Genomic DNA, 144,179 nt, shown 5'->3' with positions numbered 1-144,179 from the left:
TGTTCCAGGTCAGTCTCTGAAAAGCCATACATTGAACTTGGACTTGATGCCTGTCTAGACTTGGATAAAGTTTTAGCTGACTTTTCCATTTTTCTGAACCCTATTTCTGGTGGTCATGTTAATATATGGTTGCATATACTGTGAGGCTCCTCGGGTTGAGTAAATACAGGATACCTCGGAATGATAAAAAAGAGAAAGAATAACACTGCTGCCAACGGAGTTCCGCTTCAGACGTCCATCTCCCATAACAGATGAGACCAACTCATTATATTTTAAGCTCACTGATGTTATGCTTTATAGAAGGAAACTACAATAGCTGAGTGTGATCTGTGCTGATGTTTTAACAGAAATATTTTTAGATGGAAAATGACTGAATGTGTGTAATGTCTTTATATCCTTACAGAGAGAATCGGATAAGATACACTTGGTATTTTAAACGTATTGTGGACTGTGGAAACCAGGAGGACTTCACTGAATCAATGAGGCTGAGCAATAGCAAAGTCTACATGGACCCAGACTGGACAAAGGAGATACTAAAGACCATGAGTAACTTTATAAAATGCTCCTCAAGTAAAGTTGACATCATAGTGGACCGCGGTGGCACAAATGAAATTAATGAAAGATTTATTCACTTCTTGTCAGACTGCCTGGATATGATATCTTCAATACGGTAAACAACCTGATATGTTTATGGTGGTCTCTGTGCTCTCCTGTCTCTTTTTATAGACTCATTAGATCTCTGTTTTATCATCTCATTCTGACACATTAGTGGTGAGACTGGCAGCCTTGTGATCGTTATGTGTCATGCATTCCTTTCAGCTATTACTGGTGCCCATATTTATCAGCCAGAAGAATTTGTGCTGCTTTAAAGGAGGAGGACATGAGAAGCATTTGCAAAGTGTACTACACCCAGTCCCAGCTAGAAGTGAGAGTACACGTTTGAGAATGAATTATATTGTGACTTCATGACATCACAAGTGACAAAATGAATCTTACAGTGACATCTTATAGTTTTCAGATACAGACTCTATGGCTTCACCACAACAATAATAATAATAACAATAATATTTGAAGAAGTAGAAAATAAGAATGCAAATATAATAAGGTAGGATATTACACTAAGCTGCACATATTTGTTTCCAATTTACAGCAACAAGAAGGAAAGACAGAAACACACACGCTGAATGAGAGTTAAACCCAAAATTGGCCATACTTATTTAACAATGAATGCTCCAAGCATTGTTAGTGCCACTCTGTGATAAGCTCCAGCTTCCCTTCTCCAGATTTAATGGTTTTAGAAAATGGACAGATAGATGATCCACAGCTGTGCTTTCAGTTGTTTCACCTTCCCACTGTTATGGCCACAAGAAGCTCTTTGTAACATCACAGTTACTGAATTGCCATGGCTGTAAGTCAAGTTCAGACTTTCAGTGTTTCCAATCATCTTCCAGAGTTGTGTGCTGTATCCCTCTTAGTGATCGCCATGTATCTTCTGCTGTTTTTATTCATCCAGTGCCCCAGGAGTCTCCATCTCCTTTTAAACCTTTCTAAGCTTGTAAAATGTAATGAGAATGTTCTTGGGATTGAGGGAATGAAGACATTTACTGTCAATTTCCCATCCAGGTCCACTTACTTATAGGGTGGTGTGTTGGCTACTATAGTACAGTTTGCATCCATGATCACCTCTATGTGTTGATACTGTGGTATCGCTTGTGATTCACATATGTATGCTAAACTACACTTGGGCAATGATCTCTCGCGTGTGTAGCGAGTGGCATGAATGCAGCTTGCCTTACCCTTACCTCATGCGTAGTGGGAGGAAAAATGTATAAATCTGCATATTAGCACATGAGTTAAACCTTGGCACCAGCTTAGAGAAATGGTTGGTTTTGACATATACCCAAATCATTAGTATCACAAAGCTGCATCATACACATAATGTTACCACACTAACATAATGTTAACACTATCATTTTGGCTGACAGCTCATAGCTTCTCTGCATGGATGGAGCAGTCACATTACATGTAAGATTTTTATGAATATTATTCAGTCTCTTTTAAATCAATATCTTTTTATTAACTTTACTTTATTGTTGTTCAGCCTTTCCCAGAATGTGTTTGTGCCAATCTCTGCTGGAATGCCATCTTCTAGTAGGTCGTAGTGAGTTAGTATAGGTCATGAGCTCTTCTAAATTCTAATGAGTTTAGGAGTACTTTACTAAATTACGAAAACAAATGAAATGCTGTTTCTGATGTTCCTATGAGGAGGACCAAACTTGTATCATTGTAAGATTTTTGAACAAATTAGGATTGCTTTCCTACTCAAAACACTTGATAAATATGGGTCCAGGTGTTTTCTCATTCCAGCTGGTACTTCTGTTGTCCACATAGCTCCTGCTCCTCCATTTATTTGAACTGTCATGATTGTTATTTCCATTGTTATGTGAACTGTCATGAGTATTTGAGCCCCTGCCCCCAGTTTAAATTTCTTACACAGACCAGTCCAGTACTTGGCAACCCTTAAGTTTTTGTGGAGTCAGCCGTGTGAAAGACAAAGTCCAGGGTTTCATGTATAAATGGTGCGTATGCACAAAATGTTGAGTACTCCGTTTCCACACTCAAATCGCGATGTATAAAACCTAAACTGGGCGTAAAGCCACGCACATTCCCATGCCAGCTCAATCCTTGGCATACGCAAGTTCTCCACTTTCGGTTTTGAAAACTGGCGGCACCCAGCGTCAAAGCAGTGCTTCTGTTCCAGTGTGGTTATCCTTTGTTTTTAGATCCACATCCCTGACGTGGCTTTATTAATACACTGAAACTAACCGCTTACTGTTTATTAGTTTAAGGCATCTGATTGTAATCAACCCGTAACCATATAATGGTGCACAGAATGGCCAAACTATTCCAAATACCATAACTGCTTTAGCGTTGTTACTCTCAGTGCACCACTCAGAGTATTTATATCACTGTATCTGAGTAGAGAATCACAGCTCTACAGCACCTGATCGGAAAGAGAATTATCAGGATACAGCATCAAGCACACGCTGCCTCAGCCATGCTGTCTATTTGAAATGCTCACATATGACAAATGCTTCAGAGCCTTTCCTGTACGGACCTCGTGGTTCAGAGACAGTTTCATCCTAAGAACTCTAAACGCACTCTGTTAGTCCATCAAGTGCTCCTTGTAAAACTGTTTGTACTTACCTCACTTTAAACTTGTGATCCAGTTATAATTTTGCACAACCTGAGCCACTTTATAAAGTGCCTATTTACATATGATGACGATATCATTTAAAGATGAAATGCAGCAAAATATGTTTATTACATTATACAGATACAATGTTAACATCATTTAAATAATCTGTATTGTTAATAATTAAACATGTAAGGTCACGGTGTCGTGAAGCTAGCAACAATCTGGTGCCTCATTTCGGGATTGTTCCTGCCTCACGCTATATTCTTGCTGGGGCTTGTGCAACACTGGAAGCATAGATGGATAGAATAATTAAACATGTACTACAAAGATATTTCAATGTTCCATAAAAGTTTTGAAGAATCAGCATTCTAAGCTTACAGTTGGTTTAACATATATTACAAAGCTGATTTTGTGGCGTTTGGGTACTTGGAGAAAAAAAGTAAGGACAGGAATTGGGGTGAGTACATTTGGAAGAGACAGTATTGCTGTTTTTCCGACACTCTATGTCACTCGATCAACTTCCTTTTGTTGTTTATTCCACTGTATAAACCAACAAATAGTACGTTTTCTTTGCCTTCACTTGGTATTCGTTGAAATTCTATTTTCCTCGTGCTTTTGCCATTGTCTTTTCACAGAAGGTAAATCGTGTCATAAAATGATTTCTTCAAACGTCGAATGTTATTTATTTGGCACGGACATGCTCAAAAATACACGTGTAATGCCACAAAAGTGCATGCAGATATGTCCGTGCCAAATAAATAACATTCGACGCTTTGAAGAAATCATTTTATTACACAATTTACCTTTATTTATTTACTTACTTCCTAAAGCCTAAAGTCACAAGTAGTATGCAGAGGGCAAAACTGTATGTAATGCCAAGAAAAGTGCCTGCTGACACTTTAGTATGCAAGCAATGGTATGTGCATTCTTGCACTGATGTAGAAGGGAGCTGAGTTTACCTCTGTTACAGCGCATCTATGTGAAAACAGCAGAGTCAGATGCAGGGATGGAGTGTGTTTGGGCTCATGAACGCTGAGATAATAAAACTGACTAAAAAAAACAAAGCTAACCTTTACAAGTATCATAAATTACACTGGCTGTTACAGACTGAAATCAAATGGATGTTTTATTCTAAAATAGTAAGACTAAGAGCAGTTTACTTCTCAAAACAGAGAGGTGCAGGATCGAACTCTCAACCTTTTGATTCCCAGTCGACGGCTGATTCTATTGCACTACGGAGGCAGTCATAATAAACAAGTGTCAATGTCGCATGTTAAGGCTTTTTGTTTCTGCAGTTATATTTTTGAATAAAAGCAATTCCTGTGTTAGATTTGTACCTTTTGTGAAAGTATTTGTGTGATACTTCAGGCTTCATACATTATATAGTTTATGCCTACATTTTGTCATCTACTAGTAGAATATAAAAATGTTTCTGTTTTAACAATGTGTTGACACAGATTACTGTAGAAACAGAACAGACATGAAATGCGTGTGTTCCAAACAACAATCTATTATTTCCACTCTAAAACTCCACTTCACTCCCAGAAAATCAATCAAGGCATGAGCTGGGAGAAGTCTGTGCACGTTCTAAGTCGTTGGGGGATGGAATAGCGGCTGCTTGCAGCTTTTCTTTATCAGCACATTTAGATGACAAAAGACGCTGGTGGAGAGCTGTGAACGATTTTAAGAAGCGATTTAAGGTGGGATGATTTACGAGTTTTTCAGAGGCTCTGTAATTCTAGTGTTAAGGGCTATTTATATTGATTTGCATATTCAAAGAGGTGTAATTCTGGGAGGGGTTGGGGCAGGACAGCAGGCGTGCACGTGCATTACTTTTCACACTGACCAGGATTTATGTAGTGGAAGAATGTGGAAGTTGGCGCGTACACACTGATTAATGCATCCGATTATTTTGTGCGATGCACATTTCCTTTGTCCGTGCGCCATGTTTTAGTGTGAATTCTACATGCCATTATGCATTAGTCCCCAGATGAGTAGGATGGTGAGAAACACCAACATTTATTTTAAGTAACTGCGATAAGTGTAATTCTGTTAAGGACTTTTCCTTCTTACATTTAATTTATTTGTATATTTGTATTATTTTCTTACTTTTATTTGTAATTATACTTTTTCTTTTACTTATAGTAAAGTGCTTTAAACTGTCATTTGTGCCAGAAAATGTGACATAAAATTTAATTTTGTTTTTTTCTTCTAGTTTTCAAGATGGTTTTAATGAAGCAACATTTTGGGCCATGTGTTATTTATTTCAGCAGTATGTACGAGTGAAAGGACACAGCAGCCTTCCTCACCTCATCTCTTTATTTACACCTTTCAAGCAAGGTGCCCTTGACAAACATCGAGAGGATTTATAAAAGTGACTTCAATGATTTCCGTTTTCTGAGACGATATCGTCAGGACAAAGTCACAGTTCCAAAACACAAAGAGGCTTTTCAACAACTTCGGTTATTCATGTTCAGAAGTCTTTTTGGAGACTGAAAGGTAAGTTTCCTTGCTGATCAATAACATTTGGCAGACTAAAATAAGGATTAACATCTCTGAAGCAGTCGTAGATATAAAGGGATTGAGGAGATCACTTCAATATGTTTTTGTGTCAGGGCGGTTTTCTCTTTGTTGTTGACTTCTTTTCATTTTAATGTAATTCTCCTTTGTTTCTTTTATTTTTTTATCTTTTACAGCCTTTTGTACATTTAAAGTATTCTGTCCCCTGTCTTCAGTTTTATTATTTCTTTATGTCCGGCATGGTCATCAGTTCTCTCCCTTCCTGTTCTCTTTTTATGGAGATGGTAAAACTTGTGGGGCTCTTCCAGTTCTCCCCTGCCCATTTTATTATCTTCATCGAGCAAAGAGGAGGTAAAAAGCTGTATTTGTTTCCCATTGTATCACTGTTTAAGAGGGGGTTTTGGAGGAGCAACCGCATCTCCTTTTTGTGCGTTCAGCCCCACTCTTCACAGCGTGACCAGGAGAGATGTGAGGTGGCTGATGTGTAGCACAGGCCTAAGTGAAGCGAGCATAGGGTGACCCCCTAATATTTTATTCATTTTTAGTAGTATTAATATCAATGCACACCTTTTATTGATATTAAAAGGCAAGTGTACAGGCTGATATTATAGTCATGGGGACTGTAACTACTCAAAAATTAACTAGGCTAACCTAGCAAATAATGGAGCAGAAGTTTTAGAAGTAATCAGTGACTGTTTCTAATACAGCATGTTAAAGCACCAACACGGGGTGAAGTCTGTCTGGATTTAGTATTTTCTATTAATCAGGATAGAATTGAGGGTGTAGAGGTGATTGGACCACTAGGGTCACATGACCCACATGAACATAATATAATACACGTCTCAGTATTTTGTAAGAGTGCTGATGTAAAGATTAAAATTGTTAAGTTGAATGTTGGTAGGGTAAATTTTGAGCACATGTGACAAAGTCTAAGTAGGATACACTGGGATAAACTTTTAAGTGTGGAGACAGTCGAGGAGCAGTGGAACAAGTTTAAAATGTAATGCAGGACAGAGACAGACCTAAAATTGGAATCAATAATAAATTAAAAAACTCCACAGTGGATTAATAAAGAGTTAAAAAGAGGCTGCAGAGGAAAAACAACAATAACAACAACAACAACAACATTTATTTCTATAGCACATTTTCACACAAATGATGGAGCTCAAAGAAAGAGAAAGAAGAGAAAAAATAATAAAATAGAATAAGGAACACTAATTAACATAGAATAAAAGTAAGGTCTGATGGCCAGGAGGACAAAAAAAAAAAAAATACTCCAGTCGGCTGGAGAAAAAATAAAATAATAATAATTATAATTCTTTACATTTATATAGTGCTTTTCTCACTACACAAAGCGCTCAGCAATTGCAGGTTAAGGGCCTTGGCATTTATGGGATTTGAACCGCAACTTTCCGATTGCCAGTGCAGATCCCTAGCCTCAGAGCCACCACTCCACCTGCAGGGTTTGAGACCACCTAAATAATAATAATAATTAATTGAATATACAGAGTATCAGGATTTAACTCAGATGAAGCTCTGAGAAGGCCATGTTACAGTAATGTGTTTTCAGCAGTGTTTTAAACTGCTCTACTGTATCAGCCTGGTGAATTCCTATTGGCAGGCTATTCCAGATTTTAGGTACATAACAGCAGAAGGCCACCTGCCCGCCTCACCACTTCTTTAAGTTCTGTTCTTGGAATTCTAAGGAGACACTCATTTGAGGATCTGAGGTTACGATTTGGAATATAAGGTGTCAGACATTCCGATATATAAGATGGAGCAGATTATTTAAGGCTTTGTAAACCATCAGCAGTATTTTAAAGTCAATCCTGAATGACACAGGTAACCAGTGTAGTGACATTAAGACTGGTGTGATGTGCTCGGATGTTCTTTTCCTAGTTAGGATTCTAGCAGCTCCATTCTGCACTCGCTGCAAGTGATTTATGTCTTTTTGGGTAGTCCTGAGAGGAGTGCGTTACAGTAATCTAGTCTACTGAAAACAAAAGTGTGAACTAATTTCTCAGCATCTTGCAATAATATAAGAGGTCTAACTTCTGTTATGTTTCTTAAGTGAAAAATGCTGTCCTAGTGATCTGATGAATATGCGATTTAAAGTTCAGATTACAGTCAACGGTTACCCTTAAGCTTTTTACCTCCGTCTTGACTTTTTAATCCTAATGTATCCAGTTTATTTCTGATAACCTCATTATATCCATTTTGCCAATCACTAAAATTTCTGTTTTCTCTTTATTTAGTTTGAGAAGATTATTACTCATCCATTCAGAAATACAAGTGAGACACTGTGTCAGTGAATCAAGAGAGTCGGGGTCCTAATGACTGCCTTCTCTAGGATTTTACTTAAGAAAGGCGGTTATAAATAGTGCTAAAATTTTCAAGAGCGAGGGGTGAGATTATGTTTCTTAAGTAGGGGTTTAACTACAGCAGTCTTAAGACAGTCTGGGAAGACCCCCATATCTAATGATGAATTTACTATGTCAAGAACATTATCAATTAGCACGCCTGATACTTCTTTGAAAAACCTGGTTGGTATCGGGTCAAGGACGCAGGTGGAGGATTTTAATTGAGAGATTATTTTCTTTAAATCAGGTAAATCTATCCTAGTGAAAGAGTTTCATTTCTTTAAAATGATGTACTGGGATGTAAGAGGATCAGTATTGGGGAGATGTACTATATTATTACTAATATCATTAGAAATAATTAGGGAAAAGCCTCACAAGTTTCACTGGAAGTATTTTGGAGGCATTCCTTTGAGTGACCTGGTTTAGCAGGCGATCAATCGTACAGAATAAGACTCTGGGATTACTGGCATTGTTATTTATAATTCTAGAGAAATATCAGCACCTCTCAAGATGGACTATGTTGTTGTATTCTGTTATTTTAACCTTCAATATCTCATAGTGGATAGTTAGTTTAGTTTTTCTCCATTTACGCTCAGCTCTCCGGCATGTTCTCTTTAAATCAGATGCTCTTTGGGTCTTCCATGGTGTAACAGTGCTAGAGAATTTCTTAACTGTCTTTTCAGGTGCAACTATGTCAGCAGCAGCTCTCACCTTAGGATTAAAACAGTCAGGCGAATGTGAATCAGTATATGGGCTGCCCCAAACCTTTTCCTGTGTTTGTCAAATCCTTTTACAGTGGTGTATTTGGCAGGATGGTTGTCTCCAGTAAGAACCAGGAGCAGGACCAAAAACTGAACTCCAGCCCTTTCGGGTCCATGTGGGAGGATCAGATGCAAGCTCCATCCCAGGGGCAGTATTTAATACATTCAACAGGGAAAGTGTGAAGGGAGCTACCTGAATAGAGCCATGCTGGAAGGGGAAATACATAAGGCTTGTTACAGACTCTCGGAGAAAGAGACTGCCCATTTGAAAGACACAAAGGCAAAGACCTTTCCAAAAAGTAGTGGCCAACCTGTCCCTAGGCCCTCAGCTATTGGGGAAAATCGGGTGCTGGCTATGGATAGTTAGAAACAATGCGGATAGGTAGTGTAACAACTAGCCTGTTTCTTTTGCTTAATGCCCTTCCCAAATATCCCGCTCAACTGGCCTGGGGCGATGATTTAAAAACATTAAGGACCTCATAGAGGCCATTGAGAAACATCAGGTGGCTTTACACTCTGAGAGAACTGAGCGGTCTCTGTATGAAACCCAACAACTGTGTGTCCCTAACCCAGAGCCCTGTCATCATCAGTTGGTGCAGGCACTGAAAACATAGATTGCGTGGCTGCATCTATTGCTCGGCGACTAAGTGGTCCATGCAGGTGGAGAGAGAGAGGTGGTGAGCTCTGGCTAATCCCGTATTAACCCCTTACACAGGATCCTGGCAGTAAAATATCCATTGTTGCTCACCGTTTCGTATTGTTGCAACAATGGCTGAAAGTTAAGACCAATTTTACCAGTATTCATGGAGATACCCGTAAGCGTAGGTCTGCCTCCTGTTTCATTGACTGTGAAGGACTGCTAAAAATTTATGGTAGTGGTCCTTCACAATCCACCCTTTCCAGTTATACTCGGAAGCAATTTGTCTGATAATAAAAGTGGTTTAACACGAACCACCCCAAACAAAGATTTGGCCTAGTAATGGACAGAGAAAATACATCCCAAGCTGCCTCTATGCTGGCTTAGAGTGGAGACACAGCTCCTCGGGTGGCGTGGCAGTTCCTGGGCTGTTGCTCAATGGGACATCATCACCCAGCATTGCGGCAGAATGGGATTAAACCCACACCTTGAGGTTGTTTGGATCTGCTCTCACAGTTGTATTTTTCAATTTAAGCAGATGCGGTTTCATTTAAAAGTTAACAATGGAATGACGATTCCCAAAATTTGCAAAAAATGCAGTTGTTCTTGTAAATGGCCATCGCACTAAACATCTTTTACCACGAGGCCTATCATTGTACTAAATAATGACTTCCTTTATGGCAGCATTTCTCAACTTTTAAGTATTTGCAACCCGAGTTTTCATAACAGTTTTAATCAGCCCCTTAATGTTTTTCTGAAAAGAGACCACTAATACCAATTTGTTCTTTTTAATTAATGATATATCACAGATGCATATTTTATTATACCTACTTAACTTTTATCAACATTTATCCAATTCTATATTTATTTTTCTAGTACCAGAATGTAGTTTAAGTTAATTTGTTTTGGTTTCAATAGATGTATTTTTCATATTTTAATTCTTGTTTTCACATCTTCGCGCCCCCATTTTGTTACTTCATACCCCCTGCTGCCCCACAGATTGAGAACTACTGCTTTATGGAGTAGCAAAACACGATGGGGAGGTAAGGTCTCTGCTGTTAGTCCCACCAACTTACTGGCAGCATGTTTATGAGCTAGTGCACACCCACCTCGTGGGCACCGAAAAAACCTTAGAGCGTATCAAGCTCCAATTCTACTGACCAGGAATAAATGAGGAGGTTTGCCACTTTTGCACATCCTGCTAGCCCAATGACATCACTTCCCGTATGACTTTAAAACCGCAGTGTTTGCCTGTCTGTTTGTTCTATTGTTGGACTGAGGTCTGTTGAGACCTGTTTCATTGAATCAAACTTTCAGTCACTGGCAGCAAGGTTATTATGCTTGACAAAAACTAAAAGCAAAACTAAAACTATTATTTAAAAAACATTTTCGTAAACTGAAATAAAATAACAGAACCGAAATGAAAAACTAAAACTAAACTAAACTATTAAAGTAACAGGAAAGACTAACTGAAATAAATTTATATACTAGAACTATTTTTAATTTTCTTTTTGAAAACCATTAGTTTTAAACCCTTGTAACTTTTAACTCTAAAACAGAAAGTCATCCCCACGAGCAGCCTTAAATATATTCATCCAGTGATCTGCAGCTGGTGACAGAGGCAGGCGGTTCACACAGCATTTGTGGTGACAGAGCTGCGAGTATGGCTGCGTAACGTCTGTGAAATAGAAACCAACTTATGTGCCGCCATTCCTTGTGCTTGTTGTATCAAGATGTAATAATACGCCTGAAATCGGAATGTGCTAGTCAACAAAAACCCTTACCGTATGGACAGAAAAATCATGAGTGATTAACGTTTCAGGTGTCTGCATTTGCTGGCAGTAATTCACCTGCCTTTTGCACAGAAGAAATCCTTTCTGAAAATAAAACAGCACTGACCGAGAGACTGACAAGGCCAGCGTACAAGATCAGCATATTGTTGGTAATCAACCACTTTTGCTTTAACAAAGTTGTTTAGCCATGAAGCAATACAAACCTTGTTAAATTCCTGAGTTGGCAATGTCTCTACTGAACTACAGATAGGTAGGTGAAAAGAGTCTGCCAACTGGTGAAAAACTAAACATACTAATGTGTTTTGTATTTATTCTATATTTATTAATTTATCTTTTTTTGATTAATTCACAGCTCAAAATACCTGATATTGTGAAAATTATCTAGTAGCAGAATTATATTTTAAAATATTTGTCCCCTTTTATTAATGTTTTCTCTCTCTCAAAATAACAACACAACAACATTTATTTCTATAGCACATTTTCATGTAAACAGTAGCTCAAAGTGCTTTTACGTAATGAAGAATAGAAAAATAAAAGACACAGTAAGAAAATAAAATTAGTCAACATTAATTAACATCGAATAAGAGTAAGGTCCAATGGCCAGGGGGGACAGAAAAACAAAAAAAAACTCCAGACGGCTGGAGAAAAAAATAAAATCTGTAGGGGTTCCAGACCAAGAGACCACCCAGTCCCCTCGATGATGATGGTCACGTAGACTTCTGCCTTTTAATCCGTCCATCATTGTTGGAGCATCATGATGCTTTGAGTAGGTGGTGGCGCAGCCACCACCACAAAGAAACCGGAAAAAGAAACAGAAAAGAGTAGGGGTCAGTACGGATTTTAGAGCCACCATGAATAGTTATTATGAGGAAATTGAACATACAGAGTATCAGGATTAAGTTAAATTAAGTTAAATGAAGTTATAAAAGGCCATGTTAAAGTAATGTGTTTTCAGCAGTGTTTTAAAGTGCTCTACTGTATCAGCCTGGAATTCCTATTGGCAGGCTATTCCAGATTTTAGGTGCATAGCAGCAGAAGGCCGCACGCCTCACCACTTCTTTTAAGTTTTGTTCTTGGAATTCTAAGGAGACACTCATTTGAGGATCTGAGGTTACGATTTGGAATATAAGGTGTCAGACATTCCGATATATAAGATGGGGCGAGATTATTTAAGGCTTTATAAACCATAAGCAGAATTTTAAAGTCAATCCTGAATGACACAGGTAACCAGTGTAGTGACATCAAAACTGGAGAAATGTGTGATTTTCTTTTCCTAGTTAGGATTCTAGCAGCTGCATTCTGCACTAGTTGCAAAGTGATTTATGTCTTTTTGGGTAGTCCTGAGAGGAGTGCGTTACAGTAATCTAGTCGACTGAAAACAAATGCGTGAACTAATTTCTCAGCATCTTTCAGTGATATAAGAGGTCTAACTTTACTTATGTTTCTTAAGTGAAAAATGCTGTCCTAATGATCTGATTAATATGTGATTTAAAATTCAGATTACAGTCAACAATTACCCTAAGCTTTTTACCTCCGTCTTGACTTTTAATCCTAATGTATCCAGTTTATTTCTAATAGCCTCATTGTATCCATTATTGCTGAATCACTAAAATTTCAGTTTTCTCTTTATTTAACTTGAGAAAATTACTATTCATCCATTCTGAGATACAGTCAGACATTGTGTTAGTGAATCAATAGAATCAGGGTCATCAGGTGCTATTGATAAGTACAGCTGTGTGTCATCAGCATAGCTGTGGTAGCTCACGTTGTGCCCTGAGATAATCTGACCTAACGGAAGCATGTAGATTGAGAATAACAGCGGACCCAGGATAGAGCCTTGTGGAACACCATATGGATATCATGTGTCTTGAGTTGTAATTCCCACAACTAACAAAAATTTTCTCCCTGTCAGGTAGGATTCAAACCAATTTAAGACACTGCCAGAGAGGCCCACCCATTGACTAAGGCGATTTCTAAGAATATTGTGATCAATGGTGTCAAATGCAGCACTCAGATCTAAGAGGATGAGAACAGATAAATGGCCTTTGTCTGCATTTACCAAAGTCATTTACTACTTTAACGAGTGCAGTTTCTGTGCTGTGATTTGTTCTAAAACCTGACTGAAATTTATCAAGAATAGCATGTTTATTGGGTGGTCATTTAACTGCATAATGACTGCCTTCTCAGAACTTTACTTAAGAAGGCAGGTTAGAGATGGGTCTAAAATTTTCAAGAGCGAGGGTCAAGATTATGTTTCTTAAGTAGGGGTTTAACTACAGCAGTCTTAAGACAGTCTGGGAAGACCCCAGTATCTAATGACGAATTTACTATGTCAAGAACATTATCAATTAGCACTGATACTTCTTTGAAAAACCTTGTTGGTATTGGGTCAAGGGCGCAGGTGGAGGTTTTAATTGAGAGATTATTTTTGTAAATCAGGTAAATCTATCCTAGTGAAAGATTTTAATTTGTTTATAACAGGATGCTGGGGTTTAGGAGGATCCTTAGTGTTGGGGAGATATACTATGTTATTTCTAATATCATTAATTTTTGATTGAAAAATACAGCATAGCCTCACAGGTTTCACTGGAAGCACTTAGGAGGCATTCCTTTGAGTTACCTGGGTTTAGTAGGCGATCAATTGTAGAAAATAAGACTCTGGGATTACTAGCATTGTTATTTATAATCTTAGAGAAATAGCAGCGCTCTCAAGACGGACAGTGTTATTGTATTCTGTTATTTTGACTTTTAATATTTCATGGTGGATAGTAAGTTTAGTCTTCCTCCATTGACGCTCAGCTCTACGGCATGTTCTCTTTAAATCAGACACTCTTTGGGTCTTCCATGGTATAACAATGCTAGAAGATTTTTTCACTGTCTTTTCAGGTGCAACTATGTCAACAGCAGCTCTCACTTTATTAAATCTTTCCACCTTACTATTTACATTATCCTCGCTATTATAGCTGGCACTATAAACGGACTGATTGCTTAAAATGTTTGTAAGTTTTAAAGCTGCTGCTGAGTCAAAGAAGCGTTTTTTAACAATATGCTTCTCATGAGTGTTTTTATCATTATTTCTATATTAAAAGTAGAAGAAAATGGTCTGATAGACCAATATCAATGATCTGTTTTATATCAACTTTCAGTCCTTTAGTAATCACTAAGTCTAACGTATGACCTGCTTTATGTGTAGGCTGATTTATGAGTTGTCTCAAATCAAAAGAATCCAGGAGGTTCATAAATTCTTTTACTTTTAGATCACACTGATTATCTATATGAAAATTAAAGTCGCCAACTATTAGGAGTGTGTCATAGTTAGTAATTAAAATTGACATTAAGTCAGAGAATTCCTCAAAAAGCGCGTTATATTTAGGAGGTCTATACACGGATAATACTAGAACTTGAGAATCTCCATGAATAACAACGTGAGATACTCAAAGGACTTGAACTTACCAAAACTGACATCTTTACATTTTAACCGGCTCGAGTAAATGTTTGCCAACCGCCCCTTTTTCCCTGGCGTCTGCATGAGTAAAACTGTAATTCGGAGGCGCAGATTCGATTAAAACAGCTGCGACGTCTGAGTTAAGCCACGTTTCACTTAGTGCAATAAAATCTATTTTTTTATCACTAATAAGATCGTTGATAAAAACGTTTTGTTAGTTAAAGCTCTAACATTTAATAGTGCCATATTTAATGTTTCGGAGGTGCAGAGATGAGTACTATGTGCGTTATTGATATTTGGAATAGGAACTAGGAACCATCAAATAGATGGCAGAAATATCAAATTCTTTTTGTTCTTAACATCAGCCATATCATACATATTGCATAGCAGGATTTTTTTCTGTTTGCATCCAAACCTTCTAAGGTAGGCTCCAGGTTTCCTGTGATCCTGCTCTGAATAAACAGGTTTTAGATAATGTATATATTGTTCCTAATTTCAGTTGCTGTCTCTGTCATTTTGTGGCTTTCCGCACTCCTATTACCTGCTCATTAAGGGTTTACTGTTCTTAAGGTAGGCTATTCAAGTCTCACTGCCCCTAACCTTCACACTAAATGCTTGTTTTTCTTTGTTTCCCTCAATACAACTAGGTGGGGTCTGCACACTGATTCAAGTCTAAGAGTTCTGTTCTTTATAAGCCCCATGATTTTCATGATTACACCTGTCAGAACACAGTAAAAATCTATTTTCTGATTTTGATATCTTTTCAGGCCTGCAGGTGCAAAATTCTGTCTATAAATTGTTTGCAGATAGATAGATAGATAGATAGAACATTAGAACATTAGAACAATCTAGACGAGAACAGGCCATTCAGCACAACAAAGCTCGCTAGTCCTCTCCACTTATTTCTTCCATGAAAACATCGAGATGAATTTTGAAAGTCCCTAACGTCTTACTGTCTACCACACTACTTGGTCGCTTATTCCAAGTGTCTATCGTTCTTTGTGTAAAGAAAAACTTCCTAATATTTGTGCGAAATTTACCCTTAACAAGTTTCCAACTGTGTCCCCGTGTTCTTGATGAGCCTCATTTTAAAATACAAGTCTCGATCCACTGTACTAATTCCCTTCATAATTTTAACACTAGAATTACCAGAGCCTATGAAAAACTCATAAATCCGTCCCACCTTAAATCGCTTTTAAAACCATTCTCACCTCTCCGCCAGTGTCTTTTGTTAATCTAAATGTGCTGATAAAGAAAAGCTACAAGTAGCCGGCTATTCCATCCCTCCACCGACTTAGAGCGTGCACGAACTTCTCCCAGCTCATGCCTTGATTATCTGGGAGTGAAGTGGAGTTTTAGAGTGGAAATAATAGATCGTTATTTGGAATGCACGCATTTCACGTCTGTTCCATTTCTACAGTAATCCGTGTAAACACATTTTTAAAACAGAAACGTTTTCATATTGTAGTAGTAAATTACAAAATGTAAACAAAAACTATATAATGTATTAAGCCTGAAGTCCAAATATCAAACACTTTCACAAAAGGTACAAATATAACAGAACAAGCATGCTTTTATTCAAAATATAACTGCAGAAAAAGCCGCTTTAGCATGCCATATTGACACATACTTACTACAGCTGCTGCACATAGCGTAATGGTATCAACTGCTGACTAAAATTCAAAAGGTCATGAGTTCGATCCCACACGATTCAGTTTTGAGAAGTAAACTGCTCTTATTCTTACTATTTTAGAATAAAACATGCATTTGATTTCAGTGTGTAACAGCCAGTAATTTATGATACTTGTAAAGGTTATTTTTTTTTTTTAATTCACTTTTCATTCTCAGTCTCAGTCGTGTTCAGGATCCTTCCCTACCCCCCATCTGAGAATGCTGTTTTCACATAAAGATGAGCTGTAGCTCTGCAGCGTACTTGTGACTGCATTCTCGTACCAATGTTTTGAACTGAAGTGCCTGCGTGCACTTTTACGTGGCATTACGCGTCTATTTTTTGAGCATGCCCGTGTCGCTCAAACACAGGAACATATGTTGGTGTACAAGAATAAAAACAAGTGCACTTTTATTCTAGACTATAAGTGAAGAAAAATAAAGCAAGTTACAGTAGGCGGTTGATACGACAGCTTGCGTGGTGCAATGCTAAGAACTGCTGATTTCGATCCGTGCTATATAAAATCATCACATTCAAATATTAACAATTCCACACACCCTTCCTACATTCACGACCACGTGTACTTGTTGCAGTGTACACATCTCTCTGTGCTATGGTTCCTATTACACTGAATGAGCACCTGACATTGTACTTTCTTCCCTATATAAATAACATTCGAGTATAGCGCGTCTCCAAATAAATCGCATTTCAGTTATAGCGCATCTTTATGTGAAAACAGCATTGTCAGATTTGGGTTGGAGATCGTGAAGGCGACTGAGAGAATGGAAATGAATTTAAATAAAAAGCTAACCTTTACAATTATCATGCATTTACACTGGCTCTTACAGACTGACTGGAATCGAATGTATCTTTTATTCTAAAATAGTTAAGTACATGCAATATTATTTGAAAGCGAACAGCGTCCAGATCAGGCGTATATTCAAACCGATCTGATGCTGTTCTTTTCAAATAATATTGCATTAGTGCGATGATGTTTTACATATATTGTCTCTTTCATTCATCTTTCGGTTTGTAATCAGTGACTGCGTGTTTTTCCTCGATCTTGCCAGTTCGCACATGCTGCTGTATGGTGCTGTTTCTTTGTACTCCAGGACATGCAGAGGACAGAATAGTACAGAGCAGTAAGTTCAGCGCTATATGCAATCAGACAGACAGACAGACAGGCAGAGAAGGCACTAGATATATAAATAAACCGGAAGGCACTGTATAATAGATATATAAAAAAAACAGCTAAGGGGATAGCTATATAGATAGATAGGAAGGAAAGGCACTATATGATAGGCAGACAGGGAAGCTTCTATATAATAATAAAATTACTGTTATTACTATACAGATAGACAGGGAGTTCAGGCAGGCAGAACGGCAAAGGGTAAAATAAATAAATTTTCTCCCCAGCAGGGAATCGAACTCGAATCTATTGAAGTACAGCAAGTCTACTACATCTAAGTGATAAAATCTTACCAGTATGCCACAAAGCTGTTGTAAAAGTCTTGAACCTTTTATGAAAGTGTTTATTTGCTCTTTGGCTGTCAGGCTTTACACATTTTATAGTTTATGTCTACATTTTGTAACATTTATTACTAAAATATGAAAAAGTTTCTGTTTTAACATTGTGTTTACACAGATTACTGTAGAAACGGAACACACATGAAATGCGTGTGTTCCAAATAACAATCTTATTATTTCCACTCTAAAACTCCACTTCACTCCCAGAGTGAATCGAGACATGAGCTCGGAGTTCGTTACGCGTTCTGAGTCGGTGGGGGGTGGAATAGCCGGCTGCTTGCAGTTTGTTTTATCTGCACATTTACAGGACAAAGGAGGCTGGCGGAGAGGTGAGAACGGTTTTAAGAAGCGATTTAAGGTGGGGCCGGATCTACGAAGTTTTTCGTAGGCTCTGGTAATTCTAGTGTTAAACACTTCAATCATGTCACCTCTTAATCTTCTTTTGCTTAAACTGTAAAGGCTCAGCTCTTTCTTTCCTCATAATTCATCCCTTTTAGCCCTGAATCAGCCTAGTCGCTCTTCTCTGGACCTTCTCTTGTGCTGCTATGTCCTTTTTGTAGCCTGGAGACCAAAACTGCACACAGTACTCAAGATGAGGCCTCACCAGTGCATTATAAAGGTTGAGCAGAACCTCCTGTGACTTGTACTCCACACATCAAGGCGCTATATAACCTGACATTCTGTTAGCCTTCTTAATGGCTTCTGAACACTGTTGGGAAGTTGATAGCTTGGAGTCCACTATGACTCCTAAATCCTTCTCATAAGGTGTACTCTCGATTTTCCGACCGCCTATTGTGTATTCAAACCTAATATTTTTACTTCCTATGTGTAATACTTTACATTTACTGACATTAAATTTCATCTGCCACAAATCTGCCCAAGCCTGTATGCTATCCAAGTCCCTCTGTGATGATATAACGGATTCCAAATTATCTGCTAATCCACCTATCTTGGTATCATCTGCAAACTTAACCAGCTTGTTACTTATATTCCTATCTAAATCATTTATATATATTAAAAATAGCAGCGGCCCTAGCACTGACCCCTGTGGAACACCACTCTTAACATCGGCCAGTTCTGATGAGGTTCCTCACACCATCACCCTCTGCTTCCTGTGTCTGAGCCAATTCTGCACCCATCTAAAAACATCACCCTGAACTCCCACTTCTTTTAACTTCATGCCCAACCTCTCATGTGGCACCTTATCAAATGCTTTCTGAAAGTCCAGATAAATAATATCATAAGCTCCACTTTGATCGTATCCTTTTGTTGCAACCTCATAGAATTCCAACATGTTAGTAAAACACGACCTTCCTCTTCTGAACCCATGCTGACTGTTCAGAATAACTCCTGTCCTTGCCATGTGTTGCTCAATCTTATCCTTAATAATTCCTTCCATTAATTTTCCTGTGATGCCCGTTAAGCTTACTGGCCTATAGTGCTCTGATCTGCCCTGTCACCCTTTTTATATAATGGGATGATATTTGCCATTTTCCAGTCCTTTGGAATCTCTCCAGTGCTCAGTGACTTCCTAAAATATGTGTCAAGGGTTTATATCTGTACTCACTAGCCTCCTTAAGAACACGAGGATAAATATTATCTGGGCCTGGGGCCTCATGTATAACGCCGTGCGTAGAACTCGCACTATAACATGGCGTAAGCACAAAGCGAAATGTGCTTACGCTGCAGAAAACTCCAGATGCAGGAATCTGTGCGTCCAACTTCCACGTTCTTCCGCTACATAAATCCCGATCAGCGTGAAAACTAATGCTCGCACGCCGCATTTTGTAACGCCCCAAATCCTCCCAGAATTACGCCTATTTGAATATGCAAATCAATATAAATCGCCCTTAAGCGCAGCCTTCAATGGGACAATGGGAAAAGCACGGGGAAAATATAAGAATTTCAGCGAATACCAAGTGGAGGTAAAGGAAAAACATACTATTTGTTCAAATAAACCGTGGTATAATCAACAAAAGGAAGTTGATCGAGTGACATAGCGTGTTGGAGAAACTTGAAAGCTCACATTCACAAAATCGCACAGTGCGGAAATAAAAAAGAAGTCACATATCAAAGTCGCCATGAAAAGCCGAGTTGTAAGCCCACTGTCTGAGTGTCATATGAAAGCTTATTAGGGTACAGAGAAAAAGGCACACGGTGGGGAAAAAGCACCTAAATGTCAACTTCAATCTCGACATTTCCACTTTAATCACGTAGTTTATTTTGTCATTTAGTAGAACATTATAAACTTCATCTTAAAATTGTTTAATTAACCAGTTTCTCAAATCACATCGTAATTAAAGTAGCACGTTAAATGCTTTGTTTTGTATTTGATCTTCTACTCGTATGTGCTCTGTGTGTGTGAATCACTACTTGCTTCTTAAACTGGCTCTCTTCCTCCAACTGGACACAGAGTCCATTACATTCGTGATATTACAGCTCTCTGAATAACTAAAATACTGAGATGTATACGTGATGTCATTTTCATGATGATAGGAGCTAAAGCACGTTATTAAACATGTGTTTCATGAGCCTCGTGCTAATGACAAGCATTTATCTTTTGTCAAATTTGTCGCTGCTTTTTAGCTGTGTTGTTATTTTCTCTTTCTGTTTTATATTCAATATATATTGGCGTGCAGCCTAAGAGTCCTTGCTTTTCTTTCCCCAAGTAACCGATCGCCATACAATCAGCTCTGTAATAGACGTTAAGCCATCTGTAAGCTTAGCGCGATTCTTCAAAACGTTTAAAGAACATTGAAATATCTTCATAGTACATGTTTAATTATTCTACCCTTCATGACACTCCCAGTGAAGAATATAGATTATTTAAATGAAGTTAAAGTTTTATGTGTATAATTTAACAAACATATTTTGCTGCATTTCACCTTAAAATCATCATGTAAATACGCTTTATAAAGTGACTCAGGTTGTGTAATATTATAACTGTAGTGCAAGTTTACAGTGGGGTGATTGTACTTATAAGTCCTAACAGTTCTACAAGGAGCAATTGATTGAGTGCATTTAAAGTTCTTGGGATTAAACTGTTTCTGAACCACGAGGTCTGTACAGGAAAGGCTTTAAAACGTTTTGCAGTGGCTGAGACAGCGTGTCCTTAATGCTGTATACCAATAATTCTCTTTCCAATTAGCTGCTGCTGTGATTCACACTCAGATACAGTGATATAAATACTCTGAGTTGTGCAGTGAGAGGAATATGGAAAAAGATGATCCGCTGTGGCAACTCCTAACGGGAGGAGCTGAAAGAAGATGAAGAAGAAGAAGAAGGAGAAGTGAGAACAGTTATGGTATTTGGAATACTATGGCTGTTCCCTGGACCATTATATTGTTACGAGTTAATTACAATCAGATGCATTACACTAATAAACAATATGCGGTTAGTTTCTGTGTATTTATAAAGCCGTCATGAAAATAATGAGTAATCACACAAGAACAGTAGCACTGCTTTGGCGCTGGGTGCCGCCAGTTTGCAAAACCGAGCGGAGAACTTGCGACGACAAGGCATGAGGTACCGTGGAAAAGTGTGTGGCTTTACGCCAAGTGTAGGTTTTATACATCGCGATTTGAACGTGGAAAAGTTCTTACGCAACATTTCTGTCGCGCACGTTTATACATGAGGCCCCTGGTGATTTGTTTGATTTCATCTTATTTAATCTGAGCAGCACTTCTCTCTCTATAATTTCCAAATCCCTCAGTACCTCCTTAGTAGTTGCGTTTACCTCTGGGAGGTTATCCACTTGCTCACTTGTGAACACCTCAGAAAAATGTAAGTTTAGGGCATCTGCTATTTCATTGTCTGTATCTTTTAATTCCCTTTACTATTCCTGATGAACTTCACCTCCTCCTTGACTGTTCTCTTACTATTTAAAGAATCTCTTGGGTCTTCTTTAGCCTTATCTGCTCTATTCCTCTCCAACTGTCTTTTTAGCCTCTCTGATATCCTTCTTAATTGTTGCCCTCATGTTCTCATACGCGCTACGATTCACTTTGCAGTCATTAGTCTTATATCCTTATACAGCAGTTTTTTCCTTTGCAACTTCTTTTTTAAATCTTTTATTAATCCATCGTGGAGTTTTTTAGTTTCCTATTAATTCCACATTTAGGTGTGTATCTGTCCTGCATTACATTTCTAAACCTGTTCCACTGCTCCTCCTATCTCCACATTTAAAAGCTTATCCCAGTCTATCCTACTTAGACTTTGTCACATCTGCTCAAATTAGCCTACCAAAGTTCAACTTAACAATTTTAGTCTTTGCATCTGCACTCTTACAAATACTGAGAATTGTATGACATTCTGGTCACGTGACCCTAGTTGTCCAATCACCTCTACACCCCTCAATTCTATCCTGATTATTACAGAATACTAAATCCAGACAGGCTTCACCCCGTGTTGGTGCTTTAATATGCTGTGTTAAAAAACAGTCGCTGATTACTTCTAAAAACTCCTGCTCTTGTGCTCCTCCATCTGCAAGGTTATCCCAGTTAATACTTGGATAATTAAAGCCCCCCATGACTATAATATGCCCCTGTAAACTTACCATTTTGATATTACTTAAAAGATATGTGTTGAAATTACTCTTTGAATTGGGTGGTCTATAACACACTCCTAAAATAAGACCTCTTTCCCTAATATTTTCGAGGTGAATCCACACGTCCTCACTAAGATGGGGCTCATCATCCAACTGAAGATGACTTACATTTAAACCCTGTTTGGCATAAACAGTAACCCCCACCTCCTTTCTCTGTTCTGTCTATTCTTCCAAAAAATGTGTATCCCTCTAATGTTACACTCATCCCATCTTTAGATATATATATATATATATATCTATAGATAGATAAATAGATAGATACTTTGTTAATCCCAAGGGGAAATTCACATACCCAGCAGCAGCATACCTGACAAAAACAATATTAAAGAGTGATAAAATGCAGGTATAACAGACAGACAATAACTTTGTATAATGTGAACGTTTACCCCAGGTGGAATTGGAGAGTCGCATACAACAAGAACAAAACAATATTTATTTATATAGCACATTTTCATACAAAAAATGTAGCTCAAAGTGCTTTTACAAAAAAGGAAGAATAGAAAAATAAAAGACACAGTAAGAAAAGAACATAAAGATAAACATTAATTAACATAGAATAAGTAAGGTCTGATGGCCAGGGGACAGAAAAAAAAAAAAAAAAAACCCCATACGGCTGGAGAAAAATAAAATCTGCCAGGGTTCCGCCGACGGACCGCCCCAGTCCCTCTGGGCAAGTGCGGGGTCTCCTCAGTCTGTCAGTGGAGCAAGACGGTGACAGCAGTCTGTCACTGAAGCTGCTCCTCTGTCTTGAGATGATCCTGTTCAGTGGATTCTCCATGACTGACAGGAGCCTGCTCAGCGCCCGCCACTGCCACGGATGTCAAACTGTCCAGCTCTGTGCCTACAATAGAGCCTGCCTTCCTTGTATGACTCAGGCGCCACCACAGTGGCAGCCTTTCCAGCAGCTCAATATATGACTTTATCTTTTAACCTTTTTTCTGTATTTTTTCTATTTCACTGTTAACTTCTACCACTTTCTTTTATGTGGACTCATTCACTGGACATTTTACTACTTTTACTACTTGGACATGGATTTTACACGCCAAGACTCGTCTATTCAAGTAGTCAACTTTAAGCGCTGAGAACAAATGCCTGTGCCGGTGTGGTTCCCTATTTACCTGATGAGGTAAGTAGGCTTTATTGTGGCAGCAGAGCCGGCGCTTAAAATAAAAGCCAAGTTTAGCGAGAGAAAGTGGCACTACAAACATTTCGGGTGCCTTCTGTGATCCTGGTATATGTGAACTCGCTACCAAATAAGATAGACGAACTGGCTGCACTGGTGAAAAATGTCAGGACATCCAGAGAATGCAGTTTGTTGTGTTTTAGTGAAACGTGGCTAACAACTAACATCCCAGATGCTATAACGTGGAGCTACCCGGTTTAGCACAGTTATAGCAGACAGAGACGCAAATACCTGTGGGAAGCAGAAAGGAGTAGGACTCGCTCTCTATGTGAATACAAAGTGGTGCAACTCTGGACATGTAAACATTAAAATCTCCTCTTGCTGCAGGGACATCTAACTGTTGGCTGTAAGTCTGCCCCTATTACTTCCCCAGAGAATTTTGACACCTCATTATTGTTACTGTTTATATCCCTCCTCGAGCGAACGTGGTGATAGTGAGTGACATCATCCATTCCGCTGTTGCTAAGTTACAAACACAGCATCCCGAGGCACTTGTGCACCGCTGAGACTTCAAACATGTGATGCTGGACAAAACATTACCTGCCTTCTCCCAGTACAGTGGAACCTCGGTTCACTTAACGCCCCGTTCACGCACAACTTGGTTCACGACCAAAAGATCGCCAACCTTTTGCCCTCGGGTTCACAACCACACACTTCTGTATAATGAACAAAACCAGGTTCCCTTGCCTGCCTGCAAGCTGAACTGAAAGAGAAAAAGAAAGAGCGAAGCAGCACGCGCCTGCTGGGAAGGGGAGGAGGAGATTGCTGCCCAGTGTTTGCCTGCCTATCTGTAGGCTGTAGTGCAAGCAAAACCATCCCCCCCCCACAGGCAGCCAGAGAGAGAAAGAGAGCTGCCATGCTTTTCATTTAAGCAAAGCCGCCCTTGTTCATTGTTTTCAATAAGACGCACTCTCTTTGTGCTCTACAGTATTTTGTGTGCTTTTGCAGTTAACTATGGCTTCTAAGCAAGTAGAGAGTGGTCAGAAGAAAGTTTTGAAGAAAATTGAAATCAAGTAAAGAAAGAAATTACAAAAGGTGGAAAAATTGTTTACCAGTTTACTCATTTACCAATCTGAGAACCCTCGTGCTTTCAAGCAGCATAATGTAAGCAAAAGCCAGACTGCCAGTAATGTGGAGGGTCACAAGAACGCTTCTTTTGGAATGGCTGCAGGAGGCTTTCACTCCCACCAGCTAAACAGCTAAAAGCACTAGAAACCCAAGAAATCAAGAGAGAAAACACCTGAAGGAAAACACTTCATGCCAGAACTCGCTTTCATGCAAGGTTAGTTTTCTTGGTGGTTTTTGTATTACGGATTTTTCAAAAGTAATTTTTTTAGTTCATAATGCGATTTGTTGCAATGTTATTTTTCTCTTTTTCAAATGTTCGCTTTTTTCCTTGTGCTTAAAACTCATGAAAGGTTTTAGATGGAGTTTTCATAGCGCCGATTAGGTGCGATGTTACATTTCTTTTCAAATGTTCGCTTTTTCCTTGTGCTTAAAACTCATTAAAAATTGTTTACATGGAGGACTTCATCGTGTGATTTGTTACAATGTTACTTTTTGGTTGCTTGCAGTTGGTTTTTAAATGAAGTTCGATTTGTGCGATGTTTTTTTCTGCTGTGCTTAAAACTCATTTTAAAAACATTGTTTACAGCGATCAGGCTTTAGGTTTAATAGCGTGATCTCCTGCAATCTTACTTTTTTGTTTGCTTGTGAGTTGAGTTTTTGCAAGCGCCAGATTTTTTTTCTGCTGTGCTTAAAAGTCATTTTAAAAAATGCTGCGCGAGAACGATGCGCTACAGAGAGATTGAGAGAGCCGGGCAGTTGACAGGGAAAGGATTGGGGGGACGAGGTGGTGTGTGTGTGTGTGGTTTGCCGCAGCTACACAGAGAGAGCTCGTGAGCCAGCCTGCTCCTGTAGCTGAGGTAGGAGGGGCTTTGGTGGTGTGTGTGCTACAGAGAGAGAGCTGAGCTGCAGCCAGCTGTAGCTGATCAGGAGCCTGGGTGTTTTGTGTCAGTGTTATTCAATGTTTTTACATTAGTTTACTATTACACAGTGATTCTATGGTGTAATTAAAAATATTTGTGCTTAATCTTTTACATATTTTTACATATTTACATACAGTTTGTACGGTCTGGAACGGATTAATTGTATTTACATACAATCCTATGGGGAAACTGCTTCGTTCACGGCCAACTCGGGTTTACGCACTCAAAGTTCTGGAATGAATTATGGTCGTGAACCGGAGGTTCCACTGTATGTAGATTGTAACACCGCGGGAAATAGGACTATATGACCTACTGTATGCAAACGTTAAAGAGGCATACAGCACCACCCCGCTGCCTGCATTGGGAAAGCAGATCATAACCTGGTTCTCCTTCAGCCTCACTGGAAACCAAGAGTGAGGGAGCTACCTACAATCACACATGCTCATTCAGGAATTTGTCCCCTGAGGCAGAGCAGGCTCTGAGAGACTGGTTTGGAACTATAGACTGGGATATTCTGCAGGATCTTATAGTGAGAACATTGAGGAGGTTGTTGACTGCACTACTGACTACATCAACTTCTGTGTGGACATTGTAGTTCCAGTAAGAACTGTACGCTGCTATGCTAACAACAAGCCATGGATTACAAGTGACATCAAGGGCCTTTTGAACCAGAAGAAAAGGGCTTTAAAGGCGGTGATCAGCATGAGCTCAAGCGTGTGCAGAAGGAACTCCGAGTCCAGCTCATGACGCAAAAGGAGCAGTATAGGAGAAAGCTGGAGCAGAAGTTGCAGAATAACAGCATGAAGGAAGTGTGGGATGGGATGAAGATTATCACTGGCTGCAGCTTGAAGCGGGGTGCCACCATCGAGAGAGACGTGGAGAGAGCAAACCAGATGAACAACTTCTTTAACAGGTTTGACCAATCTCTAACTCACTTCTCACCTTGGAGTACTGCATACTACAACCATCCTTCTGCTGGATACCAGACAGGAGAGAGTTTCCCAACCCACAATTACAGCAGCCCATGCTAAGTAGAGAGCTGAAGACACTTTGTGCCAGCAAAGTAGCAGGTCCAGATGGAGTATCGCCATGACTGCTGAAGGCCTGCACGCTGGAGCTGGGGAGTCCTCTACAGATCTTCAACCTGAGCCTGGAACAGAGGAGAGTCCCGGCTTTGAAAACATGTTGCATCACCCCAATCCCAAAGGTATAACATCCAGTGAGCTGAACGACAAAGCCTAGTATTCGAGATTTTTGAATGCAATATTGAAGGCATTTATTATAAGCACATTGTCTTGGAGCAGGATATGTTGTGTGCTGTATACATTTAGAGTAAAATTCACCTAAATTTCATTACAAATTGCTCCATCCCAAGTGGGCAATAAAAGGAAGAGATAAAAGTGCAACAATCACTGCACATTTGTTAAACACAAATGGCATAGAGTTATCTCTATACAAATAAAAGGCAAAGCCCCTCACTCACTCTCACTCACTCACTCACTCACTCACTCACTCATCACTTCTTCTCCAACTTCCAGTGTAGGTAGGAGGCTGAAATTTGGTAGACTTTTTTCCCTACAGCTTACTTACAAAAGTTAAGCAGGTTTCATTTCGAAATTCTACACGTAACGGTCATAACGGTCGACAACGCCCGCCATGTTGAACTTTCTTATTTATGGCCCCACCTTCATGAAATTTGGTAGACGGCTTCCTGGGCGCTTAACCAAACTGATGTACGTGACTTTATTTCATGGTATGACGCGCACTGTCGGCCTACCATATTGAACTTTCCAACGCCACTCAATTTTCCAAGTTCCTGTGTGGGCAGAAGGCTGACCCTCATCTTCACGGGGAATTTGGTAGGTGGCTTCCTGCGCTAACCGCAAACCACATGATGCATACTTATTTCATGGATGACGCCACCTGTCAGCCAAACTGAACTTTCCAATGTCACTCAATTCTCCAACTTCCGCAGTAGGTAGAAGGCTGAAATTTGGCAGGCTTATTCCTTCCAGCTTACTACAAAAGTTAAGCAGGTTTCATTTTGAAATTCTACGCAGAACGGTCATAGCGGTCAACTACGCCCGCCATGTTAAACTTTTCTTATTCATGGCCCCATCTCCACGAAATTTGGTGGGCGCTTCCCTGCGCAACCAAAACCAATGTAATGCGATACTTATTTTCGGTGGTATGACGCCACTGTCAGCCATATTGAACTTTTTATGCCAAACAGGAATTAAATGTAAGTCATCTTCAGTTGGATGATGAGCCCCATCTTAGTGAGGACATGTGGCTTCGCCTGGAAAATATTAGGGAAAAGGTCTCATTTTAGGAGTGTGTTATAGACCACCCAATTCAGACAGTAATTTCAACACACATCTTTTAGTAATATCAAAAGGCAAGTTTACAGGGGATATTATAGTCATGGGGACTTTAATTATCCAAATATTAACTGGGATAACCTTACAGATGGAGGAGCACAAGAGCAGGAGTTTTAGAAGTAATCAGCGACTGTTTTTAACACAGCATGTTAAAGCACCAACAAGGGGTGAAGCCTATCTGGATTTAGTATTCTGTAATAATCAGGATAGAATTGAGGGTGTAGAGGTGATTGAACCACTAGGGTCAAGTGACCATAATGTAATACAATTCTCAGTATTTTGTAAGAGTACAGATGCAAAGACTAAAATTGTTAAGTTGAACTTTAGTAGGGCTAATTTTGAGCAGATGCGACAAAGTCTAAGTAGGATAGACTGGGATAAGCTTTTAAATGTGGAGACAGTCGAGGAGCAGTGGAACAGGTTTAAAAATGTTTTACATGTAATGCAGGACAGATACATACCTAAATTTGGAAGTAATAGGAAACTAAAAAAAATCTCCACGATGGATTAATAAAGATTTAAAAAGAAGTTGCAAAGGAAAAACTGCTGTATAAGGCATATAAGACTAATGACTGCAAAGAGAACCGTGAGCGATGAGAGAAATGAGGGCAACCATTAAGAAGGATATCAGAGAGGCTAAAAGACAGTTGGAGAGGAATATAGCAGATAAGGCGAAAGAAGACCCCAAGAGATTCTTTCAGTATTTTAGTAGTAAAAGAACAGTTAAGGAGGAGGTCAAGTTCATCAGGAATAGTAAAGGGAATTAAAAGATACAGACAATGAAATAGCAGATGCCCTAAACTTACATTTTTCTGAGGTGTTTACAAGTGAGCAAGTGGATAACCTGCCAGAGGTAAACACAACTACTAAGGAGGTACTGAGGGATTTGGAAATTGTAGAGGGAGAAGTGCTGCTCAGATTAAATAAGATGAAATCAAACAAATCACCAGGCCCAGATAATATTTATCCTCGTGTTCTTAAGGAGGCTAGTGAGTACATATATAAACCCTTGACACATATTTTAGGAAGTCACTGTGCACTGGAGAGATTCCAAAGGACTGGAAAATGGCAAATATCATCCCATTATATAAAAAGGGTGACAGGGCAGATCCAAGCAACTATAGGCCAGTAAGCTTAACAAGCATCACAGGAAAATTAATGGAAGGAATTATTAAGGATAAGATTGAGCAACACATGACAAGGACAGGAGTTATTCTGAACAGTCAGCATGGGTTCAGAAGGGGAGGTCGTGTTTTACTAACATGTTGGAATTCTATGAGGAGGCAACAAAAGGATACGATCAAAGTGGAGCTTATGATATTATTTATCTGGACTTTCAGAAAGCATTTGATAAGGTGCCACATGAGAGGTTGGGCATCAAGTTAAAAGAAGTGGGAATTCAGGGTGATGTTTTTAGATGGGTGCAGAATTGGCTCAGACACAGGAAGCAGAGGGTGATGGTGCGAGGAACCTCATCAGAACTGGCCGATGTTAAGAGTGGTGTTCCACAGGGGTCAGTGCTAGGGCCGCTGCTATTTTTAATATATATAAATGATTTAGATAGGAATATAAGTAACAAGCTGGTTAAGTTTGCAGATGATACCAAGATAGGTGGATTAGCAGATAATTTGGAATCTGTTATATCATTACAGAAGGACTTGGATAGCATACAGGCTTGGGCAGATTTGTGGCAGATGAAATTTAATGTCAGTAAATGTAAAGTATTACACATAGGAAGTAAAAATATTAGGTTTGAATACACAATGGGCGGTCGAAAATCGAGAGTACACCTTATGAGAAGGATTTAGGAGTCATAGTGGACTCTAAGCTATCAACTTCCAAACAGTGTTCAGAAGCCATTAAGAAGGCTAACAGAATGTTAGGTTATATAGCACGATCTGTGGAGTACAAGTCCAAGGAGGTTATGCTCAACCTTTATAATGCACTGGTGAGGCCTCATCTTGAGTACTGTGTGCAGTTTTGGTCTCCAGGCTACAAAAGGACATAGCAGCACTAGAAAAGGTCCAGAGTAGAGCGACTAGGCTGATTCCAGGTCTACAGGGGTTGAATTATGAGGAAAGATTAAAAGAGCTGAGCCTTTACAGTTTAAGCAAAAGAAGATTAAGAGGTGACATGATTGAAGTGTTTAAAATTATGAAGGGAATTAGTACAGTGGATCGAGACTTGTATTTTAAAATGAGCTCATCAAGAACACGGGACACAGTTGGAAACTTGTTAAGGGTAAATTTCGCACAAACATTAGGAAGTTTTTCTTTACACAAAGAACGATAGACACTTGGAATAAGCTACCAAGTAGTGTGGTAGACAGTAAGACGTTAGGGACTTTCAAAACTCGACTTGATGTTTTCTTGGAGGAAGCAAGTGGATAGGACTGGCGAGCTTTGTTGGGCTGAATGGCCTGTTCTCGTCTAGATTGTTCTAATTCTAATTCTAATTCTAATTCCAACGTCACTAATTCTCCAACTTCCGTGTAGGTAAGAAGGCTGAAATTTGGTACTTATTTCAGTGGTATGATGCCACTGTCGCCATATTAAACTTTTCAGCAGTCTTTGTTACTTATGGGCCTATCTTCAAGAAATTTGGTACGCTGGGTTCCCAACGCTAACTGAATCCTACTTACGCATATATATCGCCCATAGCTTGCAGCTCGGTCACGTGTGAGGCGTTGGGTCCCCATCCCAACGCCTCCCACGTTGTTGGCTGCCTGCCTATATAAGGTCGTCCGTCACCAGTCTCTACATTCCCTTCCTTGCTTCGCCACGGATTCACGTCTCCCTGCTGATAACTACAGCCTTTTTATTTAATCCACGGCTTCTCCACTGTTTTATTGTTCATTTACTACGATTATAGTTATTGTTTAGGTATTTTAGACTTACTTTACATTGTTCAGATACCCATTTCCTTTATCATTCCAACCGCACTCCCCATTACTCATGTCTATCGAGGTGATCACCATCGATCAAAGAACTGTCACTTACTGAGTGGTTTCCATGCCTGGAGATGGCGCTCTGCCTTTTCCATTCTCTGTGTTACATATTGCGCCATATCAGGCTCACTCTTGATATCCATTGTGTCTTATGTATTGAATGACTTGGACAGGTTCAAGGTGTGGACTGATGACGGTACAGGAGATAATTAGACTACACAGGAGCACTAGAAGAGTCAAATGCTTAAGCCCTTCAACTATGGTTCTGCATGTGAGTTGATGGCTGCCGCTGAATTGTTCGGTTGTCGCTTTCAAGTGTACCGAAATGGCCAAATATTTTACACCTTTCGACAACCACCAGTGCCTCTTAAACATCTTAGATTGACAGGTGACGATTTCAGTAGTGGACACTTTGATGTTTATGAATGTTTAAACTCTCAAAAGCTGGATGTGATTTTATCGTTGAAACCGGTTGTGTGCTTACAACGCTTGACAGATGCTGAATGTCACTTCAACACAAGTCCTACAAATACTGTCGTAATTGAAACAAACCATGAAACTCAAACCGATTATGACAGCAGCAATCCAAGCTGTGAGATTTGAGACAAGATTACTGTTCACATGGCCAACTGTATGCTACATGCTCAAGAGTAAGATCAGCGCACAGCTTGGTCATATTACAACCGGAGGGCCAACTCACAATGTGGTATACAAAGAGATCCTTAACAAATAATTATTGGAATATTTTCCTCAGTTTAAAAAGGTTTAATTTTCTTCTTAATAAAATTTTAAGGCAGTACTTCGCTGCTGCAAAGGGCGGGTATTTTGCTAGTTTGAAAATATAATAAAAAGTTTTTAAATTGTTCATATTCAGTGTCTGGTTTTGATTTTGCTTGTTTTATCAGACAAAACAAAACCAGATAGTAAATCATGTAGTGTAGTAAGCTTCACATCCGTATCCATTAAGTCTACAGTTCTGATTGTGAAACAAAACTAAACTCCATAGTAGCTCTTTAACCTTACCATATATATATATATATATATATATATATATATATATATATATATGTGAAACGGGACCCGGACACAGACAGGTGGACAACGCTTGTTCACCCAACACAACCATTTATTCACCACAACTATATACACATTTACAAGTCCAGTGCACAACCCAGTGCCTCCAGCACTGATTCCCCAATAGTCCGGCCTCTCACACAGTCCTTTAAGCCTTCCTTCTGGCAGCCTCCAGTCCTCTCCAGCTCCATCCTCTTCCACCACTTCTGCTCTCGAATGCAGGGAGGCGCCCTTTATACCACCCCGGATGGGCTCTAGCTGCTTCCTGGCACTCCTCCTTGGAAACACCCCCGCTTGGCGGAAGTGCCGGCTGTGCACCCAGGAGCCCTCCAGGTGTCCCCATTCTTCTTTCCCCAGCACTTTGGTGTGGCGGAAGCGCTGGGCTCCAGGGTTCTTCAGGCACTGGGGTTCCGCCTGGCGGTGGCCACGGCCCCTACAGGGTTGGGCTTCCAAGCCCCTCACCCGAGGCCACCAACAAAACCAGGGTGGTTGCCCGCTCATGGTCGGGAGGAGGCACCAGCCCTCCTCCGTCCCCTCGGCATCCCGGCTGGCTCCACCCCAGCCACATGTGACTATATATATATTTATATACTGTATATAATCTAATGTTTGTCTGTATGTCTGTCTGTCTGCTTTTCACAAGAGAACTACTTAACCGATTTAGATTGGGCTTTTCTATAAATTGCTTGAAGTTTCCGGTTTGATTTTGTGACTTCTCTCATAGTGCTAAGTATCATAGTTCGCTTGTGTCAGTGATTTATTTGCGCAAATCCGAGCCAGAGGCTGCAGGCAGTGGCTAAGGAGAGGTGGGACCTCAGGAGTAAGGAGCTGGGTGGGGCTCTCCTCATTAATGTGCCAGCCTCCATTCAAGTCACTCTACTTCTCGCCACATGCTTTAGCGCACCTTACCTCTGCTTAGCTAGTGACACCTGTTTGATCAGGAGACATTATCATCTAGAGATTGTTAAGGAGTAATGTTTGATGTTTTGAGAGAGAGATCACAGCTACATGTATTGTAGAGAGTTGCTGCTAATTGCAAGAGATATTACCTCTCTAGGGCTTGCTAGCTCCCTAGTTGGAATAAGTTGGAATAAGTTCTTTTGTAATTGTGGCATTTTAAGTAACCCAAAACTATATATTGTGTCCACGCCGGGACCCATGCGCTTTAAGTAACCCGAAACTGTATATATACTGTATAATGTTAAAAGGGATATCTCCCATAGTGATATGGCAGTAAGAAATCACATAAGAGAAAATACCTTAGCTTTTTTAATGACGATTTACACAGCATAACAGACGAGGAAGCAATAGTAAGACTTTTATCAAGGTGGGATCTTGATGTATACAGTCTGCCATTTTGTTGCTGCGCTGGGAATATTCTCAGGATGGATGACGTTATCCCCCATCTGCCCGTCAGCTTCAAGGTGTTTGGCTGCTCTCCAAGTCTTTTATACTGTTTTCTCCATGTGCAGACCCTTACTTAGGTTCCAAACAAGGCAAGGAGAGGATTAAATTTCATCTCTAACATACAGAAATAGTACAATGCCCATTTTCGTAGTTGCCTAGCAATTCTAAATGATAGCCTCTGTGTGCTAAATTTGGCCTGTATATGTGAGTGGATTTATAAAATATTTTTGTATAAAGCACAATGACATTAAACTTATATTCTGATTACACACCTGCTCTTCTCACATAGGGAACGCTCTCCGCCACAGCTGAACACGATCAGACATAATGACAATGCTTCACATTGGAGTGTGCCTACCTTCCACTTGGCCACAGATACTTTGCTGACTTTTTCCATTTTGGCAAAGAGATCAGAGATCATTCTCGCCCGATAGCAAAACCAAAAATATTGTTTATGAAGAGGCCCTCCGATATGAAATATTATATTGATATTTATATCAATATAAATTCTTCTCAATACAAATTACATTTAAATTTTTTTAAATGATTGTAAAGTTTGTCTTGTCTCACTACTACACGGGTGGAGCCACGGGAACAGCTAGTAATTACTAAAACTAAAACTGAAACTAATAGATATAAAAACTAAATTAAAAGTAAAAATACACTATGTAGGAAACTAAAATTAAACAGAATTTCCAAGTAAGGTCAGAAAAATATAGAAATAAAAACTATATAAAGCGGAAAACTATAATAAACTTGGTTGGCAGCCTGTGTAGCTACGTTTTCCAAAATTACCAAAGTTCAGCAGCTCTAATTCAAAAATGGGACTCGACAAAAGCCTGACGCACCTGAAATGATTCCACAGACAAAATATCTTCGCTTTTAAAAATTTTAGTTAAAATTCAAAGTAAAACGGTTCACATAAAAAGAAAATTAAAATAGCAAAAAAAGAAAACCTTGTTAAGAAAAGTTCTGTTCAAAGCTTAAATCTTGTTACATTTCAAATCATTGCAAATTACTTCAAACGTTTCTGAGTTGAAAATGGGTCTTTTAAGTCCCTTTGTACTGGGATCTGTTCTAAACACAACTGAACAATTATCACACTATATCTCAGTTATAGCAAGAAAGGTCTATCTCATACTAACTTATAGGGGAAAAGACTATACCATTGTCTATGATTATGAAAGAAATTATATTCTATTCAAATTAAGCAAACAATAATATGAGTTTAACTCAAAACTTTAACTTTCTAAGATTGGCTCTTTACATTTCTGGCCCCTAATTGGCTATGCAGGAGCGGGGTCAGTTATTATACTTGACTTCAATATGAGCCAATTAACTTTACTTTTCCATTAACTATTGTTTTCAAATCACCAGCAATAACACTGCAAACAAACATTTTAAAAATTTCTTATTTCAAACGTTGGCTGTTTCTTGAAGCAGGCACAGTTTATTCACGGGTCAGTCCAGTGTGTTGGTTTTGTTCTGCACACAAACTTCTGACTGCACCTTTGACATCTGGCATTTTCTTGATGACTCGACTCATTACCCAGGAATTGCAAGGTGTAGCTTTATCTACAATTAGAACAACGTCCCCTGCCTCAAAATTTCTTCTTGTTGCAAGCCATTTTTGACGTTCTTGAAGTATTGGCAAATACTCTTTAGTCCATCTTTTCCAAAACAAATCAGCCATGTATAGAAATTGCTTCCAGCATCTTCGTGAGTATTGTTCATTTTCTGAAATGAGTTCAGGTGGCATTTCAGGTTGTGTCTTCATTAACAGCAAGTGATTGGGTGTGAGTCGTTCTAAATCATTTGAGTCTTCTGATGTCTTTGTGAGGGGTCTGTTATTGATTACTGATTCCACTTCACACATCATTGTATGAAGACTTTGATCATCAAGTGTTTGTTGGTTTAGTGTTGAATTTAAAATCTTTCTTATGCTTCTGATTTTTCCTTCCTACACTCCACCTTGAATTTTTAGTAGCTTCTCGTAGCTCTCTTTCTGCTCCAATAAAGTTTGTTCCATTGTCTAATTTTAACTTGTCCTCTTCTGCACATAAATCGGTATGGCTTGGATACAAGAATCAGTGTCTAAGCTGATTGCAATCCCTATGTGTGCAGCTCTGGTTGTTAACACTAGAATTAGCAGCCTATGAAAAACTTGTTGATCCGTCCCCACCTTAAATTGCTTCACTCTTCTCCATCTCTGTCTTTTGTCCTGTAAATGTGTTGATAAGCAGCTAACAGCAAGCAGCCTGCTATCACTTCTGCCACCCCACACAGTTTTCTCAGCTCAAATCTGTTTCCCTTGCGTGTCAGTTGCTTGAAGTTGTAAAGAGTGAGAAGTCAAGCAAAATGACACCTTTATAAATACTAGATCGTTATTTGGAACACTTGCATTTCATGTGTGTTCCGTGTCTACAACGATTTATGTAAACACATTGTTAAACCAGAAACGCGTTTTTCATGTTTTAGTAATAATTGACAAAATGTAGACATGAAGTTTATAATGTGTGAAGCCTGAAGTCCAAATATCAAAGAAACACTTTCACAAAAGGTACAAATATAACAGAACAAGGGCGCTTTTATTCAAAAAATATAACTGCAGAAAAAGAACTCACATTAGGGTGACACACATTTACTATGACCACTTCCATGGCGCAACAGTATCAGCTGTCGACTGATAATCAAAACTTCACGGGTTTAATCCCTGACGAGCCCTTTTTGAGAAGTGAGCTGCTGGTATTCTTACTATTTTAGAATAAAACATACATTTGATTTCAGTCTGTAACAGCCAGTATAAATAAATACTTGTAAAGATTAGCTTTTTTTTTTATTCAGTTTCATTCTCTCAGGGTGGCACGGTGGCGCAGTGGTAGTGTTGCTGCCTCACACTTAGGGGACCCAGGTTCGCTTCCTGGGTCCTCCCTGCGTGGAGTTTGCATGTTCTCCCGTGTTCTGCGGTTTCCTCCGGCGCCGGTTTCCTCCCACAGTCCAAAGACATGCAGGTTATGTAATCTTAGTGATTAGCAATAATGGATACAATGAGGCTATTAGAAATAAACTGGATACATTAGGATTAAAAGTCAAGACGGAGGTAAAAAGCTTAGGGGTAACTGTTGACTGTAATCTAAATTTTAAATCGCATATTAATCAGATCACTAGGACAGCATTTTTTCACTTAAGAAATATAACAAAATTAAGACGGCTTATATCACTGAAAGATGCTGAGAAATTAGTTCACGCGTTTGTTTTCAGTCGACTAGATTACTGTAATGCACTCCTCTCAGGACTACCCAAGAAAGACATAAATCGTTTGCAACGAGTGCAGAATGCAGCTGCTAGAATCCTAACTAGGAAAAGAAAATCCGAGCACATCTCTCCAGTTTTGATGTCACTACACTGGTTACCTGTGTCATTCAGGATTGACTTTAAAATTCTGTTTATGGTTTATAAAGCCTTAAATAATCTCGACCCATCTTATATATCAGAATGTCTGACACTTTATATTCCAAATCGTAACCTTAGATCCTCAAATGAGTGTCTCCTTAGAATTCCAAGAACAAAACTTAAAAGAAGTGGTGAGGCGGGCAGGCGGCCTTCTGCTGTTATGCACCTAAAATCTGGAATAGCCTGCCAATAGGAATTCACCAGGCTGATACAGTAGAGCACTTTAAAACACTGCTGAGAACACATTACTTTAACATGGCCTTCTCATAACTTCACTTTAACTTAATCCTGATACTCTGTATGTTCAATTCTTCATAATAACTATTCATGGTGGCTCTAAAATCCGTACTGACTACTACTCTCTTCTGTTTCTTTTCCGGTTTCTTTGTGGTGGCGCCTGCTCACCACCACCTACTCAAAGCTTTATGATGCTCCAATAATGATGAATGGATTAAAAGGCAGAACTCTACATGACCATCATCACCAAGTCCTTCCATGAGAACCCTAAATCCAAAGAGGATTGTTTCATTTATGTTAGGTAGAATGCCCAGAGGGGACTGGGCGGTCTCATGGTCTGGAATCCCTACAGATTTTATTTGTTCTCCAGCCGTCCTGGAGTTTTTTGTTTTTCTGTCCCCCTGGCCAAAGAACCTTACTCTTATTCGATGTTAATTAATGTTGACTTATTGTCTTTTCTTACTGTGTCTCTTATTTTTCTATTCTTTAATATGTAAAGCACTTTGAGCTACTGTTTGTATGAAAATGTGCTATAGAAATAAATGTTGTTTTTGTTGTTGATGTGGATTGGCATTCTAAATTGTCCCTAGCGTGTGTTTGTGTGTGTCCTGCGGTGGGTTGGCACCCTGCCCGGGATTGGTTCCTGCCTTGTGCCCTGTGTTGGCTGGGATTGGCTCCAGCAGACCCCGTGACCCTGTGTTTGGATTCAGCAGGTTGGAAAATGGATGGATGGATTCATTCTCTCAGTCGCTTCACGATTCCACCCTCCCCCCACCATCTGACACTGCTGTTTTCACATAAAGATGCGCTATAGCTCTGCAGTCTACTTGTGACTTTACGCTGTAGAAAGTAAGTAAATAAACCAAGGTAAATAAGTAAATAACATTCGATCTGCCTCTTATATACAAAGTACAGCGATGGCAGCTTCCTCCTGCAGCTATAGACTCTTCATTTCGCAAACACTCTCCAAGCTAGTGTTTACATCTGGACAGTGTATGTGCCCTAAAAGAAGTCTGACTACATTCTTGTACCAATGTTTGCGAACTGAACTGTCTGTGTGTACTTTTCATGGTATTAAGAAGATTTTTAGACTCTTAGATTGGAGTGGATTTCAATGGGCATGTTGGTGAAGGGAACAGTGGAGACGAGGAGGTGATGGGTAGGTATGGTGTCAAGGAGAGGAATGAAGAAGGTCAGAGGATAGTGGATTTTGCAAAAGGATGGGTATAGCTGTAGTGAATACATATTTTAAGAAGAGATGAGGAACATAGGATGGCGTACAAGAGTGGAGAAAGTTAGCACAGATAGATTATATTTTACGCAGGAGGGTCAATCTAAAGGAGATTGAAGAATGCAAAGTGTTCAAAAGAGGAGGAGAGTGAGGGCAGAGCCAAGGATCAAATGGTGGAAGTTGAAGAAGGAAGACTGGAAGGTTGAGTTTAGGGAGAAGGTGAGACAGGCACTGGGTGGTAGTGAAGAATTACCAGACAGTTCGGCAACCACAGCAGAAGTAGTAAGGGTGACAGCAAGAAAGGTACTTGGCATGACATCTGGACAGAGGAAGGAGGAAAAGGAAACCTGGTGGTGGAATGAGGAAATACAGGAGAGTATACAGAGGAAGAGGTTGGCGAGGAAGAATTGGGATAGTCGTAGAGATGAAGAAAGTAGACAAGAGTACGAGGAGATAAGAGGCAAGGTGAAGAGAGAGGTGGTGAAGGCTAAAGAAAAGGTGTATGATGAGTTGTATGAGAGGTTGGACACTAAGGAGGGAGAAAAGGGACAGAGCTGGGAAAGATGTGTAGCAGGTTAGGGTGATAAAGGATAAAGATGGAAACTTACAAGCGAGGAGAGTGTTTTGAGCAGATGGAAAGAGTATTTTGAGAGGCTGATGAATGAAGAGAACGAAAGAGAGAAGAGGTTTACATGATGTGGAGATAGTGAATCAAGAAGTGCAACGGATTAGCAAAGAGGAAGTAAGGACAGCTATGAAGAGGATGAAAATGGAAAGGCCGTTGGTCCAGATGAGATACCTGTGGAAGCATGGAGGTGTTTAGGAGAGATGGCAGTGGAGTTTTTAATCAGATTGTTTAATGGAATCTTGGAAAGTGAGAGCATAATGAGGAGTGGAGAAGAAGTGTACTGGTGGGCTGATATTTAAGAATAAGGGGATGTGCAGGACTGTAGTAACTACAGAGGGATAAAATTGATGAGCCACAACACAAAGTTATGGGAAAGAGTAGTGGAAGCTCGGTTAAGAAGTTAGGTGATGATTAGTGGGCAGCAGGATGGTGTCATGCCAAGAAAGAGCACCACAGATGCGATGTTTGCTCTGAGGATGTTGATCGAGAAGAATCAAGAAGGCTGGAAGGAGTTGTATTGTATCTTTGTGAATTTGGAGAAAGCATATGACATGGTGCCTCAAGAGGAGCTGTAGTATTGTATGAGGAAGTCGGGAGTGGCAGAGAAGTATGTAAGAGTTGTACAGGATATGTAATGAGGGAAGTGTGACAGTGGTGAGGTCTGCACTAGGAGTGACAGATGCATTCAATGTGGAGGTGGGATTACATCAGGGATCGGCTCTGAGACCTTTTTTATTTGCAAAGATGACAGACAAGTTGACAGATGAGATTAGAAAGGAGTCACCGTGGACTATGATGTTTGCTGATGACATTGTGATCTGTAGTGAGAGTAGGGAGCAAGTCGAGGAAACCCTGAAGAGGTGCAGATATGCTCTGGAGAGGAGAGGAATGAAGGTCAGTAGGAACAAGACAGAATACATGTGTGTGAATGAGAGGGAGGTCAGTGGAATGGTGAGGATGAAGGGAGTAGAGTTGGTGAAGATGGAGGAGTTAAATACTTGGGATCAACAGTACAGCATAGCAGGGATTGTGGAAGAGAAGTGAAAAGAGAGTGCAGGCAGGTTGGAGAAGAGTGTTAGGTGTGATTTGTGACAGATAGCTATCAGCAAGAGTGAAAGGGAAGGTGTACAGGACGGTAGTGAGACCAGCTATGTTATATGGGTTAGAGACGGTGGCACTGACCAGAAAGCAGGAGACAGAGCTGGAGATGACAGAGTTAAAGATGCTAAGATTTGCATTGGGGTGTGATGAGGATGGACAGGATTGGAAATGAGGACATTAGAGGGTCAGCTCAAGTTGGACATTTTGAGAGACAAAGTCAGAGTGGCGAGATTGCGTTGGTTTGGACTTATGCAGAGGAGAGACGAGGGGTAAATTGGGAGAAGGATGCTAAGGATAGAGCTGCAAGGGAAGAGGAAAATAGGAAGGCCTAAGAGGAGTTTATGGATGTGGTGAGAGAGGACATGCAGGTGATGGGTGTGACAGAACAAGATGGAGATGACTGGATGATATGGAAAAATTACTTGCTGTGGCAACCACTAACAGGAGCAGACAAAGAAGAGGTTCTTTAGAAATCTCCAATTGTAATTTTAAAACTCCACAAATGTTTGTACTTGTTTCATGCTTTATAGAGTTTTTCAGCTCGCATGATGTGCAACTCCTGATCACGAGATGAATCACTTGCATACTTAAAAATAAAATTCAAAAATGTTAAACCTCTTAAAATATAAATACAGAAATGAAAAATTATTTTCAGTATAATTATAATCACATTGTCACAAACTTAACCACAAGTCATAGCAAGGTTTGGGACAGCCACCCGTATAAAATTGGTATCCTGGCTGGAAAATTGTAGAAATGTTACACAGCACTGATGTGCAAAACCAAGTTCAAAACAGAACTGAGGGAATGGGGAAATGGTGGAGGCTTTTAAAGGGGAAGACAGGAAGTGAGATCAAAGTGGTCAGGCTCATGAGGGTTTTCAACCATAGGTTCGAGCCTAAAAGTGACATCACAGGGGCCGGAGCCGGCAAGGTCTTCTTCCATAGGCTTGGACCCGGAAGTGATGTCAAGAGGACCAGGTGGAATCTCCCGTGAATGGTCTGCAGGCAAGGGAGAAAAGAGTCGGTGCACTCTGCCACATCCCGGTATGACTCAGAACTGCCCTTACTCAAGCCCTTTAGCTGCCTCCCATGTGCACGCAGTGACAACATTTATATATAAAATTGAATAAAAACACCAAAAGAACCACCAAAACTGTGTAGTTTTTATATTATACAATTTGTTTTCTGTAATTTTAAATCTATTGTATGTTCTTGAAGTATCTTTACATCTTCTCCATTCACATTATGTGAAGTGCACTACCTGTACTGTAGACCAACCATAACATCAAACAAACCCAATGCTTAAATAAAAACAAAACTTGAAGTAAAAGAAAAAATCAAACCATAAATTGTACATGCATTCAAAACACTCACCAAACATACTGTGGAATCCAAGACCCTGGACGGTATCATGTGTTAGCAACATGAAACTTGTTAGTAGAAACATAATTTTACAAAATAATACACCAATAGTTAAAGATAAAAACATCATTGATATTTTCCATGTCATCAATTCCCAATGTAGTGTCAGTAAGCTATATATTTATACTTTATTCTAGTTTATGTGAGTTTTTCATTTATGAGGTTAATTTTGGTTTTGGATTTGAAGCTACTTTGAATTTTTTATTTATACAACACATGATGTTGATATCATCGGACATAATATTTTAATTATGGCAGTGATCACAAACTACTTTATTCATTGGTGGTGTAAACACATGACACATTGTATAAATGATACTCGATGATGAGCCTGTGAAATACTAGCTCTGGAGCAGAGATGGTGAGCCTTGATAGTTGCTAAAGAGGATGGGGAGGGTTGGTAGGAAGAGGTGGTGGTGATGTTGCTAAGGGGACATGGTCTGGCACTGGAAGGGAAAGTGGTTAATTTCTTGCTCTTCCCAGAATTGCCGGGTGGGAGACAAGGTATAAGTACCCCTAAACCGGCATTTCACTCTCCGCTTGTACTCCCGCTGCATCGCATGCACACGCAGTGTGACAGTGGACACAAAAACATTTGACTGTATTAGTGGTAGGATTTTGAATTTTGGTTATGACCGTCTTCTTATTTTGACTTTTATTTTTCTCGACTTTTTGGTTTGTCTTTACTTGGCTTTGATTTGCCCTTCCATTCTTGACCCTATGCTTTTCCTGACAACATCTTTGGTTTGAATAATCCTTGCGCACTCCAGTGTGTCAGTAACACCCAAAACATTGAGAAACTACTGGTGTATTGATTAAACCGTAAGGCATTACTCTGTATTCCTAATGTCTATTACCTGTTTAAAATGTTGTTTTCCAGTCATCACCTTTCTTTAAAGAATATGAGATGAAGTCTTACGAACTACAAAGACCTAATTTAGCACTGGAAACATAACTTGAGATAAACAGAAGTGAATAATTGTTTGCAATTGTAATTGTGTCCATCCACACTACACTCTGTGGGATATCTGCACATCTAACTCTCCATCTAGGCCTACAACTAATCCTTAAACATATTTACTCCTTCCAATATTTCTTCTTGCAGGCTAACTACTGAATCCTCCACCCATCCATCCATCTGTCCATCCATTTTCCAATCCGCTGAATCCGAACACAGGGTCACGGGGTCTGATGGAGTCAATCCCAGCCAACACAGGGCACAAGGCAGGAACCAATCCCTGCTGAATCCTGATCATCATTAAACCTCACATATGCTGTCTTCTTCTAAGTTATCTTCATTCCTCCATCTTCAAAAGTTCTTCTCTTTCTTTGAACTTTCTCTACACTTCCTCCTTTCTGGTGCTAAACAACTGGGGATTTGTGTTTCGTGCCATGAGTTAATCAACACATCCATAACCAATGAAGGACTTGAACAGGCAAGTGCTTTAAGAAGAACCCCTGGTGCTGACTTACTCTAACTGGTGTGGCAGCCAACCAGGGACCTTGCCTAACCGGGACACCTGGAGCAGGGAAAGACCAAAGAGGGGCAATATCTCCTCTGGGCGCAAGAGGGCAGTCCCCCTGGTTTCCATCAAGGACCACTGATACGGAGCTGGGAAGCTCAACTCTGTGGGGTGCATGGATGGTTCCCGAGCCCTGGAGGACAGCACCTCCGCACACCAGGAAGTTCTGCCGGAAGACCATCTTAAGAGCACCTGGAGAACATCCGGGGCGTTATATAAGGGGCTGCCTCACTCCATGTGGAGAGCTGGAGTCGGGAGGAGGAAGACAGAGCTTGTGAGAGAGGAGTGGAGGTGGCCAAAGAGAGGATAAGGACTGAGTAGTTGTGTGTGAGTTGGTGGAACCGAATTGTAAATACAGTAGTTGTAAATAAACACATGTGTTGTGGACATTGGTGCCGTGTCTGTGGTCGGGCTATCTATTACACTGGGTTTTGTCCCCTATCCCATACCTAACCCCAACATTGTTTTCAGTCTGAGTCCTCACACCCTTGTACATATTCTGGACAATCCTCACATCCTTCTTTGTTTCCTCTTTCTCTGTCATGCACCTCCAGACCTCTTGAGGTGGCACTCTATTATAAGCCTTTGCCAATACATTAAACATCATATGGGCAGGCCTTTCTGTTTTTCCCGATGCTTTTCTATCAGCTGTCTCAATGCAAAGGCTTGCATCAGTTGCTCCTCTCCCTGACATAAATCAAACTAATCCTCCCCTATGGTGATCTCTTCCCTAAGCCTTATCTCTATAACCCTTTCCCAAACTTTCATTGTGTGTGACATCAGCTTTATCCATCTGCAGTTTCCACAATCCTGAATATCGCCCTTCTTCTTTTTAAATGGTATGATCCCACTCTAATCCTCCAATCTTCTAGTATTCTCTCCTGCCCATAGATCTTCTGCATGAAATTCCACAATTTCAGCCAGTCCTGTTGTCTTTCTATTTCTCATTCTTTTCAGTTCCTCCTTTACTTCTTGCTTCCTTATTCTTGGCACAAGGCTTTCATTTGGGGTTTCCTCCTTAAATACTACCTTAGATTTTTTCATTCAACAAGTACTCCTTCCATCTCTTCTTTACCTATTTTGGTCACTCAAGGCCACATTACTTTCATCTGCTTTATCTGATTAAAATCCTTCCCAGCCCTGTCCTTAGTCTTTGCTATTATAAAACCCTTATTTTTCCCTGCTGTGCCTCCAGTTTTCCACACACCTCCACCTAAGCTTGTCCCTTGGCTCTTCCCACTGACCTCTTTGCCTCTTTGTTTGTCTGCCTATACATTTCTCTATCTTCGTCTCTCCCGACTTGTTCCATGTCTTCTTTGCCTCCTTCTTAGGATTTATGACATATTGAACCTCTTTGTTCCACCGCCATGTCTCTTTCATCCCAGGTGGGTACCTTCCTGTCATTTAATTCTTCTTCTGCTTCCTCTTCATCTTAGGGTCACATTAGTTCTGTCTGACTGGGAAAGGCAAATAAGAAAAGAATTTAAGATGTTCATGAAAAGAGAGAACTATAATGAAACATTTGGGCTGGGGAAAATCAGAAGAGATCGAAATCACCAGATGACCAAACACGCTAATCAATACTCAAATAAAACAGCTAAGTTTGGAATTCACAACTCAGAAAAAAGCTTAGAAACACTTTAAAAATGGTTTAGGAATATCCAGAACCTTGGAATACTGATAGCAGCATCTCTGCAGTCTTTCTTTTTAAATCCTCTCCATGTCTGTGAAGATTTAGAGTAATGCCATTCTGTGTTCTATGGGTAGTCCGTCACTATAGTGCCTTAATGTGGCATATCCTCTTTATTTCTCCTGTGGTCTTTGGCCGCTTTGTGATCCCGGCCAATACCCCCAGACTGCCAGATGGAGCCCTCCCTGCAGTATGGAGGTGCCCCGAAGACCAGCAGGGAGTCATGGACTATGTAGTTTTATACACGCACCCTGCTGGATACCACAGGGGCTGCAAGAGGGAGCTGCAGGGAGGACCGAATAATCATTTGTGCCCTGTAACCTGGAAGTGCGTCACAGGAAGAGCGACAACAGGAGTGACATGCTTCCGGGTGAGAAGAAGGACTTGTACCTGACCCGAAGTGATAGAGAATCACATGGACTGGGGATTGGGAACACTTCTGGATCAGGGTATATAAAGGACAGTGAGAGCTCCCAGACGGCAGCTGAGCTGGGTGGAAGGATGGCAACGCGTCTGCGAGTCGGAGGATTGGTTTATTGTATTTGGAATTGTTATTTGTATGAGTATAGTGGAGGAGAGGGTGCTTTGTGCACTGTGGCAATCAAATAAAGTCACCATTTGGACTTTTATCTGGTGTCTGGAGTCTTGGACAGGGGTTCAAGGGAGCGATACAGCCCTAATCTGTCACACTCCTTTATGCACTTTTTCAAATGCAAAAACATGGATAAATAAAAATAACTGTTTGCATAAAATTATTTATAAACATGTCACAGTTTACAAGATGAATTCAATATATTATTAATTTTGTATCTGATTTTGAACAAATTGCTCTTTGGAAAATTAAAATATGGTTTTATGGTTTTATAGAAAGAAACTACAATGGCTGAGAGTGACCAGTGCTGATGCTTTTACAAAAATGTTATTTAAATAGAAAATAACAGAATGTGTGTAATGTGTTTATATTTTTACAGAGGGGCCAGATAAGCTACACTTGGTATTTTAAATGTATTGTGGACTGTGGAAACCAGGAGGACTTCACTGAATCATTGAAGCTGAGCAATAGTAAAGTCCATGTGGCCACAGATTGGACAATGATAACACTGAACAGAATGAGCCTCTTTATAAAAACTCCTCAGTTAAAGTCAACTTGGTAATGAACTACAAAGACAGAAATGACAGATTTGTGGACTTCTTGTCAGACTGTCTGGATCGGATATCTTCTATGCGGTAAATGACCTGTTTTGTGTAAAGTGCTCTTGTCTCTTTTTAGATTCATTAGATCTCAGAGTAATGTTCCTCTGTAGTTGTGTGACTGGCAGCACTGTGATCATGTTATCCTTCCAATACTTATCTGGGGCCTCAAGTATAAACAATGCTAATGAGCAAAAATATTGTGTACGCCCGTTTCCACACTCACATCGAGAGGTATCAGAAATAATAATAGAGTATCCATGCACATGCATGTTTCTTTTGGTAAAACTGTTTCTGTTTGGTCTCCCTTTCTTCCTTAGCTTCACATCCATGATGTGTGCTTTATCAAATACACAGAAATGAATTGTATTTCCTTTGCAAATTTAAGACACCTGATTTTAGTCAACCTGCAACAACATAATTGTGCACGGAATGACCAAGCCATTCCAAATGCTATAGCTGCTTTAATGTTGTTACTCTCAGTGCACCACTCAGAGTATTTTAACCCATTGTATCTGTAGTGCAGAGAATTATCGGTTTACAACTTGTCGCCCTGGAGAACTTTTATAGCACATGTTGCCTCAGCCAGCAGTTGATTGTAATCAATCAGTAACCATATTAATTGTGCACGGAATGGTCAAACTATTCTACTACCATGGCTGCTTGTTAGAAGACATCGCAAATGGAAGATTTAGAACAAAGCATGTATTTAGAGATCATACTTGATTTCTTGGCACATGATGATGACTGGCTTCTAATTTAATTTAGATTTCCAAGAGCTCTCCTCTTGGCACTGTACTGAACTGGCGCTGGCTTTACAAAGGCAGACTTTGAGGAATTGTGCTCTACCTGCTCCTTTCAAGTTCTGTCCATCCTCGGGTTTTAGCCACAGGAGCGTTTCAATGTGATTTGGCTGACCAATCAGGTATTTCTCAGTCATCAGTGAGTCACAACATGCCAGCTGTATAGGATGGTATTATTTACTTGTCATCCAGATAGATAAGATTTTCTTACATCGTGGTTGAACTGGAAAACATCAAAGCATATTTCTCAGCAACATCTGGTTTTCCAAATGTAATCAGAGTGATCAACTGCAGGCTATAAAGGTGCCTTCAGAGAATGAATTTGTTTATGTACATAGAAAACATTTCCACTGTATTAATGTGCAAATTATCTGTGATGAAAATGCGCCTTATTAATGTTGTGATGAGATGACCTGGCTCAACTCATTCATTCATTTTGAGAAATAGTAGTGTTGAAAATAAACTAGACAATGATGTTGTGTGTGATGGCTGGCTTCTCGGTAAGACAAGACATTAAGTGTTACCGTTTTGGTCAAATTTGTTAGTTATCTGTATGATGTAACCATATAACACAATTACTTAGGTGACAGCAGATACTCACTGAAGACTTCACCAACCCATTGACTTAGTGACATTAAAATGACGGTTACAGTATAAGTGTCTAGCCAGTAATTGCATCAGCACGATGCTCAAACAATGTGAGCCCCAGAATTCTGCTACTTCCTCCAGTAGTTTTGATACTCAGATGGTGAACTGCAACTCACCTTCTCACATTGACTTTGATATCTGACCACCTTTGTTTTAATTTCAGGCACTGTGTGACTTTCTTGAACTTGAACTTTTGAGTGCCTCTGCCATGCTGTGCCAGTCCATCTGTTTCCTTTTGTTGTTTACACTACTGCTTAAGCCATCAAATAGTACATTTTTCCTTCCCTCCACTTCATTGAACATAGCATCCATTTCTCATTTGTTGACATTCTTTTTCCATGTGCTTTTGCCATTGTCTTTTAACAAAACAGTGACCAGAAGGGGCTATTTATTTTGATTTGCATATTCAAATAAGCAAAATTCTGGGGTAGTTGGGGTGTGGCTTTAGGTTTAGGCATGTGCATTAAAACTCATGTTGATTGGGATTTATAAAGGAAACATACGTAGAACTTTGCTTACACACAGTTTTATGCTTCTGAATTTTTTTGTGTACGCACATTTCAGGTTTAGTCCATACGCCATGTTTTATTGTTAATTCTACCCAGGCAGTATAACTGCGGCCCCAGGTGTTTTCTTATTCTAAAAGTACTTGTTTTGTCCATGTAGCTGCTGCTCCTCCATTTATTTCAGGTTGTCTCCTCTACATTGTTATATGAACTCTCATGATTTTTGAGTCCCCAGTTTACATTTCTTTCAAAGATCAGTGCAATTATTGACAAACCTTAAGTTATTTGTGGAGTCAGTCATGAGAAAGACAAAGCACAGATGAGCAGGTTGGTGAGAAACACCATAAGCATCTCCTATTAAAATGAAACACAGAAAGGAACGAGGAGAACAATGTATTGTAAGTGACAGTAATATAAGATATGTGTAGTTCTGTTAGGGACTCTTCCTTTTTAGATTTTATTTTCTTTATTTGTCTTGTATTTCTTTTATTTTCATTTTTATCTTTTGTAATTTTAACCCTTTCTTTCACTTCTTGTAAAACACTTTGAACTACCTCTTCTCTATAAAAACGTGACATAGAAAATAATATTGTTTTTCTGTAGTAATTACCTCTCATTTTTCTAGTTTTCTAGATGGATTCAATGAAAGAACCTTTTGGGCCATGTATCATTTATTTCAGAATTATAAAGAAGTGAAAGGACACGACAGCCTTCCACACATCATTTCTTTATTTTCACCTTTTCCAAATGATGTACCCTTGACAGACATTGAGAGGATTTATGAAAGTGATTTCAGTTTTCTGAGACAATATCACCAGTACAAAACCAGAGTTTCACAACACAAGGAGGCTTTACAACAACTTCGGCAATTCATATTCAGAAGTATTTTGGAGGCTGCAAGGTATGTTTTAATAATTATCAATATACTTTAGGCAGACTAAAATAAGGATAGACATCTTTGGAACAGTCATAGATATGCAGGAATTGATGAGATTACTTCCATGTCTTATATGTCAGGGCATTTTATCCTTTGTTTTTGACTACTTTTTCATTTCAATGTAATTCTCCTTTATTTCTTTAATTTTTCATCTTTACAGCTTTGTGTACATTTAAAGACTTCTGCCTCATCTCTTCTGTTTTATTATTTCTTTATGTCCCCAAGAGTCACCAGTTCTCTCCTCTCTGTTTTACTCATTATGAGATGGTGAAAACATGCAAAGTTGTTCCAGTTTTTCTCTGCCTTTTTATTGTCTTAATTTATTATTACTGTCACTCATATCTCAACATCACATGGGTACTGATGACATCTTTCACAGGCAGATGTACAGTGACTTATTCTTTCTGTTGCTGGTATGGCACCCTCTTCATATGTGGACAAACTGCTCCTGAGATAAAGAGAAACACTCTAGATGAGAACAGGCCATTCATCAGTCCTATCCACTTAATTCTTCTAAAAAAAAATTACATCGAGTTTTGAAAATCTATAAAGGCCTACTGTCTACTTGGTCACTTATTCCATGTGTCTGTGGTTCTTTGTGTAAAAAATCTTCCTAATATTTGTATGAAATTTACTCTTAACAAGTTTCCAACTGTGTCCCCATGTGTTTTCTGAAGAGGCATTAGCTCTCTTGGAAATGTGGTCTTTGAAATTGCGGCATATTAAGTAACTAAACAATATAGTAATATACCAGAAAAGGCAATATCCTCCCATCGTGATTACGCGTACAAGAATCACATGAGAAAAATATCTTTTAGCTTACATTTACTGACGTTTTACGCGTTACAGACGGGAGGCATATGGACAGACTTTATCCAGGTGGGAAATCTAGATCAACACAGTCAGCCATTTTCTCCGTCCCACGCTGGGAGGTTTTTCAACAACTTTGTGTCAACACAGCCTCCAAGGGTCTGGCCACTGTCCAGACCTTTTATACTGTTCTTCTTCAACTTGCTGGTCCTTTCTGTCTCTAAACAAGGGCTGAATTCCTCTTCCACAAAATACAGAAATATCATAGTGCTTACATGTCGCTTCTCATTCTCCCAATAAGGAAAGGAGATTTGTGCTGATAGAGGACAGAAATACCCTAACCTGTGTTTAAGCTGACTATACAAGCCTCCAGTTGTCTTTGGCTATCTAATCCAATGCTTGGCTAGCAATTCTAACTGCTGAGCCCCTGTGTGCCAAATTTAACATGCACATGTGAATAAAACTCATAACAGTATTGTCCAGATATAATGACATAAAGAAAAATGTAGTATAACACCATGTTCTTGATGAACTCATTTTAAAGTAACAGTCTTGATCCACTGTACTAATCCATCCATCCATTGTCTAACCCGCTGAATCCGAACACAGGGTCACGGGGTCTGCTGGAGCCAAACCCAGCCAACACAGGGCACAAGGCAGGAACCAATCCTGGGCAGGGTGCCAACCCACCACAGGACACACATAAACACACCAGGGCCAATTTAGAATTCGCCAATCCACCTAACCTGCACGTCTTTGGATTGTGGGAGGAAACCGAGTGCCCAGAGGAAACCCACGCAGACACGGGAGAACATGCAAACTCCACGCAGGGAGGACCCGGAAGCGAACCCGGTCTCCTAACTGCGAGGCAGCAGCGCTACCACTGCGCCACCGTGCCACTGTACTAATTCCCTTCATAATTTTAAACACTTCAGTCAGGTCTCCTCTTAATCTTCTTTTGCTTAAACTGTAAAGGTTCAGATCTTTAAATCTTCCCTACTATCTCAACCCCTGTAGCCCCGGAATCAGCCTAGTCGCTCTTCTCTGGACCTTCTCTAGCACTGGTATGTTCTTTTTGTAACCTGGAGACCAAAACTTCACACAGTACTCCAGATGAGGCCTCCCAGTGTGTTATAAAGGTTGAGCAGAACCTCCTGTGACTTGTACTCCACACATCAAGGCGCTATATAACCTGACATTCTGTTAGCCTTCTTAATGGCTTCTGAACACTGTCAGGAAGTCGATAGCTTAGAGTCCACTATGACTCCTAAATCCTTCTCATAAGGTGTACTCTCGATTTTCTGACCGCCCATTGTGTATTCAAACCTCACATTTTACTTGTATGTGTAATATTTTACATTTACTGACATTAAACTTCATCTGCCACAAATCTTCCCAAACCTGTATGCTGTCCAAGTCCTTCTGTGATAATTCAACATATTCTCAATTATCTGCCAATCCACCTATCTTTGTATCATTGGCAGACATAACCAGCTTCTTATTAATATTCCTATCCAAATCATTTTATATATTAAAAAGCAGTGGCCCCAACACTGACCCCTGACTATCTCCACACTTAAAAGCCTATCCCATTCCATCCTCCATACATTCTGCTCACAATTTCCCCTACCAAAGTTAAACTTAATAGTTTTTCTTCTTTGTATCCACACTCTTCTAAAACACTGATTTTATATTATGATCATGTGTCCTTTGCGGTTCAATCACCTCTACACCCTCAATTCTATCCTAATTATTGAAAAATACTAAATCCAGACAGGCTTCATCCCGTGTTGGTGTTTTAACATACTGCGTTAAAAACAGTCACTGATTACTTCTAAAACTCCTGCTTTTATTGTCCTCTGTTTGTAAGGTTATCCCAGTTAATATTTGAGTTCCCTATGTAAACTTGCCTTTTTAAATTACTAAAATAATGTACATTGAAATAACTGTTTGCATTGGATATGTATAACACACTCCTAAAATAAGACCTCTTTCCCTAATGCTTTCTAAACAAAGTCACTAAGATGGAGCTCATTTTCCAACTGAAGAGGACCTGCATTAAAATTCTGTTTAATATAAAAAGAAACCTTGCCTCCTTCTCTGCACTGTCTTTCCTATCTTAGTTTTTAGTAGAAGTAACAAAATGTATTTTTAATTAACTTTCACACCTCAGAACACAAAACTCTTAGCAGCTTCTTTTCTGATCGCAAAGATCACGCCAGCGTGTCAGTATGTCTTAGTCTCCAATCAGCACCTCTAATGTACAACACTTCAGACAGTTCATCTTGCAGTACAACAGTGACTTGAAGTATGCAGCCAAGGCAACATTGGATGAACCAGAGCAAAATTTGGAATGCAACACCAAATGATTTGAATACATCTATGAAAGAGAAATTCCAGTTTTGATTTTTAATAAATTGGCAAAACTCTCAGAAAGCTTTGTCATTATGGAATAGTATGTGTAGATTGATGTGCAGAAATGGCAATTTTATCCGTTTCAAAGCAAATGTACAAGAAAGTGTTTAGAAAATGAAAGGGTCTGAATATTTTTAAATCCACTGTATAGTTGGTTTTGACATTTCTTTTATCTCTTCTAAGAAGAGAACCTAAGAGGTTCATTGGTAGTCTTTTCTAAGGTGCATCTGTTAACATGATAAAATACTCATAAACCATGTCTACCTTCACTAATTCCACAAAAGTGAAAGCTGAGGCTTTGGCACTCAATACATGGAAAGAGATGACTGACTTACAGATGTTAGTAACACTTTTAAATACACTTGACAATTACAGAAGTATGTGATTAGTTTTTGCTAGTTAGTGATTAACAAGCCCCTTGGTCTGGATTCTGGTACACTAGAGTGCACAGCTTTTCTTATCAATACTTGTTTTTGTACTAAAGTAGCAACAGGACTGGGTAACAGATCAAGAGACATTAATCAAAATTGCTTTCTAAAAGTGCTAAAAGCACAAGTTATCAAGAAAGACAGAAGTGGCTTGATATAATCAATGTATAATCAATTTGAGAGAAACATATTTATGAGTAAAAATAACTTTCATAGTAGTGTTCCATAAAACAATATTCAATGACTTGTAAGCATTTTTCAGTGTCATCTGTAGTCAGTGTCTGTTCGTAAATCATTTTCAGTATCTGTGCTCCTTCTGTTGTATATGTAAGATGTACACTGCTGATGACCTGGTAGCATGTAGGCATTTCTCACAGCCAGTCATCCTTCTCATGCACTTCAACAAATGTATGACATGTTAGGAACATTATAATATTCACAGCAAGAAGCCTGGCATGAAATAAATAATTCTTGTCAAAACCATATGATCTGACCGAGCCAAAATGATAGTGGCAAATCTGAAACTCAAACACGAAATTTGTTTTTGAAAACACATGCACACATATAGATGGATTCTGTAAGCAGCTTTGCTGTGCTCTGCTACTGTGCTTGAGTTCAGTTGTATGTAACGTGGGAACCTGCAGAGCTGGACATCTATAGTTAAGCTCTGCTGCTTTGCTCTCACTGAGCGTAGTGCTCTTTGTATGTGGTTAATAAAAGAAAAAGAATAACTAAAATAAACAGTCCAGCTAACCAAGCATTTTCATTTGCTTTGCACTTAACATTGGGACTTTATTTATCTCTTCCAAGCACAAGTACTAAGCTACTGACCAGAAAGAAACAAGAAACAAGTACTGACATATTCAGTGGCATAGCTATTAATGGGCAAGGCAGGCAGGATTGCTTTTTTGCATTATTTTCCAAATGAACTTCAGCATTTCACCAGCAATAAACAATTTCTCTTACTTAGCCAGATTTTAAAGCTAAGCACTCCACTGCAGTGAAAGCTTTTGATATAACTAAGCAGAGGTGAGTTGCTCATTTTCAGTACAGGTTTGTTTATTTTCACAACACAGTGACACACACAGTGCCCGCTAAATGACAGCTTGTGGTAGGAGGTTGACTCAGATGGCTTGTTGTGATGACAGAATCTCTTCTTGCATTGCAATTTCTTTTCCATCCACAAATAGAGATACAGTATTTGAGACAATTTAAGCGAGTACACATTTGTGCTTACATCACCTAGTTGCAGAAGACTGTGACTGTGACATATGGAGTACTATACAGTTCAGAGTATTATGTGTTTTTGTTTAAATGGAAGTAGCCAACTTTGTCAAATTCTTCACAAGAATGACCTTAGTGAAAGGGGTACCAAATATGCCATAGCTCAAGAAAAAGCTGAGAAAGAATAAAGACATTTATAGTCAGGGAACATTAAATCAACTATTTGCTCTGTGTTTACTTTTGGCTCATTGATTATATATTCTTTATGCTCTTTTGTAATATTTAGCAATTATGCTAAATTTCGTTTTATAAGGCTAACTATTGATTTTTACAGGAAACTATTCAAACTTATGTCCTTTTCACTTGCTATAAACATGCTTTCATTGGAGTGCACTCACACGTATCTACAACTGGAGAACAACTGAGGAAACTGCAATATTGTAGTAGTGTTATTTATCAAAACTTGTACCAATGAAAGTGGAATACTAAAACTGTAATCAAGTTGTATGTGCAGGTCTGCAAGGATTAGGACGCTTCACCTCATCAACACTTCCATCCTGGTTGGACGATTAGGGACACATTCAAAGCCATACTAGTATACATAGAATAGTTGCCATCTATTGGAGGCATAGAACCAACTGAAACTGCTGCAGTCAACTCCCGTAATCTCTCTCCAAACAAAATCCTGGAACAATGGTTTGGAAAAGATCTAATGGTGAAAATGAGTTGGAAAGTCCATGCTTTGTTTGAGTTGAAGTGTCACTACAGTCAACTGAGGCAACATCCACACTGAAGTTTAATGTGACTCAGCTCTGTTTCTTCGACTCATATTCATTTTCTCTTATTTGATGTTTCAAATAAATTTTACAAGTGATTTAAATGTGATATTATCGTGTGTAAATATCTATTCTGAATCTCCAAAATTTACAACAATTAATTCATGACACAGTTTCAGCCTAATAGTGACCAAAGTCCGAGCCACATGCTGACTGCTAACATGCTGACTTGAAAAAAGGTTTCAGTGCAGGATGTCTGTGAATTTGTCAGCTCACCATAGCAAGTGCTAAAAGGTGGTTTTAATGGAATCATCACTGCCAATCTATCTGAAAGACTCTCATGGCAGAATACATGCCTGAGGTGTGACCCTGCAGAGAACACATAGAAATTGGGCTGTAGTGTGGTATTGGAAGGCTTACTGTCTTTCTTTTCATTTTGAAAATGGCAGTGTTTTTAAACTACCAGCCTACTAGGTTGCTTTTTATGACGGCAAGAACATATTATAACTTAATCAGGTAGCCCCATAAAGTATAAATAAATTATATTGAAGTCTATGAACTAAACTGCCTAGCCTAATAAAATGACAAAAATCAATGAAATTGAAGTACAATGAATATCGTCAACCCTTTACCCATGGTTCCTGTTAATGTTTCCTTGCTAATAGTGTGAAAGGATTGGACAGGCGAGAAGCAGGTTTGTGGCAGCTGCCTATATTCTTCACTTAGGCTGCCAAAAATGAAGTTTTGGTTCCATGAACAATAGGTCTCAACAGACTTCATTCAAACAATAGAACAAAAATGATAGGCAAACATGGCGGTTTTAACACTAGAATCTGACACTTAAGTCTGTAACACCCAATGTAAATTTGTGGTACTTGTAAAGGTTAGCATTGAAGAGATAAAAGCAGACACACAAATGCAGCTCAGTTATTTCTTCTTGGTATCTTATTGGGCAAACACCGTAGTGTCTATGGTGGATTTTGCTTTTCCTTGCACACGGACATTCACATCAACGTGTTATTTGAACGATTTTTTTAAATTCAATATCTTGAATAAAAAATTGTTCAAATAAATTGTTTTATTCAAGATACCAATAATAAAACTGAATAAAAAATCATTCAAATGACATGTTGATGTGAATGTCCGTGCAAGGAAAAGTAATGTCTTTTACAAGTACCATAAATTTATACAAGATGTTACAGACTCAAATCAAATTTATTTTTATTATATGATAATAATGATAATAGCAGCACACATTCAATGTGCTAAATGCAGAGATGATGCAGGATTCAAACCTGTTACTTCCCTTTTGTGAAAGTGATTCTTGGATATTTGGGCTTCACCACCCAATACTTCACGTCAAAATGATGTTGTTATTACTCTAACATATGAAAGCATGTTCTGGTTTAGCCGTGTGTTCAGCATTTCTTGCCTCGCATTTCCTCTGTTGTAGACACAGAACAGATATGAATGTATGTATTTCAAATCATGATATTTCATTACCTATATAATTCCTTACAAACGCATCGTTAGATAAACACTTCAACAGTTTTGAACTGACTTGAACTGTGAGGCTTGCATAAGGGTGATGGCTTCATCTAACTGAATGGGGGTGGGTGGGGTAGCAGGCTGCATTCTGCTAATACACACATTTGCAAAACAAAGGTGAACTATGAGCTTCTTAGCATATGTCAGAAAAATTTAAGGAGGTTGTGATAATACAAACTGGCGAGCAACAATAGAAATGTTGCTACCAGAATTTATTAGTGCTGTATCTCTATGGTCATTTATCAGCAACAGTCCTGTACAGGGAGAGACAGAGGGTTAGCAAAATCACCATACCTTTCTCCCTTGGCCCAGCTGCAGTCCATCGGCCTCGTAATTAGAGGGCAGTTTGGGTTGGTGTGCCCTACCTTGCAACACATGAAACAGCAATGGGGAGTTGTCCTTTGTCATAAGAAAGACAAGAAGACATAAATGTTTGGGGCAGCCACCTGTATAATACCCTGTATACCTTGGCTGCATAAAGGATTTGAAATAGGTGTGAGATATTCACAAGACTGAGTCCAAAACAGAACTGATGATGTGGAGGCAAGATGGCAGCTTTAAAGGCCAGTGCAGGAAGTGATGTCATCAGGGCCTGAACCGGAAGTGATGTCATAGGACTAGAAGTGACGTCATCAGTAGGGCTGGGCCCTGGAAGTGACGTGATTGGAAGTGCCAGAACCATGCGGGATTTCTCGAGAATGGTCTGTAAGAGATTGAGAAAGTCAATTAGTGTACCTCGCTGCCCCTGGTCTGCCGTAGAATTACTATTACTTAGGCCTTTTAGCTGTCTCTTACTCACGCGTGTGTGACACTGTTCTTTGGGATACATGATGCGGTGGGCAGGTGGGCAACACGTCCTCTCCAGGTTTGACAATCAAACCATTCTTCTCTCTCAGACTGTGCTCTATGCTGCTCTAGTGTGTCTATTAGAGCCTCAATATGTTTGTCGTCTGTCTCCAGACCAGCTGGACAAGGTAGTCAGCGAAAGTGTTGACAAGGATGTTGCAAGCAAGGTAATAATCGTAAACTAAAACGAAAACGAAGACTAAAACTATTAATGAAAAACATTTTTATAAACTGAAATAAAATAAATAACAAAACTGAGATGAAAAACTAAAACGATACGAAACGATTACAGTAGCTTAAAGACTAACTGAAATAAAATAATAATTTCTAAAAAAAAAAAAATCAGTTTTCGTGATCATGTCTGAAAGAACGCAGCTGAATCTGTTTTTGCATTTTCATAAACTTCCGGTCCTGCCCTGTAGGTGATGAAATTCAGCATATAAACTTTATCAGACCAGAGGGTATCTGCGATCAACATGTCCGGAAGAAAACGACACAGCCGTATGGGAGTTTTTGAATATAATGCTGTAAGCAACAACAGTAAGTGCATAGTGTTGGAGCAAGGTGCGTTGTGTGCTGTACAGATTAAAGGTAAAAACCCAACAAACCTTAAAGTGCACCTTAATAGCTATCACAAATTAGCCTACGACATATTTCTGGGTAAAGAAAAAAAGGCTGAAAAGCGAGTGCAATTTGAGTATACATGCAAGTTCTAGTACACATCATACAAGACAGCAGACATTAACATCGTGTTTGCAGAGGACAGCAAATTGGGGAACGAACTCAGCTGAACAACAAAAGCGAAGACGCAAGTAAACTTGTTTATTGACACTGGCATGTCTACCAGGCTGTGTGACATGCCTTCATTCAGAAAATGTGTTTCCTCTCTTGATCCCAAATTTAGCATGCCACGTGCTGCACGAATAAATCGCTCATCGCATAAAATGAATACAGCAACACAACGTATCAAAGAAATGGTTAATACTTTTTGTTTCAGGTAGCAAGATTGTGGCATGTATGATAAACGGTCAGCAAACCATCCAATATGTGTCCATTGTCTCTCTAGTCTGATATATTTTGTAATAATACAACACATTAGCACATTTATACAGCACATTACATTTTAATTAGTCTTGGTAAAATCGTAATAAATTATCATATTTAAAAATTATTTATTTTGTAGTGTTATATTTATAGATTAAACTTAATAGATGATTCTGGAGGCTGGGTGTAAAATAAATAATACAAATTATTATTTATTTCAAATGATTCAATGCAGCTTTAAGTTTTTACAAGACTAATTGAGCACTTATTTTCCAGATTTGGTGTCAATATACAAATTATAAAACTAAATTTGGAAAAATTTTATTAAACTGCATCAGGCATTGGTACATAGTATGGTACACAGTAATAATTTAATAAATATTTTATTTAAAAAATCACACTTTAAAGCTTTTCTGAATATGAGAAGAGAAAATAAGGCCAGCTTATTAAATGAGATCAGTTACAGAGGTAAGATGAATCTTGAGACTGTGAAACTGAACAAAACAAAATCCTGCAACCACAGTGGTAACAGATAGATAGATACTTTATTAATCCCAAGGGGAAATTCACACCAGTAGTGAATAATAATAATAAATAATAATAATAATAGTGGCTTTGACCAAAATTATCATTTAGTTATTCTATGATGCACTAGGAATAAGTGATTATTTTGTTTAAACTTCTTACCTTTTTATTAGAATAACATTATTCTCTGTTTGTTTCTAAAAGTGTGGCGAACACGGTGGAACAGTACACTTGACAAGCTGAAGTGACTTCTGGAAACTAAAGCTACACTTAATGAGGTTCTTGATGAACTCGGGATAGGTACACTGTTGACCAGTGATTGGGCCAAGTTGGAAAACCAACTTAAAGTATTGGAGCCATTTGCGTGCACACAGATCAGCTTCAAACAGATAGCCAGTCTCTGTCAGAGGTGATACCTTCCCTGCTAAACCTGGAGGCACATCTCCAGTCAACTAGTGGAGAGAAAAATTTGGCACAAGCTCTTCTTAAGTGTTTGCGCAACGTTTTATGTCTGTTCGATCCCATTAGTGACCAATTTGATCCATTCCTGCAGCCGCATGTCAAATGGATCCAACTGTCTCTCTAACCCTACAGTCTCCTGAACTAATATCTTTGAAAAGAACAGCAGAGTTATTTGTATTGATTGAGGCAGCGAAACACAATCACACCATAGAAGCACAACAAGATGAGTCTACACAAACAGTAGCAGTTTCAGCAAACATCACAGTCCTTCAGAAATACAAGTACTTGGCTAATAAAATAATTAGCTTAAACCCTGAAAACCAGCCTTGGCCATCTGAAAGTGCTCCACATGAAATGCAGAAATATCAGGAGGAGGTTAGGCAGGGATTTTACTGGAAATCCTCTTCAGTTCTGGCAAACCAGGGTGGCTGTGTATCCTAAACTTAGCCCTGTGGCTTTGGACCTTGTGTGTGCTCCGGCCTCACAAGCATTTGTTGAACGCATATTTTCAGTTTGTGGACAGTTGTCATCTGGATTGTGAAACAGAATGACCACTTCTCTAGAGCACAGAGTTTTCTTGAAAATTAACAGAACGATGTATAATTGAATCAGTCAGGCTGTTTTGTATCACTGTTATGGTGGGGCTTTAGTAAATTGTGCAAAGGAGAAACAAGCATTTGTTGTTTCAATTATACCATTTAAATTAGGATTACAATTTTGCATGCAAAACTGCAGTGTGTTTCCACAGTCAGTTCAAATTCAGGGTTTATTTTGTGTTTTTAACAGGACATACCTATAGGTTTCTACTGACATTAAATAAATGTTATTTCCAAAATTATTAAGTCTACAGTTCTCGCATTGTGGCACAAAATTAACCCCACAAAATTGCTTTATCCATACTATAATTACTAAAACTGAAACTAATATATATATAAATAAAATAAAAATGACTTTGTGAAATAAAAACTAAACTAAAAATATGGCATGAAGGCTAACTAAAACTAAATTAAAACTAAAATTAAGACATGAAGTAATATAAATATAAAACTAGCAAAAAAGTCAAAACTATAATAACTCTGGTTGCAAGTGACCTGCTCTATGCTGCTCTACGACTTTCTTTGCATCGGCAGTGTCTGGCCGTAGTCACTGCCCTGTTTATCCCCAGTTGTCAAAAGCTTGTGCTCAGGCAGGTCGCTATAAATCGAATCTCCATTTGCTGATCCAGTGATATGCCGTACATTTTAAGGTCCTCCATCTTGAGGATGTCATAGTTGCTGGTGTTGTCTTCTGAGATCATAATAGTTTCACTGCACTTCCCCTTTAGGAACAACTTCAGTATGTTAGCCCACTCTGAGCACTGCCAGTGGCATCTAGTGGATGCACACTTAAAGACAAGAAAGTAGGTTTCAATATCATTATTCTCGTAAAGGGGCAAAAATACCTGGGACAAGCCCGTGACTCAGCCTGTTGGACAGCCACATGTGCCTGTGCCAGCACCTCCAACTTGGCAAGCTGAGTACAGTACTCTCCCACCTGAACTATAAGTCACTAGAGCTCTGTAGCATGTTGCTTCGCACCGTGTTCAGGTCCTGCTCCTCACTCATCTTGGGTGCAAAATACTGCAGACTATTCCAACTGTGGAAATAATCACAGGGAGATATAAAAGGTTTGGGGTAGCCACCCTGTATACTTGAAATAAGGCAAAATAAATGCAATTCATAGTTGTCTTAACAGACTGAGTTCATGACAGATCTGCAGTAACAAACAAAATGGTAGTTTTATATTGCTAAGACAGGAAGGGTGTGTCTCTGGGATCAGAACCAGAAGTGAGGTCAGGAAGGAACTCTTTCTGATGGTCTGCAGAGGAGGAAAGAGAAGAAGGCATTAGTGGACAATGTCACCCTGGTCTGGTGAGCAATTATAATTATTTAAACCTATAAGCTGCCTTCCATGTACAAGTGTGAGACACTTTCAACCTCCAAGGAACAGCAGGATGGATTATAAACATCTATTGTTTTCTGTCTGTGGCTACATTCTGAAGCCATTTGTTGGAATGGTACCATAGTATCACAGACTTGATGTTGCAGTGACATCACATCTTTCTGCATTTCTCAGTGTAAACCGTGTTCACATTAGTGTGACTGGGAAAAGGCTGAGAAGAAGAGAATTTAGAAATGAACTGAAGAAAGAGAGACCAAACACACTAATCAATACTCAGAAAAACTAGCTAGGTTTGGAACTTACAATTCAGAATGAAAAGTTTAGAAACACATTAATAATTGTATAGGAATATCCAGAAACTTGGAAGATTGGTTGCAATATCTCTGCAGTCTTTCCTTTTTAAATCCTCTCCATGTCTGTTAAGACCCAGAGAAGCGCCATTCTGTGTTCTACTGGTAGCTTGTTAAAGTTGTCCCTTAATGTCACATGTCCTCTTTATAGATAGATAGATAGATAGATAGATAGATAGATACTTTATTAATCCCAAGGGAAATTCACATAATCCAGCAGCAGTATACTGATACAAAGAAACAATATTAAATTAAATAGTAATAAAATTGAAAAGAATTAAAATAAAATTAATGTTAGCATTTACTCCCGGGTGGAATTGAAGAGTCGCATAGTGTGGGGAGGAACGATCTCTTTAGTCTGTCAGTGGAACAGGACAGTGACAAAAGTCTGTCACTGAAGCTACTCCTCTGTCTGGAGATGACACTGTTAAGTGGATGCAGTGGATTTCTCATGATTGACAGGAGTTTGCTTAATGCCGTCGCTCTGCCACAGATGTTAAACTGTCCAACTTTAATCCTACAATGGAGCCTGCCTTCTTAACAAGTTTGTCCAGGCGTGAGGCGTCTTTCATCTTTATGCTGCCACCCCAGCACACCACCAGCGTAGAAGAGGGCACTCGCCACAACCGTCTGGTAGAACATCTGCAGCATCTTACTGCAGATGTTGAAGGATGCCAACCTTCTCAGAAAGTATATTCTGCTCTGAGCTTTCTTACATAGAGCATCAGTATTGGCAGTCCAGTCCAATTTGTCATCGGTATGCACCCTCTGCACACAGTCACCTCTGATGATCACAGGGTCCATGAGGGGCCTAGGCCTCCTAAAATCCACCACCAGCTCCTTGGTCTTGCTGGTGTTAAGGTGTAAGTGGTTTGAGTCGCACCATTTAACAAAGTCTTTGATTAACTTTCTGTACTCCTCCTCCTGCCCACTCCTGATGCAGCCCACAATAGCAGTGTCATCAGCGAACTTTTGCGTGGCAGGACTCCGAGTCATATTGGAAGTCTGATGTATATAGACTGAACAGGACGGAGAAAGTACAGTCCCCTGTGGCGCCCTGTATTGCTGCACACGATGTCAGACCTGCAGTTCCCAAGAAGGCACATATTGAGGTCTGTCTGTAAGATAGTCCACAATCCATGCCACAAGGTGTGAATCTACTCCCATCTCAGTCAGCTTATCCCTAAGGAGCAGAGGTTGGATGGTGTTGAAGGCGCTAGAGAGTCCAAAACATAATTCTTACAGCACCACTGCCTCTGTCCAGGTGGGAGAGGGATCGATGAAGCATATAGATGATGGCATCCTCCGCTCCCACCTTCTCCTGGTATGCGAACTGCAGAGCGTCTAGGGCGTGACGGACCTGTGGCCTCAGGTGGTGAAGCAGCAGCCGCTCCATGATCTTCATCAGATGTGACGTCAGAGCAACAGGCGGAAGTCATTCAGCTCACTAGGACGTGATACCTTTGGGACAGGAGTGATACAAGATGTTTTCCAAAGCCTCGGGACTCTCCCTGTTGCAGGCTCAGGTTGAAGATGCGCTGTAGAGGTCTCCCCAGTTCCAACGCACAGGCCTTCAGCAGTTGTGGCGATACACCATCTGGACCGCTGCTTTGCTGGCACAAACATCTCTCCTTTGTAAACTTTTACAGTTTAAGAAAAGCAGAAAAACATTACCGTTTGCATAAAATGATTCATAAACATGTCACTGTTTGTAGGTTTAATTCAATACAGTATTCATTTTTATTTGGTGTTGAACATGTGGCCATTTGTAAAATAAAATATTTAAAGCTTGCTGATGTTATGCTTTTATACAAGGAAACTAAAATTGGCTGAGAGTAACCTGTGCTGATGTTTTTACAGAAATTTAGATGGAAAATGACTGAATGTGTGCAATGTCTTTATATCCTTACAGAGAGAATCGGATAAGCTACACTTGGTATTATAAATGTATTGTGGACTGTGGAAACCAGGAGGACTTCAATGAAGCATTGAGGCTCACATGTAGTATAGTTAACGTCAACCCAAACTGGACAAAGGAGACACTGAATAGAATGAAAAAATTTATAAAATGCTCCTCAAGTAAAGTTGATATCTTCCCGGACTACAGTGACAGGAATAAAACATTTCTTCTCTTCTTGTTACGATGCCTGGATTGGATATCTTCTATACGTAAATAACCTAATATATATTTTTTGTAGATTTAATTTTTCTCTCTTCTTCTCTGGTAACATTTTGTGCTTTAGCTGTACAGTCTGACATCCCTGTGTGAGGTACGAGTAACAAAGTCGAACAAAAGTTGGAGTGCCAACCTAATGAAATCTCAAAAACAACTTTAGCAGCAAAACAATAGGTAGTTGATGGCATGAGCACAGGAAAAGAAAGCAAATTAATTTTTGCTTCTGATGGGTCTCTACTAAGAGTCTGTCTGTGGACCTTGGGTCAAAACCGTTCCTTTCCTTTCATGTGGTTTTGATTGGAAGGGATAGGATATCTAGGAGTGAGAAGGACATGGTGTCCATGGTGTTGAGAGAGAAAGCCTTGCAATGTTTCATTTGGCCAATTCTGTATATCTGTTTATTTTAACCATTTTCAAAAACCCTTAGGCTGGGAAGTATATATAATGTTTTGAAATGAACAAAATAGTTAAGTTAATTAAAAAGTCCAGTTTTTGGAAATTGAACCCCATGCCACATGGAGGGCTGGCTACACTCCTGAAGAGGATGAAGTTCTTATTTTGAAATTTGTAATTTTTTGGCTGTAGATCATTTCATGTCATAATCCATGGATTGTGTTCATCTGAGCACTACTGTAGTTACACATGGTCATCAAAGACATTTAATTGTAGCAGTAACTGGGCTAATGTTTTATACTTGTATATGCATGGAGTAGAAATATAGAAGAAGTGGGCTGCTGATGACAATGTTTTTTGGTTCCTAATCACCTCTCTCAAAATATTCATTTTGGCTAATGTCATATCTGTTATGATTCTGTTTTCTTTAATATTTTATGAATTCATTAGCTGTTTATTTTAAATCACTTGTGTCTTTTGGGGGTTACAATATGGAGAATTCACATTTACAATGTATTTAAAGCTAAAATCAATTCTTAAAGTACTTTACTTTTATCAAAACATTATTATTTTTTGTGGGTTTAGGTTGTTAGCTACACTGCATTGTGACACAACTGAAGGTCACAACCCATGATGTCACTTTATAAAAGGTATAAAGATTAAGGTCATGTATTTCCTAATTTTCTAAAACTTGATAGAAACCTAAAACTGTCTATATTAGTTATAGTTCTCAGAGTTTCAGAGTTTGTGGAACAGTATTTTGAGTATATTTTGTTTAGTGATTTGGCTGCAACAACCTTTGCTTGTTTTGTTATGCCTGTTTTATCATTCATTTATATATATATACAGTATATACACTTCCTATACCTGGACACAGACAGGCACACAGACACAAGTCCAAGGCAACACACCTGTATTTCTTGTGTCACAGCACTTTTCCTTCACTCCCTACTATAGAGCACAATAAAAAGCACCAGGAGTAATGCTCAGTCCCTTCTTCTTTCTTCTTCTTCCTTCTCTCTTTCCCTGCCACCTCCTCTCCTCTCCCATCAAACTTTGTTGTCTACCACCTGACTCTGGCTCTCAGAATGGAGTGAGGCGGCTCCTTTTATATTACTGCTTGGATTGCTCCGGGTAGTTCATCAGTGTTACCTGGAATCACTCCCAGATGTGGTGGAAATCCATTGAATGGCTCTGCAACTCCCCTGGTGGCCTCCACAGAACCCAACAGGGCTGCATTAAACTTCAGATTCCAGTGTGTCCTGTGTGCCCTCAGGAACCCATGGTCCCACAACTGCCCAGGATGGCTGCCCTCTAGCATCCCAGGGAGGTAGTGCCTCAGTGATCCTCTCTCCCCTGGTCCTTCCATTCCATTGGTGTCACGGCTGAGTAGTGGCTGTGGCTGCCCAACACAACACACACACATATATATATGTATACAGTTCCCTTCATAATGTTTGAAACAGACATAGTTCTTGTTGATTTCCTCCTCTGTTCCACAGTTTAAAATGCACATCACTGACTCCAGTGATTTTGGAGGCATTACTGGAACTTGAGCAGATCAGATGTTTCTCTACACCTCCGAAATCATTGTTCCACTGCCATCAGAACTTCCATAATTAAATTATGAAGCAGAGAAGAAATAAGGAACAATTTGTCTTGGTCCCAAACACTATTCAGGGCACTGTATATATTGCCAATTACATCAACACAGCCAGGAAGGTGACCCCAGGCATACATGTGTGACATGGTCCCAGCTTAGCCTGGGCATGGGGTAGACAGATTTGGCTGTGATGTCACATGCATGGGAGAGGGCACCAGCATTGAGATTGAGGGACTCCACCAATGTTGCACCACATTTTTAACCTTTTGGGCCACCTGAGGGTTGAAGCCTTAAGCCATGTAAAGGAGCGGTAGAAACCAGTACCAGTACAAATTCCTACCCCAACAGGTAATATCTAAGTTGGGTGTGCCCCCATTTGATGCAGGGAGCTTTCCACTCAATCGCTGCATACCGCATCTCCTGTTCCAACGGTTTTGAGTCTGGTATATGATGGGGTGATCTGCTCGTTGACAGCTAGGGCTTAATAGGGCAACCAGGCCAGTGTCTGAGGCATCAGTCTCAAGAAGGCAAGGCAAATAGAAATTAGGGCTAATCAAAACAGGAGCCGACATTAAGACTATATGTAAATAACTGAAAACTGTTTCTGCTTTGGGGAGTCTGTGCCAAAATGTTCAGGTTTTTCTTTCATGTAAGGTCTGTTAAAGGCACAGCCCTCTTGAAAAAGCAGAAGACAAACCTTCTGTAGTAAACTCCACTAATCCCAGGGAGGCTTGCACTTGCCTTTTTATTTTTAGTTGGAGCAAGTTTCGATTGGCTGCAACTTTGGAAACTTGCGACAATGTGTAATCCGCCCACCACATAGCCCAGATGTTTAGCTCTGGTCAAAACAAATAGCACTTTTAGAGGGTAATCCAGAAGCCAGTGTCAGTAATGGTGCATAGGGTGGCAAAGATGTTCTGTTCTTGGTCCTCCCAGGTGCTGGAACAGATGACAATGTCATCCAGGAAAGCAGCACTATAAGCATTATGAGGTCTAAGCAGTCTGTCCGATAGATGCTGGAAAGTGACCAAGCCCCATGGTAGGATGCAGTAATGCCAGTGTCCACTGGGGTAACTAAATGTGTTTTTCCATGGCTAAGTCAGTTGGCAGATCTGCCAAAGCCTTCCATCATGTCAAAAGTTGACAGGTGCCTGGTACCCCATGGTGATCCAGGAAGTCATCCACCCTTGGCATGGGATAGGCAACAAACTAAGAGACAAAGTTTAGATGATGGAAGTTCTTGCAAAGCAACAACTATCATTGTGTCTGAGTACAAACACGATAGAGAATAAGCCATCGAATGTGGCTCTGTTCAATAAGCAGCATTTGCTTGATTTCCAGCTCCACCCCTGCTCTCTCCGCCTCCAGAATGTGATACAGCTGATCCCTAATCACAATCTCCAGCCAGGTGAATATGTCATTGGTGACCTGTGTTGTCCGACTTTGCTTGGCATCCACCTCTCCAATAACAGAGCTTGTGATTCCATCTAGGGCTAAGGGTTATTCTAAAATGAAGGACCCCACATCCATGAAAAGCATCTCCCCACACACAGGGTTTGTGGGTTTACATGTGGATGTCAGGTTTGGCTGGGAGATCAGGTAATCCACCAAGCCCTTCTGCTCTTGCACTTCAAATGGCCCATGCAAATGGGAAAAGAGTTTGGAATGGGAGGCAGATACCAAAACTATGACACTGTCCCCAAATGGAACTTGCGTAGGCTGGTGCATCAATTGTACAATTAGATCTATGCTCACTGAAACACTGCAAAGTGCTTTTGGACCATGGGCAGAAGTTTAACAAAATGGTTTTGTAGTCCTGCTATATAGTCAAGTATGTTAAGAACAGTTAAGGAGGAGGTCAAGTTCATCAGGAATAGTAAAGGGAATTAAAAGATACAGACAATGAAATAGCAGATGCCCTAAACTTACATTTTTCTGAGGTGTTCACAAGTGAGCCAGTGGATAACCTCAGAGCAGTAACAGGGACTACTAAGGAGGTACTGAGGGATTTGGAAATTGTAGAGGGAGAAGTGCTGCTCAGATTAAATAAGATGAAATCAAACAAATCACCAGGCCCAGATAATATTTATCCTCGTGTTCTTAAGGAGGCTAGTGAGTACAGATATAAACCCTTGACACATATTTTTAGGAAGTCACTGTGCACTGGAGAGATTCCAAAGGACTGGAAAATGGCAAATATCATCCCATTATATAAAAGGGTGACAGGGCAGATCAGAGCAACTATAGGCCAGTAAGCATAATGGGCATCAAAGGAAAATTAATGGAAGGAATTATTAAGGATAAGATTGAGCAACACATGGCAAGGACAGGAGTTATTCTGAACAGTCAGCATGGGTTCAGAAGAGGGAGGTCGTGTTTTACTAACAGGCTGGAATTTGTATGAGGAGGCAACAAAAGGATACGATCAAAGTAGAGCTTATGATATTATTTATCTGGACTTTCAGAAAGCATTTGATAAGGTGCCACATGAGAGGTTGGGCATCACGTTAAAAGAAGTGGGAGTTCAGGGTGATGTTTTTAGATGGGTGCAGAATTGGCTCAGACACAGGAGGGTGATGGTGCGAGGAACCTCATCAGAACTGGCCGATGTTAAGAGTGGTGTTCCACAGGGGTCAGTGCTAGGGCGCTGCTATTTTTAATATATATAAATGATTTAGATAGGAATATAAGTAACAAGCTGGTTAAGTTTACAGATGATACCAAGATAGGTGGATTAGCAGATAATTTGGAATCCGTTATATCATTACAGAAGGACTTGGATAGCATACAGGCTTGGGCAGATTTGTGGCAGATGAAATTTAATGTCAGTAAATGTAAAGTATTACACATAGGAAGTAAAAATATTAGGTTTGAATACACAATGGGCGGTCGGAACATCGAGAGTACACCTTATGAGAAGGATTTAGGAGTCATAGTGGACTCTACGCTATCAACTTCCCAACAGTGTTCAGAAGCCATTAAGAAGGCTAACAGAATGTTAGGTTATATAGCGCCTTGATCTGTGGAGTACAAGTCACAGGAGGTTCTGCTCAACCTTTATAATGCACTGGTGAGGCCTCATCTTGAGTACTGTGTGCAGTTTTGGTCTCCAGGCTACAAAAGGACATAGCAGCACAAGAGAAGGTCAGAGAAGAGCGACTAGGCTGATTCCAGGGCTACAGGGGTTGAATTATGAGGAAAGATTAAAAGAGCTGAGCCTTTACAGTTTAAGCAAAAGAAGATTAAGAGGTGACATGATTGAAGTGTTTAAAATTATGAAGGGAATTAGTACAGTGGATCGAGACTTGTATTTTAAAATGAGTTCATCAAGAACACGGGGACACAGTTGGAAACTTGTTAAGGGTAAATTTCGCACAAACATTAGGAAGTTTTTCTTTACACAAAGAACGATAGACACTTGGAATAAGCTCCAGGTAGTGTGGTAGACAGTAAGACGTTAGGGACTTTTAAAACTCGACTTGATGTTTTCTTGGAGGAAACAAGTGGAGAGGACTGGCGAGCTTTGTTGGGCCAAATGGCCTGATCTCGTCTAGATTGTTCTAATTATATTTTCTAATTATATTTTCTAATTATGTTGCAGGAGGAGGATAAGGCATCCTCCCTCCAGTCCAGCCAACAGCGGGAATCCATAGAAGCATGTGGCACTTCACAAAAAGCAAACAAGATCAGAGAGAGGAGCTAGTTTCTTTCTCTTCTGTCTATCCACTGTAAAAGGATCAGACTTGACACACTCAAAAAGTTTGGGGCAGCCACCTGTATAATCTACCTGACTGCAAAAGGCTTTTAAAGGAACAGAGATTTTCACAAGACTGAGTCCAAAACAAACTGGTGAGGGTTAGCAAAGATGGTAGCTTTAAGGGATCAGAGCAGTAGTGATGTGTAGGAACCGGAAGTGATGTTCTTCTGATGTCAGTCTGTTTGCGAGAAGTGATGTTCTTCTGGGTGCCAGAACCGGAAGGGACGTCATGCTGGGTGCCGAAAGTGACTTCATCAGCTCTGAATCAGACAGGTTTTCCGGCTGGTCTGTAGAGATAACAGCACAAGGTTTAGTGCACCCCACCACCCCTGGCCTGGGGTGGAATTAACTTTGCTTGGTCCATACAACGTCCACCTACTCACACGTGTCTGACACACACACCCTTTCTCAACATTTGTTTGAGTGCTTGCTTTAAAATGTAGTATTCACTCTAATAAACATTGTAGTATAGTCATTTATACATAAAGATCCAGGCCGAAGAGAAGCCATTGGAGCAGTACAATCATCATCCATTTCTTTAATGGAGAATGCTGAAGACTGTTTTTCCAGTTCAGCAATTTGCAGGAGGTATTGTTCTTGCAGACAACTTCTAGCTTTTAGAAGGTCCCTTATAAATATCCATTCATTTTGCAAATGCAAACTGGACACCCTCACATCCTTGGCTGCACCCTGATATCCAGTCAATTAAAAACCACAATAATGAATGTTGACAAGACACCGCCTTGATCAAGACCACAAAAGAATGAATCTGACTTAACAGCAAGTATTTGGACACCACTTTAACTGTGCTGAATAGCGTGCAAGAGCATGCCGAGGGACATGTTTCTTCCAGATTTACAAAACGCCAGATGACGGTTGAAGGTTGGGTGCTGTGCCAATTTAGTGGCAGGCATGGATGGGAAAGATCTATTTTATACTGTATGGACTAGACTGTGGCAACAGAGACTGACTTTGGGATCTTCTGTTTCTTTTTGCTCTATGTTTTTGAATATTAGCATGTGCAAAGTGGCAAGTCAAGACATTAGGTCACAGATGTTAAAAACCTTTTGGCAAGCTGCCTCCTTTTGCTAGTTCGATGGTTTTCTTGGAATTTGTGCTGGTTTTGATGAAAGAAAGAAAGAAAGAAAGAAAGAAAGAAAGAAAGAAAGAAAGAAATACGAGATCACCTGCATTTTAACATGTTTTGCAGAATAAATACACTAACAAAATATACTTTCATATTCCCAACCGAATAAATGTTTTAAGGACAATTCAGTCCTCCTCTTCCTCTTTGAATTTTATCAAACAGAAGTCTAAAAGAACCTTCTAACATCTATATACAATAAGTCCTCATTAGAAGTACTCTTAAAAAAATTTTGACCATTATTATAAGTTGATTTTCAAACCCTCCTTTTAACAGAGCACAAGACACCTTTGCCCTCCCAACACACACACTTTTCAAATCCTTCAAATGATTGGACATTTATTTTGAAAATCAGTAAGATGCCACTCCATGTTGTTTGACATTATGACTTTTCAGGATGGCTAATTTGACCTCACCTATCAGATAATTTAGAAACTGAACCTTATGCTGATTTTTCTTCCTGTGTTTAACACCAAAAATATTAAAACATTGCTAAATTGTGTACTAGTTTTGTTCATAAATCACAAAGAAGGTGAAAAACCTTTAACTCTAAAGCAATAAAAAATAAAGTATTATTTCGTTTTCACTACAAAACACACACTTGTCATTAGTTTTTGTATTATTTTAAAATAACAATTGCTAGCAATGACCCTGTATCAAAACTTCACCCTGATGCACTAAAATCACTTTTGAATATAAAATGCCAAGTTAGCTAACACCCTGCAAGATTTTGGCAGCACAGAAAGATTAACTTTACTAACTTCAATTACCAGAAGCTGCTTGTAAAACCCAAATCCTCCCACCTTGAGAAAACAACTTACAACCAAGACCCTCCAAAAGAAACAAAAAATCTTTTAATAACCTGGAGCTTGAAACCTCCAACTTTTAAAAAATACCAAGTAAAACAGAACACTCTGCCGAATCCAGTGGAAGCCATCCCAAAAATAGTCAGTAAGCTTTCTCTGGATCCTAGTTAGAGACCCTGAGGAGGATCCCCACACATTAACTTATGCCATAGCATATATGGTTCTAAATTACTGATCATGATAACTCGAGTGCTGAAAGAAAGTTTGGTCACAATGCTTTTCCCAAGATAGCGGAAATAATGCTGGCTCCAGCTGTGATCAGCAGGCAGAGCAAGTGGTAGATGATCTGCCCAGGAGCTGAGGAGAATCTCGTTGCTTTTCAGCCAATTCACCTTAGCCTAGAAATCTTTAGAAAAACTTTTGTCCTGAAACCAACACCTCAATGTCTTCCTTTGAGTGTACAAAACAGTGAGGTCATCCACTTAGGCTAAACATTTAAAAGTTGTATTTAGACACACTGGGAACACTATGCCCTGATGTTTTAGTCTCAGCAGAAGAAAAGCCTCAATAGGCAAAGCATACTGAAGATACCATATACAAGAATGTGCAACCCTGATGAATGCCCCTCTTAACAGAAAAAGGAGCACTTAAGGACATGTTAATTTTAAAACAGCAAATATATCTGTATACCATAATTTTAGCATATTTCTAAGACCATTGCCAAAGCCAAAACTTTTTAGAGTGGCAAATAAATACCTGTGCTCAACTTGATCTAAAGCTTTCTGCTGATCAACAGAGATTATCCTAAATCCATACCAAAAAGCTTTGTGGCTGTAATACTGTTGCATAAAAAAAGATGTTATCAAAAGTTGACCGGTTTTGCATACAGTAACTTTGAAATAGATGTAAAGTTAAATCCATTGCAGTCCTGAGACAGTTGGGTAAAGCTCTACAGAGAATTTTATAATCAGTGCAAAGAAGATTAACAGGGCACCAGTTCTTGATTTGGAACAGGTCACTTGCCCTTGGAATTAATATGACCACGGCCCTCCTGCAGTTTGGCGACAGCTCACCCGTTCTCAGACTCTCACCGAACATGCTGTGGTTGTCTGGTCTCACTATTTGCCAGAATTCTTTATAAAACATGGCAGGAAGACCATCAATCCCTGGTGTTGTGCCAACATTTAGATCCTGCAGAGAAACTGAAATATCTTGCAGGCCTAGCTCATCATCCAATTTATAAAACTAACTGCTCTGGGATTGTAGATAAATTGTCTCTTTTGTAAACAAAGGAAAACCTTTGTTGGTGTTGGTTTCAAAGTTTAAAACCTTGATCTTATCAAAACCTCTTGAGCTCTTAGATTTAGAATCTCGGTAAGCAATTGTTTTTAGCAGTCACTTCAGAAAAATCCTGTCCATTACAACTATTGTAACATTGTCTACAGTTCAGAGATGTCCAGCTCCAGGGATTCCATCTGCTGATAGCACTTTCTGGTAACCTGTTCTGTATACTGCTGACAAAACACCTTGATTTGGACTTTGGAAATGTCCCACTACTGCCTGAGTGAAGCATACTTGAGTTTAGGTAGGGTCTATTGATGCCAGAAAAATTGAAAACACTGAATGAAGTAAGAGTCTTCCAGTAGAGAGACATTAAAGTGCCAGAATGACTTAGAAGGAGGCCTATTAGGGATGACTATTTTTGTCCCAATCAAGGATTGATCAGACAGGCCGACCAGAGAAATGTAGATAGTAGTAACCATGTTTAAACGGTGAATGAAACAGTAAAAGCAACCTAACCAAGCCATCGACACAGAACCATCTTGTCCTTTACTAACCCAAGTATATGGTTTAACTGAAGGAACTTACTACAGCAAATGTTCACTAAATCTGATTGCTTTAATAAGGTTTGTAATGTGGTCACGGACGGTTTAGTGTCAGTTCAATCTCAAAAGGTGTTTCTGTACAGTTAAAATCCCTCCAACCAACAGAGTTTCAATGTTAATAAAAGATTCCACCACCCTCTGAAGAGACTGAAAAACAAATCCTCTCCTTACCATTTATAGGTGTGTCAATGTTAATGAACACCAACAGCTCCTGATCTCTGTCACTGACTTTTATGACTTATAGGTGCACATTCACCACCTCACTAATATTTGTTATCTTTAAATCAACTGATTTACCCCTGATCTATCCCTGAAATGATGGCCATAACTGTGAAACGCTGGAAACCTCCTGGGCCTCCACCTCCACTATCTCAATCAGTCAATCTGATTATGTGGCTCAGAATGAGTTTCTTGTAGGAAAGTCACTTACAGAGATTTTTGGTGCAAAAGGTCAAAAACAGCAGCCTTCTTTGTACTCCCCTACAGCCAATCACGCTTAAGCTACCAATATGTAAAGGCTGCATGGGGAAAGTATAAACTGGAAAGACCAACAAAATAAATCACAAAACTGACAAAGCAAAACTAAATGAATTATTTCTGATAGATTGCCTTGTACACCTTACTCAAGACATTTTCAGCCTAGTGGTCTCTTTCTGGTACATTCTTAAATGAACTGCCTTTCTAATGACTCTTTGGCCAGACACCAGAAACAGGGTGAGATCGGAAAATGGTTTTCTATTTTTACTCCTATTTTACCCTTTGTAAATTGTAAACCTTTCTGATGCAGGCAGTGCTGTAATTACCTTTGAGCTGATACTGTGTGGAGGTCCTGCTACTCACAGAGCCATCTGTGCCACTGCCCCCACCCTCACTGTCACCTAAATCACTCGCTACATCACTTTGGCATCTAAAATGGTTTCTGCCACCCCTAAGCGTCTTACCAGAAACCAAACTTTTCTTTTTTCAGTCTTGACTGCTCAACTTAGTTTTTCTTATTTTATTGGGAACTTTAAATGACTGATTGGATACGCACGCCTGCATTCCCATATTCCACCTGCCTCTTCTCACTCATCTGCTCCTCCATGATGAACTTCATGGCACTCTATTTAGGGGACTGTCATCAGAAACTAATCCTTCACTTATTTCCATTGTCAGGGACTAGTTTTGCAGCAAGGACAACTAGTGCAGTTTCCTCTGAGCACACCTCAATCACGTACCAGCTATTGCTACCATCAGATGTTTCATTTACTTTTCCAATGCAATTTCCACAGGCATACGTGGTACACTAACTTTGGGCACAGTCAGAGAAACTGCCAGCCTCAGCTGGTGCGTCTTTATTCAGTTCAGTCAGGCTCTGCTCCGAAGCCTCATTCAGTGTTGTGCTGGAGTACTGATCTTCTGCAACAGTACTGTTCACAACAACGGTCTCGTGGTCTGGAACCCCACAGATTTTATTTTTTCTCCAGCCTTTGGAGTTTTTTTTGTTTTTCTGTCCACCCTGGCCATCGGACCTTACTTATTCTATGTTAATTAATGTTGACTTATGTTTATCTTTTATTGTGTCTTCTATTTCTCTATTCATTTTGTAAAAGCACTTTGAGCTACATTTTTTGTATGAATATGTGCTATATAAATAAATGTTGATTGATTGATTGAACCTAACAATTATCCATACTTTCAATTTCCACATCACTGAAAGAGTAAAGCCACCTGGTAACGTGATCATTTCCACTTTACATTGAGATGCCTTATGTCCAAGTCTGCCACAGCTGAAACACTTCATTGTCTCAGAAGTCACAAATATCCGATAGTCACTGACATCAATCTGAAATTGTGGTACCTTGCCTCTGAAAGGAAGCAATGTGCCCTAGTTCTTCTTCCGGCATCCTAAAGGTATCATGGTAACATTCACCTGTCCATAATGTTTTAATTTTCCTAAGAAAATATTATTGTTTAGGATAGGGGGTACATTTGAAATAACTTTTTTCTCCAGTGCTAATAAAGGCAAAATGTGACTAAAGCACCATTAAATCACTAATCACTCTTCAACATTTTATTAGTTAGTGTCTCCTCATTCAATAAAACACTACTGATTTATTCATTCTGGAGGCAGAACACACATTTTGTAACCGATTGCTTTCCTACCTGCACCACATTTTGCTTCAGCAGAAACCTACAGGTCCACCAAAATATTAACTTCATTTCAGTGCAAAAGATTCTGAAACTGTTTGGGTGATAAGGCAGGTGGCACTGTTTTAGATCGCCATGGTGAAAAATGCCAGAAAGGTGCCTTATCGAAAATCAACAATGACTAAACAGTGATAAAACAAATAAAGAAAAGAAACAAAAATGGAAAAAAAAGAAAAGAAACTTAAAGATGGATGTGTACTTCAGCTTGCTCATACCACCACTCAGATACATCCACTACAGACCACAGTAAATACCAAACCGACTGTATCCAACAGGGAGAATTAATTTCCTTGGAATGAGCGTTTTTGTAATTGTGGCATGTTACATAACCCAAATCTATATAGATATAATATAAAAAGGCCCCATAGTGATACAGGGGTAAGAAATCTAATAGGAGAAATAACTTGGCTTTCTTTAATGATGGCTTACGCTGCATAACAGACGAAAAGAAGCCAATCGCAAAACTCAGTTTAGGTGTGAGGGCCCGATGTGTAGAGTCTTCCATTTTTGTCAGGTAGTGGAAGGATTTTCAGGATCAGGTGACGTTATCTTCCATCCATTTGTCGGCTTCAAAAGTGTGCGGGCAATGTTCCAAGGCTTTACACTCTCTTCACATGCAGGCCCCCACTTAGGTGAATCATGCCATTCCAAACAAGGCAAAAGGATGCAGTTTCATGCTGACTTTCACATACAAAATAGTATACAATGGTCATCAGTCTGACTGCCTGTTTCCCAGTTGTCTCTGTCTGTCTTGTCTTAAAATGCTTGCCTAGGCGTATATGGTGAACCCTGTGCTAACTCTGGCTCTGTGTCAACTGTGGATGTGAGTAGAAAAGGAAGATTTATAAGATATATTTGCACAGAGCACAGTGACATATTAAACTTATACTCTTATTACACAGACAAAGAGAGAGAGAGAGAGATGTGAGGGGCACTATATAATAGACAGATAAATAGATAGATAGTCAAGTCAAGTTGGGGAGCATGCAAAGGTACAGCGCATTGCCACACCCACTACATGATGAAACATGATCCCGGTTTGCAAACCCCAAGGCAGGCGCACTACAGTCCCACCCTCTGGAAATGACCCTCTATCTGCCCCAACCAGGTGTTAAGTGGGTGACCCCTTGGCCTTGGCCAGCCACTGGGTCCCCAGCAATGAGGATCTTATGATCCGGATCACCCTCGGGAAACAAACCACATGGCGTAGTGCCGTAACTGATGCTCCCTCACAATGCACAATATGTGCCTCATTCAGGACTTCATGAGCAACACAAAGTCACACCAGTGGTACCCAAGGATTTTCTGAAGAGACACAATACCAAAGACTCCATTCTTCATCTCAGGTCACTGAATAGTGTCCATGTCTCACAACCATATAGCAGGACAGGAAGCACCAAGACTCTAAAGACTTGGACCTTCGCCTTTGCATAGATATCGGGGCGCCACACACCCCTTTCCAGTGACCTCATGACCCCCATGCTCTCCCAATCCATCTACTGACTTCATAGGAAGAGTCACCAGAGACATAAATGTCACTGCCAAGGCAAGTAAACCTCTCAACGAGGTGGACACTCTTTCTGCAGAAAGACACACTGCTGATGGCCGTGCCCAAGAGGTCATTAGAGGCCTGGCTTTTGGTTTTATCCAGGATACTCACAAGCCCAGACACTCAGACTTCTCACTCAGTCTCTCGAGTGCTCTGATCAGAGCCTCCATTGACTCCGAAGATCACAGCATCATCAGAAAGTCAGGAACCTTTCTTCACCAACAGATGCCCCACAGCCGCTGGACCGCACGACCTTGCCCAACACCCACTCCATACAAGCAGCTTAACAGAGTAGGAGCAGAACACACCGCTGACGAGCCACAGAATCAACTGGGAAAAACGCAGACTCCTGCCTCCACTCTGCACAGCACTCACAGTACCAGTGTACAGGACAGCCATGATATCTAGCAACATCGAGGGATCCCGTGAATCCTCAGGATGTCCCACTGGGCAGCTCAATCAACTGAGTTGAATACTTTGTGAAAATCAACAAAGACTGCAAAGAAACTCTGCTGAATTTCACATTTGCGCTCCATGAGACCCCTCAGTGCAAGGATGCGGTCGATGGTAGGCGTCTTAGGTATAAAACCGGACTGTTTCGTTAGGCTGGTAGGTGAGCAGGTGATCACGACCCTAGCAAGGACCTTACCCGGCACTGAGAGCAGTGTTATCACCCTGTAGTTGCTGCAATCCAGGCGATCACCTTTCCCTTTCCATGATGCTAGTCTCCCACATGGAAGCAAAGATTGCTTGCAATGCCAGGAGGATGGCCTTACCACCAGCCTGGAGAAGTTCACCCCGGATACCACAGATCCCTGCAGCCTAAACCACCCCGCTGGTTCACCACCTGTGCCATCTCAGTGAGACTGGGTGGTTCACAGCTCAAGGAGGATCAGCCTCAAGCGTGGACCAGAGATATCCAACGTCCTAGCCAGAGAATCAGCTTTGAACAACTGCTCAAAGTAGCCAGCCCAGCAGCTGGCTATAAGTACACGGATACAAAATTACTTTCATACAGCAATTTCAGAACATATTCTGTTATGTTTACTTCAAAACTGTATCAAGCAGTTTAAAATAATCTTCAAAATTGAACTTGATTTCTTTTATAAAAATGTGACACTCACTTAGACCACCAAGGACAGCTTGGTAGCAGCTAGTTTTATAAACCACTGACTTTACACTATTTCAACACCTCACATTATTATTCATTATTTCTCCTTTTTTCCAGCGTCTTAGAGTGGAATGAAGATATTTATGACAGAAGTTCTCTCTTCTTTAATCTCTATGTTCAACTCAAAGAATACTTAGATGACGCTGGTCAGATGGTTTTCAAAGATTCCTGTCATTGTATCAACCATTTCCTGAAAGATGGGAAATTGAAATAGAAGGGGACCAGTGGCCGTTGTTCTATGAAATGCTGAGTCATCTGCCAAGCCAAATAACTTTACACCTGATGAACAACCACATAAATGAAACAGACTGTGCACATTTGTTTAAGTGCCTGAAGCACATCTTTCACTTGAGGTAAGAAAACAAAACAGAGAAGTTACAAATGAGCTTGATTAGGGATGTGCAGTTTATGATCTAAAGCTTTTCCTGATTAAGATTAAGAGAAATATTCTTTCACTAACAAAATACCATTAGTCTTTAATAATAATGATATTGTAATGTTTTACCCTAACAAGAATTCCTCCTTATACAGTACACACTACTTTAAATATACCATGTTTGAGAGCCCCTCTGTGTTCAGACAATGCTATGTCTCAAGAAAGGAGGTAAACCACATATAGTACATTACATTGTTCCTGCACAATGGTGGCACATGTAGACTCAGTGGGTGCTCCAGATCCAAAGTGTGCTCACTATTCAAGGTGTGGATTTAGAGGTGGTCTACTCCTACAAGTACTGGGGTCCACATCAATGACTGGTTGAACTCGTCTCAGAACACAGGGGAACTATATAAGAAAGGGCAGAGCAGGCTCTTCTTCCTTAGGAGACTGCATTCCTTCAATGTGGAAAGTGACACCCTTCACTTCTTCAACTCTGTGATGGCCAGGGTGATATGGTGGGCTGGTGACATCACTTCAAGAGAGGACCACCAAATCAATCAGCTTAGTTACAGTGCACACTGTGGATCCCCTGGAAGTCACAGAGGAGACAAGAATTAAAACAAAACTGAGTACCATTATGAACAGTGCTTCACATCCTCTCTCTGTGACACAACAACACTGAGGAATTTAAGACAATGAATTATTCAGCAGAATTGTGTCTGAACCAAACACAACTGGGGTTTTAGTGATCGTGTTTCTACGCTGCTGCTGCCTTCATATAGAGCACTGCTGAAACAGTTCAAACCAACTCTCAAATATATCAGCATGTGGCCAGAAGGAGCTGTTTCAGCCCTGCAGGTCTGTTTTAATCACACAGACTGGGGCATGTTTAAGTTGCTGCCATGTATGGCCATCAGATCAACTAAGAGGAGAAGGCATCATCAGTCACTGGCTAAATTAACAAGTAAATTGGCTCCAGCAGACCTCCGTGACCCTGTAGTTGGGATAAAGTGGGTTGGATAATGGATGAATGGATAGATAATGTAATGGTCTCAAAGACCATCAGAATACATGTAAATGCTGATTGAAGACTGAGAAGTAGTGATATACTGATGTCATCCTTGCAAACGGAACAAAACCACTGACCTTTTGTGTTCTGTTGGTTGAGAGTTAATGTCAAAGTACTGTACAATTGCTCCTAGAAACTTTGTGTTTTGGTTGCCTGTATGGAGCTGCATGGGAATTTTTAAAGCTTTTTACCCTTTAAAGGGTTTTATAGCTTATTCTTTTTACCCTCCATAAGCAGCTGAATGTATGGGGAAGCATTTGAAAAGTTACTTGTTACTCGTACCTGTTTTTGTATTCAAACTAGCATTGGTGAGGAAAGACATTAAGCAGCAGAATCAGACATGTACATTTCTGTGAGTAAATAACCAGCATCATAGTGATAATTAGTTGATAGTAACAGAAAGAATGATTCTTTAAAGGAAAAAGTCAAGGCATATAAAAATAATTGGATAGTGCACCATAGCACCAATACAGTCAAGCATTAACCTTAGTAGAAAAGTGAGGCACACCCACTCACAAGTAAGAAAGCATTAATTTTAAGTACAGGTAGGCAGCTAACTTTAAAGTGGTAAAGTGAAGGGCTCAGCAGTATGTAGACAGACAACTAGTGTTAAAATACCAATCAGGCACAAGTGCCTGTAGGAACGAACAAGACCATAAGAAAATATCTAGTTGCAGACTTTCAGTAAGTGAATTTGTCTTAGTAAGAAGGAAGAAGTGTGAAAACAGTTTACTGTAATGAACAGTTCTTAGTGGACAGGAAAGGCAAGCAGTTAAGTGGGTGATAGTGTAAGGGTTCATTAGCGTTAGAATCCCTGAAGTCTAAGAAAAGTAATTAATCCTGGGCCACCTTAAATTCCTTTTCACCTCCATTGAGCGTCTTTTTGTCTTGTAAATGTGTCGATCAGCACAAGCAGCAGGCAGCCTGCTTTCCCATCAACCCTCTTGACAGAGCTGAATCTGTCACAAACTTCTCAGAGCTCATGTCTCTTTATCTGGGTGTGAGGTGCTTGGAGTTTTAGATGGTAAATAATATATCGTTATTTGGAATATATATATTTCATGTGTGTTCCATGTCTACAATAATCTGTGTAAATGGAGGATGACAAGAAATGTTGAACACATTGATTATATAATAAAAACATACATTTGATTTGAGACTGTAACAGCCGGCTTAAACACAAAGCGTTGGTGAATCATTTCTTCTTGGTATCTTGTTGTCATTTGGATTTTTATTCACTTTTATTCTTGATTAAAAGCACACTTGTTTCATTATTTAAAATATTTATTTATTTTATACTCCAGTAACCACTTGAATGACATCAAATCTGTGTCTGTCTCTCTTGCTCACTCTTGCGCATGCACACACACATTCAGACATGAAAACGTCATTATTTGAAAATACTATGTCATTTGAACATGAATTGTCTTTCCAGGACGAGGCAAAAGTCGTTGAATAGGAGCTTATTGTCAAATGTACTTTTTTTAACATCAACTTTTCTTCCTTGTTCCTACTTGCACTGAATTAGCATGCACCTTCTGGTCCATGATGTCAACACCATACTGACAAAAGAGAGAGACATGAATATATGTGACACTTTGGATAAATCTTTTTATGAGCTGTAGTCTATATTTCAGAACACATTGTGGCACTGATGCAACATTATATTCATTCACATACCTTGTTTTTTTGCATGGTACTGAGAATGCAGGCAGATTTCTTCTTTTTTCGTACATACACTGTCAGCGACACTGCCAGATCAAACACTAGTGTGGAGAATTATTTGCATACTGAAGAGTCTTGAGCTGCATGTGGAAGTCCCATTTTACTTTATGGTGCTTAACAGAGTTGTGTCACAGTGCAGCAGCCTATTAGCCAGCTTAAAGTGACATGAAAAGCTGTCTGTTGTTATGGTCCTGTCTTTGTCCAAAAATGGCTTTATGACCACAGTCTCGGAAGGTCTCTCTTACGCAAATGTAGTTTGTCTCCAAATCTGCCACAATCCAAAACATTAAGCCAAATCTGTCAGGCTTGGTTGTGATGTATTGCAAGAAAGGACAACAGACCTTGTTTGGAAACAATGACTCATCAATAGTAATACATTGCCCTGGGTTGTAACTCAAAACACAGTTCTCAATAAAACATTGGCATATGTCTGAGAAGACATAAAAAGAGGTGGAAATAAAAAAGAAAAGGAAATATTTTAATAATAACGTAACATGATTGACAACATAATTGTTTTGTCATTGTCATGAGTATTGCTGGCACATATATATATATATATATATATATATAGGAGGCCTTGGAATAATTCATTGTAACAAATTGCAAATCACTCCTAAAAATTTAGGCAACTTTACATCCTTTGAGGCATTCATTTTAAATATTAAAACAGATTCCAACACAATTATAGTGCTAGTCTACAGACCACCAGGGCCATATTCATTGTTCATGACTGAATTTAGCAACCTTCTGTCTGATTTGGCATAAATTATGATCACGTAGTTCTGATGGGGATTTTAATGTACACATTGATGTGGAAACTGACACTTTTAGCAAATGTTTTACTTATTTGTTAAATTCAGTAGGATTTTGTCAGATTGTCAAAGGTCCAACTCATAATCATAACCATACATTAGATTTAATTATAACTTACAAAGTTGAAATTCAAAATTTAAATATTACTCCATTAAATGTAGTTATTTCCGATCACTTCTTAATTACGTTTGATTTAGTTCTGCCCATGCCAGCACTCAGATTAAAACAAAGACAGTGCGACATCTAGATTGTAATTCTGCTTCAAAATTTATAGATACCTTGAGTAAGTCGAGTGTAATTGTGGAAAACCATTTAGATCAGTTAACATCAAATGTAAACGTGGAAAACAATTTAGATCAGCTAATATCACATTATAATGTGACCTTGAGAGATGCTCTGGACACAGTGGCTCCCCTAAAAACAAAAGTGATCAAAGCACATAGAAACTCTCCCTGGTTTAATGAAAATACTCGAGCTCTTAAATTAGAGTGTCAAAACTGGAGCGCAGATGGAGAACAACAAAGCTACATGTCTTTCAAATTGCATGGACAGAGAGTGTTAATAAATATAAAAAAAGCCCTCTTTAAAGCTCGCTCAGAATACTATTCTACATTAATAGATAGCAATAATAAAAATCCTAGGGTACTTTTTAGAGCAGTGGCTAAATTAACAAATGGGAATTCAGATCAACAGTGCAAAATACCAACAGATATTAGCAGTACAGACTTTATGAACTTCTTCAATGAGAAAATTAAAAATATAAGATCCCAGATCTCAGCATCACAGTACAAACCAAATACTAGCTTAGCAGACCCTGTCGCACATTGCATTCAGCACTTTAATAATTTTAATCCTGTAACTCAGCAGGAAGTCTTAACTTTAATTACTAAAATGAAGCCCACTACTTGTTCCCTAGATCCAGTGCCAACAAAACTAGTAAAAGTGCAATGGATGTTCTTGCAGCCTATTCTAACCATTATCAATAGTTCATTACTGCATGGCACATACCTGATGCACTAAAAGTGTCAGTCATTAAACCTTTACTTAAAAAGTCAGACCTAGACCCACACATACTAAATAACTATAGGCCTATTTCAAATTTACCATTTCTCTCTAAAATACTAGAAAAGTAGTCGCCAGTCAGCTTCAGTCACACCTTACGCATTACAATTTATTTGAGAAATTCCAGTCTGGCTTTCGCACTGGTCATAGTACAGAAACGGCACTAACACGGGTTGTAAATGACATTCTGATATCCTCTGATGAAGGAAATTCCACTGTAATTATGTTGTTGGACTTAAGTGCAGCATTTGACACCATTGACCATTCTATTTTACTGCACAGGCTAGAAAACGATGTTGGGCTTACAGGCCCGTGCTCGCTTGGTTCAGTTCTTATTTATCAAATCGATTCCAGTATGTACAGAAATGTGCAGACAGTACTCCATCATTATACACAGAAGTTCAATATGGTGTCCGCAGGGCTCAGTACTGGGACCTTTACTGTTTTCACTTTACATGCTTCCACTGGGATCTCTCATTAGGAAACATAATGTTAATTTTCACTCGTATGCAGATGACACCCAGTTATACCTTTCATTTAAATCAAATGAAGTTTCTCCGATGTTGTCTTTAATTAGTTGTGTTAGTGAATTAAAGGAATGGATGAATGAGAACTACTTGTCTTTAAATACAGATAAAACAGAGATGTTAATTGTTGGAGGGAATGACGCTGATCACAGCAATATTTTGTCGTCATTTAACTCAGTTGGAATCCCAATTAATTTTACTGAATCAGCCCGCAATCTAGGAGTTATCTTTGACTCTAGCATGTCATTTAAAGCATATTACAAAGTCGTCCAAAACATGTTTTTCCATCTTAAAAATGTTAGGAAATTAAGGCTTTCTAAATAAACAGGATTGTGAGAAATTAATTCATGCATTTATCTCTAGTAGGATTGACTACTGCAATGCGGTGTTCACTGGCTGTTCAAACTGTTCTCTATACAGCCTCCAGTTAATCCAAAATGCGCTGCAAGAATTATTACAAGAACAAGAAAATATGAACACATAACCCCAGTTCTTAAATCTTTACACTGGCTCCCAGTTAAGTTTAGGGCAGATTTCAAAATCCTCCTTTTAACATATAAAGCATTAAATGGCCAAGGTCCGCTTACTTGTCTGAACTTATCATGACTTACAAACCTGAGCACATTAAGATCTCAAGATGCCGGTCTGCTTAGGATTCCAAGGATTAATAAAATAACAGTGGGAGGTCGAGCTTTTAGTTACAGGGCCCCTAAACTGTGGAATGGTCTTCCTGCTTCCATAAGAGATGCCCCTTCAGTCTCAGCCTTTAAATCCCGGCTGAAGACTCACTACTTCAGTTTAGCATATCCTGACTAGAGCTGCTGATTAACTGTACATACTGCATCTCTGTTGTTAGTCATTAGCACTATAACATAAGTAACATGATAATTATATTTGAATACTAACCCTCACCTATTCTGTTTCTTTTCTCGGTACCCAAATGTGGCCATTGGTGCCACGCCCACCTGCCAAGTTGTTTGCCTGCCTATGGTAAAGTCATCCCTGATGGAGGATCACAGGAATCATGGGAAAGAGGGTCCTTTCATCGGAGCAACGTTTCAGCCGTGGCATGGCCAAATGGGGAGGCAGCTAGATGGATGAGGTCTCCAGGACTCTAAAAATATCCAAACCTAATTATGTCATATCATCTACTGTTAAACCGTACTTCTAAAATTTTATTATTATGCTGTCTTAAGGAATTGTTCTGTTGTGTATATTGTATTGTATTGACCCCTACTTTTGACACCCACTGCACGCCCAACCTACCTGGAAAGGGGTCTCTCTTTGAACTGCCTTTCCGAGGTTTCTTCCATTTTTCCTACAAGGTTTTATTGGGAGTTTTTCCTTGTCTTCTCAGAGAGTCAAGGCTGGGGGGCTGTCAAAAGGCAGGGCCTGTTAAAGCCCATTGCGGCACTTCCTGTGTGATTTTGGGCTATACAAAAATAAACTGTATTGTATTGTATTGTATTGTATATATATATATATATATATATATATATATATATATATATATATATATATATATACTGTATATATATATATATATATACATATACTATGGGATGCCAAACAGGCAGATACATTGATTTTCTGAATATATAAAGTAAGTCCAGAATATATAAAGTCAAAACATTAATATATACAGTAATCCTCGCTATATCAATACCTCGACTTTCAAGCTTCACTCTATCTTAAATCTATTTTAAATGTAAGCATATCTAAATATACAGTATATCACGTATTTTTGCTGGTTCATGCATTTCTGCAGACAATGGGTCTTTTAATTTAGGTTACATGCTTCCTCAGTTTGTTTGCCCAGTTGATTTCATTCAAGGGATGCTATTGGCAGATGGCTTAGAAGCTACCCAATCAGAGCATGTATTACATATTAACTAAAACTCCTCAATGCTATAAGATATGCTTGATTGTTCGTTTGACTGCTTGATTGTTTGCTTTTCTCTGTCTCTCTCACCCTCTTTGATATTCTCTGCGCCTGATGGAGGGGCTGTGAGCAGAGGTGCTGTTTGCACAGAGGCTGTTTGCTGTGAAAATGCCGTTTTATTACGGTGCTTAACAAACTTAAAAGGACACGTATTGATTTTTCGATTGTTTGCTTTTCTTTTTATGAGCCAGCTCTTTCTTAAATTGTCTTCTCCTGATGCAGACACTCCTTTGAAGAAAAGATATATTTGCTTTCTTTTAATTGTGAGAAAGAACTGTCATCTCTGTCTTGTCATGGAGCACAGTTTAAACTTTTGACTAAAGGGTGTTATTTCATGTCTAGAGGGCTCTAATAATATTAACAGTGTTGAGAGTTTATAAGGGCTTAAAACATATAAAAATAACCATACAAACATATGGTTTCTACTTCGCTGAAATTCATCTATAGCGGGGTTCTGGAACATAACCCCTACATCGAGGATGGATTACTGTAAAGTCATTCCAAATATATAAAGTGAAAACTTGAATATATAAAGTCATCACTGGAATATATAAAGTCAAAACCTGAATATATAAAAGTCAGTCCGAATTTATAAAGTCATTCCTGATTATATAAAGTCAACATTGGAGTATATAAACTCACTCCTGAATATATAAAGTGAAAGCCAAAATCTATTGATTGAAATGACTCTGAACTGAAGTAAGTTAACAAAACGTATTCAGAAAAATAAATTAAAAACACTGTTTGGTTAATGTTTTGAAAATGATGCATGTGCCCTGCCCAGGATTGGTTCCTGCCTTGCCCAGTGTTGGCTGGGATTGGCTCCAGCAGACCCCCGTGGACGCTGTGGTCAGATTCAACAGGTTGGGAAAAGGATGGATATTCCAGGGCTGACTTTGTATATTCTGACGCTGAATTTATATATTGAAGTTTTGACTTTATATATTGTAGCTTTACTTTATATATTCTGAAATATTCCAATGCCGCTCTTTATATACTCAGGTTTTGACTTTATATATTTGGAATGACTTTATATATTCAAGTTTTGACTTTATTTATTCCGACAGTGACTTTATATAATCAAGTTTTGTCTTTATATATTCGGAATGACTTTATATAGTTAGATTTAGTCATCATTGCATAACCTTTTCTTTACCATAGAAATTTAAAGACTAAACTCAACTTCCATTCCTAACAAAGATATTTCTGGCTTACTAAATAGAACCTACTTATATCCAAATTCGAGCTATTGAGCTGTCGCCTGCCTGCCTGAATAAGTCACCCTCGCCGCTCTTACTTTTTACCGTTCATTTAATCATGGCTAGTGGCGGAAAAATTATAAAATGGAAGGAGGATTACACTGAGTATGGCTTTACCAAAACGATTATTGATGGCGAATCGATTATTCATAAAGCTTCAATTGGTGATCTGTTTTTCTGTGTTAACCTCATATTTTTTCATACTTCTTCTCAAACCAAGGGTGTGCAAGGGTAAAATGAATCGGGAAGTGCTGATCAATGTAATCGGTGTACCATGAAATCATGCATTGACAGAAGTTCCCCTTTGCTTGGAATTGAAACTGTGATTAAATGCGTGATTTTTAACACGCTATGGAGCACATGGATCAAAGCTTCTCAGCTGTGCTTGTGCTAAGAAAAGGAAACATTTTAAAATAACGTAACATGATTGTCAATGTAACCTTTTGTAAGTAGTGCCTGGAGGATTCAGTGTGGAGAAACTCTAGAGACAGTGTGTGAATTAACTTGTGGATTTTTCTGTGAGTATTTGGTGGCAGCATCACAAAGTCACTTCTGTAAGACTGCGTTAGCTGCGGAGCTCAGCTCAGAGCGAAATGAGGTGAATGGGAGGAGATGATGACGTGACTCCCACCCGCCTTAACTGTCAATCCCCCACAAACACAGTCTCTTGAATTTGCATAAGCACAGCCCTTCACGTAATTTTAACTTAGTTACAAAGTGATCAAAACTCTCGTTTATATCCTGCGCCCTCTCATTAAACTTGTATCCCGCATTACCCGTGGGCATGACAAACGCCAGCGTGCCTGTCTATGAACTTAATTTAAACTTTAGGTTTACACCGTGCTTTGTTTCCGAAGTAGCAGCACTCATGAATATGGTTGTATATGTCACTCGCCGCTTCTTATTGTTTCGCTGCCTTCTCAATTATATAATGCATGTTTTCTTCAGCGCCTTTTGGAGCTTTTCCTTGTTTTCTACATACTGCATTGACAGTCAGTTCACGTGATTACATGGGAGGCGTGATGATGTCACACGAAACTCCGCCCCACGGCTTTTTGAGCTCAACTCCCCCCCACGGCTTTTGAGCTCAACTCCATTACAGTAAATGGAGAAAATACCTTCCAGTTATGACCATTAGCGTAGAATTTCGAAATGAAACCTGCCCAACTTTTATAAGGAAGCTGTAAGGAATGAGCCTGCCAAATTTCAGCCTTCTACCTACACGGTAAGTTGGAGAATTAGTGATGAGTCAGTGAGTCAGTCAGTGAGTCAGTCAGTCAGTGAGGGCTTTGCCTTTTATTAGTATAGATAATAATAACAGCATCTCACTACTCAAAATGCAGAGTGCCGGGACTTGAACCGCAACCTTTTGGTTATAAGGCAGCAGTTCTTACGTCTGCACCAGCTGAGCAGACATGTTAATTTGGTGTACAGTAGATTGATATTTGGGCTTTGGTTTTACACATTGATAGCACTATGAAAATGGAATGATTTATTTTCCTTCGGTTTTATTCTTGAATAAAAGCACACTTGCTTTGTTATACTTTTTGTGAAAGTGTTTATTTGATATTTGGACTTCACATTATACACTTCACATCGGCATTTTGTCATTATTACTAAAAGATGCAAGATTTTCTGTTTTATTTATGTGTTCAGCATTTCTTGCCTTGCACTTCCTGTCATCCTACACTTACACAGATTGTTGTAGACACGAAACACACATGAAATGCATGTATTCAGAATAATGATATACTGTATTATTTACCCTGTACAACTGCAGACACCTCACACCCTGACAAACACACTTGAGCTGGGAAAATGTTTTACCCAAGTTGAGCTCCATCGGGTTGATGAGATAGCAAGCTGCTTGCTGCTTGTGCTGATCGAAAAAATGAAAGACAGTGATGGAAAGGTGTGAAGGAATTTAAAATGGGCCTGGATTATAAGTTTTTCATAGGCTTCAGTGTTAAAAGACTGAGCGCCACTGTGGTCGTGTGGAGGCCAGAAAATGTGTCTTTAGAGTCTGTGGCTGGGATTCATGGAGTAAAGCTGCCATTGGAGTCTAGAATGAGCAGAGCACTGGTTTGTTTTGCTTATTTTAAGGCCTGTAACCTTTTGTAATTTTTTTTGAGAAATCACAACAGTACATCCAAATTTCAGTGATGTGCCATGAAATGTCAGGATGAAGAGCTTGGTGATGAGATTTTGAAAAATAGCTAAATACTGACATGTAGTCTACAAACAAGACCTGACATAACAGGTTTTATTATCTTGACGTGTTCTCAAAATGTTATTATTTACACTCGTACACAAGTTTTCTCAAAAACAAACTTATCACTTCTTTAAAATATGATTACATACCAATCTAATTGATCCAGTTTTTTACTTTTTTTTCTTTTTTTTATAGCTGCTCTGAGAATGTCCTGTTGACCTGCTGTAAAGTCCTTTACCCTTTACGACAACGTAAGGCAAATCTCCTGTTTGAAAAGTTGGGTCAGACCATTGAAATAAACAACAGTCATCTGAAGGACAGCTCCTGTAAATATCTGGGAAAATTAATGTCTCTTTCTGGGCAACATCTGAGCCTGACACTTACTCCCAAAGCCATAACTTTGAGAGGACTGCTGCTGTTGTGCAAATCATGGCAGTGTCTTCAGACACTGAGGTACAGTGCATTACATGTAATTTACAACAACATTTCTTGACATGTTTAGATGTATGAATACCAAAGGGAAATTTGTTTGGAATAAGCAAATATATAAACATTCATTGTAGTTCTGTAGCTTCAACTCAAAAATGGGATTTAACAAAAGCCTGATGTGCAGAAATGATTCCACAAAGTATCTTCGTTTTTAAAGTTTAGTTAAGTTTTAAAATAAAACAGTTTACACAAAAAAAGGAAATTAAAATAGCAAAAAAGGAAAATTAATGTTAAGAAAAGTTCAATTCTAAGCATAATCTTGTTACATCTCAAATCGTTTACTATTTACTTAACATTTCTGAACCATTTCAAAACGGTCAGAAAACTGTATGCTTATCCCATCTCTGAGTAGAAAATGAGTCTTTCAAGTCCTTCTTTACTGGGACCAGTTCTAAAGAAACTGAGCTTATTATCACACTGTGTCTCAGTTACAGTAAGAAGGCTCTATCTCTTGTTAACTTATAGGGGAAAAGACTATACCATAAGCTATGACTATGAAAGACATTAATATTCTATTCAAGTTAAGCAAACATTAATACGAGTTTAACTTAAAACTTAAACTTTCTAAGATTGGCTCTTACATTCATATAATCAGAAGACATTTTAATGTTTTCATTTAAGTCAATTTGTTCAGGAAAATCACAGATCACTTTAAAGCAGATAACAACAACAACAACATTTATTTCTGTCACACGTTTTCATACAAATGATGGAGCTCAAAGTGCTTTACAGGATGAAGAAAGAGAAAAAATACAAAATATATAAGAATTACAATTAGGAAATACTAATTAACATAGAATAAACATAAGGTGTGATGGCCAGGAGGACAGAAAAAAAACTCCAGACGCTGAAGAAAGAAAAAAAAACCAACAAAACTTGCAGGGGTCTGAGGCCATAAGACCACCCAGCCCCCTCTAGGCATTCTACCTAACATCAATGATGTCAAATCAGGCTTCATGTGGAAGAATTTGATGATAATGTCAGTCCATCAATGGTGCACATTGCCATAACACAAAACCGGAGAAAAGAACAGCAGAGAAAGTAGGGGTTAGTATGGATTGAAGAGCTATGATAAAATTATAATTCAATGCATATACAGAATATCAGTGTTACACAAAAATGAAGCCACGAGAAAGCCATGTTAAAATAACGAGTTTTAGCAGTGTGCTCCACTGAATTAGCCCGGCGAATTCCTATTGCATATTTGAGGTGCATAACAGCAGAAGGCCGCCCGCCTCACCACTTCTTTTAAGTTTTGCTCTTGGAATTCTAAGGAGACACTCATTTGAAGATCTGAGGTTACGATTTGGAATATAACGTGTCAGACACTCTGATATATAAGATGGAACAGATTTTTAAGGCTTTGTAAACCATAAGCAGTATTTTAAAGTCAATTCTAAATGACACAGGTAACCAGTAATCTAGCCGACTGAAAACAAACGCTGAACTAATTTCTCAGCATCTTGCAATGGTATAAGAGGTCTAACATTAGCTATATTTCTTAAGTGAAAAATGCTGTCCTAGTGATCTGATTAATATGCGATTTTAAAATTCAGGTTACAGTCAACAATTACCCCTAAGCTTTTACCTCCGTCTTGACTTTTAATCCTAATGTATCCAGCTTATTTCTAATAGCCTCATTGTATCCATTATTGCCGATCACTAAAATTTCAGTTTTCTCTTTATTTAACTTGAGAAAGTTACTATTCATCCATTCTGAGATACAAGTCAGACATTGTGTTAGTGAATCAAGAGAGTCGGGTCATCAGGTGCTATTGATAAGTACAGCTGTGTGTCATCAGCATAGCTGTGGTAGCTCACGTTGTGCCCCGAGATAATCTGACCTAACGGAAGCATGTAGATTGAGAAGAGCAGCGGACCAGGATAGAGCCTTGTGGACCACCATATCGGATATCATGTGTCTTTGAGTTGTAATTACCACAACTAACAAAAATGTTCTCCCTGCCAGGTAGGATTCAAACCAATTTAAGACACTGCCAGAGAGGCCCACCCATTGACTAAGGCGATTTCTAAGAATATTGTGATCAATGGTGTCAAATGCAGCACTCAGATCTAAGAGGATGAGAACAGATAAATGGCCTCTGCATTTACCCGCAAGTCATTTACTACTTTAAGTCATTTACTATTTTTTACTTTAACTTCTTTTTCATTTCTTATATTGTTGCATATTACGCTCATGCATTCTTAGTTGTCTTAGGTATATTTAGTGGCTCCTGTCACATGAACATATTGTACAACATATGTAAACTGCATTTTCTAATTGATAATCTATTTCTTTTAAATCCTAGAATAACTGAAGTCACAATTAAACGTATTTCAAAGTTAATAAGAATGAAAAGAAAAATACTCTGTCAACATAAAAAATAGTCATCCTCAGGGACAGGCAGCATTCCACAATCAAAGGATCCCATCTTATTAGTAATCTGTCCATAATACTGAGACACTGGAGCATCAGTAAACTTGACCTCAGCAGCTGTGACCTCGATGGACACTTAATGATAAACCTTCTGAGTCTCCAGGATCCCATCCACCTTAAGTAAGTCATTTTACTTCTTTGTGTCATTTTGCATGAACAAACTAAAGTCTGTCTAAAATGATATGTCTTATGTATCTCACAGACTAAACTTTTTATTGTTTTACATTCAAGATTCATTAACACTAAAGTATCAATATCAAAATAGAAGGTGCTCGTGTATACAAGAATTATATTCTCCTTGTTGAAATATTCTCACCTCAGCGTAGACAAGTAGCAAAATTCTCTCAACTGAAGAATTCATCTTTAAACAACAATGACTTGCATTGATTTATATGTATGAAATATAATGTCAAGTTTGCAGAAGATAACAGAAGGACACACCAAGGAGCTCACAATAGGCAGATACAGGGTATGGAGTGTGTGGGAAGGTTGCTTGATAGCAATTAGGAAATGAAAACTGACGGATCTACCCAATTACATATGTTGCTTAAGCCACCATGTGCATCTTCTACAACACATCCTGAAGGCCATAATGAAGTGTTTATCCTTCAGTTCAGTTTATTCTCTTTCAGCACTTTTCATCAGTTACAGACTTACAGCATTTTTATGCATTTATGACATAATATGACAACAGTTTAGCTAATCCCAAAACAGAACCTCTCAGTGTACTTAGTGATTTGCATAGAAATCTATGGGTAGTTTAACTTCAGTTTCTTATTCAGGAACAAGGTCAGCAATAAGCCTTCTATTATCTCACCCACCAAAAATACACCAAACATAGTAATTATAAATACAATGTGACTACATTAAAATAAAAAGAAATAAGCTGATAAAATGATACACACTTCAGTAGCAGCCTAACTTCAAACCTCAAAAACCACAATGACATTGTTTACAGTAATTAGAACATTAGAACAATCTAGATGAGAACAGACCATTCAGCCCAACAAAGCTTGCCAGTCCAATCTACTTAATACTTTTAAAAAAGTTGAGCTTTGAAAGTCCCTAATGTCCTACTGTCTACCACACTACTTGGTCACTTATTCCAAGTTTCATGTCGTTCTTGTTTAAAGAAATACTTCCTAATGATTATAGCAAATTTGGGACAAGTTTCCAACTGTGTCCCCGTGTTCTTGATGAACTCATTTTAAAGTCACAGTCTCTATCCACTGCACTAATTCCCTTCATAATTTTAAACACTTTTATCATGCCTCCACTTAAACTTTGCTTAAACTGTAAGGCTGAGCTCTTTTAATTTTCACTCATAACTCATCCCCTGTAGTCCTGGAATCAGCCTAGTCGCTCTTCTGTGGACCTTTTCTAGTGCTGTTATGTTTTGAAGCTCAGAGACCAAAACTGCCAACAGGACTCAGATTAGGCCTCACCAGTGTGTTATAAAGCTTGAGCAGAACCTTTATAATTAACCAGTTTGGATTTGAAATCCTAAGGCCAATGTAAATTGGCATACATGATTAATGAGTCCTGAAGAACACTAAAAATGACTGTGCACATCCTGCATGGAATGGATCTTCTAGGCAACAACATTTATTTATATAGCACATTTTCATACAAAAAGTAGCTCAAAGTGCTTTACATAATGAAGAATAGAAAAATAAACGACACAGTAAGAAAATAAAATAAGTCAACATTAATTAACATAGAATAAGTAAGTCCCAGCTGAAGTCACTTCAGTACACGTGTACTGTGTCAGTATGCCCGTGTTGATCAAACACAGGAAGCTCTGTATTCTACTTGTGACTTTACGCTGTAGGAAGATAAGTAAATAAAAGTAAATAACATTTGATCTGGCTTTTATATAAGTAAAATATAAATGTTTCTTATGTAAAGACCATCATAAAACATCATCACAAACAGGACTTTGCCTGATGCGTTGGTGAGCTCTGTAAGCCGTGCTGTTTCGTTGAAGGACAGGTGTGGGGCAGACTGACTGGCAAGATGGCCGACCTCTTCCTACATCCAAATGGTGCCCTCTGTCATCTTTACGCCTGGTGCAGCTACATTCTTATATGTGAGTAGACGAGTGGGTTGTGCTTCTGTTTTCTTTCTCCGATGTAAAACCCTCATCCTCATCTGAGTTCATGTCCATCATAGCATGTCTTTATTTGAAAACAGCAGTGTCAGAACGGGGAGCGTGAACGTGATTGAGAAAATAACAAAGAATAAAAAAATGCTAACCTTTACAAGTACCATACATTTAAAGTGGCTGTTACAGACTCAAATCAAATGTGTTTTATTCTATAAAAGTAAGAATAAGTTTACTACTCAAAAACGAGGTATTTAGGATTGAACCCACAACCTCTTGATTAGTCAGCAGTTCTAACTGCTGCACCACCAAAGCAGTTGTATTATGGGCGTGTCAATGTCTCACACTAACCCGATTTCTTTTCTGCAGTTATATTCTTGAATAAAAGCACACTTGTTTTGTTATATTTGCACCTCTTGTGAAAGTGTTTATTTGATATTTGGACTTCAGCCTTCACACATTATACACTTCATGTCTAAAATTTGTAATCTATTACTAAAACATGAAAACATTTTTGTTTTAATGATGTGTTTACATGGATCATTGTAGACACAGAACACACATGAAATGCATGTGTTCCAAATAACGATATATTTTTAGCCTATATAGCTCAAGGTACCCAACTCCCTGATAAACAAGGCTTCAGCTGGGAGAGCGATTTTGCCTTTTATGCAGCAGTGGTGAGATGGTATAGCAGGCTGCTTGCTGCTTGGGCTTATCGACACATTTACAACATAAAAGAAGTTGATTGAGAGGTATGAACGGATGTAAAGTGGGCGGGTTTTATGAGTTTTTAATAGGCTTTGGTTATTCTAGTATTAAACTTCATCTTAAAATCGATGTTTAATTTACTACAGTTTCTCAAATCCCATCACAACTAAAGTTCATATTCTAAACAGTCCAACCCAGTTGTTAATTGCTCTGTGCATATTAAATGGGTTTTCTCCTTTGCCGACAGGAGTGCACAGGTGATTGACAAACAGAATACATTACATTCATGATATTGCAGCTATTTGAACATTTTAGAATGCCAAGATGAATACTTGATATCATTTTCATGATAAAATGCGTTAAAGCATGTATTAAACATGTGGGGGCACAGCAAAATAGTGGTAGTGATGATCTGGCCCCATCCAGGGATTATTCCTGCCTCCCAAGATGCTTGCTGGGACACGCACGACCCTGGATTCAATCATTTATTGCAGCAGTACTGTGTTTGTTACATCTATAACCCATAATTCCTCTCCTTCTGTTTCTTTCTCCATGTAACCAATCACCACACAATAAGCCTTTGTAATAAATGTAAAACCAGCTGTGAGCTTTTGAACAGCAATTCTTCAAAACTTTATGAAACATTGAAAAATCTTAATAATACATATATAATTATTTCATCTATCCATTCATCCATCCATCCAGGGTCACAGCAGTCCCAGCAAGGGAATGGGACTGTGGACTGCCTCCATGTTTAATTATTAACAATATACATTATTTAAAAGAATTTAACAATTTATCTGTAAAATGTAATGTACATACTTTAATGCATTTCATCATAAAATAATATCAAATATAAGTCCTAGTATTCTAACAGCACACAGCTTCAAGAGGATAGCTCCTGAAATCGAAATCGACTTAGAAGCCAGTCATCTTCTGTAAACATGCACTCTCTTCTAATTCTTCCATTTGCATTGTCATTTAACAATGGTAAAGCTGCCATGGTAGTTGGAATAGTTTTGCCATTCCATACACCATTATATTGTTACACACTGATTACAATCAAGTGCCTTAAATTTGTAAACGATAATGTAATTAATTTTTGGTGTATTTGATAAAACCCGTGTCATGGATACTTATCTAAAATAGAAATGGAAACAACACAGAAACAGTAGCACTGCTTTGATGCTGGGTGTTGCCATGTTGTCAAACTGAGCAGAAACGTGCATATGCATGGGGTAAGGCTGCCATAAAATGTGCATGACTTTATGTAAAAGTTTAATTGTAATAAATCTTGATGTAAGTGTGGAAATGGTACACAACATTTTGGTGTGTATGCACCATTTATACATAACCCCTGGACTGGGAAAAGCATAAAGTACATTTGCCTGAGTGGGTAGGTACTATCACCTGCCACATGTAACAATTAACAATATAACATTGCTGTTATAATGAATAGTTCAAGCCATATGAAAAACGAAAGTTCAAGTTGTCATTCTCATTTTGACATCACAGATGATTTGTGTGTTAATGGAATGTCACTGTTTACATTTAACAGAAGTAGTGTCATTATCATTGAGTGTCCTTATTGCAATATGTGTCTGCACAAGTTCCACAATTATGTTAGGGAGAACCCGACCCTACTGCAAATTTCCTTTTTATGTTGACATGTACAGCCAAACCATACGGAAACTCAATGTGGTGTCCTGTCAGTTGGCTTCCAGCACAGCAGGAAAGACAGAGCTGAAACTTGGATAAGATAGTTCTGACCTGTTAACCAATCGCCTCTGGTAGCTCACCATTGTTAAAACCTGCATATGAACAGGTCCATCCATCCATCCATCCTCTTCCGCTTATCCGAGGTTGGGTCGTGGAGGCAGCAGCAGGCAGAGATGCCCAGACTTCCTTCTCCCTGGCCACTTCTTCTAGCTATTCCTTGGGAATCCGGAGGCGTGCCCAGGCCAGCCAAGAGACATAGTCCCTACAGTGTGTCCTGGGTCTTCCCGGGGCCTCCTCCAGGTTAGACATGCCCGAACACCTCACCAGGGAGGTGTCCAGGAGGCATCCTGATCAGATGCCCGAGCCACCTCATCTGACTCCTCTCGATGCAGAGGAGCAGCGGCTCTGCTCTGAGCTTCTCACCCTATCTTTAAGGGAAAGCCCAGACACCCCTGGAGGAAACTCATTTCAGCCGCTTGTATTCACGATCTCGTTCTTTCGGTCACTACCCATAGCTCATGACCATAGGTGAGGGTAGGAACGTAGACCGACTAGTAAATTGAGAGCTTTGCCTTAAGGCTCAGCTCCTTTTCACCGACAGACAAATGCAGAGCTCGCATCACTGTGGACGCCGCGCACCAATCCGCCTGTCTATCTCATGCTCCATTCTTCCCTCAATTGTGAACAAGACCCCAAGACACTTGAACTCCTACACTTGGGGCAGGATCTCGCACTCCACCCTTTTCCGGCTGAGGACCATGATCTCAGATTTGAAGGTGCTGATTCCTATCCCAGCCACTTCACAGTCAGCTGTTAAACGATTCAGTGAGAGCTGAAAATCATGGCCTGATGAAGCAAACAGGACAACGTCATCTGCAAAAGCAGTGACCCAATCCCGAGTCCACCAAACTGGACCCCTCAACACCCTGGCTGCTCCTAGAACTTCTGTCCATAAAAGTTATGAACAAAATCGGTGACAAAGGGCAGCCCTGGAGGAGTCCAACTCTCACTGGAAACGGGTTCGACTTAAACTCGGCAATGTGGACCAAGCTCTGACACCGGTGTACAGGGACCGAACAGCCCTTATCAGGGGTCCAGTACACCATACTCGGAGTACCCCCACAAGATTCCCAGAAGGACACGGTCGAACACCTTTTCCAAGTCCACAAAACACATGTAGACTGGTTGTACAAACTCACATGCACCCTCCAAGACCCTGCTAAGGGTGTAGAGCTGATCCACTGTTCCATGACCAGGACGAAAACCACACTGTTCCTCCTGAATCCGGGGTTCGACTATCTGACAGACCCTCCTCTCCAGGATCCCCTAATAGATTCAGAGGGAGGCTGAGGAGTGTGATCCCTCTGTAGTTGGAACACAGCCTCCGGTCCCCCTTTTTAAAGAGGGGGACCACCACCCCGGGTCTGCCAATCCAGAGGCACTGTCCCCGATGTCCATGTGATGTTGCAGAGATGTGTCAACCAAGAAAGTCCTACAACATTCAGAGCCTTGAGGAACTCAGTATCTCATCCACCCGGGGCCCTGCCACCAACGAGTTTTTGACCACCTCGATGACTTCAGTCCCAGAGATGGGGAGCCCACCTCCGAGTCCCCAGGCTCTGCTTCCTAAATTGGAAGGCACGATAATAGAATTGAGGACGTCCTCAAGTTCTCTCCCCACCGACCCACAACATCCCGAGTCGAGGTCAGCAGTGCACCATCCACACCATATACGGTGTTGACGCTGCACTGCTTCCCTCCTGAGACACGGGATTGTGGACCAGAATCTCCTCGAAGCTGTCCGAAAGTCGTTCTTCATGGCTTTCCCAAACTCCTCCCACGCCCGAGTTTTTGCCTCAGCAACCACCAAAGCCACATTCTGCTTGGCCTGTCGGTACCTATTAGCTGCCTCCAGAGTCCCACAGGACAAAAGGATCCGGTAGGACTCCTTCTTCAGCTTGATGGCATCCCTTACTGTGGGTGTCCACCAACGGGTTCGGGAATTGCCACCACGACAGGCACCGACCACCTTATGGCCATAATTCCGGTCAGCCACCTCAACAATAGAAGCACGGAACATGGCCCATTTGGACTCAATGTCCCCCACCTCCCTCGGGACGTGGTCGAAGTTCTGCCGGAGGTAGGAGTTGAAGCTACTTCTGACAGAGGACTCTGCCAGCTGTTCCCAGCAGACCCTCACAACACTTTTGGGCCTACCAGGTCTGACTGGCATCTTCCCCCACCATCGAAGCCAACTCACCACCAGGTGGTGATCAGTTGACAGCTCTGCCCCTCTCTTCACCCAAGTGTCCAAGACATGTGGCCGCAAGTCCGATGACACGACCACAAAGTCGATCATTGAACTGAGGCCTAGGGTATCCTAGTGCCAAGTGCGCATATGAACACCCTATACTTGAACATGGTGTTCGTTATGGACAATCCGTGACAAGCACAGAAGTCCAATAACAAAACACCACTTAGGTGCATATATTTAACATTGTTTAGTTAAAATTGTACTGCTGTAATGTGAAAAGATAAGAATAAAGTTATACATTTATTCATCAGTATTGGCAATGTTGCAAGTAATGTGTGCATTGGAATATGAGTTTCTTCCATGCTGCATTTCTTTTAAGTATTGCAGAATTATCTTTGACTGGGTTTGGCACTAAGTCTAATATACACGTTAAATAATTTGTAGTTTATATAGAGTTTGTGCTGTAATATTGTACAGCATTTGATAAGGTAATATAAATATTTTGGCCACACCTGAATAATTAACATTATTAGAATAGGCTGTTAGAATAGAATAGAATATAGCTAGCAATTATTTAGATTATAAGGTAGCTGGAAGCTGCCTATCTTGTCTCCATTTCTGCATTATCTATGAAACTAGAAAAAGAGTCAAACAGAGGAGAAATGATTCCAGGGGTCTGATTCCAGTAACACATAACCATTTGTCAAAATTTTCTTCAGGTTATTATTCTCTGCATTTTCCTTGTTCTTACTTTTAATTCCAAAATTACTGAAGATAGAATTTCCTAATAATGGCACCTCTTTCAATGATGCCACAGTACAAAATTTAAACTACAGACATTCTGTTTAAAATTGCTTGACATAAGGAGTAAACATAATAACACAATATTAAATTATTGATTTAATATGTATTTTACACTGAACTTTACACACGTGAAGTAAAAAGTTACTTATTAAAATGCATTGTGTATAATCAATCATTCACTAAATATTTATTGTCACCTTTTCTTCATTTAATTGTAGATTGTCTAAGAAAACTCTCAGGACTTGGCCATTACAGTTTATGAAGCACAAGATGTCCTCCTGCTGAAGAACTTACTCCAAAATTTGGGTATGACCTGATCACTTGTAAACTCAACCTTCTGCACAGATGAAACAGTAAAATCTGACCTTAGATGGTGACCGACAGAACCATGACCTTATGGAATTCCTGCCATTGTATCATCTGCTGTTAACCTCTTTCTGTACTGGATTTGGCACTTTTGCCTTTTTGAATTGTTCACACAATCAAAATGTTAATGTCTTGAAAGCATAACTTCCATATGTAGTACATTTCAATGAAAATAATTTCAGGTCTTTGCCACAAAATGTTTATATTACAAAAGATGTGGAAACAAGAAAATTAATAATCTAGGTTAAATGGTTTACTTAGTAAATAATAATAATATTTTTTTTCAAAGCGCCTTTCTAAATACCTGACACCATACAAACAATAAAATCATAAAACCAACAAAAACAAACATGCATGTAGACATACACATACACATATACATATATCTATTGAATTGAAAATAAAGCAATAAGAATACAGCCTACGGTCAGGTAGCGTAAGCTAATTTAAATAGATTTGTCTTAAGATGGGATATGAAAATGCATAGAGAATCTTTGTCCCAAATGTTTTATGGTAGTGAGTTCCAGGAGCAAGGAGCACAACAACTAAATGCCCTGGAAACCATGATGATCAGGCGTGTGAGTTGAAAAGACCTGGGGCCTCATGCATAACACCCGTGCGTAGAATTCACACTAAAACATGGCGTCTGGACAAAAGTGGAAATGCATACACACAAAAAATACAGATGCATGAATCTATGCGTAAGCCAACTTCCACATTCTTCTGCTCCATAAATCCTGGTCAGTGTGAAAAGTAACACACATGCACATGCCTGTCGCCACTCCCCAACTCTTCCCATAATTATGCCTCTGAATATGCAAATCAATATAAATAGCCCTTAAGCTCAGTGTTCTGTGAAAAGACAATGGGAAGAGCAACAGGAAAATGGAAGAATTTCAGCAAATACCAAGTGGAGACAAAGAAAAATGTACTATTTGTTTATTTAAACAGTGGTATAATCAATATAAAAGGAAGTTGATTGATTGACATATAGTGTCGGAGAAACTCGAAACCTCAAGTTCACAAAGTCGCACAGTGCCCGAAATAAAAAAGAAGTGGTCAGATATCAAAGTCACCGTGAAATGGTGAGTCTTAGCAGACCATCTGAGTGTCATATGAAAGCTTATTAGAATACAGAGAAAAAATAATAGGCACACAGTGGGGAAAAAGCACAAAATGTCAACTTCAATCTCGAAATTTTCACTTTAATTACATAGTTTATTTTTTCATTAAAGTAGAACATCATAAACTTCATCCTAAAATCGTTTAATTTACTAGTTTCTCAAATCACATCGTAATTAAAGTAGCACGTTAAATGCTTTGTTTTGTATTTGATCTTCTATGTGCTCTGTGTGTGTGAATCACTACTTGCTTCTTAAACAGGCTTTCTCTTCCTCTGATAGGACACAGAATCCATTGCATTCGTGATATTACAGCTTTCTGAATAATTAAATACTGAGATGTATACGTGATATCATTTTCATGATGATAGGAGTTAAAGCACGTTATTAAACATGGGAATACGGTGGTGCAGTAATAGTGACGAGCTGGTGCCCTGTCCACAGATTGTTCCTGCCTCACACAAGATGCTTGCTGCCATGCACAACCTTCGATGAAGTAATTTATTGCAGCAGTACTGTCTCTTTCAAATATACTAACCCCAATTCCTGTCCTTAATTTTCTTTCTCCAAATAACGGGTATTGCCAGACAATCGGCTCTTCAATAAATGTCAAACCATCTGTAAGCTTTGAAAGCCGATTCTTCAAAACTTTTAAGGAACATTGAAATATCTTCATAGTACATGTTTAATTATTCTATCCTTCTATCCTTCCCGTGTCATACCAGTCCCAGCAAGAATACAGTGTGAGGCAGGAACAATCCCTAAACAGCATGCCAGATCGTCGCTAGTTCTGTGACACCATGTCTTCACATGTTTAATTAGTAACAATAAAGATTATTTAAGTGATGTTAAAATTTTACCTGTGTAATGTAATAAACATATTTTGCTGCATTTCATCTTATAAATGATATCGTCATCATATGTAAATACGTGCTTTTATAAAGTGGCTCAGGTTGTGCGATATTATAACTGTAGTGTAAGTTTACAGTGAGGTGATTGTACTAATAAGTACAAACAGTTCTACAAGGAGCACTTGATGGACTGATTGAGTGCATTTAGAGTTCTTGGGATGAAACTGTTTCTGAACTGCGAGGTCCGTACAGGAAAGGCTCTGAAGAGTTTGTCGTATGAAAGCAATTCAAATAAACAGCATGGCTGAGGCAGTGTGTGCTTGATGCTGTATGCTGATAATTCTCTTTCCGATCAGCTGCTTGAGAACTGTGATTCCACACTCAGATACAGTGGGATAAATTCCTGACAGTCACAACGCTAAAGCAGCTGTGGTATTTGGAATAGTTTTGGCCATTCCGTGGACCATTATATTGTTACAGGTTAATTACAATCAGATGCCTTAAACTAATAAACAATATGTGGTTAATTTCAGTGTATATGATAAAGCCGTGTCAGGAATGTGGATCTAAAAAGAAAGGGAAACCACACAGGAACAAAAGCACTGCTTCGACGGTGGAGTGCTGCAAGTTTGCAAAACCAAGCGGAGAACTTGCATAAGCCAATGTGCATGGCTTTACGACAAGTTTAGGTTTTATACATTGCAATGTGAGTGTAGAAACAGGCATACACAACATTTTGTGCGTATGCACCGTTTATACATGAGGCCACAGATGTGGAGGACCTGAGAGTACAATTGGAATATAAACATGTATGAGATCAGAGTGTTATAATGGAGCAAGGTTATGAAGTGCTTTGAAGGTAAGTAAAAAATTTTGAAATCAATGCGAAATTTTATAGGAAGCCAGTGAAGCTGTTTAAGAGATGGGGTAATGTGTTGTATGGAAGAGGTTTGAGTTATAATTCTGGCAGCTGAATTCTGAACAAGCTGTAGTTTATAGAAAAGGTCATGTGGGAGGCTAAAGAGAACCAAATTACAATAATCAATGTGGAAATGACCAACGTGTAAGGATAGCGTGCAATTTAGTGGGAGGGAGGGTTGTAGATGTGCAGTGCTACTGAGATGAAAAAAAAGATGACCATGTAACATTACAGATATGGTATTCAGAAGACAGAGTACTATCAAAACATAACGCCCAAACTTGATTTAGGCAGTGGCTTTCATGCCTCCCAAATATGTGTCCTATGAGCCTGGTGTCATCTGCATACTTGGTAATGGAGCAGTGGTCATTGTTCTGTCTCAGGTCACTTGTTTACAGAGTAAACAGTAATAGTGATAAGACACACCACTGCAGACTTCCTGCATTTGAATGAATGACTTTGGAAAAAGAGTAACGTACAGGACTGTCTGTTAATGATTTCAAATAAAGTCCTGAATCCATAATGTGATAAATGGGTTTACATTCATACTTTTCATTTTTCCAGTCAGTATATGAGGCTGGATGGTATTGAATGCTGTAGACTCTGACATGAACCAGGCTGATCAAAAAAAGTGTAGATTTGATGTAAGATAACAAGCAGAGCATCTTCAGCATGTTTGTTTACACAGTAAGCAAATTGGTGGTTATCTTGGAAAGCCTTTGTCTATGTCATTAAAATGTTTTTATCAAAGGTTTCTTTTACTTGGCTGCTACAATTATCTCAGCCATATGCTCAGTCATTTTTTCATTTTTATTTGCTACATTTATAAAAGATGTTAAGTCAGAGTTTTCCATTTTTCTAACTCTATGTTCACTGTACCCTATACTGATTTTTAAAATAACAAATAACAGATCACAACTCTGTGTGTAATTTTTTTTATTTTTCTTCACTCTGCCCAGGATAAATAAAAGGCTTTCCCAAATGCTGCTGAAGATCATTTTTGATTCAGGCAGAATGGAGCTCATCGACTTGTGGTTACAACTGTCAGAGCCAGACTATCATGTTAATTTTAATAGCATGGAGTTGTGTTTAAGTCACCAAAAGCTCTCCGACTTATCACTGAGCACTCATGTGATGTGCGACTCAGCATGTTATGTTCGTCCTTCACAGATGAGATGACAGAAGAGTTACTTTCTTTAATAGGAAGAGTGTCTAAACTATGGTCAGTATCAGTGTGCTTGTTATATGCTGCTGTCAATGTTCCTCAATTTATAAGTTAATAATTTAACTTTTTTAACATTTAGTTTGGACAGAAATACTTTGCTCAAGTTTCTTCATAAACTCATAGAAGTGAATCAACCACAAATTGCACAAAACTTATTCAAAGCACTTCATTGGATCTTGGACTTCTCTTTACCATCTACGAAAGACAATTCAAGTGACAACACTTCAGATCTCCATCTACTGAGCTTCACTGATTGTTTGGCCATCTCAAAATCATTGAGGTTGCAGAAAAATAAAATTACACTGAACATTAGCAATTGTGACATAGAAGATGATGGACTTGAAATCCTGTTTCGGATCTTTGACAAAAGTTCACCTGAGGTAAATTCATGCAATTGCATGTTTCTTTGTTTTATACATGCTTTGTCTCAATGACCAGATCAAATTATTAGGTATTTTCAGATTACATTACATTACATTTCCTTGGTTTTAATTCCTCTCCTAAGACTGTGACCTTGCAACATCTTGAGTAATCTTTAGATCTCTGTTGTCTGGAGATATGTGTGCCTAATAGCATCACTTATTAACGGCCACACAAAGAGTAATGCAAAATACAACTGTCAAAATCATTCTAAATCAATCTAAGAGTCTCTCACCTTGAGCAGACTTACCAGTAGTCATTTGCCTTCCTGGTGGCCACATGACCCCTGTAGCCTAGTTGAGCTTAGCCCAAAAAGCCATGTGGGTTCAGTACCCATAACAGAAAGGGTGATGGCCAGGGCAATGCCAATCAGATGATAGACAAGGATAAGACACTTTCAGGTACATTAGACCTTAGCAATGGAATCTGGTTCCTGGTATTTTGAAATGAACCTTTAGTAAATTAGCCAGAGCTCACATTGTTATTGAAAAATACCAACAAGATGTAGAATTTGTTTTCATCACATGACTATTCAGAGACCTTGTCCTTTTCAGAAACATTGGACTTGGCTCTTGAAATCTTTCTAACTCAATAGTTCATTTAGGAGATTTAATGTTTCACATTGGGAATGATGGAGACACTGTCTGATCTGAATATGAATGGTGAATTGCTGTTGGATTTCTTTGTTAATTGTTTTCTGTCCATAACATACAGTAAGTATACCAGAGTAACTTGGACCAAAGGTAAATGATCAATTTTGTAATCATTTAATTTCATCTGAGGCCATACGTTTTGATCATTCTGGTAAGAGAGGAGTTCTTTGCTGTGAAATTGTCAACTGAACTGGCTTAGGCTTCCTTTACACTACTATATTTTAATTTAAAAACAGCATTTTGAAATAGTTTTATTAAGTCTCAAACAGATGAAACAACTGATGCACAGACCTGAAAAGCCTAAAAGCATAGTGAGGGCACGTCTGGGTCAACTAGTGGATGCCTTTGTATTGGATGTCTTCAAATTTCATCTTGAAAGAACTTCTCCTGCATCTATGTAGAGGTCAGAAACATGGAGTCTTAACAGACATGTTCAAGAACTTAGTACTAGAGGCAAAAATCTTTTTATTGCCTGTCATGTCAATCACCCATAGACCTGTTAATGGACAAAAGTGGTAAGGGGAAGCATTTAAGCTTTCAGGCTTTTTCATTATGGGCATTGACTGTTCTGCATCACTAGTGGGTCTTTCTTTCTTTCTTTTGAACTTTAGGACATGATATAAATCTTCAAGTTTTTTTTATTACCAACAAATAAGGTGTATTGACTTTTCATGTTCTGTTTAAAATTAATTATAACCTGTTGAGATGTACCATGTTACATTCACAGCTTCTTATAAATATAACAGATATTAAAGTTATTAGAGTTGACTGCTTTGACATTTGATCTTTTGTTAGTTTTTCTTTTGACTGAGAATGCTCTAACAAAGATGAGATGTTTATTGCACTTGTTACATGTACCCAAATAAACCCAAGAAATTAAATGTTCATGTAATGTAAGGGAAGATTGTAAGATTCATCTGTCTGTTAACTTTTCAAGTATCATTAAAGACAAATGTCTTGTTGTGAGTTTGTAATACAGAATTATTCTCAGTCTAGTTTACAGTATGATGTAACAGTGCAGTCAGATTATTTCTTGGTCATTTGATTGCAAAATTCAAGTCCCATTCTTTTTTTTTATTTTATTGAATTAGTAAAATTAAATAACACTCCACACATAACTCAAGTTTAAAAAAAAAAAAAAAAGGGTTTTAACAAATCAACCCCCACCCCCCAATAAACAGAATTAGGCCAGCAGTGTAAAACTTTATGCTAGTAAAGACAAATGAATAGATGAAATGGAGTAAAAGAGGGAGAGAACCTGCTTTCTTAATTTAAGAGCTTATTCTAAAATGTTATTGATGAGATCTTGAAGATTTTGAAAAAGTTCTGCACAGGTCCTCTAAGTGAGAGTTTGATTTTTCAATCTATATATATAATTCACTAAGGCAAGACAACCATGAAAAGCACGCGGAAGGGGCGTGGATTCATTAAGCCGCCAACAAGTGAGACACCTATGGCGATGCAGGAAGGAGCCACGCCACCATCTCCAAGACCATTGGATATGAGCGACAACTCGCAGGGCCACGCCCACCAAGTCGGACGCGAGGACACAGAAAAGTGGCGTCATTTATATTCGTCTGTCGTGGAGGCCACATGCGGTGCAGGTCAGGTTAATGCCATGTTCATGTCATGCACCTCCGAGCTACGTTGACTGTTCATAGAGGCATGTTTCTCGCGGAGGTGAATCGCCATATGCAGCGTGTGAAACGGTTTCGCGAGGGTATCTCATGGGATCTTTAAAACAATCATTTACAACTGAGGTTAAAACACAATGAAGTAAGCAGTCTACGAGTTTTCGTTACAACGCATGACCGCTTGCACCATAGCAAACTGTTTTACGCTACATACAGCAATTCGCATCCGCGACAAACATGCGTCTTCTTAGATGCTCCAGCAGGAACACGGAAGACGCTTTCCCTGCCCACCAACACTCCTTTTCACCGCCCCGCGTCTACCCTCGCTCTCTAGGCATTCACACTGCCTGCCCATGTGCCCGGACGCAAAAACTCACCGACCACCCAGTTAGCCCCTTCGTCTGTGCTAGGAGTCCACATGCACGTCTAAGCCACGTTGACTTTTCATTATTCTTTTCGGTTTCGACACCAACCGCGTCCACCATGAAAAACCATGCGAAAGGAACAACGAAGCCCCGCCCAGAAACTCTACCCCTCCTCCCGTGCTCAGGAACGCACCTCAGACCACTGCCGCCAAATCAAACAGCTCATCAAACACATACTCACTCGCTTTGGTCTGTGCTGCGGTCCAAACCCAGCTGTGAGCCACGTTGACTATTCTTTGCCCTCCATGGCTGCCGCTTCAAATGTATTTCATGGAAACAACACTTCTTTCAATGTTATAGAAATTCCTGCTTCAGGTAACTGTTTGTTTCTGTCAGTTGGGTTTTTTTGGAGAAATGTCATTGATCTAAACTGTTGCTCATAGCAAACTGTTTTACACGCTACATACAGCGACAAACATGCGTCTTCTTAGATGCTCCTGCACTTTGTACACAACCCCTCCTGCCGTGTTCGGTGTCTTGGTGGATTATATATAGAAAGGCAGCCAAAACCGCACAAAGCAATGAAAAGTCTACGTGAGTCACAGGTACGGTTACCACTTTTAATACAAAAAAATAAGGGACGCATACTGCAGCGGGGGCCACATCCCTTGGGGGCCAAGACCACGGGACGTGCAATTTCATTCTCAAATACGGGACGATTCCGTATTTTATTCTGTGGGTGGTGGTGCATGGCAGTTCTTACTTAGTGGAGCGATTTGGATGCTTATTTCCGAAAACGAACCGAGACTCCGCCTGCTAAATAGTTACACGACCCAACAGCGGTCGGCGTCCAAATTCTTAGAGGAACAAGTGGCTTTCAGCCACGTGAGACTGAGCATTAACAGGTCTGTGATGCACTTGCATGTCCGGTACTGCACACGCTACACTGAATGGATCAGCGTGTGTCTACCCGGCGTGGTAAGCCGTTGAACCCCATTCGTGATGGAGACCGCGGGCTGCGATTGTTCCCCACGAGCGAGAAATTCCCAATGCGTGTGGGTCATACGCCGGACTGATTATGTTCCTGCCCTTTGTAACCCCATCCCACCCTGGTCGGGTGACTTGGTGGATTATATCTAAAAAGCACCCAGAACCGCAAGAACAATGAAAGTCAACGTGGAAACCGACTGAGGCGGTGTTTGGAAAATTAACAGTCAACGTGACTCACAGGTGCGTGTGGACTGTACACAGACAAAAGCAACTCAGGTAGGGAGTTGGGGTGGGTACATAAGTGGGCAGTGCGTACTGAGCAGCGCCATTCAACCCGTCCTTCGCTTTGGAAGGAGAAGGCTCCTCCAGTTTTCAGTCACGGACAATTGTATGTTGCTTCGTAGCGTGCATTGTTGCAATGTTACATTTTTGGTGGTTTATTAAATTACGGATTTTTCAAATGTTTATTTTTTCCTCTGTGCTTAAAAATCATTTAAAACGCTGCCTGATTATGCGGTATGCTACGCTGGGTTGGCTAGTTTCTAATAATATAAAACATCAGTTATCCACTGACTTAAAAGAGGAGAGTTAGGATTCTTCCAGTTAGCACGATAAGTCTGTGTGCCAATAGTGAAGTGAAGGCAATCACAGTTTGTTTGTCCTTCTCCACTTTAAGCCCCTCTGTGAGCCCACCAAACACAGCTGTTAGTGGGTTAGGAGGGATTGTGACACTAAGGCTGTCTGAAAGGCACTTAAAGATTTTGGTCCGAATATTCATTTGGTGCAGGCCCAAAACATGTAACTCAGTGAGGCTGAAGCTTGATTGCAGGGTTCTACAGGTTGGATCTCGGCCTGGAAACATTTTGGATAATTTTAAATGAGACAGATGTGCTCGATATATAATTGTAAGTTGAATAATTCTATGTTTTGTGCATACAAAGCTCTTGTGAATTCTGTGCATTTCTACCTTCCACTCCTTTTCTGAGATGTTGAGTGAGAGATCTTTTCCCATTGTCCTCTCGGATCTCTGAAAGGTAGGGACTGTAAAGTAGTTTTATATATTACTGAAATGCTGTCTGAGTCCTTGAAACTGATTAATATTTTGCTGGCATAGAGGTAGGTGGGAAGTGAGGAAAATCAGGCAGGTTCTGTTTAACAAAGTTTCTGATTTGAAGGTTGGGAAAGAAATGTGTTGCTGTAAAGTTACATTTGTAGTGTAATTGTTCATAGGATGCAAAAACATTGTCTATGTACAGATATCTAAGTAATTTAATCCTAAATCTTTTATTAAAAACTATGCACGCTTTGTGAAGGTTGAAAAAGGTGGTTCTCAGCAGAGGTGCCACAAATAAAAGCTTCTCCATCTTGAAATGCTTTCTACATTGGTTCCATATTCTGAGTGAGTGAAGCACGATTGGGTTGTTAGTATATTGCTGATAACTTGCATTTATTGGGGTACAGAGCAAGGGATATAAAGAAGTACTACAGGATTTTATTTCTATTGCGGACCAAGCCTGTGTATGTTCATGTATTTCTGTCCATGTCCAGGTTTTATAGTTCTGTTCTATTCTAGTAATTTCGCTGGTTAGCTTTAATACCTTCTTGGTTTCCAATTTATTTTTGTGGAAAAGATATAAGATACTCTGTCCTAATAAGAAGGCCTTTAGAGTTTCCCAGAGTATTCCTGCAGAAACCTCTGAAGGTGTATTTGTCTCAAAAAGCTGATTTGTTTGGATATAAATTCTGTACAGTTCTCGTCTGCTAATAAAAGTGGATTAAGACGACATCTGCGAGGTGGGTATGTGGGCATAATGATTTTAGCTCCAAGACCAGAGGGGCATAGTCAGAAATAAGATTTAATCATAGGCAAGAAGTTGTTACCTGCAAAGAAATAATCAATTCTTGAGTAGCAATGATGCACTGATGAGTAGAAGGAATATGCTCTTGAGTTTGGGTTTAGAAATCTCCAGGGGTCTGATAATTTGTGGTCAGTTACAAACTGGGTAATTGTCTTTGCAGTGTTAGGTGTCATCACCCCTCTGGCTGGAGAACTATCTAGGTCTGGATTTGAAACACAATTAAAGTCCCAGCCATTATAATGTTATGAGTGTTCACATTGGGAATGGATGCAAATACATTTGCATGAATTCCCTATCATCATTATTGGGCACATAAACATTTCTCAAAATCACTTTACAATTAAATAAATTACCTATGACAATCACATATCTTCCTTCAGGATCAGATATTGCATCTGATACTGTAAAATGAGAGTATTCTAAGTATTAGAATTCCCACACCGCTAGTTTTCTTTGTAAAGCTGGAATCAAATATTTGGCCAGTCCATTCTTTGTGCAGCCGAAATGATCCTTTCTCAATAAGTGGGTGTCCTGTAAAATACTATTTTAGCGTTTAGACCTGTTAGATGAGAATACTTTCTCTCTTTAATTCATGATTCTGGCCTTTAACTTTCCAGCTCACAAACTTAATTGCTCCAACTTGGAGACATTGATTCTGTACTTTTATTGTCATTTTTAGTCTTAACTTTAAATAAGACAGCTTTGACCTTAATTTCCAATTTTCCCAGGAGTTATTGCCCAGAAGCCTATTGTTACATCGGCATTTATAATTGCAAGGATTAAAAAGATAGATTAGAGATAGCTTCCACCCACCCCCGCTTTGCCTCCCTACTTGAGGCTGTACCCCACTTCACAAAGTCCCAGTCCTCTGACATACCTAGAGACATAGCACGTCAAAAACAAAACAAGCCTCCAGCAGCTGCGTGTGATGATTAAAATTGAGATATCTATTACCAAAACAGTCCAAATACTATAAGCATAAAATATAATCTTTAACAGTCCTGAAATAATAAAATAGTAAGCCCAGGGAAAGGTATTAAATAAACTGGCTCTGGATAAGCAAAGTAAACCCTAATATGATAATAACAATAACAATAAACCAAAGGTATGATGTTAAACATTCTTCTTTAGAGTAAAAAAAAAAAAAAGAAAAAAGATGTTAATTTCTTCAACATATACATTCATATACTCATATAACTGTAATTAAAGCATAAACAAAAAGTGTTCAAGAAGTTCAAGTTCAAGTTTATTGTCATGTGCACAGTAAGGAAACACGTTTCCTGTGCAATTAAATTCTTTCTTTGCTGTCCACACCAAATGTCTAAACCAATGTATAAAGATAAACATAAATAATAATAAGTAGCAGATAGATAATAAGTAACAGAGACAGCATAAAGTATAAAAAACAGAACAGAAGTATAAAGTGTAACGTAGGTAGTGTGTGATCGACAAGTCAAAAAAACAGTTGTGTGAGGTCGATAGAATGAGGTGGCCCACCGTTATAAACTCAATCAGTTATTTAGAGTCTAATGGCCTTGGGAAAGAAAGAGTTATTTAGCCTGGAAGTCCTGCTTTTCATATGTCTGTACCTCCTCCTAAGGGTAGAAGTGTGAACAGTTCGTGTTGGGGGTCCCGGTGGGGTCCCTGAGGATCGAGGCAGTTCTCCTGCAGATTCTGCAGTTGTAGATGGTCTGCAGAGAGGGCAGTGAGGTCCTGGTGATCTTCTCAGCAGTCTTTATCACTCTCTGCAGGCGTTTGCGGTCCATAGCAGTAGTGTTGCCGTACCACACAGTGATGCAGCTGGTCAAGATGCTCTCAACATTGCAGTTATAAAAGATGCCGAGGATCTTAGTCAACATACCAAACTTTATCAGCCTCCTCAGAAAGTACAGCCGCTGTTGAGCCCTGTTGACCAACTGTGTGGTGTTAAGTGTCCAAGTAAGGTCCTCACTGATGTAAACACCCAGGTATTTAATGCTGCTCACCCTCTCCACTTCAAGCCTGTGGATGAACAGTGGCCGTGAGGTCTCCTCTGCTTCCTCATGTCCACTATCATCTCCTTTGTGTTGTCTGTGTTGAGGGTAAGGTTGTTGTCCTCACACCATGACGCCAGACTGGACATCCCTCTTGTAGGCCGCCTCATCCCCACCAGTGATGCGTCCCAATCACTGCAGTGTCATCTGTGAACTTCAGGATGATGTTATCTTTGTGGGAGGTGACACAGTAGTGGGAGAAAAAAGGTGTAGAGGATGGGGCTTAGGACGCATCCCTGTGGGGTGCCTGTATTTGTGATAATGGGGCTGAAGTCATATTGCCAATCCTGACAGACTGGGGCCTGCCAGTTAGAAAGTCTAGAGCCAGTATCATTGCAAGGGGATCTTTTTTTGATGTGTACGACTCCATGAAGTCATAGCACAATGTCAGTTTCAACTCTCAGACATGTTTTCTTTATTTGTAGAACAGATAAACAACTTTTACTGAGACTTCTGTCGATGGTAGATGAGAACAATAAAAGAAGAATCATCTCACTTGGCACAGCCATCAATAGTACCATTGATCTGAGTGGCACCCTCTATCAGTGGACAATTGCAGATCACTGGCCAATGTGATGAACTACACTGAAAATGACTGTGTTGTCAACTTAAGTAACTGCAGCCTTTCTAATAGATGCATCAACCAGCTGACTGCATGTCTACACAAAATACAAGACTTGGAGTAAGTAAGCATTTTCAGTATTTGTATCAGCTAACTATAAATTTACTGTAAATAAAGTAAAAGCATTAAGTCAATGCCATTCAGTGGAAGCTTTTGATTCCAACAACAGTGTGTGGCTTATCCTTTCCCATGTTTATGATTTAATTGCCACAATATACATAAACAAGTAGTCAAGTGACATGGGAAGAGCAGTGAAAAGTGTAAAATCAAAGTTGTTCATTTAAAGTGTATAATATCAGTAAAATCCAAATTTCCCATTTTAGCCTATGCCACCTACCGCTGGATTCATTTTGTCCTCTGTACAAATGATGGCTGCATAGTCCTGTAATCACAATCACATTTAACTACTGAATTTATTTCAGAAGATTGTAAAATGTGTAGTAGAGTACCAGCCAAAAAAAGACACATAATACCTGCTTGTACATAAGATTCATTATAGCACTGTATGAACGGTCTGTATCTGTGTGAAAAGAAGATGCCAGCGACAAGGGATAGCAAAGCACAGAGTAACGCCACCCATGAAATCTTCACAAGAAAAGAGAGAAGGTTAGAACATTAGAACACTCTGGACGAGAAAAGGCCATTCAACCCAAAAAGCTCGCCAGTCTTACCAGCCACTTCTTGCAAAAAAAAAAAACATCAAGTCGAGTTTTGAAAGTCCCTGAAGTCTTACTGTCTACCACACTACTTGGTCTCTTATTCCAAGTGTTTATCGTTCTCTGTGCAAAGAAAAACTTCCAAATGTTTGTGCAAACTTTAACATTAACAAGCTTCCATCTGTGTCCCCGTGTTCTTGATGAACTCATTTTAAAATACAAGTCTCGATCCACTAGACTAATTCCCTTCATCATTTTAAACACTTCAATCATGTCTCCTCTTAATCTTCTTTTCCTTAAACTGTAAAGGCTCAGCTCTTTAATCTTCCCTCCTAACTCAACCCCTGTAGCCCTGAATCAGCTTAGTCGCTCTTCTCTGGACCTTCTCTGTGCTGTGATGTCCTTTTTGTAGCCTGGAGACCAAAACTGCACACAGTACTCAAGATGAGGCCTCACCAGTGCATTATAAAGGTTGAGCTGAACCTCATGTGACTTGTACTCTACACATCAAGGCGCTATATATCCTGACATTCTGTTCTTAATGGCTTCTGAATACTGTCTGGTAGTTGATAGCTTAGAGTCCACTAGACTCCTAAATCCTTCTAATAAGGTGGACTCTCAATTTTCTGACCGCCCATTGTGTATTTAAACCTAACATTTTTACTTCCTATGTGTAATTCTTTACATTTATTGACATAAAATTTTATCTGCAACAAATCTGCCTACTTCTTCTGTATATTTGCTGTACTAGATTTTACAAATGGCAAAAGTGCCACAAGAGTTTTTAGAAGTAATCAGCGACTGTTTTTTAACACAGCATGTTAAAGAGCCAACACGGGTGAAGCCTGTCTGGATTTAGTATTCTGTAATAATCAGGATAGAATTGAGGGTGTAGAGGTGATTGGACCACTAGGGTCACATGACCAGAATGTCATACAATTCTCAGAATTTTGTAAGAGTGCAGATGCAAAGACTAAAATTGTTAAGTTGAACTTTGGTAGGGCTAATTTTGAGCAGATGCGACAAAGTCTAAGTAGGATAGACTGGGATAAGCTTTTAAATGTGGAGACAGTCGAGGAGCAGTGGAACAGGTTTAAAAATGTAATGCAGGACAGATACAGACCTAAATTTGGAATTAATAGGAAACTAAAAAAAACTCCACGATGGATTAATAAAGATTTAAAAAAGAAGTTGCAAAGGAAAAAACTGCTGTATAAGGCATATAAGACTAATGACTGCAAAGTGAATTGTAGCGCGTATGAGAACATGAGGGCAACCATTAAGAAGGATATCAGAGAGGCTAAAAGACAGTTGGAGAGGAATATAGCAGATAAGGCGAGAAGACCCCACAAGATTCTTTCAGTATTTTAGTAGTGAAAAGAACAGTTAAGGAGGAGGTCAAGTTCATCAGGAATAGTAAAGGAGAATTAAAAGATACAGACAATGAAATAGCAGATGCCCATAAACTTACAATTTTCTGAGGTGTTTACAAGTGAGCAAGTGGATAACCTCAGAGCAGTAACAGGGACTACTAAGGAGGTACTGAGGGATTTGGAAATTGTAGAGGGAGAAGTGCTGCTCAGATTAAATAAGATGAAATCAAACAAATCACCAGGCCCAGATAATATTTATCCTCGTGTCCTTAAGGAGGCTAGTGAGTACAGATATAAACCCTTGACACATATTTTAGGAAGTCACTGTGCACTGGAGAGATTCCAAAGGACTGGAAAATGGCAAATATCATCCCATTATATAAAAAGGATGACAGGGCAGATCCAAGCAACTATAGATCAGTAAGCTTAACGGGCATCACAGGAAAATTAATGAAAGGAATTATTAATGATAAGATTGAGCAACACATGGCAAGGACAGGACAATCAGCATGGGGTCAGAAGAGGGAGGTTGTGTTTTACTAACATGCTGGAATTCTATGAGGAGGCAACAAAGGATATGATCAAAGTGGAGCAGAAAGCATTTGATAAGGTGCCACATGAGAGGTTGGGCATCAAATTAAAAGAAGTGGGAGTCCAGGGTGATGTTTTTAGATGTGGGCAGAATTGGCTCAGACACAGGAATCAGAGGGTGATGGTGTGAGGAACCTCATCAGAATTTACCGATATTAAGATTGGTGACCAGCAGGGGGCAGTGCTAGGACCACTGCTATTTTTAATATATATAAATGATTTAAATAGGAATATAAGTAACAAGCTGGTTAAGTTTGCAGATGATACCAAGACAGGTGGATTAGCAGATAATTTGGAATCCGTTATATCATCACAGAAGGACTTGGATAGCAGACAGGCTTGGGCAGATTTGTGGACGATGAAATTTAATGTCAGTAAATGTAAAGTATTACACATAGGAAGTAAAAATATTAGGTTTGAATACACAATGGGCGGTCGAAAAATCGAGAGTACACCTTATGAGAAGGATTTAGGAGTCATAGTGGACTCCAAGCTATCAACTTCCAAACAGTGTTCAGAAGCCATTAAGAAGGCTAACAGAATGTCAATATATAGCGCCTTAATCTGTGGAGTACAAGTCACAGAAGGTTCTGCTCATCCTTTATAATGCACTGGTGAGGCCTCATCTGGAGTACTGTGTGCAGTTTTGGTCTCCAGGCTACAAAAAGGACATAACATCACAAAAAAGGTCCAGAGAAGAGCACTAAGCTGATTCAGGGCTACAGGGGATGAATTATGAGGAAAGAGTAAACGAGCCATTACAGTTTAAGCAAAAGAAGATGAAGATGATACATGATTGAAGTGTTTAAAATTATGAAAGAATTAGTACAGTGGATCAGACTGTTATTTTAAAATAAGTTCATCAAGAACACGGGGACACATTGGAAACCTGTGTTAAGGGTAAATTTCACACAAACATTAGGAAGTTTTTCTTTATACAAAGAACAATAGACACTTGGAATAAGCGACCAAGTAGTGTGGTAGACAGTAAGACGTTAGGGACTTTCAAAACTCGACTTGATGTTTTTGGAAGAAATAATTGGATAGGACTGGTGAGCTTTGTTGAGCTGAATGGCCTGTTCTCCTCCAGAGTGTTCTAATAATCTAATGTTCTAATAAAAAACTTTTAAAATTGTAATAGAATTATTTCCTTATGGTGGAGACTACAGGTCTTCAAGTAGCTGGCTCATTTCTAATTGATTTAGTTAGATTCTAGAAACTGACACATTTAGTAGAGCATAACATCAGCTTAAAACATGTCAGTATGCTGATATCATTTGACGACTTCTGACTTGGGGTGGCAAAAGGAGTCATTGTGAATGCATACAAACCACTAAATGATGCTGCTGTTTTGCAAAATCAAACACAAAATGCTGTCACAGTATAACAAGAATAGTTAAAAATATTAAACATAATGTCAAATGCAAGTGGTATGTGTCAGACTGAGTTTATTTGCATTTTTGTTGTTTTTGGTTTATTTTTTTTTGAAATTTTAAAGCAACTTCTGTTATATTTGTCTACGATTTAGTAATCGTGTAACATAACTTTAAGTATGACTCCATTTTATGTATATTGTGGGTGGAGTCCTAGGAGGCCATGCTGACATCTCCAAGCCTGAGCCCTCCCACTGGGTATTTAAAGCCAGAGAACAGAAAGCTCAGGTAACAAATCACTGAGTTTACATTTGGGAGTTTTCTTGTTTTTCTGATTTATTTACCTTTCTTGGATTTTATGCTTGAATTATGTGTTAAGACTTATTTACTGTGAATTGCTTTTTTGATTTTTGACCCTAATGCACTTTTGCCTTATTTTATATTTTTTAATAATCATTTATTTATTAAGATTATTGTAAAGCTTGTGTACTGTATATACAAACCAGAGGTTGAAAAATATTTTCTCTTGAGACATTTGATACATTGTGTCACCTTCGTTATGAATGAAGTTGAAAGCCAGTTTCCCCATTTTCGGGCCTATTTAATAAGAAGCTTGCTGTTCAAAATAGGCTGGTGTAAGGTGTAGCTGTTCTGTACAGGCCAGTGGGATTGGAGTCCTCGCCCCATTTTTCTGCCATGTTTGAAATTCCAAGACACAACAAGCAAATACAATTCACAGTAATAACAACAGTATAAACTCCTCCCTTGGGACAAATAAAAATCTATCTATCTATCTATCTATCTATCTATCTATCTATCTATCTATCTATCTATCTATCTATCTATCAATCAAATATTTTAAAAGCTATTAGAATTATAACCGTATTCATCACAGGTTCTTCTGTAATAATAAGCCCAGTTCTACATTATCTAACTATTAAGTGTCATCATTAAACATAACTAGGTTGTTGTTTCTATTCTTATTTGATTGTTAATTTATGCTGAAAACTTCAACACTGATCTCTGCTGGGCACCATGTCTAACATCAATTCTGAGGAGGCACCTTTTGTCATAACCCTTTGTTCCAGGGTTTAATAAAAATGTTCACCCACTTACAAAATGTGCCTGAAACTCCCACTTCTTTTAACTCTTTCTAGGTGGGTTTTAACTCATGGCGACATATAGGAGTGTTTTCACACAGCTCTCAGCCGCTACACAAATACGTTCAGCACTATGATCAGCTGGGGACTGATGAGCTGATGCTGATATATCACTTTAGTTTCTAATCTCCAGGGGCCTCATGTATAACACAGTGCATAGAATTCACACTAAAAATGACGTACAGACAAAAACAGAAATGTGCATACACAGAAAAAATCAAGATGCATAAATCTATGAGCACACTAACTTCCACGTTCTTCCACTACATAAATCCCGGTCAGCGTGAAATGTAACACATGTGCACACACCTGCCGTCCCACCCCATCTCCTCCTAGAATGATGCCTATTTGAATACTCAAATAAATATAAATAGCCCTCCAGTTCAGCATTCTGTGAAAGGACAATGGCAAAAGCATGGGGAAAATAGAAGAATTTCAGTGAATACCAAGTGGAGACAAGAAAACGTACTACTTGTTGGTTGTTTAGTAGTTTATTTTGTCATTAAAGTAGAACATCATAAACTTTATCTTAAAATCATTTCATTTACTAGTTTCTCAAATCCCATCGTAACTAGAGTAGCATGTTAAATGCTTTGTTTTGTATGTGTTCTTCTATGTGCTCTACATGTGTGTGAGTCACTATTAGCTTCTTAAATGGGCTTTCTTTTACACTGACAGGACACAGACTGCATTACATTCATGATATTACAGCTCTCTGAACAATTTAAATACTAAGATGTATACTTGATATCATTTTCATGATGAAATTAATTAAAGCATGTTATTAAACATGGGAACAAGGATGGTGCAGTGATAGTGACGAACTGGCACAACATCCAGCGATTGTTTCTGCCTCACGCAAGATGCTTGCTGCACCATGTGCGACCTTCAATGAAATGATTTATTGCAGCAGTACTGTCTCTTTCAAAATACTAACCTCCAATTCCTGTCCTTACTTTTCTTTCTCTAAGTACTGTGATCCAATAAACTTCACAAAATACAAAATAAAGATTTGGGGACCGTCCCGTATATTGTCGTCAGACAATAAGAAAAGAATTGATTCAGATTCTTTGAAAAAGCACAAAGAACAATGAACTGTTTTCAAAATGGCAGTTATATAGCAAGAGAAAACGTGACAGGAAACGGTTGGCACAGTGGTGATGTGGCAACAGGAACTGGAAGTGAGGTGTTTTGTGGGTGCCGGAAATGTGTGACATGACCCCCCCTCAGCCCAGACCCCTCGGGTCGAGCGACCTGCACGCGAGGTCGTGGACAAGGAGAGAGCATCCGTTGGCCTGTAAGGAACCTTTACGATAAATGACAATAAAACGATAAGGTTGTAACTCCAAGAACCATCTAGTGATGCGCGGGCTTGACTCACGATGCAGGGACATCCACTGTAAAGTGGCGTGATCTGTCACCAGAGTAAACTCGCGACCCAATAGGTAGTACCTTAAAGATGTGATAGCCCATTTGATCGCCAAGGCCTCACGCTCCACCGCAGCATACTTGGTCTCCCGTTCCAACAGTTTCCGGCTAAGGTACATAACGGGGTGTTCAGCACCGTTGACGCATTGGCTCAACACGGTACCCAATCCTGTGGCCGATGCGTTGGTCTGGAGAATGAAAGGAATAGAAAATTAGGAGATCTCAACAAAGGTGTTGACGTAAGGGCCAATTTTAGGTCACAGACTGCTTTGTCCACCGAATCGTCCCATACCACTTTTAAAGACGCACTTTTCTTTGTTAAATTCGATAAGGGCGAAGCAATTTCAGAGAAGTGCGGTACAAAACGGCGATAGTAACCCGCCAACCCTAAAAATGCTTGAACCTGCCGCTTATTCATCGGACGGGGCCAATTCATGATGGCATCAATTTTATTACATTGTGGTTTAACAGTACCCCCACCCCACACCCGCCGACTCGTAGCCTAAATACTTGGCTTCCCTTAAACCAAAGAAACATTTCCTCGGGTTAATATGAAGTCCTGCTGACGCTAGTGTGGAGAGCACTGCTTTAACCTGCGATACATGATCCTTCCATGTGCCGGAATAAATGACAACGTCATCCAAGTAGGCGCACTATAGGAATTGTGGGGCGAAGCACTGTATCCACCAGACGTTGAAAAGTCGCTGGTGCCCTGTGCAAACCAAAAGGAAGAACCCTGTACTGCCAATGTCCACTGGGTGTACTAAAAGCATTTTTTTCTTTAGCGGAGTCCGTTAAGGGAACTTGCCAATACCCTTTAGTCATGTCAAGAGTAGTTAGGAATCGAGCGCTCCCTAACCAATCAAGTAAATCATCTACTCGCGCATGGGATACGCATCAATTTAGAGACCTGATTAAGTCGAGGGAAGTCATTGCAGAACCTCCACGAGCCATCAGGTTTAGAAACTAAGACAATTGGACTAGACCAAGGACTATAGCTTTCTTCAATAACCCCTAGATCCAGCATTCGTCTAATTTCCAGCTCCACTTCCACTTTCTTTACCTCCGGGAGCCTGTAAGGTCTCTCTCTGGCAATCACTCCAAGGTCCGTAATGATGTCATGAACAATCAATGCAGTTCGTCCAGGTATCTCGTCCACATCTTTAGGGACAGACAAGATCGCCTGCTCAAGATCTTGTCTTTGTTCAGGTGTCAAATCAGGACCAAAATTAAGATGGGCACATGACGTGAAAAGAGAACGAGGCTGTCGGAGGTCCCTATCCTTCCACAGTTTCAGCAGATTAATGTGATATACTCGTTCACTCGGTCGACGATTAGGTTGTTTAACCAAATAGTCCACGAGTCCCTTTTTTTCTTTTATTTCATATGGGCCTTGCCAATGTGCTAACAATTTTGAGTGGGAAGTAGGGACGAGCACCATTACATGATCACCCGGGACGAACTCCCGGATGGTGGTGTTACTATTATAATACCGAGACTGCGCTGCTTGTGCTTTTTCCAAATTGTCTTTTAGGATTGGTCTAATTTTCTCAAGTCTACCGCGTAATTGCGCAATATATTCAAGAATATTTGAAGTAGGGAGGACCTCCTCTTCCCATCCTTCTTTTAACATGTCCAAAAGCCCTCGGGTTGTCTCCCATACAATAATTCAAAAGGAGAGAAACCTGTAGAGGCCTCATGGGACTTCGGTAAGCAAACAAAACGAGGGGGAGCAACTGATCCCAGTTTCTTCCATCCTCATTAACTACCTTACATAACATCTGTTTTAAGGTTTGATTAAACGTTCTACCAGCCGTCAGTTTGGGATGATAGACTGACGTTTTCAGATGTTTTATCTGGAGTAATTTAGCGATTTCCCTGAACGTCTCCGATGTGAAAGAAGTCCCTTGGTCTGTTAAAACCTCTTTGGGGATCCCAACACGAGCGAATATCCTACTAACTCTCGTGCATGGTTTTAGTATTAGCTGAGCGCAATGGAACAGCTTCTGGAAAGTGAGTGGCATAATCAACTAATACCAAAATATATTTAAATCCTTTTCTCGAGGGTTCTAAGGGTCCTATGAGATCGATTCCGACTCTTTCAAATGGAATAACAATAAGGGCAAGGGAACAAGAGGAGCTCGAGTCCTTCTAGGAATCTGGCAAAGTTGATACTCCGGCAAGAAGCGCAAAATCGCGGACCTCTTCATTTATTCCCGGCCAATAAAATCGGAGTTTTATCCTCTCTAAAGTTTTTTCGGAGCCTAAATGGGCTCCTAGAAGGTGAGCATGTGCTAACTCACACACTAGTTGTCGAAAACTGCGTGGTATTAACAACGATGTCGCACTTCACCCCCGTGATTTGCCACTCTATATAATAATTAATTTTTAATAACAAAGAACGAAGTCGGTGGCATGGGATCAAAGTTGTATAACCCTCAGTGGACACTATAGCATTCCTGACAAATTTTAAGGAATCATCATTCCACTGTTCTCTTTTAAATGATGAAGGTGTTAAAAGGAATTGGGAATTTAAAGTTTGAATTGGGTCTGGTGCGGGAGGTGGTGGGGAGGGGCTTCTGCCTCTACGTCCTCCACGTTAACTGTATTAGCTCCCGCAGAGGGCGATGGGACATCAATTTCTTCACATTGGGTGCTAGTATCAGCCCGTGCTACTGTGGGACATGGCGTGGAGGCAGTCAGAACAATATTTTCCATTACTAAGCCTTCATGTTTCTTCGGTACAGTTACGTTCTTACGCAGGTAATTTCACTCCAATCTCTACCAAGTATGACTGGAAATGGGGATCGGTAATACATCCATTGCCATGCTTGTCAGGATATTATTTACTGTTACTACACTTCTGGCTGTCTTATAATACCGGATATCTCCGTGAATACATTTAAGACTGGTTTTTATTTTGATCCACTGTTACGGTAAAACGAAGCAGTAGCAACAATAGAAATGCCCGGAATCAAACATAGCCCTTACCTTTCTGCCATTTATAATAACTGCACCTGTATAAGGAAGAGACAAAAGGTGGCACAATACCTTTCTCCCTCACCAACGAACAATCCATGGGCTCATATGTACAGTTAGGGGACATATGTCCAATCTCCCACACTTGAAACAGCGGGGAATTAGCCGGTCTGTCCCTTCTCTAACGGCAGGTTGGGTGCTTGTCGGGGCTCAGGAGCTGCCCCACGTGTCTGTTGGGTTCGGCGAGAGAACCGTTCTGATCGCCCGATTTGCAAGCCGCCCAATGACGCTCCATGATTTTTATTAGAGTATCCATGTCCTCGTATGTGTGCTTCGGATCTACTGGGCAATATGTTCAGGGAGTGCGTGCACAAAGGTCTCACATGCAAGCATTTCAGCCATTTTATGTGAATCATTTATGTCTGGCCGTAGCCAACGACAGACCTTCCCCCAGGCTTCGAAGCCCTGGGTTCTTAGTGGCCTCTCCGGGTCAAACTGCCACTCCCTCCACTCTCTTGCCTGCTGTTCGGGGATACGCCGTAGCGCTTGAATACTTCAGATTTCAGAGCGTCATAATCAGCAGCCTGCTCCTCGGTTAAATCATAATAAGCCCTCTGCGCCATTCCTTTCAGGTAGGGAGCCAGTTGGTATGCCCACTCCGACCTCGCCATGCGTTCCGCTTAGCGGTGCACTCGAAGATCAAAAATAGGTTTCAATGTCATAAACTTCTGTTAAAGTAGTCAGAGCAATGGGTGGTGACCAAGCGACCTCCGTCCGTATTCTTGCTGCATTACGAGCCTCGATTCTGCTAATTGGGTCCTGGTTTCTCCCATTTGAATTTTTAGGGTTTGTAAGTTTCCCATAATGGTGGAGAGGACTGTATTTAGGTCTTGCTCCTCTGACATTCTGGAACAAAATCCTGCTGACTACGCCAATTGTGATCCAAGAACACAATTTTTAAAATATATTCATTAACTTTCCTGGCCACCGAGGAATTCTTGCCATTAAGAAACTTTCTTTGGAATTAATGGTGCTTAATCTTTAAACATCTACTCATTTACAGCACATAAATCATTACCTGATAAGTAACTGAATTTAATTTGTCAGGCTTTCCTAACGTCATTGGAGCCATTGACTGTACACGTGAGGATAAAGGCTCCAGCAGGTCCAACAGAGCCTGATTACATAAACCGCAAATCATATCACAGTATTAATGTACAGGTAAGTACTGATAATATCTCACATTTATATACAAGAGGTGAAAGTGTAGGCGTCCAACATTAGCAATGTATGTCATTACCATTTCCTAAAATGTTTCAGATGGTATGCACTGCTGAACATCTAATTTCAAACATTGTGGCAAAATGGCCAGGATCAGTACATGATGCCAGACTTTTTTGAGTCTTCACTGGCTCAAAGCCTCAGACAAGGCAAGTAAACTAAAATTCACAAATCTACTATAGTTTATTATACTACAGTCTAATGTGTCTGCTTTCCATTATAGGAATTTTTCCTGTTGTGCTGCTTGGTGACAGAGGATACCCATGTCTACCGTTTCTTCTCACACCATATACAGATCCTGCAACACAAGCAGAAAGACATTTCAACCATGCCCATTGTAAGACAAGGGCACGCATTGAAATGACATTTGGACAGTTCAAATCCAGGTTTAACTGCCTGCGGCATCTCAGAGTTACACCAGACAGAGCGTGTGACATTGTAGTAGCCTGTGCAGTTTGGCATAATGTGGCAATACTGCAGCAGGGCGTATGCCAATAATGACGATTCTTCACTTGCTGCCAGGACCTTTTAGTTCCACTCATGTTGCTCCTGAAACCAAGCATTATTAATAATTATATTAATAATTACAATTATATATCACTTTTTATCCAAGATGAACCCATATAATTAACATGCTGTCCTGTTTATCAATGTGTTAAAATAACCTTAAAGTACCTTACAACTGGTAACAAAATGCATATGTAAAAGGAAATTTTAATGACTATACATTTTGAAGGCTTGAAACTGTTCTCATTTAGTTGTTAAATAGTTTGACATGCGTAACACAAAAGTTACTAAAATCATGTTCTTACGCATTTAACTTGTGAGCTATTTTCTGCCATGCAGCCTCACGAGCTTTGATAATACAGCTCGTGTTCCCCTTCTAGTTATTATAGCTTTGTAGTCCTCATAGGCTTGTAATAATAATTCTTGCTCCGATAAAAAACGCAGCTCTTTCCTTAGTTTCCATTCTTACTTATCCAGCATCGATTAACAAGGCTGCCTTTTATATCACGTGGGCGCTTAGCCTCACTTATCAAGCTTGGCTTGAATTAGCGGAGATTAAATACACCTGAATTTTGTTCGTGGAACTCAATGAGCCTGAAGTATAACTTTCAAGTATTGTTTTTTGTCACAGATCCAGTGACAAAGGGTGGCTTGTAATACTACATGTTTCTTTATGTCACTATATCTGGACAATACTGTTATGAGTTTTATTCACATGTACATGTTAAATTTGGCACACAGGGGCTCAGCAGTTAGAATTGCTGACCAAGCATTGGAGTAGATAGCCAAAGACAACTGGAGGCTTGTATAGTCAGCTTAAACACAGGTTAGGGCAGTGTTTCCCAACCACTGTGCCGCGGCACATAAGTGTGCCGTGAGAAATCATCAGGTGTTCCGTGGAAGATTTTCCAATTTCACCTGATTGGTACTCTAAGGCTGCCTGTTTGTTCTGCTGTCACTAGAGGGCAGTACAACTTCTTGCTCCAATTAAGTGGGTTGCCAACCGCCAGTAAGACAGAAGAAGACGAAGAAGAAATACGAAAGTACCTAGTCATGCTGGAAGTGAGACAACGCCGCAGGTAATAGCAATGGATAAATATTTAAAAGAAAAAGTAATCAACCTGACCAGGGTCCTGGAGAAAATTCTGACCCAGATGAAGGTCCTAGAATATGTAGTGTTTAGAAGAAAGCAAAAAAGGTGAGTTCAAGGCAATGGAATGAGTTATCTTGCCTTTGGATTCACTTTACTGGGGAACCAACAGAGCCAATTCGCTATGCCTGGTGTGGGGAAAAATTGTCAAACAGTGCCATGGTTCCAAGTAAACTTAAACACCATTTCCAGACAAATCACCCATAACTTCAAAACAAGAACATGGACTATTTTGTTCAACTGTGTGGACAGACTGAGAAACAGGCAGTGTTAATGAGGAAAACCACGAAGACGAGTGAGAAAGCACTTTAAGCTTGCTACCAAGTTGCTGAACTCATCACTATATCAAAACAGCCACACACTGTAACAGAGACATTAATACTGCCTGCCTGCCTGCAAAATTATCCTAAAAGAGATGATCAGCCCTGGCTGTTAAAGAAATACCCATAGTCCCTCTCTCAAATAATACAATTTCCAGGCGTATTGAAGACATGTCTGCTGACATTGAAAAGATAGTTTTGGAAAAGCTGCATTAGTGGCTAATTTGCATTGCAAATCGATGAATCTACGGATATCAGTGGACATTCACAACTTATGGCAAATGTGCTTTGTACATGGAGACATCATCAGAGAAAACTTTCTGTTTTGCAAGGAATTGCCAGAAAGAACAACAGGAGAGGAAAGAACATTTTGAAAGTGCCAACCTTAACATGTTCCCACACACCCAGAAATGGCACGGTGTCAACAGTGCTGCACTGTGTGAGACAATAGGTAAACATCTGCAAAGTCTTGAGCAGAAGTTGTCATGTTATTTCCCTTCACTTTCCACTGATTGCCTTGACTGGGTTCACGAACCCATACAGCTCAACTGCAGTTGAAAAGGACATGACTTTGCAGGAGCAGGAAGAAATAACTGAACTGAGACAAAATCGTGGTCTAAAACTGAGGTTTGCTGATCTACCTTTGGACAGTTTTTGGCTGTCTGCTGCCAAGGAGTTCCCAATTCTGGCAAACAAAGCTATTTCAATTTTGCTCCCTTTCTCCACAACCTATCTATGCGAGGTGGGCTTTTCAGGCATGACTGCTATAAAGACGAAAAAGAGAGAGACTCAGAGCTGTTGAGGAAGATCTTCGTGTGTGTCTTTTTTCAATTCCTGCAAGAATATCAGCTTTGTGTTCAACTAAACAGGCCCAGGTTTCACACTGAGTAAGTAAATTGAGTAAATTGAGACTACACTTTCATTATATTTCAATAAATATACTTTTTGTGACATTTTGTTTGGTGGTGTGCCTTGTGATTTTTCTAATGTAAAATATGTGCCGTGGCTCAAAAGGTTGGGAAACACTGGGTTAGGTATTTCTGTCCTCTATCAGCACAAATCTTCTTTCCTTACTGGGAGAATGAGAATCGGCATGGAAGCACTATGATATTTCTGTATTTTGTGGGAGAGGAATTCAGCCCTTGTTTGGAGACAGAGAAGACCAGCAAATGAAGCAAGACATTATAAAAGGTCTGGACAGTGGCCAGACCCTTGAGCTAATGTCGACACAAGGTGTTGAAAAACCTCCCAGCGTAGGGACGGAGAAAATGGCTGACTGTGTTGATCCAGATTCCCACCTGGATAAAGTCTGTCCATATGCCTCCCTGTCTGTAACCGCGTAAACGTCAGTAAATGTAAGCTAAAAGATATTTTTTCTCATGTGATTCTTGTACCGCCGTAATCACTATGGGAGGGATATCGCCTTTTCTGGTATATTATGATATTGTTTAATTATTTAATATGCCACAATTTTAAAAGAACACATTTCCAAGAGAGCTAATGCCTCTGCAGGAAACATAATGGCGTAGTCGGCAGGATTGTGGCTACATTAATAATTATATTATTATATATTAATTATAATATTTTATATATATATTAAAATATGCTTACACTGATGAATGGAGGCTCGGTAATAATATTTGGGATATATTTGGGATTGGTCGCGACTGTCATGGACTCCGGCCGAGAATTAAAACTGCCTTAACATGCCTGGCCTTGGAATAGGGATATTAATTTATCCCATCAAAAGACAAGAGGCGGACTTGTCAAACTCAGCACAGTGCATGAGGCTGGAAAGAAACCCGACATCTGTCGGCGAATCGTGGTAGCGTCTGCTACCTACGGTATGCAGTGAACTTTTAAGGTTGGACTTTTAAGTTTACGCATAAGTGGGACTAAAATTGGACAAAATAAATGGAATACAACAAGATTGAAACTGATGGCACGAGACTGGCTGTCCAGTAAAATGAAACGGCACTCACAGGGGCAGCACAGATTAATTAATGGCCGTACGAAGCCCAAAATCTACCTAGAAAAGTAAATGCTGTGTTGGGGAAACACGTATTTAAAATAAATTACATCGCTAGCCTTTAGAAAACAATATTGAAAAGCTATAAAGAACGGCGCGTTATTGTATATTAGTTGCGGCAGGCAGACAAGACATGCAGGCAATGCACTCACCTTGCCGTTTGCGTGGTAATCCAGCGGAGCTGAAAAAACTTAAAGATGAAATCAAATCAACAGCGATAGAATCCATAACGTCTCAATCACGATCGCTAAAATAATTTGTAGAAATCTTTAATGGCATCCAAGCAGCCCGATGCAAAAAATACAAGCTTCGTCCACGTGTTACAAGCAGTCTAAAAGACGCCAGCTGTTTCTATCAGTCTACCTACAAGGGTAAAGGTTAAAGGTTTTGGCGAACCCCATCTATTTTGGTACTTTTAAGAAATTGCCGTGTGTTTAAACACACAGAAATAATTAAATTGCCTTTTAAATATAGCTTAAGTAACGAACATACGTTATAAGCTAATGTTTAAAAAGAATTTGTAAAACGGTGTACACATATAGCTAAAATGCAAAAGAGCTCTAACAACAAAGTGGAAAAATAATAAATACATTTGGGGTTAAAACTTACAATAAGAAACATGCCTTTGTACCTTCTGGTAAGTACTGGCCAAACTTTGTTTTAAGAAGGGATTATTTAGATAAGTATGAAGTTAAAAACATGAGGCAGTTTCTCATAAGACAATTGGTTTAAAGCAAATCAAAAAGAATGTCTCCACTTTTGTTTAAAACTTATAAGCGTGCAAAACATTTTTCTTTTAAACCCTGATCAAGTTTAAAGGAAAAATACTCTTTTAATAATACTAAATAATAAGGGAGACAAGTTCTCACGGATATGTAGCATGTGCCCGATTGTGCATGAATGGAGGTTATGTATTTTGGGAACTCTTAAGGGAATGTATGGTGGCGCAGTGGTTAGCACACTTGCCGGTGATATGAGATAAAGGTTCAAGCATGTATGTTTTCCTTGTTAAGTCAGAATATTCTTTGTGACCGCACAACTTTTTCTGGGAATACTTTCTTGTTGTGGAATTGTGCTGCGTGATTTCCTGCGTGGATTTTCTTGTTGCGCTGAATTTTACGGATCGCCACGGGCAATACGTTGCCCTTTGTTGACGCTGGATCGTGATGTTCGCCACGAAAATTCCATGATCTGGAAAATAGCGCGTATGAAACTGAGGTAAGAAGCATTCCTAATATTTTCAGTAATATCAGCTTGCGGCCTGAGATGTTGTTTGATTAATAATAAGCATGAAGGAAAAGACGTGCTTAAGTATGTTGCATGGTGAAACCCTATAGATAAACAAAAAAGCACAACCTCGAGTGAGTTTATAGCACGTGTGCTAGAAATCGAGAACTTTATTCTGTGAATGAAGTATTGTTGTAAAGAGAACGTGAGTATGTGAATACATGTGAAAGAATGAAGCAATTGCCAAATACTGTGTAGAAATGACTGAAACGAGTGAAGGTTGATTGTCTGTTCTCTAGTGAACGAATTTCTGCTTTAGCCAAGTAATTCTGCTTGGACATGAAGCAGAGTTTAGAATCTAGAAAAGAAAATAAAAGACGAATAAATTATCTTTATTCAGAGTCTGGGGTGGCAGATGCGTGTTTATGTCATTTGTAGTCTGTCTTTCTATGTTCGTCAGCTGACTAAGAATGTTAAATAAACTGTAGAAATGGGAGACGTCCCATATAATAATATTCAAAGTTAAATGTAATACATGTGAATATCAATAGTGATCATGACTGGTGATTGATAACACAATCTGTGCCTGGTCTGTGTCTTTGAAGCCTGCAAACAGATGCAGAGTTTAAATAACGCCATGACTTATTGACCTCGACGAATCTCAAAATAGCTTGTAACATGGTCAGTCAAAGAGAAGAATTTTAAATCTGAATTTCATGAAAAGTATTATAAGCATAAAAGTTTAATTTAAATCTATAGATGTTCTTTTTCTCCAGATTCAGCAAATCCACTGACCAACGGATGAAAAACACAAACTATGTTTCTATACAAGTTGCAAAAAATAGCTTAATAGCAAGTTTGGGCAGAGCAATTAGAAATAATCTAATCGAAGGATAGTGAATATTTATCAATCATAAATTAATGAACAGCAGCTATTAGAATAATTTTCTTGCATGCTGATTTAGTGCAAGTGTTAAAATGTTTTAATGAAAAAATGCAAACAAATGAACACTAGACTGATTTCGTTCTTTGAAAAAACAGTATAGAGGGTTTACATATTTTGATGTATGACAAATGATTATTATTATCACTTCAGTAATTACAAAATGTATTAGAAATGACATACATGTATTGATTTGTCTCTGTAAGTGATTAATTTTAGGAAGAGTTGTTATTGCATCAATGTATTAAGTTAATGCTCAGTGATAATGCACACAGCTAAATGGATTATGCAGTTATACATTAGAAGCATTAGTCTATATGACCTGTTATAAAATCTTACAGACATTATAAAGATTTTGTCTTATGATATGGATGTTATAAGATATTTTTGTTTAACACTTAAATTCAAATATGTAACATCCTGTTATAATTTAGGCAATGTGTGAATTTTGTGTAATGTATGATGATCCTACTGAAGAAACATTGTCACTAGCATAGTTTAAATGTATTACTCTATTTCTTTTTATGAGACTGAACTGCGGGTCTAGAATTGTCATTTATAATGCTGCATTTGTATGATACATATGATTGGGAAATAATTGCTTTATGTTATGTATTTGCTCTACCTTCCACCCTTCTCTAGTTAGCATAGCAAGTAGCTTAAGTTTGGCCACTCAATTTAGTGGTTAAAGCCTCTCCATTCAGTGGTAAAGTTTCATGAATGAAGTAACAGGTGGTGTACACACAAATGAAGATTTACAGAGACTGTACTGCGCTAATGACTTTTAATCTGTTGCACATACCTGAGAATAGCTGGTGAAGAAACACTTGCTTTCCAGAGGGAACGGAGTAAAGAACTAAAGAAAGATTGCAAGTCCAGCTACTCAGATTTGATGCCATGAACTAAGACAAGTTTTATGGACTGTGGCAGGGACAGGCTGTAGCCACTGAGGTGATGTGACAGCTGTTGAAGGCTCCCATGAATGACCACTGAATACAGTGCAAGCTTAGAGGAAGTGCACCTCTGCTAAAAGGGACAGTCACCATGTGTTCATCTTATGAGCTCCCTACTGATAAAAGGACTGTTTACTTTCTGTTCCAGTAACAACAAACTTTAGTGCCTTGAAGCAGTCACACTTTGTTCAGACGGATCTGCAAAGTTACCAATCTGCAAAGCCACCAAGAAAGAGACTTTGTTAACAAACCACTGGGTTGGACAAGGCATATATATATATAGCAAGTCTAGGAATATACTTGAAACTATTATAAGAAGGGCTCAAAGGTATGAGGATATGCATGATTTATCAATGATGTGAACTTGGAATAGAACATCTGATAGTGAAGTTGGGGAGGATAACAGATAGTGAATGAACAATTATGCAATAATACTAGTTAAGAACAATTAATAATCATAGCAATGAAGCTAGAATAGCATCTGAGTTATGTTACAACTATTGTAACTCATAAAGGGATCAGACATCAAAGGGTGGGCACATCTAGCAACATATTGAAGCTAGAAATGATAGGAGTGCCAAAGAATAGTAATCCATCAAGATGCTATATAGGATTGTAATATAATCTGATGCTATGACACCCACTGCATGAATTCAGTAATATGTAGACACAACACAGACTATGTAAGAAATAACAGGCATAAATCTCCACTAACACCATTGATGAGATACATTGATCACTACTTGATAACAGCATGTTAAATGTAACTGTTTGTCCATGTTTACGCTGGTTTTAGATGAATGGTACAGAAGCTATAGTGTATTACATCTTACATGTCCATAAATGACTTGAAATATTGACACTGTGATGGGGATCAAGTACCTTTTGTTTTGTGGATATGACTTTCAAATATTGTTTTTTGTCACAGATCCAGTGACAAAGGGTGGCTTGTATACTACATGTTTCTTTATGTCACTGTATCTGGACAATACTGTTATGAGTTTTATTCACATGTGCATGTTAACTGTGGCACACAGGGCTCAGCAGTTAGAATTGCTGACCAAGCATTGGATTAGATAGCCAAAGACAACTGGAGGCTTGTATAGTCAGCTTAAACACAGGTTAGGGTATTTCTGTCCTCTATCAGCACAAACCTTCTTTCCTTCTTGGGAGAATGAGAATCGACATGTAAGCACTATGATATTTCTGTATTTTGTGGGAGAGGAATTCAGCCCTTGTTTGGAGACAGAGAAGACCAGCAAATGAAGCAAGAACATATAAAAGGTCTGGACAGTGGCCAGACCCTTGAGGCTGTGTCGACACAAGGTGTTGAAAAACCTCCCAGCGTAGGGACGGAGAAAATGGCTGACTGTGTTGATCCAGATTCCCACCTGGATAAAGTCTGTCCATATGCCTCCCGTCTGTAACGCGTAAAGCGTCAGTAAATGTAAGCTAAAAGATATTTTGTCTCATGTGATTCTTGTACGCCGTAATCACTATGGGAGGGATATCGCCTTTTCTGGTATATTATGATATTGTTTAATTATTTAATAAGCCACAATTTAAAAGAACACATTTCCAAGAGAGCTAATGCCTCTGCAGGAAACAGATTCACACACATAGAGCACATAGAAGAACACACAGAATACAAAGCATTTAACGTGCTACTTTAGTTACGATGGGATCTGAGAAACTAGTAAATTAAACAATTTTAAGATGAAGTTTATGATGTTCTACTTTAATGACAAAATAAACTACGTGATTAAAGTGGAAATTTCAAGATTGAAGTTGACATTTCGTGCTTTTTCCCTCGCTGTGTGCCTTTTTTTTCTCTGTACCCTAATAAGCTTTCATATGACACTCAGACAGTGGGCTACAACTCACCTTTTCACCGCAACTTTGATATCTGACAACTTCTTTTAATTTTGGCTACTGTGTGTCGTGATGAGAGCAGTTCAAATAGAATGGCTGAGGCAGTGTGTGCTTGATGCTGTATACCAATAATTCTCTTTCCGATCTGCTGCTGTAGAGCTGTCATTCCACTTTCAGATACAGTGATATAAATACTCCAAGTGGTGCACTAAGAGTAACAACACTAAAACAGTTATGGTATTTAGAATACTTTGACTATTCCCTGGACCATTATATTGTTACAGGTTAATTACAATCAGATGCCTTAAACTGTTAAACAATATGCATTTAATTTCAGTGTATTTGATAAAGCTGCGTCAGGGATGTGGATCTAAAAAGAAAGGAAACCACACTGGAACAAAAGCACTGCTTTGACGCTTAGGTGCCAATTTGCAAAACCGAGCAGAGGACTTGCGTATGCCAAGGATTTAGCTGGCGTGAAAATGTGCGTGGCAAGTTTAGTTTTTATACATGTGAGTGTATAAACGGGAGTACGCAACATTTTTGTGCATACACACCACTTATACATGAGGCCTTGATTACCAGCATTCCTTAGTATTGGTTGCAGTGTTAATAGGTGCTCTTATGTGTAAAATATAAAGAAAAATGTTATCAAGCATTTTTTCTGAATGGAATTGTATAGTTAAAGTACAAAATTGCCACAGTGCAGCTATTTAAAAGTCAAGGCAGGTCAGTCACAATGATGAAATAATTAAAAATTAAGATATTTACAGACTCATTGTCCATTACCATTGTTAACAGCACATCTGATATTAACAATGCTGTTCAGTGCTCTATAGATTTTTGTGTTTTGTGTTGGGTTCAAATGAAGAACTGTTTGTTGTCTTTGCCTTGTTTTCCTTTGTCCATGCCCATGGTATGACATTGTCCATCCTTTTCACTTTTTGTGTAAGACTCCTTGTTGTGTCCTCCTCAACATTTTAATAAAAATCATGAATTCATCTGGCACCAAATTTTAGATATTCAGATTACCACCTTAAAGTAAGTCTTCTTCTCCTGGACTGTGCTCTTTGACAGACACGAACTGTCTGACATTTTGATTTTCACTGACATTTTTTCTCTTTTTAGTCTGAGTGACAACAAAATCACAGACTCTGGAGCAACAACACTTCACAAAGCTTTGCATGGGAAAGCCAACCTGAAGACTGTGAGGTAATAATCTTTAGGTTTTCTTCTTGACTTAATTGTAATTTTTCTTTAATGATATATTTGTTCTTGTAATAGGAATCTTTATTGTAAAAACCTGTCTATTATGTTTACTGAATAGAACAAATTGAGTAAAGTCAAGAAAGGTCAGGGTCATTACACAAACACTAAGGAAATATTTAAACATATAAAAATACAATGCCAATTGCCATGGGCCTTGGTACTTCTAATGTTCATCAGCCTAGTCGCTCTTCTCTGGACCTTCTCTTGTGCTGCTTTGTCCTTTTGTAGCCTGGAGACCAAAACTGCACACAGTACTCAAGATGAGGCCTCACCAGTGTGTTATAAAGGTTTAGTGTCACCTCCTGTGACTTGTACTCCACACACCAAGGCGCTATATAACCTGACATTCTGTTAGCCTTCTAAATGGCTTCTGAACACTCTCTGGATAGCTTAGAGTCCACTATGACTCTAAATCCTTCTCATAGATACATATACAGAGTGAAAGGTGCTAAGTAATAGATGGATGCACAAAATATACTTTCAGGTTTCACTCCCATTGTGCATTCAAAATATTTTTACTTTCTCTTTATAATACTATATATTTAAGTACACAAAATTTCATCTGCCACAAATCTGCCCAAGCCTGTATGCTGTCCAAGTTCTTCTGTAACCATTCAGTTCTTTCTAGATGATCCGCCGTTTCACCTTGTTAGGTATCATCTGCATATTTAACCAGCTTACTAAATATATTCTCTTCAGACCATTTATGTATATTAAAAGAGCAGTGGCTGCAGCTCTGCCCCTGGGGACACCCACTTTTAGTTCCCTTCATCATAACCCTTTGCTTCCTGGGTTTAAGCCAATTTTGCATTCTCTCATACTGTAGATCATAACCTAAATTCCTATTTCTTTTAGTTGGTTCACTAACTTTTAATGAGCCCTTATCAAAAGCCCTCTGAAAATCAAGGTAAATAATATCATATGCACATTTCTGATTGTCTGCTTGTATTTCTTTCAGTCCTAGCATATTAGAGAAACATGACCTTCCTTCTGTCTAAACCCCTACTGCCTGTTAACTAAAACTCTTGTTTTTCTCATGTGCTGCTTGATCTTCTCCTTAATAATTCCTTTCATTAAGTTTCTAAACCATACTTTCTTGGATCAGCCCATTCAACTCTGTCTGCTATCTTCAAATAAGAGCCATCTTCCAGAAGCGCTCCCTCTACTGCTCCACTCCACTAGATTGGTTCAGATCCTACATAAATCTTGTTAATCACAGTGTTTGATTAATTAACAAACAGGATGCCTTCGTTAAATAATGTTTTAATTGCTCCATGATGGTGGAGGAGTGGTTGTGTAATTGGTCATAGTAATGTTAAGGGTTTTGTTTTACTTTTCAGACAGCTGGATGCTTGTCATGAATTCAGACCTTTAACATTGGTCGTTATATTTCACTTTCTCATTTCAGACTCTACAATAATATGATATCAAACCACGCGATCTTTGCAGAAGACCAGCGTTATGAAATTGACAGCTGTAATGCAATAAGAAGTGAAGCAATGTGCCACCTTTTATTGGCTAACTGAACCAATTACAATATGCAAGCTTTCGAGGCAGTTATGGCCCTTCTTCAGGCAAGATGGCTTCTCATTTCATCTATAATAGCTAACATGATACAACACCTACTACTACAGGCAGCTGCAATGGAAACACAAAGCACTTATTATTTGGTTTGACATTGTTTCTTTTAATAAAGCATCTTTTTTATTTTGAAAACTGTTTTTAATGTAGAGCCCTTGTTTGCTTTGCCTTTCTGTCTGATTCATGTGCAAACTTCCATAAAATAAACGTATTTTATTATTTCTGGTGTTTATCTTTCACTGAGGCTTTAACTCTTGAATTGTGACACTTTATGTGTTTTGTATATTGATTACAAGTTTGTGTTTTTCTCTGTTATGTATGTGAATTCAATGCAGCAGCCTTAAGAGACCCAGTCAAAGAGGATTAGTAAAGGCCTCAGCCATCGTGATGGTCACTTTTAAGGACCATGTGCACTCAGAACAGCAGACTGAAAGACAGTTTTATTCAGTGGTTCTCAAGGCTAATGAAGAGCCACTCATTGGCATCACCAAAGAAGTGTTTCTGTTGCTTTAATGGTTTGTACTCTGTTTTCACTATACTGTCCTCAGTATTCTGTGGAAGTCAAAGAAGTAAGAATCTCTCTGGATAGTGTACACAAGGACACAACTAAACTTCAAGTACAGGATCCAGTCAGTAGTGTTGCTGGTATGGTAAAGCAGAGCTCGAGTCTTAGTTCGAGACAGGGTCCATTCACACTCTCATTTAAAATGTGGATATTGTAAAAGCCACTGGGACATACAGCTTCCCAAACCTGGACACAGACAGGCACAGAGACACCCAAGTGCAAAACACCACACAGTTTATTTCTTCCTGGGGAAGCTCTATTTCCACTCTCTACTTCAGAGCACAGTACACAATTATCCAGCACAACGCTGCTCAGCCACTCTCTTTATCTTCTTTCCTTCTCTCTCTCATGCTTCTTCTTTCAGCCACCTCCACTCCTCTTCCAGAAAGCTTTGTCCTCCACCTCCCTACTCTGGCTCCCCAAATAGAGTGAAGTGGCCTCTTTTATAGTGCACCCAGTGGAAGTGTTGCAGTTTAGGGCTCTGGAACTGTACAGGCGCCCTGGTGTAATCCAGGGAGGTATTGCCATGAAACTTTTCTCTCCTCTGGTCCATCCATCACAGGGTGTCAGTCTGCCACTATATATATATAGTGAAAGAATGAGCCTCAACACATGAAAAGGGTTTGGGGCAGCTACCCTTATATTGTCCCTGGCTGAAATGGGTATTCAAATGAATGTAGAAATGTTTTCTTTGAGACTGAACTGATTTGGTTTTGGAAAATGGCGGCTTTATAAGCTATAAACCGGAAATGATGTCGTCTAGGGACAGAACTGGAAGTGATGTCGATCTGGGTGCCAGAGCCAAAACTGATATCAGACTGGTGGGCATAGGGAGCTGGAAGTGATGCTTTGATGTTGAATCAGCAAGGTTTTTCCATATTTGGCCTGGAGAGATAAAAGAGGTAGGTTTAGTGCACCCCGCCACCCCTGGCCTGGCGTGGAATTACCTCCTTGCTACTCACACATGTGTGACACAGCCCTCCACTCAGCCTATACTCATCTTGTTGGGTGTACCTGTCTGTTAAGTTGTGCTCTGGGGAAGGCCATCGGCTTTGGCTTGCAGTATATCTTGACGATAAACAACCAAAAACTTGTAAGGCTGTAGGTCTAAAAACACCTTGTGACTCATGGGTTCGAGTCTCTGTGCAGGGCCATCCACTGTAAAGGTACACCAGGGTGAACTCATCCCAACAGGTAGTACCTCAGCTGTGTAATCACCCATTTAATCGCCAAAGCCTCCCACTCCACTGCCGCACACCTGGTTTCACAGTCCAATAGTTTCCACTCTGGTACATAATGGGATGTTCAGCTCCATCGACTGAGCTCTGGCTCAGCATGGCACCAAGACCTGTGTCCGGCGTCTGTCTGGAAGATAAAAGGCAGCTTAAAAGTTAGGTGCTTTCAATATAGAAGCTGATATAAGGGCCTGCCTGAGGTCACTAAATGCAGCTTCTGTTGCCTCTTCCATACAACATACGATTTAGTTTCCCCTTCCTTGTAAGATTAGTCGGCGGGCGTTGCTCTCTCGGAGAAACAGGGTACAAACTGGCGATAGTATCCCGCTAAGCCAAGAAAGGCCTGTACCTGCCTCTTGGTCATCGGATGGGGCCAGTTCAAGATGGCATCAATTTTGGAGCACTGTGACCTTACTGTACCCCAGCCCACTAGGTAACCTAAATATTTATTTCAACTAATCCAAAGTAACATTTATTTGGATTAATACAAAGACCGGCATCCGCCAGTGACCACAAAACAACTCAAACCTGCTGTAAGTGTTCTTTCCAGGTGCTGGAATAGATGACAATGTCATCTAGGTAGGCAGCACTATATCGAATTATGAGAACGGAGCACTTTGTCCATCAGGACGCTGGAAGGTCTCAGGTGTCCCATTTAATCCGAATGGAAGAACATGATATTGCCAGTGCCCTCTAGGGGTACTAAACACTGTCTTTTCCTTATGGAGTCCGTTAAGGAACCTGCCAGTACCCCTTTGTCATATCTAAGGTAGTCAAAATGTAGCTTGTCCTAGTCGCTCAAGGAGGTCTTCCACAGGTATCAGATAGGCATTGAATTGGGAGACTTGGTTAAGCCAACGGAAGTCGTTACAAAACCTTCAACTTCCATTAGGCTTTCTGACCAAAATGATGGAACTGGACCATGGACTATAACTTTCCTCTATCACACCTAGATCGAGCATTTGTTTGATTTCCAGCTCCACTTCTGCCTTTTTGCTTTGGGGAGTCGATATGGGCATTCTCAGACTGTTAACCTGGTTTTAGCAACAATGTCATGTGGAACCAGAGAGGTTCGGTCCAGGTTTCTCACTTACTACTTCCGGTACAGACAGGATAACTGCTTTGAGCTCCTGTCGCTGTAGGTGGGTCAAATTATTACCAAAGTTAAGGGTTAATTTATGAGCAAACAGTGAACAGGGCTTTCGGAGGAGGGATCGGGGTCCCTTTTCTTCCACGGTTTCAGCAAATTAACATCATAAACTCCACTGGGCCTATGAATTGGTTGTGTAACCAAATAATTGACCAGCCCCTTCCTCTCTCCTTAACTTCATACAGGCCTTGCCAATGTGACAGTAGTTTGGAGTGCGAGGTAGGAACCAATATCATGATTAGCTCCCAGGAAACTCCGAAGGGACATACCACGTTTATAACAACAGACCTGGACTGCTTTGTGCCATCTTCATGTGAGACTTTAGTATAGGTCTAATTTTTGCAAATCCATCACGTAATTACTTGATATATTCTAGTGTATTTGTAGAGGGGAGGCCTCCTCCCAATCTTCCTTTAAACATCCAAAATACCTTAGGGTTGTTGTCCATATAATAACTCAAAGGGTGAGCACCCCATGAAGGCTTGTGGGACTTCCATATGCATTGACTACCTAATGTAGCATCAGTTTAAGAGTTTAATTAAATCTCTCGAATAGATCATTTGTTTGAGAATGATATATCAAGGTGTTTAAATGTTTTATTTTTAGTAACCAGCACGTATCTGAGGTAAAAGGCGTCCATTGATTCATCAGGATTTCTTTAGGGATACCAACTCTCGTAAAGACCTCTACCATAGCCTTTGAAGTCGCTTAGTTCAAGGGAACAGCTTTGGGATATCGGGTAGCATAATCTACCAGAACCATTTTATATGTATATATTTATATATAATGAGGTTGACCCCTATTCTCTCAAAGAGGACGTCAATTCAGGGTAACGGGACTAAAGGAAGCACAGTCCTTCCTAGGAATCTCCCATAATTGACATTTCAGACAGGACATACAAAAGCGGCAGACCTCCTCATTAATCCGGCCAGAAAATTGGAGCTTAATCTGCTCTAGTATTTTTCGGGGCCCAAATGGGCTCCCAGGAGATGGGTATGAGTCAGTTAAAAACTTATTGCCGGTAAGACCATGGAACCTCGTGTTTTACTACCCAATACAAAAGCTCATTATTTAACACAAAGTGGTCACCCTGTGGCATGGGATGTAGTGTGTGTTGGCCATCTATCGAAACTACTGCATTTTATGCAAATTTAAGGAGTCATCATTCCATTGCTCCCTTTTAAATGAGGCCAGGGTCTGACTAAATTGAAACTGCAGACGGATGAGTGGATGAGATTCGACCTCAAAGGGCGTGGTTTCATTCCGAGCCAGAGCAGTGCTTGAAGATGGAGTGTCATGCTACGACAGCCCAGCCGTTTCCATGTCATCGTTAGAAGCCAAATTCTGACTCTCTTCTGGCTGTGAAAACAGTGTGGAGGTAGACAACAAGACTTAGTGCACTTGTGAGATTAGCGAGTGTTGTACCGCGGTTTTGTCTGACCAATCTCTACCCAGTATCATGGGAAATGGAGGATTTTAGAGTACCACCACCACCATTTTCCCAATACACCATCCTGGCAGATGTAACAGAATGCAGACTCATAAGATCAGATGTCCCTGTGAATACAGGTTAGACTGGTCTTAAGCCTGTCTGCTGTCCAAGTCCCTCAGTGATGATTCAACAGATTCAAGATTATCTGCCAATCCTCCTTGCTTGGTATCATCTGCAAAGTTAACCAGCTTGTTACTTGTATTCTTATCTAAATCATTTATATAAAATAAAAATAGCAGTGGCCCTAGCACTGACCTGCTGGTCACCACTCTTAACATCGGCCAATTCTGATGAAGTTCCTCACACCATCACCCCTGCTTCCTCTGTCTGAGCCAATTCTGCACCCATCTACAAATATCACCTGAACTCCCACTTCTTTTAACCTGATGCCCAACCTCTCATGTGGCACCTTATCAAATGTTTTCTGAAAATCAACATAAATAATATCATAAGGTCCACCTTAATTGTATCTTTTTGTTGCTTTCTCATAGAATTCCAGGAAGTTGGTAAAATATGACCTCACTCTTCTAAGCCCATGCTGATTGTTCAATAAAAATTCCGATCTTACCATGTTTTGCTCAATTTTTCACTTAATAATTCCTTACATTAATTTTCCTGAGATGCACATTAAGCTTACTAGCCTATAGTTGTTTGAATCTGCCCAGTTAACCTTTTTAATGTAATGGGATAATTTTTGCTATTTTCCAGTTCTTTTGAAATATTCCAGTGCTCATTCAGGTCAGGTCAGGGCAGGTTGAGGAGCATGCACTGGTACAGCACATGACTGCAACCACCACATGATGAAGTAGATCAGGATTGTGGTTGGCAATCCCCCAGGCAGACACGCAATCCAGTCCCACCCTCTGCAAATGACCCCTCTATCTGCCACAGCCAGGTGTGATGTGGGTGTCCTCTTGGCCTGGTCCAAGCACTCAAGTCCTCAACAAGGATGACTCTGCGAGATGGATCACCCTCAGGGAATTGCTCCTCATGGCCTAGTGCGTGAATTGACGCTCCCTCACAATGCAGTTTATGTGACTCATTCGGGACTCTGTGAGCAACACAAAGTCAAACCAGCGGTTACCAAGGACTCTCGAAGAGGCACACATGAAGGAATCCAGTCTTCATTTAAAGTCACTGGATAGTGTCCATGTCCTCACAAACAGGAATCACCAGGACTCTAAAGACTTGGACCTTCATCCTTTTGCATAGATATTGGGAGCTACACACCCCTTTCAACGAAGTACTCTCCCAATCCGTCTACTGACTTCACAGAAAGAGTCACCCAGACATGAATGTCACTGCCGAGGTAAGTAAAGCTCTCCACGCAGGTTGACACTCTCCGTAAGCAGACACACTGCTGATGGCTGTGCCCAAGAGTTCATTAAAGGCCTGGATGTTGGTTTTATCAGGACACTTGGATGCCCATACACTCAGGTTCCTCGCTCAGTCCTCGAGAGCCCCCATCAGAGCCTCCAAGTCAAGATCAGTGAATCTCTCTTCACCAAAAGATGCCCCACAGCCACTGGTCCCCACGACCCCTGTCCAACAGTCCGTCCATACAAGCATGGACCAGAGTAGGAGCAGAACACACCTGACCTGTCCTAAATTCCCTGTGTCTGCATTCCCTAGCTTAAACGATCCTCACTCGCCTACTCATGCCTCCACAATTCATTGGTGCCCCTCCAGTTCAGATGTAACCCGTCACAGTGGAACAGGTCCAATCTGTTCCAAATGGAGTCTCAATGCCCCATAATCCTATACACTTGTGTTAAGCCTTCTAGTCTCCTCAATCTTACCTGGACTGGAGCGTGGCACAGGCAAAACTTCGAGAAGACTACCTTGTCAGTTCTGCTCCTCAGCTTGGAACCTAACTCTTTGAATTTGGATTGCAGAATTGACAGACTACCCCTTATGTATGTCATTTGTTCCAACGTGGACAATGACAACTGGATCCACCCCTGCTCTGGCCAAGAGCCTATCCACCCTTCCAGGGAGGTCCTCCACCTGTGCACCTGGAAGGCACACACACTGTGAGAGCTCTCTCTCACCTGTGCTTCAACTTCCCTAATGATTGAGTCCCCAACTATCACTACCTCTCTTTTGGGAACTGAATCCTAACTGGGAAAAGAAAATCCGAACACATTTCTCCAGTTTTGATGTCACTACACTGGTTGCCTGTGTCATTCAGGATTGACTTTAAAATACTGCTTATGGTTTATAAAGCCTTAAATAATCTCGCTCCTTCTTATATATCGGAATGCCTGACGTATATTCCAAATCGTAACCTTAGATCTTCAAATGAGTGTCTCCTTATAATTCCAAAAGCTAAACTTAAAAGAAGTGGTGAGGCAGGCGGCCTTCTGCTGTTATGCACCCAAAATCTGGAATAGCCTGCCAATAGGAATTCGCCAGGCAAATACAGTAGAGCACTTCAAAACACTGCTGAAAACACATTACTTTAACATGGCCTTTTATAACTTCAATTTAACTTAATCCTGATACTCTGTATGTTCAATTCTTCATAATAACTATTCACAGTGGCTCCAAAATCCGTACTGTCCCCTACTCTCTTCTGTTTTTCCTCGTTTTTGTGGTGGCGGCCTCGCACCACCACCACCTACTCAAAGCATCCTGATGCACCAACATTGATGGACTGAAAGCCAGAAGTCTACGTGACCATCATCATCAGGTCCTTCCATGAAAACCCTAAATACAAAGAGGACTGTTTGATTTATGTTAGGTAGATTGCCCAGAGGGGACTGGGCGGTCTCTTGGTCTGGAACCCCTACAGATTTTATTTTTTCTCCAGCCTTTGGAGTTTTTTGTTTTTCTGTCCACCCTGGCCATCGGACCTTACTCTTATTCTATGTTAATTAATGTTGACTTATGTTTATCTTTTATTGTGTCTTCTATTTCTCTATTCATTTTGTAAAGCACTTTGAGCTACATTTTTTGTATGAATATGTGCTATATAAATAAATGTTGATTGATTGATTGAACTGGTTTTGGGGTGGCCTGTTGGGGCTCCTCATCCCTGCCTACCACCCTCAGAATTATCAGAGTCACCGTCCCAGCCGCCAGGACATGATAACAGTTTGACACTTCTAATTCTGGGGTTGATGCCCCGGACAGTGTGCACCCTTTACCATACGCCTTTCCACCGCGGACCCACCTAATCCTACCTGTCTGGTCTGGAATCTCCTCCCACGTCACCTTGGGGTGCACACTATCTCTAAAGGACACCTGGGCCAAGTCCACCCTCTCTATTACAACGCAGGTCAGTTCAGCGACCCTGAGCTCGAGGTTCTGATCAGCTGGCATCTCCTGCAGATGTGGCCCTCATATACAACTGGCTCTTCCAAACCATCATCTAAAAAGTCCAACATCCAACAGGACTTGCATTGCACTGGCCTCATTATTAAAATTTGATTTGGGATTATAAACTGCCTTAACTTTTTTTTCTTAAAATTAAATAATTTAACTTAAATGGTAACACTAAGATCTGCTCCAGATATTTTACACCTTTTCCCCTTAAGCTCCTGTCCTGTTCTCCCTCTCAGCTGCCTGCTATTTGCCTTTCTATGAGGTTAACTTTACTTTTCTCTGTCTCTTCTCCTAACTTTGCACTCCTCTTACTTATAAGCTCTCCTCCACTCTCACTGTTTGTATTAATGACCCTTACGCTGTCGCCACTTAACTGTTCTACCTCTGGACCGCTAAGGATAGTTTAATCTAAAATAGGCAAATAAGTAAAACTTTACTACCTTTTCTGCTCCTACAGCCCCTTGTGCCTGAGTGGCGTCTTAAGGATGGCTGCTTACCTGCATAATGCTGAGCCTTCCCTTACTGCTCTGAAGTCAGTTGCGGTCTTTTTCTTTTCTTTTAAACTTATTAATTGCTGTTATGATGACGCGGTTATTTGCTTACAAATGCCGATATCAGTTACTGCTGCTTTCTACCCTACCTCCTCAATGCTACTTCAAATAAAGATAACAAGTACAAGTAGAAGTAGCTTTTCCAAGCAACTCCAAAGATACTTTTGCTCTTGTGCAGGTGAAAAAAAAAAAAAAACGTTCTAAAGGAAAGCTTTAAAAATTCCCACACGGCTTCTTAGTGGCAACCAAAACCCAAGTTTTAAGAGCAAAATGTATTTTTTATTTTACTCACACCACAGAACAAACCACAAACTCTCAACAGCCTCTCTGCTTGCAAAATACACGCCAGCACGCCTCAAGCCTCAAGTGATGACGCAATATCACTCCTGCTGAAGCGGTTTGCCCTTATCAATTTGTCTGTTTGGACAATACGACTGGTCAGTGTCATGTAAGGAGGCTGACCTGTGCTTTGATGCTATGATTTTGCATATTTACTAATTAGCTTGGTGTTGCCATTTATTCACACAATTTCCATAGGGTGTAGTTACCTGTATGTGACTCAATCTAATAGGCCAGATTGAAACTACCACCTTTTCCCTGGTCTTTCTTCATTTCACAATTAAATGGGCTACTTAAACTGGACTACAAGTCCCATCAGGCTCTGCTTACACTACAGCAGCAGTTTTAGCC

At 39.6% G+C, this 144,179-nt stretch overlaps 1 protein-coding gene and 1 long non-coding RNA gene across 3 annotated transcripts; both read left to right on the top strand.

Moving 5' to 3' along the window:
- The first annotated feature begins 23,602 nt into the window (after window positions 1-23,602).
- On the top strand, window positions 23,603-63,415 carry LOC120521987. Its single transcript, XM_039743232.1, has 4 exons — window positions 23,603-23,643; window positions 45,756-46,011; window positions 48,558-48,833; window positions 63,151-63,415. The coding sequence occupies exons 2-4, from the start codon at window positions 45,938-45,940 to the stop codon at window positions 63,413-63,415; spliced, it is 615 nt and encodes a 204-aa protein (XP_039599166.1). The 5' UTR covers window positions 23,603-23,643; window positions 45,756-45,937.
- Window positions 63,416-77,975: 14,560 nt separating this feature from the next.
- LOC120521988 lies at window positions 77,976-135,388 on the top strand. Of its 2 annotated transcripts, XR_005632246.1 has the most exons (9): window positions 77,976-78,266; window positions 89,097-89,354; window positions 91,700-91,947; window positions 99,638-99,725; window positions 103,636-103,898; window positions 103,981-104,281; window positions 112,281-112,537; window positions 133,448-133,531; window positions 134,997-135,388. It is a non-coding gene; the product is annotated as an uncharacterized LOC120521988 (long non-coding RNA). The 2 variants fall into 2 exon arrangements; XR_005632247.1 differs by lacking the exons at window positions 77,976-78,266; window positions 89,097-89,354; window positions 91,700-91,947 and adding an exon at window positions 93,800-93,916.
- Window positions 135,389-144,179: the final 8,791 nt, after the last annotated feature.

Source organism: Polypterus senegalus, unplaced genomic scaffold (assembly GCF_016835505.1).
Source record: "Polypterus senegalus isolate Bchr_013 unplaced genomic scaffold, ASM1683550v1 scaffold_415, whole genome shotgun sequence".
Lineage (NCBI taxonomy): Eukaryota > Metazoa > Chordata > Cladistia > Polypteriformes > Polypteridae > Polypterus > Polypterus senegalus.
Note: the sequence above shows the minus strand (reverse complement) of the source record. Positions and strands in the feature narration are given on the sequence as shown.

Excerpts from the sequence above, each read along its gene's own strand:
- LOC120521987 (XM_039743232.1), top strand. The coding sequence starts at position 45,938 with ATGAACTACAAAGACAGAAATGACAGATTTGTGGACTTCTTGTCAGAC. Across the intron at positions 46,012-48,557 it reads GATCGGATATCTTCTATGCG|TTTTCTAGATGGATTCAATG; the intron begins GTAAATGACCTG and ends TCATTTTTCTAG. Across the intron at positions 48,834-63,150 it reads AGTATTTTGGAGGCTGCAAG|AGAGAATCGGATAAGCTACA; the intron begins GTATGTTTTAAT and ends ATATCCTTACAG.